The 144179-nt window shown below is 40.6% G+C and overlaps 4 protein-coding genes and 1 pseudogene across 11 annotated transcripts in view; all 5 read right to left on the bottom strand.

The window, feature by feature from the left end:
* The window catches only part of LOC138824233 (organic anion transporter 7-like), a 30030-nt gene extending 247 nt beyond the window's left edge, over nt 1–29783 (bottom strand). Inside the window, exons 1-11 of one of the 5 annotated variants that reach the window (XM_070017914.1) lie at nt 29682–29783; nt 26651–27040; nt 25951–26054; nt 21433–21587; nt 21169–21337; nt 18376–18499; nt 11665–11780; nt 9860–10074; nt 8507–8615; nt 7589–7792; nt 1–690 (exon numbers count right to left, since the gene is read on the bottom strand). The exon at nt 1–690 is cut by the window's left edge and continues 247 nt beyond it. In XM_070017914.1, the coding sequence (XP_069874015.1) occupies nt 630–690; nt 7589–7792; nt 8507–8615; nt 9860–10074; nt 11665–11780; nt 18376–18499; nt 21169–21337; nt 21433–21587; nt 25951–26054; nt 26651–27040; nt 29682–29783 (1749 nt within the window). In that variant the 3' untranslated portion in view covers nt 1–629. Of the gene's footprint in view, nt 691–7588; nt 7793–8251; nt 8616–9859; nt 10075–11664; nt 11781–18375; nt 18500–21168; nt 21338–21432; nt 21588–25950; nt 26055–26650; nt 27348–29681 lie in introns of those variants that run through there. The other 4 variants (XM_070017915.1, XM_070017916.1, XM_070017918.1 and 1 more) reach the window with 4 other exon arrangements.
* Nucleotides 29784–29809: 26 nt separating this feature from the next.
* LOC138824235 (steroid transmembrane transporter SLC22A24-like) lies at nt 29810–47608 on the bottom strand (annotated as a pseudogene).
* Nucleotides 47609–55396: 7788 nt separating this feature from the next.
* Nucleotides 55397–84592, bottom strand: LOC138824232 (organic anion transporter 7-like). Its single transcript, XM_070017913.1, has 10 exons — nt 84030–84592; nt 83344–83447; nt 71697–71851; nt 71428–71596; nt 69793–69916; nt 62038–62153; nt 60869–61083; nt 59514–59622; nt 58598–58801; nt 55397–56843 (listed from the first exon to the last, which is right to left on the bottom strand). The coding sequence occupies exons 1-10, from the start codon at nt 84429–84431 to the stop codon at nt 56783–56785; spliced, it is 1659 nt and encodes a 552-aa protein (XP_069874014.1). The 5' UTR covers nt 84432–84592; the 3' UTR covers nt 55397–56782.
* A 4721-nt stretch (nt 84593–89313) lies between these two features.
* On the bottom strand, nt 89314–108450 carry LOC138824231 (organic anion transporter 7-like). Of its 3 annotated transcripts, none has more exons than XM_070017910.1 (10): nt 107896–108450; nt 107209–107312; nt 105481–105635; nt 105212–105380; nt 103583–103706; nt 95853–95968; nt 94700–94914; nt 93325–93433; nt 92411–92614; nt 89314–90652 (listed from the first exon to the last, which is right to left on the bottom strand). In XM_070017910.1, exons 1-10 carry the CDS (start codon nt 108295–108297, stop codon nt 90592–90594), a joined length of 1659 nt encoding a protein of 552 aa, XP_069874011.1. In that variant the 5' UTR covers nt 108298–108450; the 3' UTR covers nt 89314–90591. The 3 variants fall into 3 exon arrangements, with proteins under 3 accessions (XP_069874011.1, XP_069874012.1, XP_069874013.1); XM_070017911.1 differs by having other exon boundaries at nt 105212–105311; XM_070017912.1 differs by lacking the exons at nt 105212–105380; nt 105481–105635.
* A 7522-nt stretch (nt 108451–115972) lies between these two features.
* Nucleotides 115973–138688, bottom strand: LOC138824230 (organic anion transporter 7-like). 2 transcript variants are annotated; one of them, XM_070017907.1, is made up of 10 exons: nt 138133–138688; nt 137446–137549; nt 133101–133255; nt 132832–133000; nt 131197–131320; nt 122609–122724; nt 121468–121682; nt 120081–120189; nt 119166–119369; nt 115973–117428 (listed from the first exon to the last, which is right to left on the bottom strand). In XM_070017907.1, the coding sequence occupies exons 1-10, from the start codon at nt 138532–138534 to the stop codon at nt 117368–117370; spliced, it is 1659 nt and encodes a 552-aa protein (XP_069874008.1). In that variant the 5' UTR covers nt 138535–138688; the 3' UTR covers nt 115973–117367. The 2 variants fall into 2 exon arrangements, with proteins under 2 accessions (XP_069874008.1, XP_069874009.1); XM_070017908.1 differs by lacking the exons at nt 132832–133000; nt 133101–133255.
* Nucleotides 138689–144179: the final 5491 nt, after the last annotated feature.

The raw sequence follows: 144179 nt of genomic DNA, 5'->3' as shown, positions 1-144179 counted from the left end.
ACTTATCTGTGTGTGTGGGGGAGGGTAGGGAGGGGAGGTGTGGCCAGGTGTGGGAAAGGTGTGGAAACACTGGATTTGTATGAGATCTCAGAACCTGGGACCCACCCACATTCTGCTGGGAGGCAGGACCTGGGCAGCCCAGGATGTGACCTCAGAGGAGGGGAGGTGACTGCTACCAAGTATTCTAGTTACCTAGGTAACACAGACACTGGGCAGAGGATTATGCAGGAGGGGGGGAGATGTCTGCACAGGGCCTGAATAGTCAAGGGTCTATGGACTGAAAGCCCTGAATAACACTTTGCCCCTTTTCAGTGAGCTTTCTCAGGTGTTTTGTCACAGCCACACAAAGCTGAATTAACGGCACCTCACCTGGAAAAGCAGTACATAGCTACAAAAGTATTTCCTATCAGGATTCCTTTCAAGACATTCCAGTTTCCTTCAACTGTCTGATTCTGATTAAACTAGCTATTATATAGACAGTAGTTCAGTGTCAAATGTTTAAATGTGATCCATGTTTTCTAATATGTCAATTCATTAAAAAAAAATTTACTAGTACGTGGGAAGAATACTGATTTTGTTTTTCCTTTTTCTTGCTCTTTCAGTAGATCTAGGACAATTACTAGAATTGCTTAAAACTGCGTTACTTTGATGACGGTATCTTCCTGCTTTGCTTGTCTTGAGCCTTTCCTCCTGGAAAAGATACAAGAGAAACAGCAAGGCCACATGTAAATGAAAAGACACCAAGAAAACACATATCTCATGCCTTCTTTAGGAAAAGCTTATCTTTCATGTCTCCGCATTGGCCATATTAATGCCTTGCCCAAAGATTTGAAACCAGTCTCTCTGGAAGTAGTTGCAAAGGCAGTTCTGGTCATTTCTACTACAAATTGTATACATTTTGACATAGTCCAAGAGGAGTGGGGTGTGTGGGAAAATTGGGATGCATACCAAGGTCAAAATCCTCCTCATTCTTCATTTTTAAACCCTTTATAGCTAGTGCTGGTGGTTCATGCCTGTAATCCTACCTACTTAGGAGGCTGAGATCTGAGGATCCCATTTCAAAGTCAGCCTGGGCAGGAAAGTTGTTGAGACCCTTAGCTCCAATTAACTACCAGAAAACTGGAAGTAGTGCTGTGGCTCAATGTAGTAGAGTGCTAACTTTGAGCAAAAGAGTTCATGGACAGTGCCAAGACCCCGAGTTCAAGCACAACAAGAACAAAAAGAAAAAAAAAAAGAAATCCTTTATTCACCACTCCCTTCTGAAAGATTAAAAATTAGAGTTACATTTTACAATTGCTAACTGCTGATTTCGCTTTTGTAAACTTGCTCGTGCTAGCACCCCCCCTCCCTTCCCCCCCCTCCCGCCTTTCTGGAAATAAGAAATTGAGTAAAAAGTCTCGGAGTCCAGATGCGGCCCCGGGACAAGGTCTGTGGTCATAGATAAAGAACAAACAGGTATATGTTTTTCTAGTTTCTGTTTGGAAATTCCCTAAGTGGCCAAATGGGACCCAAGATAAGGACCACCTGTCCAGCAAACTAGGCCAAATGTTAATCAATCACAAGCCTGTAACCGCTGCTCGGGGCTCTCTCCCTTGCCAAGGCAGAGAGACCGTTTGCTGCGCAAACGCTGAATAAACTCCTCTTGCTTATTGCATCTCCCGGCCTGGAGTCTGAGTTTCTGGGGCGCCCTCCCGTTGACGAAAGTATCCTAAGGAACTAGGGTCTTTCACCTTCCTCTCTTTTGTGAACACCTTCATTCACAATGAATCGCACAGACAACACAATTAGACTTTTCCCCAACTCTACATAGTCATTTGCCAGAGGTTCTCTAGAGCTTTCTGTGATCTCCCCCAAGTGATGGAGCAGATCTGAAGCTACAGGAAATGCTGACTGCAAGCACCTTATCACCACTTACTAGGATGGGAGGTTCCAGTGTCTAGAAGGTTGTACAGGGTGCTAATGTTTGTATCTGCATGTTTGTACCATATTTAATGCGAGAAAAGCAATCTTTGCCATCAAATTAAAATGTCTCCATCTTGTTAGTATTATGCCCACCTTTGGTCTTCAGCTCCACCCAGACCTGAGCCCCTCCCATCCCTGGAGTTCCCACCATACAGCTGGCCCCTCCCTCTCTCCGCCCAGATCCACCTGGCTCCAATCTACCTCATTCTGACCCTCAGGCCTTCCTGCTGCCTGGATAGGGACATGCCATGTGCTTTCTCTTTGGGGAAATACGGCTCCTCTAATAAACCTTGTAATAATCTTTTTCCTGTGCCTGTCTGCCTCTGTGTGCTCCCGTGGGATGGATGTGTGGGACCCTTCATTCGTGGTGGCCCATACGGTGATAGGCTCCCCAGTGAATTTGCTCCCCCTCTACTTCAGAAGGAGGTCTGACCACCTGCCCCGGGACCTGTCCCAATATCCTATACTCTGGTTGCCAGAAGACCACCAAGGTAACTTTCTCCTGACCGAGTACTCTACCTGCCCATCCAACACTGCTAATTAAGTCCTACTCAGGTTAGTAACCAGTAACTGGAGTTCTGGGTTTCCAATTTCTGTAGTTCTGTCTGTAAGGCCACCTAGGTCTTCGTGGGCTAACCAAGCCCCACCCCTGCCATCTGACTGAAATCTTGGCCAAGTGCCCAGAACTCTCTGCTAGGGCCTACCGTGGCCAAGGGCGACATTTCTCTCTGGTGCCCCCCACCCCCTGCTATTACGAGCCAAATACCACAGGTGTGCAAGTGTAGAGACTGCATCTGTTGGAGATGGTTGTAAGACTAAGCCTTTTGTGTCTGTTTACAAAAATATCTGGTTAGTAAAAAAAGTTGTCATTTTGGTAAATTGTCCTGGGCTATTGTCTAAACAGTTTTAAAAACCAACGAGGCCAAAGCCTGCCAAGCCTATGTAATGTATCCTTAACCAGTCTGTGTAGAAATGTGCAGCCCAGCGCAAAGTGTGACAGTCCCTTGGAGCCACTGAGAGACCCTGCTTGCTGCTGCTGCTGCTGCAGCACACCCTAATGGGTAAAGTTCGATGACAGCCTGACAGTTACCTGGAGGAAATCTACATCGTCACCTAGACTACCTCCACCATGGTAAAAGTAGACTGAACTGCCTGGTTCCATCACTTGAGACTGCATCCTGGTTGAAAGCTGCTGAAACTGAAATCTTGTGGGACATTCTTTTGGGTGATATCCAGAAACCCTCTCTATTCCCATAGTGGACATTGGGGACAAGGATATCACTGGTTTGCTTGCCTTAGACACTTCAGTGCATAGTGACTGGAAATCCACTCGTATAGCCACAGCCTAGTTTGGCTCTGGTATGGTGATTACCTGCTGAGTGTGTTATCAATATAGGTAGTGAAAGGAATGAGACCCAGCCCTGCTCTTAGCCTTAAAATCTAGCAAGCTTCTGTATCACAGTGGTGCCTTGAGGCTGTTCTGAGATAACTTGGTTGGGGGGGGGGGGAGAAGCAGTTTTAAATTCTAGCCACAAAGAAGCTCAAGGAATTGTAAAGAAGAGGAGGGTAGTAAAGAAAGTCTTGGGAAAGATTTGGGAAGCAATTGTTATCCTCTGGATAAGAAGGGTTTTAAAAAGTAAGGATTATCTTAAAATGTTTATTAAAAAAGGAAGACAGACCTCAGAAAGTTTAAGTATGTAACAAATGGTATGAGTATGTCTAAAAAATTGGAGCTTACGAGTACAGCTGGTATAAAATTAAGTTAGCTGTGATATATGGAGTCAGGACTGGTGGAAAAAAAATGTAAGGGCCTTTGGTACTGTTAATTTTGTTACTCACGATCGGACCTTGTAAAAAAAGAGATGGTGCAGTCCATCTATTAGTTCTGAGATCCCAATACCAAACTGTAAATATAAAAGACTGTGCCAATTAGGGGACCATGATTGGTTCCTGATGCTCTAGAAGAATAGAGAATGGAAAATGAAAACCTAAGCAATTCCATTTTACTTAAGACCCCATCTCAGTTCTGTGACTTAACTCGTGGCCCACTTTAGCCACAATGCTAGGAATTTATGACAGAAAGCCATGCACAATTCTTGGCGCCATAGATGGCGTTTGCTTAAGGCAGGTGTTAGCTCCCAAGTGGCGTTGCCCCCAGCGACCTAGGGCTAAGAGTTTCGGTTCCGATAATTTTCTGATAAATTTCAGAGCCCAGGGTGAGACATGCCATGCATTCTGTTGGTCCAGGTGTGACTCAAAACTGTTTTTTTTTTTTTTTTGTCAAGCTATGGACCAAGGACATTTTTCTGTAAAGGTCAACCAATCATATTTGCCCAGCTTAGCTTGCTTTAAATGTTAACCAATCATGTAATTTCTTATGTAAAAGTTCCTTAAAGTTGTTTGTCCAATACTATAAAAACTGTGCTGTTTCTATGCTTGGGACCTCTTAGCATCATCGGTTAACGAGTGCGCGGAGGACCAAGCTCAAACTTGCAATAAACAACTCTTTGCTGTTTGCATTGATCGTGGTCTCTGGTGAGGGGGCATCCGAAAATGGGGTACTTCACCACCACATGGGATGCTCTGTGGCGAGCACTTGGCTCTTGGCCACTACTACCATGGAAAGGACACCAACTAAATTTCTTTACATTAAGGCCACCTGGACCTTGGGAGGGGGGTGCTGCTGAGCCCCCCATCAGAGTCAAATTTGGCCCCAAATGTAAAACTCCACTACTGTAAGCTCTCGGGCAAGTAAAACACTTTCTCCCCTTAAACTCTGCATTTGCTCTTCTAAAATTAGCTTCTGGTAACCTCTCTCTTCTTCCAACTAAAGGTATCCAAAGGTCAATTGATAGGTAAAATGCTCTAAACTATTGGTACAAAACTAGAGTTGAGTACTGGGTGGGTCAAAGGTGGTCAAATTTTGGGCCCCTGGGAATCCCCTCCCCCCCAGCACTCTTCCATACAATTATTAGATAAACTAAATGCCTTGGTAAATCCCTGAAAGAATGTAGCCCAGAAATAGTTGGTTTATACTCATTAAATTAAAAAAATGGATGAGTTTAACTTTAAATTCCATAAAAAGGTCAACAAGTTTGGATACTACCAAAAGTGTAAAAAATTATTACATTGTTTTAAACAATGATTAAATTCTGTTAAATCTTCTCACTAGCATTGAGCATGTGGTGGATGCACCATCTTGGCATCATGGTAATTCAACTGCTGTTTTGCACCTACTCAACTTGATTCTGTGACCCTCCCCACACTGACTTGTCCAGTGGCGCCATTATACTATGCCATGTATCTGTTCATGTCTCCTGTTTACTAGAAGTTTCTTGTTGTTGACAAAGTTTTGTATTTTAAACTGATCACATGGTTCCATCATAATTGGGCAAAGTAATACCACTAAAATTCCAAAACTTGAAACAGCCAATTTTATTTTTATTTATTTATTTATTTATTTTTTTGGTCCAGTTGTGGGGCCTGAACTCTGGGCCTGGGCACTGTCCCTCAGCTCTTCAGCTCAAGGCTAGCACTCTACCACTTGATCCACAGCACCACTTCTGGGTTTTTTCTTTTTGCGTATGTGGTGCTGAGGAATGGAACCCAGGGCCTCAGGCATGCAAGGCAAGCACTCTACCACTGAGCCACCTTCCCAGCCCTAGTCTTGCCTTTGTTACCTGCTATTTGTATTTATAGTAGCTTCTGACTGGTACTCCCAACCAGTCCATTATACTCTCTCTTACCCAGTTGCCCAAAAGACCCTAGATACCCCATTCCTGCCACCTTCCTGTCCTGAGCCCAGTTATTCCTCCTTCCCTGTAATGTGCCACAACGGGGCTTAACTTTTCCGGCCCATGGCCAATGTGTGTTCTCCTATGCCATTCATGTTTACTGACCGTGCCACCTTGTCAGCTTTTGCCTGACCTTTCTAAAAGTCTCTTTCGACAGGACCTGGACCCTAAAGACCCAGCTCCAGGGATTCCTTGATGCTCCCAGGCCAGCAGAAAGTAGCCAAAAGAGCCCAAGACACCTATTGGTTCTGGTGCCTTTAAATATCTCTCCTACCTCCTCCTCAGATTACTGTGATCCAAGCAGGAAAAGTCTTATTCTCCCTCCTCCAGGATGCCCGGAGTCAGGTACCATGCTATATTTCCAGTCCGAAACAGAAAAGGCAATTTCAGGTCTTTGATTGTCCCTTCTGGAAATCAATCCCTCCATGACATACTCCTCTCTTGGGGTACTGACAACAATTTTTTGCCTTTTATTAGTTCTGTCTTACATTTAGATAACTATTGTCTTTCAAAAAGGAGGATCTTTACCAACCATTGTCAAGCAGATGCTTCCTGGCCCAGCAATGAAAAAGGGACCTCTGACTACTTCACCCTTTTACAGCAGGAAGTAGCTCCAGAGGAAACAACCTCTGCCCATACCCCCTGGCCTGGTATCCCCTGTTTTTATTAAACAACACGGTGGGGAATGTTAGTATTATGCTCAACTTTGGTCCTCAGCTCTACCCAGACCTGAGCCGCTCCCATCCCTGGAGTTCCCTCCTTACAGCTGGCCCCTTCCTTTCTCTGCCCAGTTCCACCTGGGCTCCCCTCTACCTCACTTCAGACCCTCAGACCCTCCTGCTACCTGGACAGGGACAGGTGCCATGTACTCCTGCTTGGGGCAAATATGGCTCCTCTAATGAACCTTGTAATAATCTTTCTCCTGTGCCTGCCTACCTGCCAGTCCCTTGGGACGGATATGTGGGACCCTTCACTTGTAACCACTTTATACTAATATATTCTGGAATTATTTGCTTGTTCATTTCAATTGTAACTACCTTCTGTTTGTAAACAGCCAGCAATGTCAAAAGTAGGAGTCCTTACCAATGGAGTTGAAGATTAGACATTCTTCCTTAACGTGGGAACTCTGTGCTGACTTACCAGCCTCCTCCAACTGTGCCCATCAGCAGTGTCCCTATTCCCAACCCTATTTCCAGCCAGCTGTGATGAGAACAATGTATACCTTTGCCCATTCCCTAGCAGCGTTCTTTCACTGATGCCTAGAGTGTTCTCTAACTTCCTTGTATTTATTACCCCATCACCCTGATAACTGATTGTAAAGAAAATGTGAGCCTGACTCCTTAGCAAAAAGGAGAAGGGGCAGCATTACCCTTTGGGTTAGGCCAAACTGAGCTGGCCACTCTGCCCAGGGCACCGGCCTAGCTCTGGGGAGAGTGGCAGATCACCCTTGTATACAGAAGTAAAATGCCTTGACAAACTCTGTCTTTTGGGTATCTATTAATTTTGTGACACTGGAGGGGTATGCTTCCAACACTAAAATGGACAGGGTCATATTGGGATATATAGGGGAGAAGGAAATTTCCCTTACTTAGTACTTGTCTTGCTGTTACCCTCTGTGTAATCTAGAAAGCCTCCTAACACAAAACACATAAATGGATAAGATGAAACTAAACCATAATAGATATGATACTTCCTGTACCAATGGCACTGACTGGTTAGAAAGAGCCTCTCTAGGTCTGTTGGGAAACCATGGCCCTGAGTGGTGTTTGGCCTTCCTCCTCCCAGACCCATAGCACAGGACTTCGTGAGGAACAGCCAGAAGTTTAACTCACTCATTTTCCACATCTTGGATGGAGTCAGGCAGTGGTTGGTTCCTGGTTTCAGGAAGGAGGAGGACTATAAAGCCACCAAGAACAGAGAAGGCACCATAGATGATCCAGGGCAAGGGAGCAGAATAAACTGCGAGAATCATCAACAGGGGAGCCAGTGAGGACCCAAGGCTACCAGCAATTCCAATGATTCTTAAAGCTGTGGCCCTTAGAGCACAAAGCACAATACAGAAATAACATGTTAGAAATACTCACGTGGACTGTGGCACTTGTGACTTATGTTATGGGATTGAGGAAGCAGTGTATTTAGACATATGGAGATTGTGGACTGACTCTAGCCTTTGAAATTCCTGTTGCTTTGCTAGCATTTCCTCACAGCATACATAGACATCTGTGTATCATTTAGCAATGCCACTCTTCATGGCATCTACTTTTAAGAAATACCAAAGATTACAGGAGTGGGGCACCAATGGCTCATGCCTCTAATCCTAGTTACTTAGGAACATGGTTCAAGGCCAGCTTGGGCAGAAAAGTCCACATGAGACTCTTCTCTCCAATTAACCACTCAAAAACTGGAAATGGCACTGTCGCTCAAGGGGTAGAGCCTTAGCCTTGAGCACAAAGAGGCTCAGGGACAGTGCCCAGGCCCCGAGTACAAGCCCGACAACTGACAAAAAAAAAACAAAACTCCAAACAACACCAAGAAGATTGCAAGAGGCCTAGAGGAATGATATAGTCAGTGGATTTCACAGTACCTTGGCAAAAGCAAGCTTTCACTCAACTGTGGCTGGAGTTGTTTTCATTGCAATGATTTGCCTTTGTGAAATATCCTGCCCCCCTTTTTTATTTTTTTAATTAGTTTGAAGAATGAAGGTGCTGAGAAAGGTCTGATCCTAACAGCAAACAGATGAGGTTCTGTACCTGATTACGGTGGGGACTAGTTCCTGTGCATGGGTTAGCAAACTGGAAAGGGAAGCACTCCCAAGTCCTCCTCCCAGAGTTGAGAAAACCAGACGGAGGGTTTGCATTTCTGGAGAGAGGAAGAACCAGAGAGAGTCAGGAAGTCCCAGCTGCCACAACCAGCATTCCCTGCTCATAATGGCAAACACCTTGATTGGAATTGTGTACAGGGTTAAAGTGTATCACAGAGGAACTAAACAGAGGCAGAGTTCCTGCAATGGATAATAAGTGATAAATGTGCCTTCTCTACACAGTTTGGTTTAGGATGGATCACTGACTCTGAATGCTTGTACTCAGTCTCCTTGTATCTCTGACATTTGCTAGAGAGGGACAGAGGTTGAGGAATTGAAGCAGAGTTCACTTTTCTCTTTTCTGCCCAGTGTCTCCTCTGTCCTTAGCATAATGTTGAACTGTCATGTGAGAAACTGCTGAGGGTGTGTGCAGGATCTATCTTGGCCCTCAAGGAGTTTACAGCCATGACCCATGTGCCCACAACATGGGGTTAGTACTGTGCAAGTCCTACATGGATGGAAAGCCTGGAGAGTAGCTAGATCTATGATGATGTGTCAACAATCTTGAGTAAAGGCTTCTTTTAGTAAGAATTTCAGAGTTTAGAAACAATAGTTTTCTCCACAATAGGAGAGCATGAGACATTGGAGTCATTATTGAGGCAAAGCAGCACACTGAAGTCCAGGCTGACATGTAAGAGGATCTGAGCCCATCAGTTTGGGATTTTACAAAACGAATTACTATTCTGTGAGTTCAGAAAAACATGGTGACCACCTGCACTTTTCTTTCTCATTATATATGTCCATTTAATTTTGTAAAATTGACTCTAAGGTAGTCTGAAGTGATCCATAACTGTTACTTGTATTTTTTCTTTATTTGAAGACAAGTAGTATCTACTTTCTCACAAGATAATTCTCCAAACTGAATTTGCATAAATGGTGCCCTGTGATGATATTCATAAGTGGATAAACAGAGTTTAGGAAATATGAATTGTCAATGAAGAGCTGGACAGAGGAAAGGACAGTATAGTGTGGTCTTAGTAGGACCAAAATACAAGATGTAGACCTAATATGTCTATTGCTGGCCTAGAGGAAAGCTGACAGAAATGACAGCTGTACCTACATACTTATCAAATATAATGAAGAAAATTATGTTAGAACCAAAATAAATTATTCTTGGCTCCTCTCCCTGCACATAAATGTCAGAATGTCACCTCAATGCCCAGATTGCTTGCAGGGAATTGTTGGAACATTTTAGAAATGTGTCATCTAGATATTTCTTTTCTACCACGTGTGTTTTCCTTACCGTGAGGCACAAGCATGGTAGCCAGAATGGAGGTCCCGACAATGAACATAAAAAAAAACTGACTTATTCTACGGCCCAGGTGATTCAGTGAAATAAGTGATACAAAATTAACTGGAATGCTCAGTACAGCAAGGAGAATCTGCAGCAGAAAAGTATTAGTTCCCAAGTGCTGGAGGTTGAGCAGCAGGCCATATCTTGACAGGAATGATGCACATCTGTAGTGAATAGAGAATAAATCATATATCACAAAGTTTACAGACTATGTCCTGTAGATTACAACAACATAGGTTGAGGTAGTCAGTTTTGGAAAACAAAGACATATTTATCACTTTATTTTCTTTCTATTTTCTTTGTCACTTTCTTTTCTTCTCTTTTTTTTTGTCGGTCATGGGACTTGAACTCTGGGCCTGGGCACTGTCCCTCAGCTCTTCAGCTCAAGGTGAGCGCTCTACCACTTGAGCCACAGTGCCACTTCCGGTTTCCTAGTGATTTATTGGATATAGGAGTCTCATGGTCTTTCCTGCCCGGGCTGGCTTGGAACCGTGATCCTCAGATCTCAGCCTCCTGAGTAGCTAGGATTACAGGCGTGAGCCACCGGCGCCCAGCTTTATTTCTTTTCTTTCTAATAATAATTTTAATATTTATTATTATGTGCCAGTTCGTGGCTTGAACTCAGGACCTGGGCACTATTTTTAGTTTTTCTTTTTTTCTGCTCTTAAGGCTGGAGCTTTCTCTCATTTGAACCACAGCTCCACTTCTGGCTTTTTTGGTGGTTAATTGGAGAGAAGAGCCTCATAGACTTTCCTGCCCAGGTTGTTAGTGTAAGGTCCGCTCCTGGATGGCTAGCAGACTCCACCCTCCTCGCAGCAAAGTCTCCACCCAGTACCTGTGTTACCTAGGCAACTGGGACACCTGGAAGAGGTCACATCTGCATCCACTGAGGTCATGTCTGAATTTGATATGGCCACAGCTTTCTCCGCCCATACCCTAGAGAAGGCCTAGCCCAGGCCCAGAGGATCTCTCTCGCTGCTCTTTTCTAGCTCTCTCTGCTCTTGCTGCTCTTTTCTAGCTCTTTCCTCTCTCTTTCCTCTCTTTCCCAGCTGTCTCTCATTCCCAGGCCTTTCCCAGCCACGTGGAGTTCCAACCTTGCCTGGTCCCAGCAGGTCTACTGAATAAACCTACCCCTTACCTGAATACCACGTGTGTGCTGCTGTTCTTACTCGGCTACCTCTTTTTAAAAACCTAACAGTTAGGATGCTGGGTTTGCTGGTGCTTGCATACAAATGATTATATTTTTAAATCATCATAAAGTAGTTGTATGCAGAAGGAGCCCTTCATTATTGTTAAGCATTTTAGAGGGCAAAGGGACATGATGAGTCTTTCTAGGGTTTTAGATTTTTCCTGTATCATGTTCCAAGTGAATGGCTTAAACTTATCCATAGAAATATTTGTCAAGATATGTACTTCTCTATATGTCTATATATATTCACTTAGCTGTTCAAAAACTTATATCTAGTAATGGGGAAAAAAAGCAACAGAGAAACTCAGAATCAAAGTCTGGTTGTGCTTAAATTTCTTAGCATCAATCTCTGGTGACAAGCATGGCATGTCATATGATAAACAATATTTCGTGCTAAAATTAGTTTTGTATCTGTTTTCAAAACCTTTGGGTATACCTAGCCATAGCAATTGTGGGCATGTTGCCCCTGCCTTTTATCTCTAAATCGACCACTCCCAAACATTGAGCCATTGAACAGGAGAAATACAAATCACTCCTCTTGAAATTGGAACAGTGAGAAGCCTACCTCACAAAGGCCAAGAGACAGATCCGCTTACGCAGGGTGGGAGCATGGAGCAGGTCGCGCAGAGAAGCTCTTTTCTTTGCCACCTCTAGCTCCTCCTTCATGGTGGTTCTCACCACCTTCAACCACAAGAACAAGAAACTCTTCAGTTGTCAGAAACTGGTGGGCATTAGAGGGAGCACCAGGCTCTCACAAAGGACAAATTCAATGCAAAGCCTTTCTGTGCAGTGGGAAGATGTAGACATCAAAAAATAAATGGCAGGGGCTGGGAAGGTGGCTCAGTGGTAGACTGCTTGCCTTGCATGCCTGAGGCCCTGGGTTTGATTCCTCAGCACCACATAAGCAAAAAGAAAAAAGCCGGAAGTGGTGCTGTGGCTCAAGCAGTAGAGTGCTAGCCTTGAGCTGAAGAGCTGAATGACAGTGTCCAGGCCCAGAGTTCAGGCCCCATGACCGGACCCCCCCCAAAAACAAACAAACAAAAAATAAATGGCAGATGGACAATCATGGCTCACACCTGCAATCCTAGTTTCTCAGGAGGCTGAGATCTGAGGATCACAGTTCAAAGCCACTCAGGGCAGGAAAAGTCTGTGAGACTCTTAACTCCAATAAACCACTCAGAAAACCCGAAGTCACTCAAGTGGTAGAGTGCTAGCCTTGAGCTGAAGAGCTGAGGGATAGTGCCTAGACCCAGAGTTCAAACCCCACAACTGACAAAAAATAAAAAAAAAAAATTGGAAGCTGGACAATCATGACTCGCCTCTGTAATCCTAGCTACTCAGGAGACTGAGATCTGAGGATCATGGTCAAAGCCAACCTGCATAGGAAAGACCATGAGACTCTTTGCTCCAATTAACAACCAACAAGCCAGAAGTGGAGCTGTGGCTCAAGTGGCAGAGTGCTAGACTTGAGCAAAGAATCTCAGAGAAAAGCCAGGTGCCAGCAGCTCACACCTGTAATCCTAGCTACTCATGAGGCTGAGGGTTGAGGATCTGAAGATTGAGGTTCAAAGCCAGTTGGGGCAGGAAAGTCCCTGTGAGATTCTTATCTCCAATTAATGACTCATAAACCAGAAATGGAGCTGTGGCTCAAAGTAGTAGAGAGCTAGCTTTGAGCAAAAGAGGTAAGGGCAGTGCCTCGGCCCTGAGTTCAAGCCCAACAATCAAAACAAAAAATCTAAGGGATAGTGCCCAGGATCTGAGTTTAGCTCCAGGAGCAGTGCATGCGCGTGCGCGTGCACACACACACACACAGAGAAATGGCAGGCATAAAAGTGGTGGGAAGGGTAACATAGAGGGTGAAGGAAGCTCAGGGAACTTCTCAGTGAGGAAAACTAAACAATCTTGAAGACAATCAGCAAAAAGCCAGGTTGGATGATAGCCTAAGTGGTAGATGGAGGAAGGGAGTATGCCAAAGAAGCCTGAAGCACTGAGTTCTAACCCTACCACCACCAAACACTTCCAGCTCAGTGCCCAACAGACTCCAGAACAAAATACAGGACTTAATTTCATTAAGCGAGGTGGTATCTTCCACATTTGATTGTGAAATCCCTTGATGTTACTACTACTACTACTACTACTACTAGTACTACTAGTACTACTATTGTTGTTATTTGAGAATGGGCTCCTAAGGAGACCTTAAACTTGGGGGCCATCCGTTGGTTGCAGTGGATGAGTCTGGCCTTCAGATATATTCAATGTCAGAATCACATATCAGAGTGAGCTGGGATTGTTCTGTAGTGTTTACTCATTTTTGCTAGTTTTCTGGGGTCTAAGACAACATTAAAATTTTGAGATATTCAGAGTGTTTCAGATGATAGATTCCAACTAATTTTAAAGGAAACACCATTGTTTGAATTGCAACTGTCTGATCTAATTTTGTATTGAGGCTTTTAAATGAGTTTCTTATTTGCCTTAAACAATTTTTCAGGCTGGGAATGTGGCTTAGTAATAGAGGGCTTGCCTAGCATGCATGAAGCCCTCGGTTCAGTTCCTCATTACCACATAAACAGAAAAAGCCAGAAGTGGCACTGTGGCTCAAGTGGTAGAATGCTAGCCTTGAGCACAGAGAGGCTAGGCTCAGGGACAGAGCTCAGGCCCTAAGCTCAAGCCAGGACCTGCAAAAACAACAACAACAACAAACCAAACAAACAACAAAACAACTTTTCATTTTCAAAGTTTGAAGCTGTTTCAAAATTTTTTGACTTTATTATATTCCCATTTAATACATTATTTATTTTCCTTATTTCAAGGAGTTGTTTGTTCATATTCTAATTCATTCAGATGTGTTATCTGGATGCTCTTTGATTCCATTGACCAATCTTTTAATCATCCTTGTGAATTTTTAGTCTTGAATTCCATCAATTCCCGGCATTAGTGTCCTTTATTGTGGATTGGTTGACTTTTAGAGGCTTCATGTTGACAATCTTTCATATTTCTAATTTTTTGCTGCTTTGCATGTTTTTGCGCAATTTTAGGTTAGAAGATTTTAAATGGTTAAAAATTTTATTGTAAAGATGCTATACAAGGGCTGGGAAGGTGGCTCAGTGGTAGAGTGCTTGCCTTGCATGCATGAGGTCCAGGGTTTGATTCCTCAGCACCACATAAGCAGAAAAAGCCGGAAGTGGCGCTGTGGCTTGAATGGTAGAGCGCTAGCTTTGAGCTGAAGAGCTCAGGGACAGCGCCCAGGCCCAAAGTACAAGCCCCATGATTGGAAAAAAAAAGAAAAAAGATGCTATACAGAGGGGTTACAGTTACAGGTTAGAGGCTTTAATGTCCATTTTTCAGTTGAAGTATTTTCAGTGACAGGGCAGGATGGAGTGATAGCAGATTTCAGGTATAGTTTTTTACTACTGGACTGGGGGTGTAGCTCAGTAGCTGTATATTTGCCCCAAGTGGTGAAGGGACTTGGCCCAGTTTTGTGAGAGGGGAGAGATTGATCTGCTGAAGCAACTACAATGGATAGATAAAACCACTAGGGAAATACAATAATAAGTAATTAAAAACAACCACCACCAACTATACTAATCTTAGAGGGGGAAAGAAAGCAAAGAGACATTGAGACTATGAAGATACCAAATAAGGGTAGGAATGGAAGGAAATTAGGAGGAATTACAGCACTAAGTAGTGTAAGAAATACTGAGAAATAAAAATGGCAATAGATAGCCTGGTGGTGGTGACTCACACCTATGAGTCTAGCTACTCTGAAGACTGAAGTTCAAAGCCTGCCCAGGCAAAGTAGTTGGTGAGACTTTTATCTCCAATTAGCCACCAGAAAACTGCAAGTAGAGTTGTGAATTAAATAAATGTAACAATAAAATTCTGTGGTGGGCCTCTCATCAATTATGTTCAGGGGAAAGGAATAAAAAGTCAGAGTGCTTTTAACTTCTTTCAAATAGGAATATACATGTCCAATGCTTTTAGCACAGTTCATCTTTTGTAGGGAGCCAAAAGGGAGTCTCTCAACATGATAGGCTTGACTATCTCACTGGAACATCTTGAGGCTGTTTACAGAATCCCATCTTTTCATCCTGGCCAAGAAAACACCCTGTAGCCGCTAACGACCACCTTCTCACCCTGCCCTAAGCAAACATGCTGCAGCTGCTACGGCCAATGAAAAAGCTTCCTTAACAACCAATGAAAAAGCTTCCTTATTCTAAGCATATAAATACCCCTGTGTGAAAAATAAAAATCTGCAGCTTGATCAGAATCCTTGTCTTGCTGTCATTCTTCGTGTCTCTTGTCCCTTCATTCCTTCTCGCTTAGGTTCATTGCCCTCATTGAAGTCCTGCGGGTCGGGACAACTGGCACCCAACGTGGGGCACGAGCCTCTGACTAAGGAAGGAACGCCGTCCTCCGGGAAAACTTGGCCAAGTACAGTCCGAGATGGCCTCGACAGACCCCGCTGAGAGACAGATCCAGGAGGTAGTGAAGACGAAGCAAGGTGAGTGACCCACCATGGGACAAGCAATATCGTTACATGATCTATTTCTGTCAGACCTCAAGGAGGCCCTCAAGACACAGGGAACGCGGATTAAGAAAAAGGATTTAGAATTATTTTTCTCATTCATAGAGGACGTGTGTCCTTGGTTCCCCTTTGAAGGAATCATAGATGCAAAAAGATGGCAAAGAGTAGGAGATTGTTTAACAGATTATTATGAAATCTTTGGTTCGGAAAAGGTTCCTGCGACCACCTTTTCCTATTGGAATTTGATTAATGACATTTTAAAATGTTCTCTATTTGATAGTGGAATTTTAAAACTTGTAAAAACGGGCGAGGAGGTTCTCCAACATGCCTCTCGCCCCCCCCCCCCCGCCCCCGCGGCTTGCCCATCGGTTGTATTAGATATACCTGCTGGTCAATTTACTGAAAATCCTGTTCAAAAATCTAAAACCTCCCTAAAATATCTTGAAACTCCCTCTCAAAAGGTAGATGAACATTTTTATCCTGTACCCCAGGCTGCCCGTTCCCCTCAGGATAATTTAAATCCCGAGGAGAAGGCCACCCTGGAAGAGGAGGCGGCCCAATATCGTCAGTCTGATTGGCCCCCTTACTCAGTCACCCCCTACCTCAGACTAAATGCTCTATCCCAAATATTCCGCATCCTTCCTATGCGCCCCCTTCCTTTTGTAGCCTGGCCCTTCAAGGGCCCACTGCCCCTCCAGATCCAGATGTTTTTTCTCTCCCCGCTTTACCTAACCTGGCCCCTTTACGCGAGTCCCTTCAACATAGGCGTGAACACCTTCAACTTTTAAAAGAACTGCGGTCCCTTGATTATGAACTCTGCACACTGGCCTTGGCTGATATGTGTGCCCTTATTCTTGGAAGAGCCTCTGCTACCTTACAAGGTGTCCAAGTTTTTCCTGGTATTATTGATAATGATTATACAGGAGAAATAAAAATTTTGGCCATGGCCATTAATGGAATTGCAGTTATTCCAGTGGAACTAGGCTTGCACAATTGGTACTGCTCCCATTAAATTCAGGGGGTTCTTCCACTGCTCAGACCACACCGCGAGGAACTGCTTCTTTGGGGTCTTCTGATGTGTATTGGGTTCAGCCTATCACTCAAAAAAGACCCACCCTCACCCTATGAATTGAAGGAAAGGAGTTTCAGGAAATTTTGGATACTGGTGCAGATGCCACAGTTATTTCCCAAAAATATTGGCCACCAAGTTGGCCCCTTACCTTGTCCCTAACTGACCTTAAAGGTATAGGGCAGTCAAAAAACCCTTTGGTCAGCTCCAGGGTTCTTAATTGGACTGACAAAGAGGGCAATAGGGGAACTGTTACTCCTTTTGTTGTTCCTGACCTCCCTGTTAACCTATGGGGCCGGGGTATCTTGACCCAGATGGAAGTTATTCTTGCTAGTCCCAATTCTGTGGTTACACATCAAATGCTCCGTATGGATTTTGTCCCTGGTACGGGTCTTGGAAAATCAGGACAAGGAATCATTGAGCCCATCCAAACTACCCAAAAAACAGATAAACATGGGCTTGGGTATTCGGATTTTTAGTATCGGCCCCAAGGTGGCTGCCAGAACGCTTGATAAAACAGATGATTGGCTTATCACAACCCAGGGGAAACCTTTCTCCTCCCCCCCCCCCCCCCCCGAGAATGATGCCTTTTCTCTTACAGATGCAGGTAGAACTCCAGATGTGGACCCTCCGGTTTGAATTTATTAAATAACAGATTAATCTTTTGGCTTCTAAGCCCATACAGGTTCATCACCATTGCCTTGACATGGCAGACCAAGGCATTGAGATCTAGGATTTACCCCAGGCTTTTAATTAGTGTTTTGCCATGAGCTTGTTCCAGTGGGAACCCCTCCCTTCCTTTTTCTTATTTAGAAAACCCTTCTCCTTATTCATAACTCCTGACCATTCAATGGGCAAGACCTATTGCGCACTTGCCATAAGGGATAGGTTCGCCCCTCCTCCTATAGGCCCCTCCGCTTGGGGGAGGATGCACCTATGGGAGGAAGAAAAAATGCTCAAATCAAGGGTTCAGGTAAGACTGCAGGGGGATGGATCCGCGAGACCCCAAAACCCAAGACCCCTGAGTGGCAAGCTCTGGTGCATGACGGTTGGCATGCATACCCACAAGCCGTCTCCTCAAAAAACATGCCAGGGCCTGTAAAATTCCCCTCCCCGAGTGAGGACGCTCACTCGGGAGCAGAGAAAAACCCTGGGCCCTTAGAGGAATAGAGCCTCTGTCACCCCCTTAAAAAGAGCACCCTACAATTGATGGTAAACTTTCTAAATAAGAAAGGGGGAGATGTCGGAAGCCAAAAGGGAGTCTTTCAACATGATAGGCTTGACTATCTCACTGGAACATCTTGAGGCTGTTAACAGAATCCGATCTTTTCATCCTGCCCCAAGCAAACACCCTGTAGCTGCTAAGGACCACCTTTTCACCCTGCCCTAAGCAAACATCCTGCAGCTGCTACGGCCAATGAAAAAGCTTTCTTAACGGCCAATGAACAAGCTTCCTTATTCTAAGCATATAAATACCCCTGTGTGAAAAATAAAAATTTGCAGCTTGATCAGAATCCTTGTCTTGCTGTCATTCTTCATGTCTCTTGTCCCTTCATTCCCTCTTGCTTAGGTTCATTGCCCTCGTTGAAGTCCTTCGGGTCGGGACAATCTTTGTCACTAAGGAGTACACATGTTGGGCTATGTCTTCCCTGTGTCTTATAACCAACAGCCATCTCACTCACCTCCACAGTTAGCTTGTCTCTATAATTCTTCATTCCATTTATGCGCGCAGCTCTCCACAGCTCCTTTAAGGCTTCCTGGGGTTTGTTGGTGCTAATCAGCCACCGAGCAGACTCTGCCAGACACCTGACCAAAGACGATGATGGAAGTGTAGTCAACTCTCACACGGTCACTTTCACTCCCCCTTCAACCTTCAGATTCCTTTCTCCTTCATTCTCATCCCTTCCATTTATTCAGGTGGACCAAGAACTAGCATCATGCGTCATGTGTCATCATACCTCGGGAAACAGGAAATGACCTCTGCACATGATATGCTGGGCTTCCGGGAATGCAGGCCTGGAGTCATGCTGACTCCATGCTGAGTTCTGTGAAAACTGACTACCCAGCTCACAGAGCTGGTGTATGAGGGACACTCATATTTCCCTGAAATATGGATACCCCAATTAATTATTATTAATTTTTACTAAATGTCTCATTCAGATGGGAGCCAGTTCTGATCCTCATGGCTGTGGTAACTTTTGGAACACCAGCAAGATAAACCGGCCTTAGTTTAATGAGGGCACAGAATTACAAAGATTTGTGGAGGACAAATGTCACAATGGATGAGTTTGCTAAAGGACACATGCTGTTTATCTGGATTTTGCTCACAGTATTAATGAAATCTACAGTCACTTCTGAGGATCACTCCTAACTCAATAGGCTTTCTGTCCTGAACTAACACCATAACCCTTCCCTCCCCCCGCCCCCCATTCCCCCATTGGCTTGAACTCTGGGCCTGGGTGCTGTCCCTCAGCTCTTCAGCTCAAGGGTAGTGCTCTACCACTTGAGCCACAGTGCTGCTTCTGGTTTTCTAGTGGTTTATTGGAGATAAAAGAGTTTCAGGACTTTCCTGTCCATGCTGGCTTTGAACTGTGATCCTCAGATCTCAGCCTCCTGAGTAGCTAGGATTACAGGCATGAGCCACTGGTGCCCGGCTATGTGTTTATTTATTTTTATTTATCATCAGTTATGGGGCCTGAACTCTGGGCCTGGGCGCTGTCCCTGAGCTTTTTAGCTCAAAGCTAGCGCTCTACCACTTGAGCCACAATGCCACTTCCCACCATAGCTCTTTTTTTTTTTTTTTTGGGTCCGGTCGTGGAGCCTGAACTCTGGGCCTGGGTGCTGTCCCTCAGCTCTTCAGCTCAAGGCTAGCGCTCTACCACTTGAGCCACAGCACCACTTCTGGCTTTTTTTCTTTTTGCTTATGTGGTGCCAAGGAATTGAACCCAGGGCTTCATGCTTGCAAGGCAAACGCTCTACCACTGAGCCACCTTCCCAGCCCCCAATCATAGCTCTTTTTAAACCTTCTGAAATCTCTTTAAGGAGAGGAAAGGAAGGGATCCAAAAACAAAGGATGTAAGTTATCCATTCTGCCTATGGTTTTCAACTGAGGAATCCATATTGCTCCATAATTGAACAGTACTAGAGGGACATTTGCTTCTCAATTCTGTCACCTAATATCACCTCCAAAGACAATAATCATTAAGGTTTCCATTATGTTTTCCTTCCCAAACCACATATACAAATGAAAACTACTGACAATGAAATACCATCCTCAAATGTTTTCCCCATGAAGGAAAATACATTTGCAAAAGTTCAATTACCATCTTAACACTTTTGGTCCATAGAATTGCTTATTTTTTAGTAATTAGAGTATATTATTATAACCATACTGCATTTTATATGTGCTTATACTAAATTAAATTTTATAATTTGAAAATAGTGAGATATATTTTATCTATTACAGAATCTTCCATTATTTAGTTTTTTGAATTTTATTAGCCACAATCCCAGCCCTTTACACAGGAATTTTATCTCTTGAATCATTTTTTTCAGCATAAAACTTTTTTTTTAATTTTTAAATTTTTTATTTTATATATATATTTATTGTGAAAATATTGTACAGAGGGGTTACAATTACATGGGCAAGATAATGAGTACATTTCTTATCAAGTATTGTAGCCTCCTCCTTTGTTTCCCCTTCCCATCCCTTCCCATCTTCCCCATGCCCCCCCACCCAGTCTTGAATCATTTTTAGGATAACTGTATCTCTTGCAATATGCAGATACAGTTTCACAAAGGTATTTGCTTATAATAGTAAAGTGAAGTATAATACTTTTTTTTGTCGGTCCTGGGGCTTGAAATCTGGGCCTGGGCACTGTCCCTCAGCTCTTCACTCAAGGCCAGCGCTCTACCGCTTGAGCCACAATGCCACTTCCAGTTTTCTAGTGGTTTTTATTGGAGATAAGAGTCTCACAGACTTTCCTGCCAGGGCCGGCTTTGAATTGTGATTCTCAGATCTCAGTCTCCTGAGTAGCTAGGATTACAGGCATGAGCCAACCAGCACCTGGCTTATAATACTTTTTGTTCCAATGTTCAAGTCACACATAGCTATGAATAAGGAGAGTAAAATATCAGAAGTTGATCAAGAATCCAATTGAATTTCTTGTATCTCTCATCCAGGATCTCAGATCTCTTAAAAAAGAAAGTTCAGGGCTGTGAAGGTGGCTCAGTGGTAGAGTGCTTGCCTTGCATGCATGAGGCCCTAGATTCGATTCCTCAGCACCACATACACAGAAAAAGCCAGAAGTGGCACTGTGGCTCAAGTGGCAGAGCATTAGCCTTGAGCTGAAGAGCTGAGGGACAGTGCCAGGCCCAGATTTCAGGCCCTACAACCAACAACAACAACAACAAAAAAAAAAAAAAAAGAAAGAAAGAAAAAAAAAGAAAAATGGAAAACAAAAGAAAGTTCATACCTTGTGAACAGAAGTAGGAAGAAGATGGGTATAGACAGTGCAAGCTGAAGGATGTGCCAGTTTCGAACAAAATAAGCCAGCCCTCCCAATAATATTTGTCCTAAGCTGGCAGAACAGGTTAAGAGGACCATCGCCATGGCTTGGAATTTGCGTCCTGTCCATTCTACAACTGAAAGACAAGTGAATTTTCATCCCAAACCATGGTAGGGTATTAAGTTCACCTTCAAGGCAAGGAAAATGCTCATGGTGGGAAGACATACTTACCGAGCATGGAGCTGTTCATCAAGATGCCCATGCTGGACACACCAGCCAGGAAGCGCAGGACACAGTAAAGGAGGAAGGTGGGAGCAAAGGCTGCGCATGTGTCAGCAATGGCCAAATTCAACACACAGCTGATGATAATTAGCCTCCTTCCAAACCTGAGGAAAAGATAAAGTTCAGATGGTGGGAACTGGAACAGCTGTTGCATAAGGAAACACAAAGAAAGTTGGTTTGTTTGTTTGTTTGTTTGTTTGTTTTTGGTCAGTGGGGGCTTGAACTCTGGGCCTGGGCGCTGTCCCTGAGCTCTTCAGCTCAAGGCGAGCACTCTACCACTTGAGCCACAGTGCCACTTCTGACGTTTCTTCTTTATGTGGTACTGAGGAATTGAACCCAGGGCCTCATGCATGCAAAGCAAGCACCCTACCACGGAGCCACCTTCCCAGCCACAAGGGAAGTTTTTGTTATTTTTTGGTCAGTCATGGGGCCTGAACTCTGGGCCTGGGCGCTGTCCCTCAGCTCCTCAGTTCGACTAGCATTCTACCACTTGAGCCACAGCGCCATTTCCGGCTTCTGCTTATGTGGTGCTGAGGAATCCAACCTGGGCCTCATGCATGCAAGGCAAGTACACTACCACTGAGCCACCTTACCAAGGGAAGTTTTTTTTAAAACCACAAATAATGAGAAATAACCACATCTGACTTTTTGATGGTTAATAGGAGATAAGCATGCCATGGACCTTCCTGCCTGGGCTAGCTATGACCCACAATTCTCCAAGCCATGGGAATGGCTCTTTCATTGTGTTCTGCTGGCTTAGGACAGAAAATCTTGGGAGACTTGGCTTATTTTATTCGAGATTGACACATCCTTCAGCTGGCACTGTTTATGCCCATCTTTTTTTTTTCCCCTGACACTTGGGCATGAACTCAGAGCCTGGGAGCTTTCCCCAAGCTTCTTTTGCTCAAGGGTAGTGCTCTACCATTCTGAGCCACAGCGCCACTTCTGGTTTTTTTCTGAGTAGTTTACAGGAGATAAGCATGTCGCGGACTTTCCTGCCTGTGCTAGCTTTGAACCATGATCCTCTGATCTCAGCTTCATGAGTAGCTAGGATTACAGGCATGAATCCCTTGCACCCAGCTATCTTTTCCTTATTTCTGTTCACAAGGCATAAGCTTTCTTCTTTCTTCAGGGACCCTATGATGAGAGACACAAGAAATTTATTTTGATTCTTGATCAACACTTGATATTGTGTTCTCCTCATTCATATCTATGTGTGACTTAAGAAACAGGACAAATAGTACTGTCAGGTAAAATAGAGGAGGCTGAAGTAAGTTCAAATTTAAATTGCAAAAAGAAGTGCCACTGTCCATGTTTGTAAACATGACCTGTGTATATGAAAGGTGCTTCTCCCATTGGTAAACAGTAGTTTAACTACTCATTCACACCATCGGAGGTAAGTTATAATACTGGAACTTCTAATACATTTAATACAGGTACTTAAATACATGGACTTAGCCTAGCATATTGTCTACACAATAAAGTATCAAAATCAGATGTGGAACTCTAGGACTGTACATTTCTTGACCAAAGCAATGGGAACACTGGGGAAACAACACATGGGATTTTTTCTCATGAGTGGCATCAGAATCATCCTCTGCTGAATTTGGAGTTCTTGGTCGTGAACAACATGCCACTTTCAAGAACAGGAAGGAAGGAAGTCCCAGTGCAGAGCAAAGAATGCTCAGAAAATCTGCAGAGGAAAACACTAAATAAGATGAGGAATGAAGAACTATAACAGGGAAAGTCTGTAGAAAAAAAGAAAGGAAAATGGAGTTCTGACTTTCATAGACTTATAGGAAGTCACAAAACAGTTTCAGTCAAAATGCAAATATGTATAGATTCGCATGTCGATGACATACCTATACTTATGGCTGCTCAAGAGGCTGAGATCTGAGAATCACAGTTCAAAGCCTATCCAGCCAGGACGGCCCATGAGCCTATCTCTACTGATCCATAAAAAGCCAGAAGTGGAGGTGTGACTCAAGAGTAGAGCACTAAACCTTGAGCAAAAATAATGCTCAGGGATAGCATTCAGGCCCTGAACTCAAATCCCAGTGCCGTCATAAAAAAGCAAGCAAGCAAGCAAGCAAGCTATACTTGAGAAACTACACATTAGTTTAGAACAGCATAGGGAAAACACTAGAAGAACCCCTTCTTGAGAGGAAGAGGCTGGAATGCTTCTATGTTAGGTGATAAAGAGATTCAACCAACAATTTATTATATTTATTATATTACATATAATATATACTATAATGTATGTAATTATATGATATATAATAATATAATATATATAATATTTACTTTTTTTCTCATTCAAGATTCTGTCTTTAAGCTGGGCGCCGCTGGCTCATGTCTGTAATCCTAGCTACACTGGAGGCTGAGATCTGAGGATGGGGGTTCAAAGCCAGCCTGGGCAGGAAAGTCCGTGAGACTCTTTGTTTTTTTGCCGGGCTTTTTCTGTTTATGTGGTGCTGAGGAATCGAACCCAGGGCCTCATGCTTGCAAGGCATGCACTCTACCGCTGAGCTACCTTCCCAGCCCCAAGTCCAAGAGACTCTTATCTCCAATAAACTACTAGAAAACCGGAAGTGGTGCTGTGGCTCAAGTGGTAGAGCGCTACCCTTGAGCTAAAGAGCTCAGGGACAGCGCCCAGGCCCAGAGTTCAAGCCCCACAACCAACAACAACAAAAAGTTCTGCCTTTAATTTCTAATATTTTGCTTATAATATATCTCAGTGTAGGATATAGACATTATCTACTTAGATTTTATTGAGCCTCTTTGGATTTATTTGTGGTTTCCCACTGATAGGGCGCATTTTCTTCAAATCTCTATCCATTTCTCTCTTCTTCTGAGACTATCATAACATATATGTAGGTCTGCCTCATGCTATCCCTGAGTCCTTTGTGTGCTAGCCACCTTTAACCTTCTTTCGTGGATTAGCCTTCTTTTCTTTTCCTTTTTTTTTTTTTGGTCAGTCCTGGGGCTTGAAATTAGGGCCTGTACAATGTCCCTGAGATCCTTTTTCTCAAGGCTAGTGCTCTACCACTTGAACCACACAATACCACTTTGGCTTTTTCTGAGTAGTTTACAGAAGATAAGTCTCATGGGCTTTCCTGCCCAGGCTGGCTTTGAACCATGATCCTCAGATCTCAGCCTCCTGAGTAGCGAGGATTACAGGACACCAGCACCTGACATTAACTGCTTGATCATTTCTACTGCTTTGTTTTTTCATGTCTATCCCTGGATTCTTATACTGGGTCTCAGCTTCCACTGAATCTCTCTAGTGACAATTTTAATCGATTCATTTCAAGTTTTTGTTTTTTGGTCTGTTGTGGGGCTTGAACTCTGGGCTTGGGCGCTGTCCCTCAGCTCTTCAACTCAAAGCAAGTGCTCTACCACTTCAGCCAAAGCTCCACTTTCGTTTTCTAGTAGTTTATCGGAGATAAGAGTCTCACAGACTTTCCTGCCTGGGCTGGCTTTGAACTGTGATCCTCAGATCTCAGCCTCCTGTGTAGCTAGGATTACAGGCGTGAGCCACTGGCACCCAGCTTCAAGTTTTGATCTCAGATTCTAGTATATGCCTCTCTACAATTCCTAGCTTAGTACTGATATTATTACTTTTCATACATTATTGTCATAATGTCTTTATGTCTTCATACATCTTTTAGCTTATCTTTTTGAATATGCTTAAAATACTTGTTTGGAAGTGTTTCTCTAAGAAATTGGATGTCTGTGCTTTTCAGAGACCTTGGGGCATAGTTTTCATTGAATGGACTGTTTTTCTTCTTTATATATTGTGATTTGGTTGTTTTTGAAAACATTTGGTTAATATGATACAGAGATTTGGGAATGTTGATCCTCTATCTTTCACATAGTTTTCTCTCTGTCTCTCTCTGTGTGTGTGTATGTGTGTGTGTGTGTGTGTGTGTGTGTGTGTTTCCTATTGTGCAAACATGTAGCATTCTATATTGCCCGTGACTTTACCAGCCTTATTCTGCAGACTACTTTTTGTCATTTGTAGGCACTAAAGCCTTTGTGTTTCTGATCATGTTCATCTAAACTTTTGACACGTGTTTCTTTGAATGCTCAAAGACCTTTTGTGGCAGGCTGATTTTTTTTTTAAATAAGAACTTCTGGCGGACAAATTTACTCTGAGGCTGGAGCTTCTCCAATGTGTGCATTGAAAATCTTTTTTTTTCCCCATGGACCTTGAACTCAGGGCCTGAGTGCTGTCCCTGAGACTCTTTGTGCTCAAGGCTAGTGTGCTATCACTTGTGCCACAGTTTGCATCTGGCTTTTTCTGCGTAGTTTATTGGAAATTAGTGTCTCATAGACTTTCCTCCCTGAGCTGGCTTTTCTCAGTCTGCTAAGTAGCTAGGATTACAGGTATGAGCCACTCGCACCTGTGTTGCATTTAGGATCATCATACCCTGTAGCAGAGAGCACTGTGCACCAGATACTCACCTGTCTGATAAACAGCCACACAGAACATTTCCCACCAACATCCCAGCTGTCAACAGGAATTTATTTATTGAATTCAGTGACTGAAATTCACACACCAGGCCCCACTGAAAGAGAAGGACATGAGCACAACAGAGGTTATACTCTCAGCATAATCTGAGCAAAACTCACTAAGTTGATCTACAAGTTGAATGACACCACTTTTCGCTTTCGACCTAACAAGACTTCTCTCCTTTAGGTTACCACCTAACTTTCTCCAGCAAACTTACTTTAAATCAATAGGTTTCTTAAGGAAATGATTGCTTTGAATCCATGTTGAATTCATTGGGGGACCTTGAAGCATTTTCTGAATTCTGATTATCACAGGAGATCCTCCAGATGACTCCTCTAAAAGAAAATTGGGAGCATTGTGGATTTGCTCAATCTCCAGGAAGTTGCTAATTTGTAACCAAGTTCCTATAACATGGACTGAGCCAAATATTTAAAATGAAACACAAGTTATTTGTTTAAACACTTGTGTTTACAAAAATAAAAGCACTATACTAGGAGGGCTCTATCTGCTGTTGAATTCATTAGACGCATCATATATGTGTCTACGTTTAATAAAGATGCAGTCAATACTGACACAAAGATGAATCACTTTAAAGTGTTATTTCTAAACACCCAAACCCTGAACTCCCAACTGAAAATTGAAGCTTCCTACCTTGATCACGATGGTGGAGACAAAGGAGCTGCGGTCATACACCCAGCCGTCTACACAGGGCTCTGTTTCTGCCTCACTCAGGTTCCAGAAGGTGCTGTTCAGGTGGAGGAGCTGCCATTGGGGATGGACAAAGCGCCGGCACTTCTCTGGCCTGAGGTTGGAGTCGAGTGGGATGGAGATTCTCAGGAGGTCCTCCTGGCTGAGGAGCCCAGTGCCATTGTCAGAGAGCGTGCCATTGTCGAGGATGCGCACCCAGCAGCGGTGCTCAGGCACGGCTGCCGTGAAGTTCTCCAATAGAACATGAATGAAGGCCAATAAACTACACATCATAAGGAAAGCCAACTGAAGGATCTGGAATCTTCCCAGGCTTCCAACTTGATCCAGAATTTCCTGAAAGGCCATTGGGGCTAAATAAATATCTCTAGTGGGAGGCAAAAGTATAAAATCTAGACTGCTTAAGGAAAATTAGTGCCATTTCACAGGATACATGACGGGAGGTTGGTCCTGAACCAACTTCCTTTCTCTTCTGTAGCCAGGTGGTAGAATGAGTATCCTCTCATGATTATTTTTCAAGTCACCGAAATGTTTCACTGGTTGGCTTTCTCTAATTTTATCTGTTAAAGATCAACTTTCTGGAAAATAATTGTGTCCTGAGCAATGTTTCACATTCACCTGTGGACATTGATCTCCTGGTTCCCTGTAACAAACAGGCCTACTATTGATATGTAGTCTTTCACAAATAAATAATTTATAAGACTCAAATGTGAAGTGCTTTAAATTTTTATTTTTTATTTTTTTGTTGGCTTGAACTCTGGGCCTGGGTGCTGCCCCTGAGCTCTTCAGCTCAAGGCTAGCAGTCTACCACTTGAGCTACTGCGCCACTTCCAGTTTTCTGAGTAGCTCATTAGAGATAAAAGTCTCATGGACTTTTGTGCCCAGGCTGGCTTTGAACCGTGATCTCAGCTTCCTGAGTAGCTAGGATTACAGACATGAGCCATCAGTGCCCAGTAATTTTTAAAATAATTTTTAATATTTCTTAAATGGTAGAAAATGTTTTGAAAGGACTGAATTTTATTAAAAAGAGCTCATGAAAACAATCTCGAGGTACAATTCTTTCTGTTGAGAAATTAGCAAACAAAAACAACACTGAGTTTCCATTTCATCCCAGTTAGAATGGCCATCATCAAGAACATAGACAAAACCAAATGCTGGCATGGAGGTGGGGAAAAGGAACCCTAATACATTGTTAGTAGGAATGTAAACTGGTGTAACCACTCTGGAACACAGTTTGGAGATTCCTCAAAAAATTAAACAGAATTATCCTATGATCCCTTGATACTACTCTTGGGCCTTTAGCCAGAAGATTACAAATATGGATACAGGAAAGCAGCATGCACAACCATGCTCATTGCTGCATTATTCATGAGAGCCAAGATATGGAAACAAGTCCAGATGCCCTCGATGGATGAATGGATCAAGAAAACGTAGTATACATAGCTTGTGGAATTTTCTCATGCATAAGGAAGAATGATATTACATCATTTGCAACAAAATGAACAGACCTGAAAAAAATATGATGAGTGACATAAGTCAGGTCCAGAGAAACAAAGGGTGCATATTATTTTTCATATATGGAAGCTAGGTCTGATTGGTAAATATTAAGGGAAAACATATGGGATCATATGCACATGTATGCAAACACATAACTAGATTTTCGAGAATGGAAATGGTGGAACGCTTTAGAACCACTAACTCACACTCTAACAAAATGAATACCAGACAGCTAATACTTGAGATGTGTATGGGAGAGGTCAAAGGGAGGGAGGTAGATAAAGTCACACAGGAAGTGGGAGAGAATGCATTCATCATATTTAATGCATATTCTAGGAAACTAGGAAAATTGAGGGGAGGGATGAGGTTGAGAGGGATGAGAGAGAATGATGAAAAGAATATTACTGATCATGATGAATTATACTGAGAAACTGACCTGCTGAATCCTTTTATACTACTAAAGATAATAAATATATAATTTAAAAAATTCCTTCCCTATTGATAACTTACTTTCTGCTTCTGGTCAAACCATAGCAAAAAAATTTTTTGAAATTATGTTTCTCCCCATGTGGTAATATTGGATGATGCCAGAAGTTAGCCAATTCTAACTGCATAGTTTTTTTTTTATTATTAATCGATTCAAATAGTAATTTCAGTTTCTGTTCTAATAGCATAAATAGAGTAAGTTAAAGACACACTTTTTGTTTTGTGTAGAGCTTAAATTCAGGAATTCATACTCTCTCTCTTTTTTTTTTTGTCCGCCGTGGGGCCTGACCTCTGGGCCTGGGCTGTGTCCCTCAGCTCTTCAGCTCAAGGCTAGCACTCTACCACTTGACCCATAGCACTACTTCTGGCTCTTTCTGCTTATGTCGTACTGAGGAATCGAACGCATAGCCTCATGCATGCAAGGCAAGCACTCTACCACTGAGTCACCTTCCCAAACCATTGGCTTTCTTTATATAAATACTTTAATTGTTATTATAAAGGTGATGTACAGAGGTATTACAGTCATGTAAGTCAGGTACAGAGTACATATCTTTTTGGACAATGTCATCTCTTCCCTCACTCTCTCCCAGTTTTTCCCTCCTGTCCCCACACACAAATTGTATAGTTAATTTTCAACATAGCGTCTAGTAAGTACCACTGCTGTATTTGTTTACCCTTTGTCCCACCATTTATGTGCTCCCCCTTATCCTCCCAAATACAGATAAATGAACAAACAAGACAAAACGAAAACAAAAACAAAGAAAAAACTTTTGTTTTCATTTCTTGGAGTTCATTCAATAAATATTGTTTTATATGATCAGAGGCACATAGGCTCTGTACCTTGTGTTCCCCGCCTAAGAATATCCTCCTTTGATCTCACTGTGTGGCTCAGTATATTTTAGATATATCTAGCTTTTACATATGAGAGAAAACCATTTGTCACTCTGAGCTTGGTTTACCGCATTTATGATGTATTTTAGGTTCATCCATTCACCTTGCTTTCTTGCTCATGTCTGGTCCTTTTCAACTTGGCCATGGTTTCCAGTCTAACGCCACTTCCGGTTTTCCGGTGGTATATTGGAGATATGAGTCTCATGGTCTCTCCTGCTCCGGTTGGCTTTGAACCTCGATCCTCAGATCTCAGCCTCCTGAGTAGCTAGGATTACAGGCGTGAGCCACCAGCGCCCGGCCTTCAATTTCATTCTTAACAGGAACCAATAGTAATTTTTTAGACAGGTTGACTGCAGATTTATACTAGCCTCTAAAGAGCTAATAGATATGTCCCTTTCATAAAACAGGAAGGGAATAAGCTACCGGCCCATTATGTGACTTATTATTCTGATAGCAAAACTGTATAAGATCAGAACACAAAAAGATCAACACTTCTGATGAACATAGACATGAAAACTTTTTAATTTTGCATTTCTTTATATTAATTATAAAAGGAGGTTTACATTTTTGTACATCCAGATTTACCTTCCTTCCTTTTCTTTCATTTCTTTCCCTCTCTTCCTTCTTTTGCACTGTCTTTCTCCCTTCCTTTTTCTCTACCTCCCTCTCTTTATTCTTTCTTTGTATATCCCTTCTCTCTGCCTTTTAATCTCCCCTTCTTTTTACTTCCCTCCAACTCTCACTGCCTCTCCCCACCCTCCCTTCCTTCTTTCCTTTGCGGTCTCCCTTCCTCTCTCTCCCTCCTACTTCTTTCTTTCTTTCTTTCTTTCTTTCTTTCTTTCTTTCTTTCTTTCTTTCTTTCTTTCTTTCTTTCTTTCTTTCTTTCCTTCTTTCTTTCTTTCCTTCCTTCCTTCTTTCTTTCTTTGTATATCCCCTTTCTCTTTGCCTTGCAATCTCTCTTTCTTTTTATTTCCCTCCAACTCTCTCTCTTTCCATCTCCCGGCCCTTTTTCCTTCTAGCCTTCCTGCACACAATGACTTCAACAGGTTTTCTCCAGGACACCCTTCTGTTATGAGGTACAACCTCCCCAAAGCTCTGAAGCAGTATAACTGTAAGGTAAAATAAAGTAGGCCCCCAATGAATGATGCCACCACTGTGGAATCCAGGCAGGAAGAGAAGTTATTTATTCCAAATTGCCTGCCCCACGTGCATGGTGGAGAAGCACAGGGCTGAAAAGGGGCCTGCCACCACAGGGCCAGGACTTATCTAGGCCAGGGGACTGGGGGTCAGGGGAAGATGTGGCCAGGAGTGGGAAAGGTGTAGAAACACTGGATTTGGATGAGAACTCAAGGCCTGGGTCTCACTCACATTCTAAAAGGAAGCATGACCTCGGCAGCCCAGGATGTGACCTCAGAGGTCAGATACTACCAAGTATTCCAGTTACCTAGGTAACACAGACACTGGGCAGAGGATTATGCAGGAGGGGGGGAGATGTCTGGAATTGTGTACAGGGTTAAAGTGTATCACAGAGGAACTAAACAGAGGCAGAGTTCCTGCAGTGGATAACAAGTGAGAAATGTGTCTTCTCTACACAGTTTGGTTTAGGATGGATCACTGATTATGAATGATTAGACTCAGTCTCCTTGTATCTCTGACATTTGCTAAAGAGGGACAGAGGTTAAGGAATTGAAACAGAGTTCACTTTTCTCTTTTCTGTCCAGTGTCTCCTCTGTCCTTAGAATAATGTTGAACTGTCATGTGAGAAACTGCTGAGGGTGTGTGCAGGATCTATCTTGGCCCTCAAGGAGTTTACAGCCATGACCCATGTGCCCACAACATGAGGTTAGTACTGTGCAAGTCCTACATGGATGGAAAGCCTGGAGAGTAGCTAGATCTATGATGATGTGTCAAGAATCTTGAGTAAAGGCTTCTTTTAGTAAGAATTTCAGAGTTTAGAAACAATGGATGGAAATTTCATAGTTTTCTCCACAAAAGGAGAGCATGAGACATTGGAGTCATTAATGAGGCAAAGCAGCACACTGAAGTCCAGGCTGACATGTAAGGGGATCTGAGCCTATCAGTTTGGGATGTTACAAAACACACTACTATTCTTGAGTTCAGAAAAACATGGTGACCACCTGCACTTTTCTTTCTCATTACATATGTCCACTTGATTTTGTAAAATTGACTCTAAGGTAGTCTGAGGTGATCCATAACAGTGACTTGTATTTCTTCTTTATTTGAAGACAAGTAGTATCTACTTTCTCAGGAGATAATTCTCGAAACTGAATTTACATAAATGATGCCCTGTGATGATATTCATAAGTGGATAAACAGAGTTTAGGAAATATGAATTGTCATTGAAGAGCAAGTAAGAAGACAGAGCTGGACAGAGAAAGGGACAGTGTAGTGTGGTCTTAGTAGGACCAAAATACAAGATGTAGACCTAATATGTCTATTGCTGGCCTAGAGGAAAGCTGGCAGAAATGTCAGATGTACCTACATACATATCAACTGTAATGAAGGAAATCTCTCCCTGCTGTTGAATGTCAGAATGTCAGCTAAATGCCTAGATTGGTCGCTGGGAATTGTTGGAACTCTATTTTTACAATTACAGAAATACATCATCTATGAACCCTTGAGAAAATTGGTTAGATATTTCTTTTCTACTCTGTGTGTTTTCCTTACCTTGAGGCACCAACGCAGTAGCCAGAATGAAGGTCCCCATAAAGGACATGAAAAGAGGACATGAAAAGAAATTGACTTATTCGACGGCCCAGGTGATTCAGTGCAATAAGTGTTATACAATTAGTTGGGATGCTCTGGGCACCAAAGAGGATCATCAGCAGAAAAGTATTACTTCCCAAGTTCTGGAGGTGGAGTATTAAGCCATAAGTCTGCAAGTTTATTAAAAATCTGTAGTGAACAGAGAGTAAAACCTATCAATTTTACAGACTATGTCCTATTGGTTACAGCAACATTAGTGTAGATAGTTTTTGAAAACCAATGAAGGTATAATTTTTTATCAAAGCATTTCCTTGCAAGTGGTTATCATTTTTATAAATATAATAATGCTTATAATTATTGTTATTATTATTTTCTAGTTTGGGAGCTTGAACTCAGGAACTGGGCAATATTCTTGGGTTTTCCTTTTCTTTCCTCTCTGAAGGCTGGAGCTTTGACACTTCAGCCACAGCTCTACTTCTGGCTTTTTGGCTAATTGGAGATAAGAACGTGCCCAGGTTGGCTTTGAACTGTGATCTCAGCCTTCTGCGTTGTTAGGATGCTGAGTTGCTCATGCCCAGCTACTAGTGAATATTTTTTTTAAATCATCATAAAGTAGGTGTATGCTGATAGAGCCCTTCATTGTTGTTAACCGTTTTGGAGAGCAAAAGGCAGTATTGGGAACAGATGGATATTTTTCCTTTATATTGTTCTAAGTGAATGGCTTAAGCTTATATATATAAATATTTGTTAAAATATCTATATCTCTATATATCTGTATATATTCACTTACCTGTTCAAAAATTTACCTGGAGTAATGGAAACTAAGCAACAGAAAAACTCAGAATCAAAATCTAGTTGTGATTAAATTTCTCAGCATCAATTTCTGGTGACAAGCATAGCATGTCATATGATAAACATAAACATGAACATAATATGTCATCATGGTTATATAATCATGATAAACTTAATTAGTTTTATATTGGTGTCTAAAAAACCTTTGGGTACACCTAGCCATAGCAATTGTGGGCATGTTGCCCCTGCCTTTTATCTCTAAATGGACCACTCCCAAAGACTGAGCCATTGAACAGGAGAAATACAAATCATGCCTCTTGAAATGGTAATGGGGCGAAGCCTACCTCACAAAGGCCAAGAGACAGATCCGCTTACGCAGGGTGGGAGCATGGAGCAGGTCGCGCAGAGAAGCTTTTTTCTTTGCCACTTCTAGCTCCTCCTTCATGGTGGCTCTCACCACCTTCAACAACAAGAACAAGAAACTCTTCAGTTGTCAGAAACTGGTGGGCATTAGAGGGAGCACCAGGCTCTCACAAAGGACAAATTCAATGCAAAGTCTTTCTGTGCAGTGGGAAAATGTAGACATCAAAAAATAAATGGCAGATGGAAAATCATGGCTCACATCTGTAATCCTAGCTCCTAAGGAGACTGAGATCTAAGGAAAGTCTCTGTGAGACTCTTATCTCCAATTAAGCATTCAAAAAGTGGAAGTGGAGCTGTGGAGCTGTGGCTGAAAGCAGTGGAGAGCTAGCCTTGAGTAAAACAGCCCAAGGACAGAGCTCAAGGCCTGAGTTCATGGCCCTTAAGTGAAAAATAATTCAGTACAGTTTCCAGGCTCTGCTTTCTAGGTCAGGAAAGAAAAGTGCGTGCACGTGTGTGCATGCGCCCGCATGCGCGCGCGCGCACACACACACACACACACACACATCCACACACACACACAGAGAAATGTCAGGCATAAAAGTGGCAAGAAGGGTAACACAGAGGGTAAAGGAAGCTCAGGGAACTTCTCCAGTGAGGAAAAACTAAGCAGGAGACAGAAGGAGGCTGAAATTTGAGCATCATGGTTTAAAGCCAATCCAGGCAGGAAACACTTATCTCCAATAAACATTCTTATCTCCAATAAACCACCAGAAAACCAGAACTGGCTCAAGAGTTAGAGCACTAACCTTGAGCTGAAGAGCTGAGGAACAGCACCCAGGCCCAGAGTTCAAGCCCCATGACTCACAAAAGAAAAAAAGAAAAGAAAAGGAAAAAAAAAGAAAAGAAAAGATAAGGAAAAGAAGAGTATGTTAGAGAAAAAAATGAAGAATGAAACTTTATAGTCCAGTGTTCAATATACACTTGATAAGTATGAGGATGTGAAAAATAAACTTGATTTTCTACTGTAGCCTGTTGTAGAAATCCTTATATCTTTCAGTTTGGGGAAAAAAGAATAATTTTCTGAGGGGTATTATTGAAGATGTGAGTGTATATCAGTACTATTTCTAGTAGTGCTCAGGGCTCTTATTAGTTAATGCTTGCTACAAAATATTAGCTACATTGCCATCCCACCTCTACAAATAAAACAGTTAAATCATGGAGAGAATATCTGATGAGGCACTGTAAAGAAAAGATACTATCCTAAATTAGATTTTTACACTATCAGGAATGACTTCTTGAGCTGGGCATAGTAATACTAGTTACTTAGGAGTCATAGATTTATTTACAGGATCATAATTTCTGGGCATCTTAGGAAGAAAAGCCCATGAGACTGAATCTTGAAGACAATCCGGAAAAAGCCAGGTTGGAGGGTAGCCCAAGTGGTAGACAGAAGAAGAGAGTATGCCAAAGAAGCATGAAGCACTGAGTTCTAACCCTACCACCACCAAACACTTCTAGTTTGTAGCCCAACAGCCTCTTCAACAAAGTATTGGGCCATAATTCATTAGGGAGGAATTGTGGTGGTATCTTCCACATCTGGGCGTGAAAGTCCTCGACTGCCATTATTATTATTATTATTTTGAGAATGGGCTCCAAGGATACCTTAAACCTGGGCCATATGTTGGCTCCAGAGAATGAGTCCGGCCTTCAAACACATCCAATATCAGAATAATATATCAAGGTATGCTGGGGTTATTTTGTATTGTTTACTCAATTAAAAATTGAGATATTAAAGTATTTCAGATGATAGATTTCAACTAATTAAAAGAAAAGACCATTGTTTGCATTGTAATTGTCTGAAATTATATTTGAATTGTAATTTATCTTAAAGCAGGTTCTTTATGTTTTCCTCTAGTAGTTTCAAATTTAAGGGTTTACATGAACATCTTTAATGTACTATGTGTGTGTGTGTGTGTGTGAGAGAGAGAGACAGACAGAGACAGAGAGACAGAGAGACAGAGAGATATATAGAGTCCTAAAGCTTGAAATAAAAGCCTGGGTGTTGTTCTTGAGCTTGTTTGTTCACAGCTAGTGCTCTACCACTTACGTTACAGCTCCACTTCTGGCATTTTGATGATTACTTGTAGATAAAAAGTCTCATAGACTAGGCTGGTTTTGAATCACAATCCATAGATCTTAGTTTCCTGAGTAACTAAGATTAAAGGGATGAGCCATTGATGTCCAGCATCTTTTTGTTTTGTTTATGTGTGTGTGTGTGTGTGTGTGTGTGTGTGTGTGTGTGTGTGTACACCTGTCCTGTGACTTGAACTCAAGGCCTGAGTGCTGTGTCTGAGCTTTTTTTCCTCAAGGATAGCACTCTACCATTTTGAGCTATAGCACCTCTTCTGGTTTTCTGGTGGTTAATTGGAAGGAAGTCTCATGGACTTTCTTGCCTGGGCTGGCTTTGAACCTGGATCTTCAGATCTTAGTCTCCTGAGTAGCTAGTTAGGATTACAGGTGTGAGCCATCAATGCCTAGAGGTCATCATTATTTCATTCCTGGTTTTAGAGGATTTGATTTTATTGATTATAGGTTTATCATGCATTGCTTTTAGTATATTGAAGGGGAAACTATATTTCTACTCTTTTTGGGGATTCTTTCAGAAAAGGATATTAGATTTTGTCAGAGGCTTTTTTCCCAAGTGGAGATATCTATGTTACAATGCATTTGATTATGCCCTTTATTATATTTATCAATTCAAATTTATCTAGCCATTCTTACATTTTGAAATGAAGCCTATTTGATGATAATTTATCATGTTGTAAATTGTTTCTCAATTTGGTTTGCAAGAATTTTTTTGTGTGCCAGTACTAAGGCTTGAACTCAGGGGTACTACCCTTCAGCATTTTTGCTCAAGGCTAGGGCTCTACCATTTGAACCCTGACTATTTGGTGGTTAATTAGAGATAAGAGTCTCACAGCTTTCCTGCCTGGGATGGCTTGAACCTCAGGCCTCAGATCTCAGCCTCCTGATTGGCTAGGATGACAGTCATGGGCCACTGGTACCTAGCTACAAGAATTTTATTGACAAGTTTTCATCTATACTCATCATGGAAATTTCCTTGTAGTATTTCTTTTGTTTTATGCCCTTATCTATTTGAATCAGAGCAATATAAAATATGTAAAATAAACTTGAAGGTAATAATTTGTATTTTATGGAATAGTTTGGGGAATATTGATGTTAGTTTTTTAATGAGTGCATACAATGAAATAGTGACTCTATTCACTTGGGCTTTAATTTGTTGGGAGTTTTTTTCTAACTCTTTGATAATTCTTGCACATTATTGATCCATTTAGGTTGATTAGTTGTTGTTGTTGTTGTTGGTCATGGAACTTGAGCTCTGGGCATGGGCACTGTCCCTCAACTCTTCAGCTCAAGGCTAGCACTCTACTGCTTGAGCCCGGTTTTCTGGCGGTTTATTGGAGATAAAAGAGTCTCATGGTTTTTCCTGCCCAGGCTGGCTTTGAACCGTGATGCTCAGATCTCAGCCTCCTGAGTAGCTAGGATTAGAGGCATGAGCCACAGCATTTTTGTCTCCAATTTTTTAATGTGTTTCTCATTTTTTTGGTGCTCAGTTTTGTCAAGAGTCTGTCCATTACATTTATTCTGTCAAAGAACCAAAACTGTATTTCATCTGTCCCTTCATATATTTATTGCTTCCATTTCATTAATTTTATCTCTGATCATGATTCTTTCTATATTTCTACTAATTTTGGAACTGGTCTGTTCTTGTTTTCCCAAGACATTGAGTTTCCTCAACAGATTATTCCTGATTTCCCTGAATTTTTACTGAAGGCATTCATAAGTGTGAACTTCATTTATATAATGACTTGATATTTCTTTTTCTTTCTTTCTTTCTTTCTTTTTTGTTGGTTGTGGGGCTCAAACTCTGGACCTGTATGCTGTCCCTCAGCTCTTCAGCTCAAGGCGAGTGCTCTGGTACTTGAGCTACAGTGCCACTTCTGGTTTTCAGAGTGGTTTACTAGAGATAAGAGTCTCATGGACTTTCCTACCTGGGCTGGCTTTGAACTGTGACCCTCCAATCTCAGTCTCCTCAGTAGCTAGGATTACAGTCATGAGCCACTGGCGCCTGGCTTTGACATTTCTTTTCTTGAAGCCCTCAATATTTTTTCCTTGTTTTGTTTATGTAACACCTTTAATTACACTATGATATGGGAAGTTCTTTTCTTGTCATGTCTGTTTGGTGTCCTAAAAGCCCTTTCCCCATTGATAACCATCCTACCCAAAACTGGTAGAATGTCTTGGTATTGTTTTATTAAATGTGTTCTATGGTTTCAACTTGCACATCTTCTCCTTGTTATATGCTCATTTGTTGTTTGGCCTTTAAATGGAGTTCTTGTATGTTGTGTGTTCTTCTTTATTGTTGTCCAATGACCCGAAGGTACCAACTTATCTACAAGACCTGGAAATCTGTATTCTTCTGATCCAATTTGTATGGAGGCTCTTAAATGGGTTTCTTATTTGTCTTCATAAGACAAATTTGAAGCTGTTTCAGAATTATTACTTTATTACATTCATTTTGTAGATGATTTGTTTTCCTTCTTTCATGGAATTATTTATTCATGTTCTCTTTTGATTCATTCAGATGTTTATTTGTGAGTTGGTTGACTTTTGGAGGCTTCATGTTGACAATTTTTCATATTTCCAATTTTTTTCTACTTTGTGATGTGCATTTTTGTCCATATTAGATTGGAAATTTTTGTATCCACTAAGTTTTTCAGTTGACATATTTCCAATGACTGGGCAGGGAGTGATAGCAGGTTTCAGGTATAATTTTTTACTACTGGACTAGGGGTGTAGCTGAGTAGCTGCGCATTTGCCCCAAGTGGTAAAGGACCCAATTCTAGTGAGAGGCAAGAGAATTATCTGCTTAACAACTACAAGTGACAGATATATCCAATAGGGAAACACAATGTTAAGTAATTAAGGGGGAAAAATGCAAAGACATTGAGACTACAAATATACCAAATAAGGGTAGGAAAGGAAGGAAATTAGGAGGAATTACAGTACTCAGTAGTGTAAGAAATACTGAGAAATAAAAACAGCAACAGATAACCAGGTGATGTTGGGCTAGGTCTGTCATTGTAGCTACTCAGGAAGCTGAGATCTCAAAATCAAGCCTGCCCTGGAAGGATAGTTGGTAAGACATTTATCTCCAATTAACCATCAGAACACTCCAAGTGTACCTGTGGTTTAAAGTGGTGCAGTACTAAACTTGAGCAGAAGAACTCAGGGATAGCATTCAGGTCCTGATTTCGAGCCCCACAATTGAGAAAAAAAAAAGCCACTGATGTGGGAAATGTACTTAGAAGAAAGAAATGTAAGTAGAGAGACAAATCCAATAAGAATAAATTGACAATGAAAAACAAAGGAATAATAAAACTTAGCAAACAATGCATAATCAGAATGTGTGGTTATAGGGAAACTGAGCTGTACACCAGAGATGCAGAATGCCCCATGGGATGAGCTCTAGCCTGCAGTGTGTCCTCCTCCCAGCCCACTGCCCAGATGGGAAGCAATTTGTACCACCCAGTACAACTTTGACTAGCTTCCAATCCCGCAGAGCTCCCCGCCTCTCTGGCTTTCCTGTGCAGCTATGTTAGATTTCCCAGTCAGCACACAAATAAACAACAGCCCCCCCCCTACAATCCTTGCTGTGTTCTCTCACACCAAATGATGGGGGGGCGGGGGGGGGTTGAGATGTCCACACAAGGTCTTATACAATGGCTCTCTGACATTGGGTTGTGACCAAATGCCTGGGAGGTGAGAGAATTTTCTTTTTTGGTGGGTCCGGTTGTCTTTTTTTTTTTTTTCATATTACTTATGTGGTGCTGAGGAATCCAACCCAGGGCCTCAGGCATGAAAGGCAAGCGCTCTACCACTGAGCCATCTTCCCAGCCTCGAGATGAGAGAATTTTCTAAGTGTGTGTTTGCTATGCAGATTTCAGGACCTCTGTCCATATTACTGTTTATTTAGCCCAGTTTTAAATAACTCTTGTACTTTTTCTTCTGATTCCTCCTTTTGCGTCCCCTTTCTGCCAAGACCTTTTTCCCATTCTGTTCTCAAAGATTCTCTGTGGCTTTTTTCAAAAAATAAGGTACACTGCCCCTGAGCATTTTCTCTCAAAGCTAGTGTTCTACCACTTTGAGACACAGCAGCACTGCTGGTCAATTAGCTGGGGGCCAATTAGCAGCTTTGAATGATTCGATAATCAATACATGTATATTTATTCAGAATACAAAGGCCAAATGTATACATATATATTATTACATTGTAATAATTAAAAAACAAACAAGGTTATCTTTCAATTAAACATTGAATTATGTTGGAGGGTGAAGTTGTTCAGAGGACATCAGGGGCAGGTAGGAAAATAGCTCAAGGAAGCATCCCATATACAACTGCATTTAACTCGAAACATTTTAACTGAATTAAATAAATGTAACAATAAAATTCTGTGGTGGGTGTTTCATAAATTACATTCAGGAGAAAGGAATCAAGAGTCAGAGTGCTTTTAACTTCTTTCAAATAAGAATATACATGTTGGGACTGGGATGTAGCTCAGTGGCAAAGCGCTTGCCTAAGAAGTGCAACGTCCTGGGTTCGATCCCCAGTACCAAAAAAGAAAAGACAAAAAAAAAAGAAAGGAAAAAGAATATACATGTCCAACGCTTTTAGCACAGTTCCTCTTTGTCACTAAGGAGTACACATGTTGGGCTGTGTCTTCCCTGTGTCTTATAACCAACAGCCATCTCACTCACCTCCACAGTTAGCTTGTCTCTATAATTCTTCATTCCATTTATGCGCGCAGCTCTCCACAGCTCCTTTAAGGCTTCCTGGGGTTTGTTGGTGCTAATCAGCCACCGAGCAGACTCTGCCAGACACCTGACCAAAGACGATGATGGAAATGTAGTCAACTCTCACACGCTCACTTTCACTCCCCCTTCAACCTTCAGATTCCTTTCTCCTTCATTCTCATCCCTTCCATTTATTCAGGAGGACCAAAAACTAGCATCATGCGTCATGTGGCATCATACCTCGGGAAACAGGAAATGACCTCTGCACATGATACTCTGGGCTTCCGGGAATGTAGGCCTGGAGTCATGCTGACTCCACGCTGAATTCTGTGAAAACTGACTACCCAGCTCACAGAGCTGGTGTATGAGGGACACTCATATTTCCCTGAATACGGATACCCCAATTAATTATTATTAATTTTTACTAAGTGTCTCATTCAGATGGGAGCCAGTTCTGATCCTCATGGCTGTGGTAACTTTTGGAACACCAGCAAGATAAACCGGCCTTAGTTTAATGAGGGCACAGAATTACAAAGATTTGTGGAGGACAAATGTCACAATGGATGAGTTTGCTAAAGGACACATGCTTTTTATCTGGATTTTGCTCACAGTATTAATGAAATCTACAGTCACTTCTGAGGATCACTCCTAACTCAAGAGGCTTTCTGTCCTGAACTAACACCATAGCCCTTTTTAACTCTCTCAAATCTCTTTAAGGAGAGGAAAGGGAAAGGATCCAAAAACAAAGGATGTAAGTTGTCCATTCTGCCTATGGTTTTCAACTGAGGAATCCATATTGCTCCATAATTGAACAGCACTAGAGGGACATTTGTGTCTCAATTCTGTCACCTAATATCACCTCCAAAGACAATAACCATCCTGTTTTTTTCCCCAACCGTACATACAAATGCAAACCATAGACAAAGAAATACCATCCTCAAATGTTTTCCTCATGAAGGAAAATACATTTGCAAAAGTTTTATTACCATGTTACCAATTAAGTGTATTGGCAAGGACAGCCAAGAAAATCTGTAACATTCAGGAGACGATTCATAGCCACTTTTGGGTCATACAGTTGCTTATTCTAGTAATTAGAGTAAACACATTCACATTTGAAATTCAAATAGTCTATACTATTTTTTATAACGATACTGAATTTTGTATGTGCTTACACTAAAATGTTTTAATCTCTAATTTGAATATTGTGAGATATATTTTATCTAGTACAGAACCCTCCTGTGTTTATTTTTTAAATTTTTTTTGTTTATGTGTTATTGAAGAATTTAACCCAGGGCCTTATAAATGCTAGGCAAGCACTCTACAACTAAGCCTCAATCTTAGTCCTAGAACCCTCCTTTAAACAGGAATTTCATCTCATAAATAATTTTTAATATGACTGCATCTGTAGCAATTTGCTGACATAGTAACTTCAAACATAATTCAATTTCCTCAATTTTACCTAACAACACTTTTTGTCCCGTTGCTCAAGTCACACATTGCTATGAATAAGGAGAGCACCATATCAGAAGTTGATCAAGAATCCAAATGAATTTTTTATGTCCTTCATAAAAGATCTCTTCAAAAAGAACGCTCATACCTTGTGAATGGAAGTAAGAAGAAGACAGGTATAGACAGCACAAGCTGAAGGATCTGCCAATTTCGAACAAAATAAGCCAGGCCTCCCAACAATACTTGTCCTAAGCCAGTTGATTATAATAATAAGAGCACCGTTATGGCTTGGAATTTGCGTCCTGTCCATTCCACACCTGAAAGACAGCACCAGTGAATTTTCATCTCAAACCAAAGTAGAGTATTAAGTTCACATTCAAGGTGAGGAAAATGCACATTGTGGGAAGACGTACTTACCGAGCACCATACTGTTTGTTAGGATGACTGTGATGGATATACCAGCCAGAAAGCGCAGGACAGAGTAAAGGAGGAAGGTGGGAGCAAAGGCTGCGCATGTGTCAGCAATGGCCAAATTCAGCACACAGATGATCATAATTAGCCTCCTTCCAAACCTGAGGAAAAGACAAAGCTTAGATGGTGGGAACTGGAACAGCTGTTGCACAAAGAAACACAAAGTTTCTTAACACTACAAGTAATCAGAAATAACCAACAGCAATGGCTTTGTTGTTGTTCAAGGCTAATGCTAAGCTACTTGAGTCACATCTAACTTTTTGTTGGTTAATTGGAGATGTATGTCATGGACCTTCTTGCCTGCCTAGCTATGAACCACAATTCTCCAAGCCATGGGGATGGCTCTTTGTTGTGTTTTGCTGGCTTAGGAGAGATAATCCTGGGAGACCTGGCTAATTGTATTTGACACAACCTTCAGCTGGCACTGTTTATACCCTTCTTTTTTTTTTTTTTGCTGGCCTTGGGGCTTGAATTCAGGGTCTTTGAGCTGTCCCTGAGCTTCTTTTGCTCAAGGCTAGTACTCTACCACTTTGAGGCACAGTGCCACTTGGATTTTTCTGAGTAGTTTACTGGAGATAAGTGTCTCCTGGCCTTTCCTGCCTGGGCTAGATTTGAATCATGATCCTCAGATCACAGCCTCCTCAGTAGCTAGCATTACAGGCATGAGTCCCTGGCACCTATTGGGTCAGTGATTGCATTCATTCAATTGGTACTTAAGCCAAATTTCTAAGAAGTATAGATTTTTGTTTGTTTGTTTGTTTTGATATTGTCCAGTTGATACTGAGACCAAATTTCTAGGCAGACACTTTTCTTTTGATTTTAGATCTGGTTTCCAACCCCAAATTGCTAGCCTTTGAGAGGGAACCTAGAGGGGTGGGGGGTCCCTGGGATCCAGCCTGTGTTCCACTTTAGAAGGCACAACCCAAAAGACTGAGCCATTAAGACCAATTTTCTACCCTATAAGACATTTTGGCTTGAGAGAAGGAGACATCTCAAGAGTGTGTCCTGGCTGGAGCGTGACCGGTGGCACCCCAATGGAACCAGATGCTCAAGCAGGGAGTCTGGTGAGGATGTGGGGGGTGGGAGTTCCATAGAAGGTGAAAGGGAGTAGTCATATAGGATGTAGAGGGAAGAAGCCTTGTAAGACATAGGGGCGTGGCTCTGTGGGAAGGAGAAGGGGAAGAGTCTCTTAAGACATAGAGGGCCTGGTTCCATAGGACCATAGAGGGATGGAGACAGTAGAAAGGTGTGGTCTCCTAGGTGTAGGGGAGTGTGGTTCTGCAGCACTTAGAGCTTGAGGTCATGTAGACCACAGAGGGAGAGGATTCTGATGAGTGTTAAAACCCTTAGGAATGGCTGATGCCTGATCCATTCCCAGAGGCTTTTCCAAAGTGGGGCTCTATACACAGGTTTGAAGTTTCTTCCTCTTTCTTAAGGGATCCTGGGATGAGAGACTCAAGAAGTTTATTTTTATTCTTGCTCAAATCTGAATTGTACTCTCCTCACTCATTTCTTTGTGTGACTTCAGAAACAGAACAAATAGTACTGGCAGGTAAAATAGAGGAGGCTGAACAAAATTGGAAAAAAAAAACCCACACAGATCTTCATATATGTAAACCTGACCTGTGTATATCAAAGGCGCTTATCCCATTGGTAAACAGTAGTTTAACTACGTATTTACACCATAGGAGATAAGTTTTAATACTGGAACTTCTAATACATTTAATACAGGTACTTAAATACATGGACTTAGCCTAGCATATTGTCTACACAATAAAGTATCAAAATTAGATGTGGAACTCTAGAACTGTACATTTCCTGACCAGCAATGGGAACACTGGGGAAACAACACATGGGAATTTTTCTCATGAGTGGCATCAGAATCATCCTCTGCTGAATTTGGATTTCTTGGTCGTGAACAACATGCCACTTTCAAGAACAGGAAGGAAGAAAGTCTCAGTGCAGAACAAAGAATGCTCAGAAAATCTACAGAGGAAAACACTAAACAAGATGAGGAATGAAGAAATATAACAGGGAAAGTCTGTAGAAAAAAAGAAAGGAAAATGGAGTTCTGACTTTCATAGACTTATAGGAAGTCACAGAACAGTTTCAGTCAAAATGCAAATATGTATAGATTCGCATGTTGATGACTTATACCTACACTTATGGCTGCTCAAGAGGCTGAGATCTGAGAATCACAGTTCAAAGCCTATCTAGCCAGGAAGGTCCATGAGCATATCTCTACTGATCCATAAAAAGCCAGAAATGGAGGTGTGACTCAAGAGTAGAGCACTAACCCTTGAGCAAAAATAATGCTCAGGGATAGCATTAAGGCCCTGAACTCAAATCCCAGTACTGTCATAAAAAAGAAAGAAAGCAAGCAAGCTATACTTGAGAAACTACACATTAATTTAGAATAGCATAGGGAAAACACTACAAGAACCCCTTCTTGAGAGGAGGATGCTGGAATGCTATGTTAGGTGATAAGGAAATTCAGCCAACAATTTATTATGTAAGCATTTTTCCTCATTCAAGATTCTACGTTTAATTTCTAATATTTTTTTGCTTATGATATATCTCAGTGTAGGATATAGACATTATCTACTTAGAATTTATTGAGCCTTTTTGGATTTATTTGTGGTTTCCCACTGATAGGGCGCATTTTCTTCAAATCTCTATCCATTTCTCTTTTCTTCTGAGACTATCATAACATATATGTAGGTCAGCCTCATGCTATACATGAGTCCTTTGTGTGCTAGCCACCTTCAAACTTCTCTCGTGGATTAGCCTTCTTTTCTTTTCCTTTTTTTTGGTCAGTCCTGGGTTTTGAAATTAGGGCCTGTATACTGTCCCTGAGATCCTTTTTCTCAAGGCTAGTGCTCTACCACTTGAACCACACAATACCACTTTGGCTTTTTCTGAATAGTTTACGGAAGATAAGTCTCATGGACTTTCCTGCCCAGGCTGGCTTTGAACCATGATCCTCAGATCTCAGCCTCCTGAGTAGCTAGGATTACAGGTGTGAGACCCCAGCACTGGACATTAACTGCTTGATCATTTCTACTGCTTTGTTTTTTCATGTCTATCCATGGATTCTTATACTGGGTCTCAGCTTCCACTGAATTTCTCTAGTGACAATTTTAATCTATTCATTTCAAGTTTTGATCTCAGATTCTAGTATATGCCTCTCTACAATTCCTCCCTTAGTATTGATATTACTACTTTTCATACATTGTTATGTCTTTATGTCTTCATACATCTTCTAGCTTATCTTTTTGAATATGCTTAAAATACTTGTTTGGCAGTGTTTCTCTAAGAAGTTGGATGTCTGTGCTTCTTTATGAATGTTTTTCTTCTTTATACATTGTGATCTGGTTGTTTTTGAAAACATTTGGTTAATATGATACAAAGATTTGGGAATGTTGATCCTCTGTCTTTCACATAGTTTTCTCTGTGTGTGTGTGTCTTTGTGTGTGTGTTTCCTATTGTGCAAAGATATAGCATTCTATATTGCCTGTGACTTTACCAGCCTTATTCTGCAGACTACTCCTTGTCATTGTGGGCACTAAAGCCTTTTGTCCTTCTGATCATGTTCATCTAAATTTTTGACACGTGTTTCTTTGAAAATTCAAAGACATTTTTTGGCAGGCTGATATTTTTTTTAACATAAGAACTTCTGGCAGACAAATTTAACTCTGAGTTGAAGCTTCTCAAATGTGTGCATTTAAGATATCCTTTTTTTGGCTTATTCATGAACTGAGGGCCTGGGCACTGTCTCTGAGCTTGTTTTCTGAAGGTTAGCACACTACTACTTGAGCCACAGCACCACTTCTGGCTTTTTCTAAGTAGTTTATTGAAGATAAATCTCACAGACATTCCTGCCTGGGCTCTCTTTGAATTGTCATCCTCATATCTCATCCTTCAGAGTAGCTAGGATTACGGGCATGAACCATCAGTGCCCAGCTTCATGTAAGATCTTCATGTCCTCTAACAGAGAGTACTGTGAACCAGAAACTCACCTGTCTGTTAAATGGCCACATAGTAGGTTTCCCAACGAAATCCCAAGTATCAATATGAATTTACTTATTGAAGTTAGTGACTGAAATTCACACACCAGGTCCCACTGAAAGAGAAGGAAATGAGCACAACAGAGCTTATAGTCTCTCAGTGTAATCTGAGCAAATCTGCCTAACATGACCTACACATTTCCTTTTTCAACCTAACAAGACTTCTCTCATTTAGGTTAAAACTTAACTGTCTCCGGCAAACTTCCTTTAAATGAATAGGTTTACTATGGAAATGATCCCCTTTAATCCTTCTTGAATTCATTGGGGGACATTAAAGCATTTTCTGAATCCTGACTATCACAGTAGAGCCTCCAGATATTTCTTCTAAACAAAAATTTTGAGCATGTGGATTTGCTCAATCTCCAGGATGTTGCTAATGTATAAACACATTTGTGTAACATGGACTGAGCCTAACATTCATAATGAAACACATGAGTTGCTTATGCACTGTATTAATAGTGTCTATTTACTATCTATTGTCAAATTCATTAGACTCATTGTATATGTGTCTTATATTTAATAAAGATTTAATAAAGTATTGGCTAAAAGAAAGAAGAATCACCTTAAAGTGTGGGAAGGATTTGTGTTATTTCTAAACACCCAAATCCTGAACTCCTAACTGGAAAATGAAGCTTCCTACCTTGGTCACGATGGTGGAGACGAAGGAGCTGCGGTCATACACCCAGCCATCCACACAGGGCTGTTTCTGCCTCACTCAGGTTCCAGAAGTCGCTGTTCAGGTGGAGGAGCTGCCATTGGGGATGGACAAAGCGCCGGCACTTCTCTGGCCTGAGGTTGGAGTCGAGTGGGATGGAGATTCTCAGGAGGTCCTCCTGGCTGAGGAGCCCAGTGCCATTGTCAGAGAGCGTGCCATTGTCGAGGATGCGCACCCAGCAGCGGTGCTCAGGCACGGCTGCCGTGAAGTTCTCCGAGACAACGTGAGTGGAAACCAAGATATTACATATGATAAGGAAAGCCAACTGAAGCATCTGGAATCTTCCCAGGGTTCCAACTTGATTCAGAATTTCCTGAAAGGCCATTGGGGCTAAATAAATACCTCCAGTGGGAGGCAAAAGTATAAAATCTAGACTGCTTAAGGAAAATTAGTGCCATTTCACGGGATACATGACGGGAGGTTGGTCCTGAACCAACTTCCTTTCACTTCTGTAGCCAGGTGGCAGAATGAGTATCCTCTCGTGATTATTTTTCAAGTCACAGAAATGTTCGACTGGTTGGCTTTCTCTAATTTTATGTGTTAAAGATTAACTTTCTGGAAAATAATTGTGTCCTCAGCAATGTTTCACATTCACCTGTGGACATTAATCTCCAGGTTCCCTGTTTGTTTGTTAACCAGAACAGACCAACTATTGATATGTAGTCTTTCACAAATACATAATTTATAAGACTCAAAAGTGAAGTGCTTTAAGTTTTTATTTTTTATTTTTTTGTTGGCTTGAACTCTGGGCCTGGGCGCTGCCCCTGAGCTCTTCAGCTCAAGGCTAGCGCTCTACCACTTGAGCTACTGGGCCACTTCCAGTTTTCTGAGTAGCTCCTTAGAGATAAAAGTCTCATGGACTTTTGTGCCCAGGCTGGCATTGAACCGTGATCTCAGCTTCCTGATTCGCTAGGATTACAGACATGAGCCATCAGTGCCCAGTAATTTTTTAAATAATTTTTAATATTTCTTAAATGGTAGAAAATATTTTGAAAGGACTGAATTTTATTAAAAAGAGCTCATGAAAACAATCTCGGGGTACAATTCTTTTTGTTGAGAAATTAGCAAACCAAAACAACACTGAGTTTCCATTTCATCCCAGTTAGAATGGCCATCATCAAGTACATAGACAAAACCAAATGCTGGCATGGAGGTGGGGAAAAGGAACCCTAATACATTGTTAGTAGGAATGTAAACTGGTGTAACCACTCTGGAACACAGTTTGGAGAGTCCTAAAAAAATTAAACAGAATTATCCTATGATCCTTTGATACTACTCTTGGGCCTTTAGCCAGAAGATTACAAATATGGATACAGGAAAGCAGCATGCACAACCATGTTCATTGCTGCATTATTCATGAGAGCCAAGATATGGAAACAAGTCCAGATGGCCTCGATGGATGAATGGATCAAGAAAACGTAGTATACATAGCTTGTGGAATTTTCTCATGCATAAGGAAGAATGATATTACATCATTTGCAACAAAATGAACAGACCTGAAAAAAATATGATGAGTGACATAAGTCAGGTCCAGAGAAACAAAGGGTGCATATTATTTTTCATATATGGAAGCTAGGTCTGATTGGTAAATATTAAGGGAAAACATATGGGATCATATGCACATGTACGCAAACACATAACTAGATTTTCGAGAATGGAAATGGTGGAACGCTTTAGAACCACTAACTCACAGTCTAACAAAATGAATACCAGACAGCTAATACTTGAGATGTGTATGGGAGAGGTCAAAGGGAGGGAGGTCGATAAAGTCACACAGGAAGTGGGAGAGAATGCATTCATCATATTTAATGCATATTCTAGGAAACTAGGAAAATTGAGGGGAGGGATGAGGTTAAGAGGGATGAGAGGGAATGATGAAAGGAATATTTCTGATCATGATGAATTATACTGAGAAACTGACCTGCTGAATCCTTTTATACTACTAAAGATAATAAATACATAATTTAAAAAATTCCTTCCCTATTGATAACTTACTTTCTGCTTCTGGTCAAACCATAGCAAAAATTTTTTTTTGAAATTATGTTTCTCCACATGTGGTAATATTGGACGATGCCAGAAGTTAGCCAATTCTAACTGCATAGTTTTTTTTTTTATTAATCGATTCAAATAGTAATTTCAGTTTCTGTTCTAATAGCATAAATAGAGTAAGTTAAAGACACACTTTTTGTTTTGTATAGAGCTTAAATTCAGGGACTCATACTCTCTCTTTTTTTTTTTTTTGTCCACCGTGGGGCCTGACCTCTGGGCCTGGGCTGTGTCCCTCAGCTCTTCAGCTCAAGGCTAGCGCTCTACCACTTGACCCATAGCACTACTTCTGGCTCTTTCTGCTTATGTGGTACTGAGGAATCGAACGCATAGCCTCATGCATGCAAGGCAAGCACTCTACCACTGAGTCACCTACCCAAACCGTTGGCTTTCTTTATATAAATACTTTAATTGTTATTATAAAGGTGATGTACAGAGGTATTACAGTCATGTAAGTCAGGTACAGAGTACATACCTTTTTGGACAATGTCATCTCTTCCCTCACTCTCTCCCAGTTTTTCCCTCCCGTCCCCACACACAAATTGTATAGTTCATTTTCAACATAGCGTCTAGTAAGTACCACTGCTGTGTTTGTTTACCTTTTGTCCCCCCATTTATGTGCTCCCCCTTATCCTCCCAAATACAGATAAATGAACAAACAAGACAAAAAGAAAACAAAAACAAAGAAAAAACTTTTGTTTTCATTTCTTGGAGTTCATTTCAGTAAATATTGTTTTATATGATTAGAGGCACATAGGCTCTGTACCTAAGAATATCCTCCTTTGATCACACTGTGTGGCTCAGTATATTTTAGATATATCTAGCTTTTACATATGAGAGAAAACCATTTGTCTCTCTGAGCTTGGTTTACTGCATTTATGATGTATTTTAGGTTCATCCCTTCACCTTGCTTTCTTGCTCATGTCTGGTCCTTTTCAACTTGGCCATGGTTTCCAGTCTAGACTTTTCTGGCTAATTGGAGGTAAGAGTCTATCTCATAGTGTTCTACCCAGTCTGACACTGGATTATGATTCTCTACTCTCTCTCTCTCTCTCTCTCTCTCTCTCTCGGTAGCTAAGATTACAAGTGGGAACCACTGGAACTTGGCTAAGACACATTTTAAGGAGTTCATAATTTAGTAAGTAATGAAATACATAATTATTCTGTTATAAATATCTTTGCATACATCTATATATTTATACACATGCATATCTATGTATGTTTATATTTGTATATACATGTGAGTATATATTTCATGTCTGTATGTATATATGATATTGAATGCAGAATGGACTGGAAAGAGTTGGTGATAAAATACAGTAGAAAATGTCATTGAAAAAGACTAAACATCTATTAACAATTATATTTCCATTAGCTAGAATTGTTTTACTATACAAGTAACTCTTTGAAAGGTGTGAATGTATATATGTGTGTGTGAGCCCGCGCGGGTGCGTGTGCACACTGGTCCTGGGGCCTGAACTCAGAGTCTAGCTGCTGTTCCTGTCCATGAGCTTTTATATCCCTCAAGGCTAGTGTTTGAGTTAGAGCTACATCTGATGTAATAGCTTTTTGTAGAGACTTTGGAATTCAGATTTTATTGTTGATTCTGGAACCAAGGAAACGTTTGGAGGGGGTTAGGATCAAATCAATACATTTTGGGGGTAATTCAAATTCATGAATAACAGGTTATCTTTTTAAAATCTTCTTCATTTCATTCATCAGTGTTTCACCAATTTTATCATAGAAGTGCTACCTTTTAGTCAAATTAATTCCTAAATATCTTATATTTTTACAGCTGTTGCTTTGTTGATTCATTCTTTGGGTAGGTTGTTGCTGGTGTAGAGAAATTGCATTGATTTTTATAGATTGATTTTTTTGTGTCCTTTCACTTAAGAAAAATGACTTTTAGTTCTCAGAGGATTTAAAAAAATTGTTTTGTTGTATATAACATTACATCTACAAAGAGATACGATTTGACTTTTTGCTTCCCAAACTTGTATTTTTACTTTTCTCTCCTAATTACCCAAGCTATGAATATTCATTTTATGCTAAAGAGGTGAGTGCTCATCTTTTTCACATTTCAGACTTTAAGGAAAAAAAAACTATCAGTGTTTCAAGTTCAGTTGGTATTTATTATATAAATTCTGCTTCATCTGCACCCACTTTACCTACATTGTGTCCATTTGTACCTACTTCATTGAGAATTTAAAATATATAATTGTATTTTTATTTGGGCCTTGTACAGAGGCATTACTAAGTCAGGTAATGAGTGTATTTCTTTTTGGGCACAATGTCATCTTGAAAGACCCCAGACTCCTGGGATACTTTCGTCTAAGGGAGGGCACCCCAGAAACCAAGACTCCAAACCAGTAGATGCAACAAGCAAGAGGAGTTTATTCAGCATTTGCGCAAAGGGTCTCTCTGCCCTGGCAAGGGGCAGAGCCCCGAGCAGCGGTTACAGGCATTTTTAAAGGCAGAAACCCCAAGATTGTCATATAACACAAGGTGTCTGGGGATTGGCCCGTTTAGAGGTCACTATATACTCCAGCAATCATTTTTTAGGGGAAGTTTATAACACTCTTTGTAATAGAACAATTGGCGCGGGTGATGTAAAGGAGGTAATCACTCTGGGAGGTAAGGGTTAGGGGAGTTTACATAGTTACAGGCTTGTGATTGATTAACATTTGGCCTAGTTGGCTGGACTTGCCAGGTGGTCCTTATCTTGGGTCCTTATCTTGAGTCCCATTCTTGGGTCCTATTCTTGGGTCCAATTTGACCACTTGGGGAATTTACTTGTTCTTTATTTATGCCCACAGACCTTGTCCTGGGGCCGGCATCTGGGCTCCGAGACTTTTTACTCAATTCCTTATTTCCAGAAAGGGGATGGGGGTTAGTGCTAGGGCGAGCAAGTTTACAAAAGTGAAATCAGCAGTTAGCAATTGTAAAATGTAATTCTAATTTTTAATCTTTCAATCCTAGTGAAAGTCTTAATTATAATTTCACTGATTCCTTTTTTTCTGTATCTACTGAGATCTCCTTTATATTGTTTTCTTCAATCTGTTGATGACATTGGTCATACTTACTGATTTGCATATGTTGAACTGTTTTGAAAGCCTGGGATAAATCTCACTTGGTGTACATAATATGTGGTATGCTGTTTCATTCTGATTGTATTTTGTTTTTTAAAAAAGTGTTTCTGCTGGGCACTGGTGGCTCATACCTGTAATCCTAGCTACTCAGAAGGGTGAGATCTATGGGTTGCAAAGTCCTTGAGACCCTTGTCTCCAAATTAACCCCCAGAAAATGGGAAGTGGCACTGTGGCTCAAAGTGTTTGAGTGCTAGCCTTTAGCAAAAGGAGCTCAGCAACAACGTCCAGGCCCTGAATTCAAGACCCACAACAGAAAAAAAAGAAAAAAAGTTTCTGTCAGTCCAACCTACTGGGTTTGGGGTTGGACAGCTCACTTGTCAAGAATCATTGGTAAAGTTTGAGTGAACTTCTTCAAATACTTGGAGCTTGTTGCCTTTCAGAGGCATATCCAGAAAGCATGAGAAACTTCAATAAGGCAGACTTCAGCCTTCTGAGTAACTAGGATTATAGCATGAGCTACTGGTGCCCCCTGACTGAAATAGGCTTTTAAGCTACTTAGTGACATTAAAAAAAACAAAAACAAAAACTTCACACTTCTTTTCTGCTTACAAACAAAGGAATTTTGTTTCCTCCAAGTTATGAAGACTCCTGCAATACTGATGTCTTAACATCACATTTATGATGCATCGAGACCAGGGAGAAATGAGTCCCTAAAAATATCCTAATGTGAAAGACCCCACACACAAGAGAAGGGACCATCCTGTGGGAAATGGATACAATGCAAGCCCTAAACACTACATACTTCAATTTGTAGGGAACTCTAGAGTGGAGTTGTGAGACCTGGAAAGAGTTCAAAGCTTGGAAGGCCAGCTCAAACAGTACCCAGAAGGCTGAGCGCTGGGCCCTGGAAAGATTTTTTAAAATGTTTAAGCAAAACAAAGGATCAACTTTCTACCCTAAGTATGAGTTGCTTGGATACCAAAAGTTTAAGACTTTAGAGATAAAAGTCTCTGTTGGAGTGTTTATTGCTCCCCTCTGCTTCCTAAAATAACAGGGGTCACTTAACACTTGTATGCAAAACATTTCTCCTTAATGGTTGTAACTTCAAAAGATGCATTGAGGGCTGGGAAGGTGGCTCAGTGGTAGAGCGCTTGCCTTGCATGCCTGAAGCCCTGGGTTCGATTCCTCAGCACCACATAAGCAAAAAGAAAAGAGCTGGAAGTGGTGCTGTGGCTCAAGTGGTAGAGTGCTAGCCTTGAGCTGAAAAGCTGGGGAACAGTGCCCAGGCCCAGGGTTCAGGCCCCATGAACGGAACACCCCCCCCCAAAAATAATAGCGGGATATCAGGACTCAGAAGCTGGTAGTGAGTTCTGAATCCCATGGCCCATCCCCAGCTCCCTTTCCTATCCTTTCTGCTTTCTTATTTCTTTGGCTTGGTTGTTCTTTTAGCTCTATCCACACAAGAGTCACTCTCCTTGTTTGGTTGCTTGTCATAACAGTAAATAATTCCAGGACTTACCAATACCTAAAAATTTAATCACATAAAACATAGAAAAAGATAGAAAAGACTACTTTTCTCACACCATGACATTTATATATTAAAATGTCAGATTTGAACATGTTCACACACACATACACACACTTGTGAACATGTTCACACACACATACATACACTTGTTTACAAGAGGTTTACGGCTCACTTACGTTTTACAACTGAAAATTGGGGCTGCGAAGGTGGCTCAGTGGTAGAGTGCTTGCCTTGCATGCATGATGCCCTGGGTTTGATTCCATAGCACCACGTAAGCAGAAAAAGCCGGAAGTGGCAATGTGGCTCAAGTGGTACAGCACTACCCTTGGGCTGAAGAGTTCAGGGAGAGCACCCAAGCAAGCCCAGGGTTCAGGCCACACGACTGACAAAAAAAAAAAAAATTTTTTTTTAAAAGAAAAAAAAATTGGCTGTGTACATTTTCTGGATCTCCAGTGGCAAATGACATTGTTTTGCCCAATATGATAGAATCATGTGGTTAACCCTAGACAAATAAAGACTAAGCAACACAAATAGAAAACAAAACACAAAACACAAAATTGTTGCCAAGAACAACCAGGATCTTTTAGAGATAACCAAGAACAGAATATGTTTAGTCAACTTAGCTAGCAAGATATATTAGCTTATGAATTGACCTTTGACCATTTCCTAGAAGGGCCTCAGTCTCCAGGGTCTGTAAAGAGAATTGGGGAAAGGAAGGGCACCTCTCCTATATTCCTTTGTAACAGAAGTCTATAGAAGGGTCTAGCAACCCATCCTACACCAAGAGAGTAATTTAAGTTATACAGGACTCCCTGCGAGGAGTTTTTATTTTCTCAACAATTCCTTTAGATGTGCCCCATTATTCCATGTCCAAAACATTTTGTGTTTTTTGAGACCTGATTACTCAGGAGGCTGAGATCTGAGGATTGCCATTCAAGGCCACCCCTGGGTCAGAAAATCCCTGTGAGTCTCATCTCCAATTAACAACTCAAAAACCAGAGGTGGAGCTGAGGCTCAAAGTGGTAGAGCACTACTAGCCTTGAGCACAAAAGGTCAGAGACAGTGTTCAGTCCTTGAGTTTAAGCCCCAGGACTGGTACTAAAAAACAAACAAACAACAAAATCAATTCAAAATGGATCTGAAACTTTTTTTGTACTTTGCTGTGAAACTTTAGAACTACTAGAGGGAAATACCTGAAGATGTAAACAGAGGCCATGACTTTATGAATAGGACTAACATCTCAAAGAATAAAAAGTGAGGAATGGCAAACTGGAATGCATCCAATCTCTCTCTTTTCTTTGGATGTGTTTGTCTCTAGTGACTTTGGAATTTAGCTTTGGACTCTGGCACATGCTTTTCTCTAAATCCAGAAAGTTTTGAAGTATTACAGAAAGGAAATAATTAACAAATCAAGTTTATAGTATAATTACAAATTATTATTTAACACAAGGTGGAATTTGTCCAGATTGCTATATCTGTTGGTAACAGCTATTATGTTTCAATTTCATTCTTAACAGGAACCAATAGTAATTTTTTAGGCAGGCTCACTGCAGATTTATACTAGCCTCTAAAGAGCTAATAGATATGTCCCTTTCATAAAACAGGAAGGGAACAAGCTACCGGCCCATTATGCGACTTATTATTCTGATAGCAAAACTGTATAAGATCACAACACAAAAAGATCAACACTTCTGATGAACATAGACATGAAAACTTTTTAATTTTGCATTTCTTTATATTAATTATAAAAGGAGGTTTACATTTTTGTACATCCACAGATTTACCTTCCTTCCTTTTCTTTCATTTCTTTCCCTCCCTTCCTTCCTTTGCTCTGTCTTTCTCCCTTCCTTTCTCTTTCCCTCCCTCCCTCCCTCTCTTTTTTCTTTCTTTGTATATCCCTTCCCTCTGCCTTTTAATCTCCCCTTCTTTTTACTTCCCTACAACACTCACTGACTCTCCTCACCCTCCCTTCCTTCCTTCCTTTGGGGTCTCCTTTCCTCTCTCTCCCTGTTTCTTTCTTTCTTCCTTTCTTTCTTTCTTTCTTTCTTCCTTTCTTTCCTTCCTTCCTTCCTTCTTTGTATCTTTCTTTCTTTGTATTTCCCCTTTCTCTTTGCCTTGCAATCTCTCTTTCTTTTTATTTCCCTCCAACTCTCTCTCTTTCCCTCTCCCGGCCCTTCCTCCTTCTAGCCTTCATGCCCACAATGACTTCAACAGGTTTTCTCCAGGACACCCTTCTGTTATGAGGTACAACCTCCCCAAAGCTCTGAAGCAGTATAACTGTAAGGTAAATTAAAGTAGGCCCCCAATGAATGACGCCACCACTGTGGAATCCAGGCAGGAAGAGAAGTTACTTATTCCAAATTGCCTTCCCCACTTGCATGGTGGAGAAGCACAGGGCTGAAAAGGGGCCTGCCACCCTGGGGCCAGGACTTATCTAGGCCAGGGGGGCAGGGGAAGGTGTGGCCAGGTGTGGGAAAGCTGTAGAAACACTGGATTTGGATGACAACTTAAGGCCTGGGTCTCACTCACATTCTAAAAGGAGACATGACCTGGACAGCCCAGGATGTGACCTCAGAGGAGGTCAGATAATACCAAGTATTCCAGTTACCTACATAACACAGACACTGGGTGGAGGATTATGCAGGAGGGGGGAAGATGTCTGCACAGGGCCTGAATAGTCAAGGGTCTATGGACTGAAAGCCCTGAATAACACTTTGCCCCTTTTCAGTGAGCTTTCTCAGGTGTTTTGTCACAGCCACAAAAAGCTGAATTAACAGCACCTCACCTGGAAAAGCAGTACATAGGTACAAAAGTATTTCCTATCAGGATTCCTTTCAAGACATTCCAGTTTCCTTCAACTGTCTGATTCTGATTAAACTAGCTATTATATAGACATTAGTTCCGTGTCAAACATTTAAATGTGATCCATGTTTTCTAATACAGTGTCAAACATTTAAATGTGATCCATGTTTTCTAATATGTCAATTCATTAAAAAAATTACTAGTACGAGGGAAGAATACTGATCTTGTTTTTCCTTTTTCTTGCTCTTTCAGTAGATCTAGGACAATTACCAGAATTGCTTAAAACTGTGTTACTTTGATGACGGTATCTTCCTGCTTTGCTTGTCTTGAGCCTTTCCTCCTGGAAAAGATACAAGAGAAACAGCAAGGCCACATGTAAATGAAAAGACACCACGAAAACACATATCTTATGCCTTCTTTAGGAAAAGCTTATCTTTCATGTCTTGGCATTGGCCATATTAATGCCTTGTCTAAAGATTCGAAACCAGTCTCTCTGGAAGTTTTTGCAAAGGTAGTTCTGGTCATTTCTACTACGAATTGTATACATTTTGACATAGTCCAAGAGGAGTGGGGTGTGTGGGAAAACTGGGATACATACCAAGGTCAAAATCTTCCTCATTCTTCATTTTTAAACCCTTTATAGCTGAGTGCTGGTGGTTCATGCCTGTAGTCTTACCTACTCAGGAGGCTGAGATCTGAGGATCCCATTTCAAAGCCAGCCTGGGCAGGAAAGTTGTTGAGACCCTTAGCTCCAATTAACTACCAGAAAACTGGAAGTGGTGCTGTGGCTCAATGTAGTAGAGTGCTAATCTTGAGCAAAAGAGTTCATGGAGAGTGCCAAGACCCTGAGTTCAAGCACAACAACATGAAACCCTTTATTTACCACTCCCTTCTTCTCTTTTGTGAATACCTTCATTCACAATGAATCGCACAGACAACACAATTAGACTTTTCCCCAACTCTACATAGTCACTTGCCAGAGGTTTTCTAGAGCTCTCTGTGATCTGCCCCAAGTGATGGCACAGATCTGAAGCTAAAGGAAATGCTGACTGCAAGCACCTTATCACCACTTACTGCGATGAGGGAATCCAGTGTCTAGAAGGTTGTATAGGGTGCTAATGTTCATTATCTGCCTGAATGTACCATATTTAGTGAGAGAAAAGCAACCTCTGCAATCACACTAAAATGTCTCCATCTTATAACCAGTCACCATCTTTTAACCAGTCACCATTATATACTAATATATTCTGGAATTATTTGCTTGTTCATTTCAATTGTAACAACCTTCTGTTTGTAAACAGCCAGCAATGTCATAAGTAGGAGTCCTTACCAATGGAGTTGAAGATTAGACATTCTTCCTTAACGTGGGAACTCTGTGCTGACTTACCAGCCTCCTCCAACTGTGCCCATCAGCAGTGTCCCTATTCCCAACCCTATTTCCAGCCAGCTGTGATGAGAACAATGTATACCTTTGCCCATTCCCTAGCAGCGTTCTTTCACTGATGCCTAGCGTGTTCTCTAACTTCCTTGTATTTATTACCCCTTCACCCTGATAACTGATTGTAAAGAAAATGTGAGCCTGACTCCTTAGCAAAAAGGAGAAGGGGCAGCATTACCCTTTGGGTTAGGCCAAACTGAGCTGGCCACTCTGCCCAGGGCACCGGCCTAGCTCTGGGGAGAGTGGCAGATCACCCTTGTATACAGAAGTAAAATGCCTTGACAAACTCTATCTTCTGGTTATCTATTCATTTTGTGATACTGGAGGGGTGTGCTTCCAACACTAAATGGATAGGGTCATATTGGGATGTATAGGGGAGAAGGAAATTTCCCTTATATAGTACTTGTCTTGCTGTTACCCTCTGTGTAATCTAGAAAGCTTCCTGGGACAAGCAAAAACTACCACAAAACACATAAATGGATAAGATGAAACTAAACCATAATAGATATGATACTTCCTGTACCAATGGCACTGACTGGTTAGAAAGAGCCTCTCTAGGTCTGTTGGGAAACCATGGCCCTGAATGGTGTTTGGCCTTCCTCTTCGCAGACCCATAGCACAGGACTTCGTGAGGAACAGCCAGAAGTTTAACTCACTCATTTTCCACATCTTGGATGGAGTCAGGCAGAGGTTGGTTCCTGGTTTCAGGAAGGAGGAGGACTATAAAGCCACCAAGAACAGAGAAGGCACCATAGATGATCCAGGGCAAGGGAGCAGAATAAACTGCGAGAATCATCAACAGGGGAGCCAGTGAGGACCCAAGGCTACCAGCAATTCCAATGATTCCTAAAGCTGTGGCCCTTAGAGCACAAAGCACAATACAGAAATAACATGTTAGAAATACTCATGTGGACTGTGGCACTTGTGACTTATCTTACAATATGGGATTGAGGAAGCAGTGTATTTAGACATATGGAGATTGTGGACTGACTCTAGCCTTTGAAATTCCTGTTGCTTTGCTAGCATTTCCTCACAGCATACATAGACATCTGTGTATCATTTAGCAATGCCACTCTTCATGGCATCTACTTTTAAGTAATACCAAAGATTACAGGAGTGGGGCACCAATGGCTCATGCCTCTAATCCTAGGTACTTAGGAACATGGCTCAAGGCCAGCTTGGGCAGAAAAGTCCACATGAGACTCTTCTCTCCAATTGACCACTCAAAAACTGGAAATGGCACTGTGGCTCAAGGGTAGAGCCTAAGCCTTGAGCACAAAGAGGCTCATGGACAGTGCCCAGGCCTGGAGTTCAAGCCCAATAACTGACCAAAAAAAAATCTAAACAACAGCAAGATTGCAAGAGGCCTAGAGGAACGATACATTCAGTGGATTTCACAGTACCTTGGCAAAAGCAACCTTTCACTCAACTCTGGCTGGAGTTGTTTTCATTGCAATGATTTGCCTTTGCAAAATATCCTGTGCTTTTACTTATTTACTTTTTAACTTAGTTTGAAGAATGAAGGTGCTGAGAAAGGTCTGATCCTAACAGCAAACAGATGAGGTTCTGTACCTGATTACGGTGGGGACTAGTTCCTGTCCATGGGTTACAGAACAAGTAGTGGTAGCACATAGAAGTCCTCCTCCCAGAGTTGAGAGAACCAGACGGAGGGTTTGCATTTCTGGAGAGAGGGAGAACCAGAGAGAGTCAGGAAGTCCCAGCTGCCACAACCAGCATTCCCTGCTCATAATGGCAAACACCTTGATTGGAATTGTGTACAGGCTTGAAGTGTATCACAGAGGAACTAAACAGAGGCAGAGTTCCTGCAGTGGATAACAAGTGAGAAATGTGCCTTCTCTACACAGTTTGGTTTAGGATGGATCACTGACTCTGAATGCTTGTACTCAGTCTCTTTGCATCTCAGACATTTGCTAGAGAGGGACAGAGGTTGACGAATTGAAGCAGAGTTCACTTTTCTCTTTTCTGCCCAGTGTCTCCTCTGTCCTTATTATAATGTTGAACTGTCATGTGAGAAACTGCTGAGGGTGTGTGCAGGATCTATCTTGGCCCTCAAGGAGTTTACAGCCATGACCCATGTGCCCACACACGAGGTTAGTACTGTGCAAGTCCTACACAGATGGAAAGCCTGGAGAGTAGCTAGATCTATGATGATGTGTCAAGAATCTTGAGTAAAGGCTTCTTTTAGTAAGAATTTCAGAGTTTAGAAACAATGGATGGAAATTTCATAGTTTTCTCCACAATAGGAGAGCATGAGACATTGGAGTCATTATTGAGGCAAAGCAGCACACTGAAGTCCAGGCTGACATGTAAGAGGATCTGAGCCCATCAGTTTGGAATTTTACAAAACACAGTACTATTCTTGAGTTCAGAAAAACATGGTGACCACCTGCACTTTTCTTTCTCATTACATATGTCCACTTGATTTTGTAAAATTGACTCTAAGGTAGTCTGAGGTGATCCATAACAGTGACTTGTATTTCTTCTTTATTTGCAGACAAGTAGTATCTACTTTCTCAGGAGATAATTCTCCAAACTGAATTTACATAAATGGTGCCTGTGATGATATTCATAAGTAGATAAACAGAGTTTATGAAATATGAATTGTCAATGAAGAGCTGGACAGAGGAAAGGACAGTATAGTGTGGTCTTAGTAGGATCAAAATACAAAATGTAGACCTAATATGTCTATTGCTGGCCTAGAGGAAAGCTGTACATACATACATACATATCAACTGTAATGAAGGAAATCTCTCCCTGCTGTTGAATGTCAGAATGTCAGCTAAATGCCTAGATTGGTCACTGGGAATTGTTGGAACTCTATTTTTACAATTACAGAAATACATCATCTATGAACCCTTGAGAAAATTGGTTAGATATTTCTTTTCTACTCTGTGTGTTTTCCTTACCTTGAGGCACCAACGCAGTAGCCAGAATGAAGGTCCCCATAAAGGACATGAAAAGAAATTGACTTATTCGACGGCCCAGGTGATTCAGTGCAATAAATGTTATACAATTAGCTGGGATGCTCTGGGCACCAAAGAGAATCATCAGCAGAAAAGTATTACTTCCCAAGTTCTGGAGGTTGAGTATTAAGCCATAAATGAGCAAGTATATTACAAATCTGTAGTGAACAAAGAGTAAAACACATAAACTTTACAGTCTATGTCCTATTGATTATAGCAACATTAATGCAGATAGTCAGTTTTTGAAAACGAATGAAGGTATAATATTTTATCAAAGTATTTCCTTGCAAGTGGTTATCATTTTTATAAATATAATAATGCTTATAATTATTGTTATTATTATTTTCCAGGTTGGGAGCTTGAACTCAGGACCTGGGCACTATTCTTGGGTTTTCCTTTTCTTTCCTCTCTGAAAGCTGGAGCTTTGACACTTCAGCCACAGCTCTACTTCTGGCTTTTTGGCTAATTGGAGATAAGAACGTGCCCAGGTTGGCTTTGAACTGTGATCTCAGCCTCCTGGGTTGTTAGGATGCTGAGTTGCTCATGCCCAGCTACTAGTGAGTATTTTTTAAAAAAATCATCATAAAGTAGTTGTATGCTGATAGAGCCCTTCATTGTTATTAACTATTTTGGAGAGCAAAGGGCAGTATTGAGGACCAGATGGATATTTTTCCTTTATATTGTTCTAAGTGAATGGCTTAAGCTTATACATATAAATATTTGTTAAAATATCTATATCTCTATATATCTGTATATATTCACTTACCTGTTCAAAAATTTACCTGGAGTAATGGAAACTAAGCAACAGAAAAACTCAGAATCAAAATCTAGTTGTGATTAAATTTCTCAGCATCAATTTCTGGTGACAAGCATAGCATGTCATATGATAAACATAAACATGAACATAATATGTTATCATGGTTATATAATCATGATAAACGTAATTATTTTTATATTGGTGTTTTTAAAACTTTTGAGTACACCTAGCCATAGCAATTGTGGGCATGTTGCCCCTGCCTTTTATCTCTAAATGGACCACTCCCAACGATTGAGCCATTGAACAGGAGAAATACAAATCATGCCTCTTGAAATGGTAACGGGGCGAAGCCTACCTCACAAAGGCCAAGAGACAGATCCGCTTACGCAGGGTGGGAGCATGGAGCAGGTCGCGCAGAGATGCTTTTTTCTTTGCCACCTCTAGCTCCTCCTTCATGGTGGCTCTCACCACCTTCAACCACAAGAACAACAAGAAACTCTTCAGTTGTCAGAAACTGGTAGGCATTAGAGGGAGCACCAGGCTCTCACAAAGGACAAATTCAATGCAAAGTCTTTCTGTGCAGTGGGAAAATGTAGACATCAAAAAATAAATGGAGGATGGAAAATCATGACTCACATCTGTAACCCTAGCTTCTAAGGAGACTGAGATCTAACCATTCAAAAAGTGGAAGTGAAGCTGTGGCTGAAAGCAGTGGAGAGCTAGCCTTGAGTAAGATAGCCCAAGGACAGAGCTCAAGGCCTGAGTTCATGGCCCTTAAGTGAAAAATAATTCAGTACAGTTTCCAGGCTCTGAGTTCTAGTTCAGGACAGGCACGCGCGCGCGCACACACACACACTAACACACACACACACACACACACACACACACACACACACACACACACACACACACACACACAAAAATGTCAGGCATAAAAGTGGCAAGAAGGGTAACACAGAGGGTAAAGGAAGCTCAGGGAACTTCTCCAGTGAGGAAAAACTAAGCAGGAGACAGAAGGAGGCTGAAATTTGAGCATCACGGTTTAAAGCCAGTCCAGGCAGGAAACACTTATCTCCAATAAACATTCTTATCTCCAATAAACCACCAGAAAACCAGAACTGGCTCAAGAGTTAGAGCGCTAACCTTGAGCTGAAGAGCTGAGGAACAGCACCCAGGCCCAGAGTTCAAGCCCCATGACTCACAAAAGAAAAAAAGAAAAGAAAAGTTAAAAAAGAAAACAAAAGATAACAGAAAGAAGAGTATGTTAGAGAAAAATATGAAGAATGAAACTTTATAGTCCAGTGATCAATATACACTTGGTAAGTATGAATATGTGAAAAATAAACTTGATTTTCTACTGTTGCCTGTTGTAGAAATCCTTATATCTTTCAGTTTTGGGAAAAAAAGAATAATTTTCTGAGGGTTATTATTGCAGATGTGAGTGTATATCAGTACTATTTCTAGTAGTGCTCAGGGCTCTTATTAGTTAATGCTTGCTACAAAATATTAGCTACATTGCCATCCCACCTCTACAAATAAAACAGTTAAATCATGGAGAGAATATCTGATGAGGCACTGTAAAGAAAAGATACTATCCTAAATTAGATTTTTACACTATCAGGAATGACTTCTTGAGCTGGGCATAGTAATACTAGTTACTTAGGAGTCATAGATTTATTTACAGGATCATAATTTCTGGGCATCTTAGGAAGAAAAGCCCATGAGACTGAATCTTGAAGATAATTCTCAAAAAGCCAGGTTGGAGGATAGCCCAAGTGGTAGACAGAAGAAGGGAGTATGCCAAAGAAGCATGAAGCACTGAGTTCTAACCCTACCACCACCAAACACTTCTAGCTTGTAGCCCAACAGCCTCTTCAAGAAAGTATTGGGTCTAAATTCATTAAGGAGGAGTCGTGGTGGTATCTTCCACATCTGGGCGTGAAAGCCCTCGACTGCCATTATTATTATTATTATTATTATTATTTTGAGAATGGGCTCCAAGGATACCTTAAACCTGGGCCATCTGTTGGCTCTAGAGAATATGAGTCTGGCCTTCAAACACATCCAATATCAGAATAATATATCAAGGTATGCTGGGGTTATTTTACATTGTTTACTCAATTAAAAATTGAGATATTAAAGTATTTCAGATTATAGATTTCAACTAATTAAAAGGAAAGATCATTGTTTGCACTGTAATTGTCTGAAATTATATTTGAATTGTAATTTATCTTAAAGCAGGTTGTTTATGTTTTCCTCTAATAGTTTCATATTTAAGGGTTTACATTAACATCTTTAATCTACTATGTGTGTTTGTGTGTGTGTGTGAGAGATAGAGAGACAGACAGAGACAGAGAGACAGAGAGACAGAGACATATAGAGAGAGAGTCCTAAAGCTTGAAATAAAAGCCTGGGTGTTGTTCTTGAGCTTGTTTGTTCACAGCTAGTGCTCTACCACTTACGTTACAGCTCCACTTCTGGCATTTTGATGATTACTTGTAGATAAAAAGTCTCATAGACTGGGCTGGTTTTGAATCACAATCCATAGATCTTAGTTTCCTGAGTAACTAAGATTAAAGGGATGAGCCATTGATGTCCAGCATCTTTGTGTGTGTGTGTGTGTGTGTGTGTGTACCTGTCCTGTGACTTGAACTCAAGGCCTGAGTGCTGTGTCTGAGCTTTTTTTCCTCAAGGATAGCACTCTACCATTTTGAGCTATATCACCTCTTCTGGTTTTCTGGTGGTTAATTGGAAAGAAGTCTCATGGACTTTCTTGCCAGGGCTGGCTTTGAACCTGGATCTTCAGATCTTAGTCTCCTGAGTAGCTAGTTAGGATTACAGGTGTGAGCCTTCAATGCCTAGAGGTCATCATTATTTCATTCCTGATTTTAGAGGATTTGATTTTATTTATTTTATTTATTTATTTTATTTATTTATTTATTTTATTTATCATGCATTGCTTTTAGTATATTGAAGGGGAAACTATATTTCTACTCTCTTTGGGGATTCTTTCAGAAAAGGATATTAGATTTTGTTAGAGGCTTTTTTCCCAAGTGGCGATATGTATGTTACAATGCATTTGATTATGCCCTTTATTATATTTATCAATTCAAATTTATCTAGCCATTCTTACATTTTGAAATGAAGCCTATCTGATTACAATTTATCATGTTGTAAATTGTTTCTCAATTTGGTTTGCCAGAATTTTTTTGTGTGCCAGTACTGAGGCTTGAACTCAGGGGTACTACCCTTTAGCATTTTTGCTCAAGGCTAGGGCTCTACCATTTGAACCCTGACTATTTGGTGGTTAATTAGAGATAAGAGTCTCACAGCTTTCCTGCCTGGGATGGCTTGGAACCTCAGGCCTCAGATCTCAGCCTCCTGATTGGCTAGGATGACAGTCATGGGCCACTGGTACCTAGCTACAAGAATTTTATTGACAAGTTTTCATCTATACTCATCATGGAAATTTCCCTGTAGTATTTCTTTTGTTTTATGCCCTTATCTATTTGAATCAGAGCAATATAAAATTTGTAAAATAAACTTGAAGGTAATAATTTGTATTTTATGAAATAGTTTGGGGAATATTGATGTTAGTTTTTTAATGAGTGCATACAATGAAATAGTGACTCTATTCACTTGGGCTTTAATTTGTTGGGAGTTTTTTTTTCACTCTTTGATAATTCTTGCTCATTATTGATCCATTTAGGTTCATTAGTTTAATTTTGGTTATGCCATATGCATGTAGAAAATGATCTTCTTGTTGTTGTTGTTGGTCATGGAACTTGAGCTCTGGTCATGGGCACTGTCCCTCAACTCTTCAGCTCAATGCTAGCACTCTACTGCTTGAGCCTGGTTTTCTGGTGGTTTATTGGAGATAAAAGAGTCTCATGGTTTTTCCTGCCCAGGCTGGCTTTAACCGTGATGCTCAGATCTCAGCCTCCTGAGTAGCTAGGATTAGAGGCATGAGCCACAGCATTTTTGTCTCCAATTTTTTAATGTGTTTTCTCATTTTTTTGGTGCTCAGTTTTGTCAAGAGTCTGTCCATTACATTTATTCTGTCAAAGAACCAAAACTGTATTTCATCTGTCCCTTCATATATTTATTGCTTCCATTTAATCAGTTTAATCTCTGATCATGATTCTTTCTATATTTCTACTAATTTTGGAACTGGTCTGTTCTTGTTTTCCCAAGACATTGAGTTTCCTCAACAGATTATTCCTGATTTCCCTGAAGTTTTACTGAAGGCATTCATAAGTGTGAACTTCTTTTTCTTTCTTTCTTTTTGTTGGTTGTGGGGCTCAAACTCTGGACCTGTATGCTGTCCCTCAGCTCTTCAGCTCAAGGCGAGTGCTCTACCACTTGAGTTACAGTGCCACTTCTGGTTTTCAGAGTGGTTTACTAGAGATAAGAGTCTCATGGACTTTCCTCCCTGGGCTGGCTTTGAACTGTGATCCTCCGATCTCAGTCTCCTCAGTAGCTAGGATTACAGGCATGAGCCACCGGTGCCTGGCTTTGATATTTCTTTTCTTGAAGCCCTCAATATTTTTTCCTTGTTTTGTTTATGTAACACCTTTAATTATACTATGATATGGGAAGTTCTTTTCTTGTCATGTCTGTTTGGTGTCCTAAAAGCCCTTTGCCCATTGATAACCATCCTACCCAAAACTGGTAGAATGTCTTGGAATTGTTTTATTAAATGTGTTCTATGGTTTCAACTTGCACATCTTCTCCTTGTTATATGCTCATGATTTGTTGTTTGGCCTTTAAATGGAGTTCTTGTATGTTGTGTGTTTTTCTTTATTGTTGTCCAATGACCCGAAGGTACCAACTTATCTACAAGACCTGGAAATCTGTATTCTTCTGATCCAATTTGTATGGAGGCTCTTAAATGGGTTTCTTATTTGTCTTCATAAGACAAATTTGAAGCTGTTTCAGAATTATTACTTTATTACATTCATTTTGTAGATGATTTGTTTTCCTTCTTTCAAGGAATTATTTATTCATGTTCTCTTTTGATTCATTCAGATGTTTATTTGGATGCTCTTTCATTTCTTTTGGTCATTTCATTTCTTTTAATCATTCTTGTGAACTTTTAGTCTTGGATTTTATCACTTCCCTGGCATTATTGTGAGTTGGTTGACTTTTGGAGGCTTCATGTTGACAATTTTTCATATTTCCAATTTTTTTCTACTTTGTGATGTGCATTTTGTCCATATTAGATTGGAAATTTTTGTATCCACTAAGTTTTTCAGTTGACATATTTCCAATGACTGGGCAGGGAGTGATAGCAGGTTTCAGGTATAATTTTTTACTACTGGACTAGGGGTGTATCTCAGTAGCTGCGCATTTGCCCCAAGTGGTAAAGGATCCAATTCTAGTGAGAGGCAAGAGAATTATCTGCTTAACAACTACAACTGACATATATATCCAATAGGGAAACACAATGTTAAGTAATTAAGCGGGAAAAAAGCAAAGACATTGAGACTACAAATATACCAAATAAGGGTAGTAAAGGAAGATAATTAGGAGGAATTACAGTACTCAGTAGTGTAAGAAATACTGAGAAATAAAAACGGCAACAGATAACCAGGTGATGTTGGCCTAGGTCTGTCATTGTAGCTACTCAGGGGACTGAGATCTCAAAATCAAGCCTGCCCTGGAAGGATAGTTGGTAAGACATTTATCTCCAATTAACCATCAGAAAAATCCAAGTGTACCTGTGGTTTAAAGTGGTGCAGTACTAAACTTGAGCAGAAGAACTGAGGGATAGCATTCAGGTCCTGATTTCCAGCCCCACAACTGAGAAAAAAAAAGCCACTGATGTGGGAAATGTACTTAGAAGAAGGAAATGTAAGTAGAGAGACAAATCCAATAAGAATAAATTGACAATGAAAAACAAAGGAATAATAAAACTTAGCAAACAATGCATAACTATGACAATAAAGAGTTGTAAGAGGGTAAAACTAAAATAAGAAATAGAGAAAGAAAAAACATGTAATGAAATAAAAATGAAGGAAGGAGAGGAAGAAAGAAGGAAGAAGAGGGGATATATATATCTCTATATTTACATATAATACGTATCTAAATTTAAAAATATGTAACACACATATATTAATCCACACACCAGTGGCCTGTGCCTATAATCCTATTCAGGAAACAAAAATCAGAGGGTCAAGGTTAGGAAAGTCTGTGAGACCATTATCTCCAATTAACCACACACAAAAAAAAGGAAAAAAAGGAAAAAAGAAAAAAATAGGAAAAAAGTGGAGATGTGGCTCAAGTGATAAAGTATTAGCAGAAAGCTCAGGAAACAGTACTCAGGCCTTGAGTTCAAGCCCCAGGACCAGCTTACACATAAAATAACTAAGCGATCAAGAAAAAGGAGGAAGAAACAGAAGGGAAAAATTTGATGAAGAATATATTAGACTTCCAGGCCCCTAAGTATGCTAATGTCATGAGCCAGACAGCAATGTCTTCATTAGTACCAACTGTTCGTCCTTCCTTCCTTCCTTCCTTGCTTCCTTTCTTCCTCCCTCTCTCCCTCCCTCCCTCCCTTCCTTCCTTCCTTCTCACCTTTTGTCAGTTATGGGGCTTGAATTCTGGGCCTGGGTACTGTCCCTCAGCTCTTCAGCTCAAGAATACTGCTCTACCACTTAAACTACTATACCACTTCTACTTTTCTGGGGATTTATTAGAGATAAGAGTCTCACAGATTTTCCTGCCTGGTCTAGCGTTGAGCCGTGATCCTCAGACCTCAGCCTCCTGAGTAGCTAGGATTACAGGCATCAGCCACCAGCTCCTGGCCCAACTGTTATTTCTTTGCTTGGTGAGTTCAGTATGTGTGCTACTTCAGCTTGCTGTATTTTCTACCAACCAGAGTGTGTGGTTATAGGGAAACTGAGCTGTACACCAGAGATGCAGAATGCCCCATGGGATGAGCTCTAGCCTGCAGTGTGTCCTCCTCCCAGCCCACTGCGCAGATGGGAAGCAATTTGTACCACCCAGTACAACTTTGACTAGCTTCCAATCCCGCAGAGCTCCTCGCCTCACTGGCTTTCCTGTGCAGCTATGTTAGATTTCCCAGTCAGCACACAAATAAACAACAGCTCCCCCCCCCCAATCCTTGCTGTGTTCTCTCAGACCAAATGAGGCGGGGGCGGGGGGGGGGTTGAGATGTCCACACAAGGTCTTAGACAATGGCTCTCTGCCGTTGGGTTGTGACCAAATGCCTGGGAGATGAGCGAATTTTCTTTTTTGGGGGGTCCGGTTGTCTTTTTTTTTTTCATATTACTTATGTGGTGCTGAGGAATCCAACCCAGGGCCTCAGGCATGAAAGGCAAGCGCTCTACAACTGAGCCATCTTCCCAGCCTCGAGATGAGAGAATTGTCTAAGTGTGTGTTTGCTATGCAGATTTCAGGACCTCTGTCCATATTACTGTTTATTTAGCCCAGTTTTAAATAACTCTTGTTCTGTTTCTTCTGTTTCTTCCTTCTGCTCCCCCATTCTGCCAAGACCTCTTTCCCATTCTGTTCTCAAAGATTCTCTGTGGCTTTTTTCAAAAAATAAGATACACTGCCCCTGAGCATTTTCTCTCAAAGCTAGTGTTCTACCACTTTGAGACACAGCAGCACTGCTGGTCAATTAGCTGGGGGCCAATTAGCAGCTTTGAATGATTCCATAATCAATACATGTATATTTATTCAGAATACAAAGGCCAAATGTATACATATATATTATTACATTGTAATAATTAAAAAACAAACAAGGTTATCTTTCAATTAAACATTGAATTATGTTGGAGGGTGAAGTTGTTCAGAGGACATCAGGGGCAGGTAGGAAAATAGCTCAAGGAAGCATCCCATATACAACTGCATTTAACTCGAAACATTTTAACTGAATTAAATAAATGTAACAATAAAATTCTGTGGTGGGTGTTTCATAAATTACATTCAAGGGAAAGGAATCGAGAGTCAGAGTGCTTTTAACTTCTTTCAAATAAGAATATACATGTCCAACGCTTTTAGACAGTTCCTCTTTGTCACTAAGGAGTACACATGTTGGGCTATGTCTTCCCTGTGTCTTATAACCACCAGCCATCTCACTCACCTCCACAGTTAGCTTGTCTCTATAATTCTTCATTCCATTTATGCGTGCAGCTCTCCACAGCTCCTTTAAGGCTTCCTGGGGTTTGTTGGTGCTAATCAGCCACCGAGCAGACTCTGCCAGACACCTGACCAAAGACGATGATGGAAATGTAGTCAACTCTCACACGCTCACTTTCACTCCCCCTTCAACCTTCAGATTCCTTTCTCCTTCATTCTCATCCCTTCCATTTATTCAGGTGGACCAAGAACTAGCATCATGCGCCATGTGTCATCATACCTCGGGAAACAGGAAATGACCTCTGCACATGATACTCTGGGCTTCCGGGAATACAGGCCTGGAGTCATGCTGACTCCATGCTGAGTTCTGTGAAAATTGACTACCCAGCTCACAGAGCTGGTGTATGAGGGACACTCATATTTCCCTGAAATACAGATACCCCAATTAATTATTATTAATTTTTACTAAATGTCTCATTCAGATGGGAGCCAGTTCTGATCCTCATGGCTGTGGTAACTTTTGGAACACCAGCAAGATAAATTGGCCTTAGTTTAATGAGGACACAGAATTACAAAGATTTGTGGAGGACAAATGTTACAATGGATGAGTTTGCTAAAGGACACATGCTGTTTCTCTGGATTTTGCTCACAGTATTAATGAAATCTACAGTCAGTTCTGAGGATCACTCCTAACTCAACAAGCTTTCTGTCCTGAACTAAAACCATAACCCTTTTTAACTCTCTCAAGTCTCTTTAAGGAGAGGAAAGGAAGAGGATCCAAAAACAAAGGATGTAAGTTGTCCATTCTGCCTATGGTTTTCAACTGAGGAATCCATATTGCTCCATAATTGAACAGCACTAGAGGGACATTTGTGTCTCAATTCTGTCACCTAATATCACCTCCAAAGACAATAACCACCGTGTTTTTTTTCCCAAAGCACACATACGAATGCAAACCATAGACAAAGAAATACCATCTTCAAATGTTTTCCCCATGAAGGAAAATACATTTGCAAAAGTTTTATTACCATGTTACCAATTAAGTGTATTGGCAAGGACAGCCAAGAAGATCTGTAACATTCAGGAGACAATTCATAGCCACTTTTGGGTCATAGAGTTGCTTATTCTAGTAATTAGAGTAAACACATTCACATTTGAAATTCAAATAGCCTATACTATTTTTTATAACGATACTAAATTTTGTATGTGCTTACACTAAAATGTTTTAATCTCTAATTTGAATATTGTGAGATATATTTTATCTAGTACAGAACCCTCCTGTATTTATTTTTTTAATTTTTTTTGTTTATGTGTTATTGAAGAATTGAACCCAGGGCCTTATAAATGCTAGGCAAGCACTCTACCACTAAGCCACAATCTTAGTCCTAGAACCCTCCTTTAAACAGGAATTTCATCTCATAAATAATTTTTAGTATGACTGCATCTGTTTCAATTTGCTGACATAGTAACTTCAAACATAATTCAATTTCCTCAATTTTACCTAACAACACTTTTTGTCCCGTTGCTGAAGTCACACATTGCTATGAATAAGGAGAGCACCATATCAGAAGTTGATCAAGGATCCAAATGATTTCCTTATGTCCTTCATTCAAGATCTCTTCTAAAAGAAAGCTCATACCTTGTGAATGGAAGTAAGAAGAAGACAGGTATAGACAGCACAAGCTGAAGGATCTGCCAATTTCGAACAAAATAAGCCAGGCCTCCCAACAATACTTGTCCTAAGCCAGTTGAACATAATAATAAGGGCACCGTTATGGCTTGGAATTTGCGTCCTGTCCATTCTACACCTGAAAGACAGCACCAGTGAATTTTCATCTCAAACCAAAGTAGAGTATTAAGTTCGCATTCAAGGTTAGGAAAATGCACATGGTGGGAAGAGGTACTTACCGAGCACCATACTGTTTGTTAGGATGACTGTGATGGATATACCAGCCAGAAAGCGCAGGACAGAGTAAAGGAGGAAGGTGGGAGCAAAGGCTGCGCATGTGTCAGCAATGGCCAAATTCAACACACAGATGATCATAATTAGCCTCCTTCCAAACCTGAGGAAAAGACAAAGCTTAGATGGTAGAAACTGGAACAGCTGTTGCACAAAGAAACACAAAGTTTCTTAAAACTACAAGTAATCAGAAATAACCAACAGCAATGGCTTTGTTGTTGTTCAAGGCTAATGCTAAGCTACTTAAGTCACATCTGAGTTTTTGTTGGTTAATTGGAGATGTGTGTCATGGACCTTCTTGCCTGCCTAGCTATGAACCACAATTCTCCAAGCCATGGGGATGGCTCTTTGTTGTGTTTTGCTGGCTTAGGAGAGATAATCCTGGGAGACCTGGCTAAATTGTATTTGACACATCCTTCAGCTGGCACTGTTTATACCCTTCTTTTTTTTTGCTTTTTTTTTTTTTTTTTGCTGGCCTTCGGGCTTGAATTCAGGGTCTTTGAGCTGTCCCTGAGCTTCTTTTGCTCAAGGCTAGTACTCTACCACTTTGAGGCACAGTGCCACTTGGATTTTTCTGAGTAGTTTACTGGAGATAAGTGTCTCCTGGCCTTTCCTGCCTGGGCTAGATTTGAATCATGATCCTCAGATCACAGCCTCCTCAGTAGCTAGCATTACAGGCATGAGTCCCTGGCACCTATTGGGTCAGTGATTGCATTCATTCAATTGGTACTTAGGCCAAGTTTCTAAGCAGTTTAGGTTTTTGTTTGTTTGTTTGTTTGCTTTGATATTGTCCAGTTGATACTGAGACTAAATTTCTAAGCAGATACTTTTCTTTTGATTTTAGATCTGGTTTCCAACCCCAAATTGCTAGCCTTTGAGAGGGAACCTAGAGGGGGTGTGGTCCCTGGGATCCAGCCTGTGTTCCATTCTAGAAGGCACAAGCCAAAACACTGGGCCATTAAGACCAATTTTCTACCCTATAAGACATTTTGGCTTGAGTAGAATATCTAAAGAGGGAAGGAGACATCCCAAGAGACTGTCCTGGCTGGAGCTTGACCGGTGGCACCCCAATGGAACCAGATGCTCAAGCAGGGAGTCTGGTGAGGATGTGGGAGGTGGGAGTTCCATAGAAGGTGAAAGGGAGTAGTCATGTAGGATGTAGAGGGAAGAAGCCTTGTAAGACATAGGGGCGTGGCTCTGTGGGAAGGAGAAGGGGAAGAGTCTCTTAAGACATAGAGGGCCTGGTTCCATAGGACCATAGAGGGATGGAGACAGTAGAAATTTGTGGTCGCCTAGGTGTAGGGGAGTGTGGTTCTGCAGCACTTAGAGCTTGAGGTCATGTAAACCACAGAGGGAGAGGATTCTGATGAGTGTTAAAACCCTTAGGAGGAGGGGGACCAAGATGGCGATGGGGCAGTAGGGAAACGCCACAGCCCTCTCCAACCAAAAAGAGAGTTCGAGTTCCAACGCTTAATCTCCCCACGAGACCGACAACAACAAAAAGACACACTCAGAGAAAAACCAGAGGCGGAGAATAACAAAAAAAGAAAGAGAGGAAAAGAAGAATTTCAAAACAGAGAAAAGCGAAGACCCCTCCCCCAACCTTTACTGGCCGCGCGGCAGTGCGCCAAGCCGCTGGCCAGCCAGCCCGGCGGGGGCTGGGGGAGCCCCAAGAGACACAGCAGAGACACAGGGGGCCGCTTTCAGAACATCAGGTACTGGTTTGCAGAACAGCAGATCGCCAGGAACAGAGAAACCTACCAGCCAGGAGTCTCCACGAGGATCCCACCCCCACCCCTCACTCTCCACCCGAGCAGAGAGGCTCCATCCAGCCAAAGCCGCTCGGCATCAGCAGAGTGACAAAAGGACCTGTCGGCAGACCACCCGGCCCGCCTGATCGCGATCGCAACGATCCAGCACTCTCCACCCGAGCAGAGAGGTTCCATCCCGCCAAAGCCGCTCGGCGCCAGCAGCGCTGGCAAAGGGTCCTGTCTGCAGACCACCCGCCCGCCCGATCACGATCGCAACGACCCGGCGTGGTCACTCGGGCCCCAGAGGTACCGAGAAGAAGCTGCCTGAGCGTGGACACTCTTGACCCGACAGCTTCGACAGAGGCAGAGACAGAAAAGAATCACACAGAGCCACCACCGCCCAACCCAGCCCGGATTGCAACAACAACTGACGACCTACACCACACAGAAACAACCAGCTCCAGGGTGAGTACCCCACAGGGGAAGTGTATCCCTCAAGGGAGACCAGAGCTGGAGGGAATCCCCAGACCCTGACCTAGACTCCCTACCCCAGCACCCGGACCACAGGACCCACTAAAACTGGGAACTGTTTGAGAGCTCCACCAGCCCGTGGAGCACACTCAGCTGGCCAGGCTAGAGCAAGAGCACCCCTGGAAGGGAGCTTAAATGCCCAAGCCAGGAACAGCGCCCCTGGGTCAAGACTACCAACAGTAGGAGAAATTTGAACTGTGTCCCCCAGGCTGTATAACCTAGGTGGTATACACATCAGCACAGGCCTAACGAGTGCGCTCCAGGCTGCATAACCTAGGTGGTATACACATCAGCACAGGCCTAACAAGCGCGCTCCAGGCTGGGGCCGGAACCAGGCCCGGGGATCCGGCGCCTGAACAACACAACCAACTCCTCCCAATTGAAGTAAAAAGCTGAGCATACGCCTCAACAGAGGGGAGAAAACCAGGAAACAACACTCCCCCGGGAAGCACGCCTGTGACAACAAAAGACCTGGAGGCCCAGGACAAGAGAAGCCCAAACCCCACCAAAACTTCACCCATATACCCTAGACTGGGAATTGGGCAACACAGGCTGCCAGCACCTGATAGTAAGCAGGAGCTCAGACTGTTAAGGCGGCTCAGCAATAGAGTGATAGTCTTGGATGTATGAGGCCCTGGATCTGATTCCTCAGCATCACAAAAGCAAAAAGGGTCAGAAGTGGTGCTGTGGCTCAAACGGTAGGGTGCCAGCCTTGAGCTGAAAAGCTGAGGGACAGCACCCAAACCTAGAGTTCAAGCCCACAACCAGCCCAAAACAAATAAACAAAAACACATCAGGAGCCCATAGCAGACTCCAGCATTTGGGAGAGTGCATCCAGAGCATCTGTTCTTCACAAGAGCACCCGTAGGAGCAAACACAAGCAGTCTAGGCTGCTCAACCCTTCCAAAGGCGGGAACTGCCAGCAATCTACAGCAGAGAGCTGAGAATCCTAAGTAAGTCAGAATAGCAGCTGGAAATAGGCTCCCAACAGAACCCAGATCAGGCACAGACTCTCTCCACCAATACAGAATCAGCAACCAAGCAAAGACAGACACACCAAAACAAAATTGAAGAGCAGTCTCCTGAACCTCCATGCGAAAATCACAGAGAAAAATCACAAGGTTTACTACCACCCAGGACAGCAAGCTCACCTCAAAAGCCAGCAGCCACACAGGGGAGAGTCCCAGTGGGAGCAAAGCAGGAATGGAAGACAAAGGCTACTTCCAAGGGTTGCTGGAGGCAATGACTCAAGAAATAAAGCGAGAAATTGATCAGAAATTGAAAGAGCACAAGGATGAACTATCCAAAGAGATACAGGGTATCAAACAAGAGATGCATGCAAAAATAGAAGCTGCACAAACCTCAGTAAGAAGTGAGATAAACGCCAAATTAGAGGTAATGCATACCTCATTGAGAGGTGAGATCAGTACTCTGAGAACCAACATTGTATCCATAAAGGGATCCATTTCCTCCATGCAAACCACAATAGAAGCCACTGTCAACAGAGTGAATGAAATGGAAGGTAGAGTGTCAGATACAGAAGACAGAATACACCAACTGGACCAAAAAGTGACAGATATGGAAAAATCACTCAAATTAAACCAAAGGGATATTCAAGAGCAAGCAGATAATGCTAAAAAATTTAACCTTCGCATAATTGGAGTGGACGAAGGTGAGGAATTCCAGAGCAAGGGAATGCAACACCTATTTAACAATATAATCAATGAAAATTTTCCCCACCTCAAAAATGACCATCTTAACTACATCACAAAAGCTTATCGAACACCCAACAAGCAAGACCCCAGGAGAAACACTTCTAGACACATTATAGTAAAAATGATAGATCTGAATAATAAGGAAACAATCCTGCATGCAGCAAAAATGAAGAAGGAGCTATACTACAATGGGAAAAAAAAAAGAATTACTGCAGATCTCTCCACACAAACAATGAATGCAAGAAAAGCCTGGGAAAGCACCATACGAGCCCTGAGAGCTAATAACTGCCAACCCAGACTGATCTACCCGGCAAAGCTAGCATTCACATTTGATGGAGAACTGAAAACTTTTAATAGCAAAGAAAAACTAAATGAATACATAAACATTAAGCCAGCATTACAAAGAATTCTAAGATGGGGGACACAACCTGAAGAAAGCAGCCAGGAACTGGGGCCTACCCCAAACAGGCGTTACTCAAAGTCTAACTGAGCAAGCACAGGAGGAAAGGAAAAAAGAAAAACTTAGGAAAACGGAATGGCAGGGACAACAATGCATCTCTCTATACTTTCTCTTAATATAAATGGGCTGAATTCGCCAATTAAAAGAAAACGAACTGAGGACTGGATAAGAAAACAAGACCCATCCATCTGTTGCCTTCAGGAGACCCACCTCTCAGCCAAACATACAAACAAACTCAGAGTGAAGGGGTGGAAAAGGATCTACCAATCAAACGCCCCCAGTAAGAAAGCAGGTGTAGCTATCCTGATATCTGACAAAATAAACTTTTCATTAAAATCAGTACAGAAAGACAAGGACGGACACTACATATTAATAAAGGGAACAATCCAAGAGGAGGATATAACCATCATCAACTTATATGCTCCAAATATTGGTGCACCCAGATATGTCAAACAAATGCTCTCAAACTTACAGAATAAAATAGATCCCAATACGATAATACTAGGAGACTTTAACACACCACTCTCACCAAAGGACAGGTCTACCAACCAGAGGATTGGCAAAGAAGCTACCGAATTAAGAGAGGCCATACTTCAAGCGGAATTAACTGACATCTACCGAGTATTTCACCCTAAAACAACACAGTACACATTCTTCTCAGCAGCTCACGGAACTTTCTCCAAAATAGACCATATCATAGTTCATGCAAGGAACTTAAGCAAATACAAAGGGATCGACATAATCCCCTGTATCCTATCTGACCACAGTGGAATCAAGCTAGCTCTCAATAACAAAGCATACTGCAGAAATTTCTCCAATACATGGAAATTGAACAGCACACTCCTTAACAATGCCTGGATAACAGAAGAGATCAGAGAAGAAATAAAGCATTTCCTACAACTCAATGAAAATGAAAACACCTCACAAAGAAACTTGTGGGACACAGCAAAAGCAGTCCTGAGGGGCAAATTTATTGCCCTCAGTGCCCACATCAAGAGAATGGAGACAGACCAAGTAAATAATCTCATGTTGCAATTAAAACAGCTAGAAAAACAGGAAAAAATGGGACCTAAAGCTACTAGAAGAAGCCAGATAACCAAATTAAAAGCAGAGATTAACCAATTAGAAAATCAGAAAACCATAACCAAAATAAACCAAACAAAAAGCTGGTTCTTTGAAAAAATAAACAAAATTGATGGCCCATTGGCTAGATTAATTAAAAAAAGAAGAGAGGAAACCCATATTAATAGGATTAGGGATGCCACGGGAAACATCACCACACGTACCCAAGATATCCAAACAATTCAAACAGACTACTTTCAAAAGCTATACTCTCTAAAAGAAGAAAATCGGGCAGAAATGGATGCATTTTTAGAGAAATACAAGTTGCCCAAACTGAGCAAAGAAGAAGTTAACCAATTAAATAAGCCAATATCCTATAATGAGATACAGGAAGCTATCAAAAGTCTTCCAACAAAAAAAAAGCCCAGGACCAGATGGATTCACAGCAGAATTCTATAAGACCTTTAAACAAGAACTAATACCCATACTCCTCAAGCTCTTCAGAGAAACAGAGAAGGAAGGAGCTATCCCAAACTCATTCTACGAAGCCAATATCACACTCATCCCCAAACCAGGCAAAGACCCAACCAAAAAGGAGAATTACAGGCCAATCTCCTTGATGAACACAGATGCAAAGATCCTTAACAAGATTCTAGCTAACAGAATCCAGAAACACATAAAAAAAATAATTCACTATGACCAAGTAGGCTTCATCCCAGAGACACAGGGATGGTTTAACATACGTAAGTCAATAAATGTAATCCAACATATCAACAGAGCCAAGGTCAAGAATCACATGATTATCGCTACAGATGCAGAAAAGGCCTTTGACAAAATTCAACATTCATTCATGCTAAAAGCTCTGGAGAAAATAGGAATAGAAGGAACATTTCTAAAAACAATAAAAGCCATTTATGACAGACCAATAGCCAATATTATACTTAATGGGGAAAAGCTACAACCAATTCTCCTAAAATCAGGAACTAGGCAAGGATGCCCACTGTCTCCACTCCTCTTCAATATAGTCCTAGAACCCTTAGCCAGGGCAATAAGGCAAGAAAAAGACATTAAAGGGATCCGCATAGGGAAAGAAGAAGTTAAACTATCCCTTTTTGCAGACGACATGATACTATACCTCCACGATCCCAAAAACTCCATCCCCAAACTCTTAGAAATCATAAATCACTTCGGCAAAATAGCAGGATACAAAATAAACCCACAAAAATCAGTTGCCTTCCTATACACTGATAATGTACAGGAAGAGAGGGAAATAAAGGGAGCAACCCCATTCACAATAACCTCCCGAAAAATAAAATATTTAGGAATTAACCTAACCAAAGATGTAAAAGAACTATTTAATGAGAACTATAAAAAGTTAAAGAAAGAAATTGCAGAAGACACTAGGAAATGGAAAGACCTCCCATGCTCCTGGATAGGCCGACTTAATATAGTAAAGATGGTAATACTTCCAAAACTAATATACAAATTCAACGCAATTCCTATTAAAATCCCAATGACGTAAATCTCTGAAATACAGAAAACAGTCCAAAAATTCATATGGAACAACAAAAGACCTAGAATAGCCAAAACAATTCTAGGGGATAAAGACAATATGGGAGGGCTATCCATGCCGAACTTCAAACTCTACTACAGAGCTATAATAACAAAGACAGCATGGTACTGGCACAAAAACAGACCCGAAGACCAATGGAACAGAATAGAAGATCCAGAAACAAATCCACAGGCCTACAGCCAGCTGATATTCGACAAAGGAGCCAAAGACATACAATGGAAGAAACACAGCCTCTTCAACCGCTGGTGCTGGGAAAACTGGGCAGCCACATGCAGAAAACTAAAAGTGGACCCCAGCCTATCACCATGCACCAACATCAACTCAAAATGGATTAAAGACCTTAACATTAAACCTGAATCTCTGAAACTACTGCAGGACAGAGTAGGAGAGACACTTGAACTAATAGGCACAGGAAGGAACTTCCTGAACAGAGTCCCAGGGTCACAACAAATTGGAGAGAGACTCGACAAATGGGACTACCTTAAAATAAAAAGCTTCTGCACAGATAAAGCTATCACAACCAAGCTAGAAAGACAACCAACTAATTGGGAAAAAATATTTACCAGCAATATATCAGACAAGGGGTTAACATCCTGTATATACAGGGAACTCAAGAAACTAATCCCTCCCAAACCCAACAAACCAATTACTAAATGGGCAAGGGAACTAAAGAGGGACTTCTCAAATGAAGAAATAAAAATGGCAAAGAAACACATGAGGAAATGTTCATCATCCCTGGTGGTGAAGGAAATGCAAATAAAGACAACCCTGAGATACCATCTTACCCCAGTCAGAATGTCCCACATCCACAAATCAGCCAACGACAAATGCTGGAGGGGATGTGGAGAACGAGGAACGCTATTACACTGCTGGTGGGAATGTACACTCATACAACCACTTTGGAAAGCAGTCTGGAGGGTCCTTAGAAAGCTAAAGATTGACCTCCCTTACAACCCAGTCATACCACTTCTAGGCATCTACCCTGAACAACAGGAACCAATATACAAGGACACGTGCACCTCCATGTTTATTGCAGCACTGTTCGCAATAGCTAGGATATGGAAACAACCTAGATGCCCCACCACAGATGAATGGATCCAAAAATTGTGGTATCTATACACAATGGAATATTATGCAGCCATTAGAAATGACAAAATAATGGCATTTGCAGGGAAATGGATGGAGCTAGAAGGAATCATGTTGAGCGAGGTAAGCCAAGAATGAAGAGACAAACAGTACATGGTCTCCCTGATAAGTGGATGATTAATCCAAAATGTTAGGTGATATGACAAAACTAACAGGACTTAAGAAACAAAGAACTCCCACTCATCTGGGTGAACCACTACTAAATATCCCCATGCTGCTGATCACATATATGGTATATAACATATGAGCACCGTTATATATTACAGACTGTGATAGACAATTTACTCCAGGAAAGTTAGAATGAACTTGTGACTTTAAATGAGCATCATTATTCCACAATACTGTGAATTTCCGGAAATTAAGTAATCACTTAATCACAATCAAAAAAAAAAAGAACCTTGGGGAAGGGAGGGAGGGAGGGGATGGTAGGGGGAAAACAATGGAGGGGTTAACAATGTTCAAGAGGAAGTGGAAGTGTACTCATTGCCTCACTCATGTAACTGTAACCCTCTGTATAGTATCTTTACAATAAAAAAAATTAAAAAAAAAAAAAAACCCTTAGGAATGGGTGATGCCTGATCCATTCCCAGAGGCTTTTCCAAAGTGAGGCTCTATACACAGGTTTGAGGTTTCTTCCTCTTTCTTAAGGGATCCTGGGATGAGAGACTCAAGAAGTTTATTTTTATTCTTGCTCAAATCTGAATTGTACTTTCCTCATTCATTTCTTTTTTTTTAAATTTAATTTTATTTTATTTGAGAACATACTGTACAGAGGGGTTACAATTACATCGGCAGGATAATGCATACTCCTCATTCATTTCTTTGTGTGACTTCAGAAACAGACCAAATCGTACTGGCAGATAAAATTGAGGAGGCTGAACGAAGTTGGAAAAAAAAAAACCCCACACAGATCTTCATATACGTAAACCTGACCTGTGTATACCAAAGGTGCTTCTCCCATTGGTAAACAGTAGTTTAACTACTCATTCACACCATAGGAGATAAGTTATAATAATGGAACTTCTAATACATCTAATACAGGTACTTAAATACATGGACTTAGCCTAGCATATTGTCTACACAATATAGTATCAAAATCAGATGTGGAACTCTAGGACTGTACATTTCTTGACCACAACAATGGGAACACTGGGGAAACAACACATGGGATTTTTTCTCATGAGTGGCATCAGAATCATCCTCTGCTGAATTTGGATTCCTTGGTCGTGAACAACATGCCACTTTCAAGAACAGGAAGGAAGAAAATCTCAGTGCAGAACAAAGAATGCTCAGAAAATCTACAGAGGAAAACACTAAACAAGACGAGGAATGAAGAAATATAACAGGGAAAGTCTGTAGAAAAAAAGAAAGGAAAATGGAGTTCTGACTTTCATAGACTTATAGGAAGTCACAAAACAGTTTCAGTCAAAATGCAAATATGTATAGATTCGCATGTCGATGACTTATACCTATACTTATGGCTGCTCAAGAGGCTGAGATCTGAGAATCACAGTTCAAAGCCTATTCAGCCAGGAAGGTCCATGAGCCTATCTCCACTGAACCATAAAAAGCCAGAAGTGGAGGTGTGACTCAAGAGTAGAGCACTAACCCTTGAGCAAAAATAATGCTCAGGGATAGCATTCAGGCCCTGAACTCAAATCCCAGTACTGTCATAAAAACGCAAGAAAGAAAGCAAGCTATACTTGAGAAACTACACATTAGTTTAGAACAGCATAGGGAAAACACTAGAAGAACCCCTTCTTGACAGGAGGATGCTGGAATGCTATGTTAGGTGATAAGGAAATTCAGCCAACAATTTATTATATAAGCATTTTTCCTCATTCAAGATTCTATGTTTAATTTCTAATATTTTTTTGCTTATGATATATCTCAGTATAGGATATAGACATTACTGACTTAGATTTTATTGAGCCTTTTTGGATTTATATGTGGTTTCCCACTGATAGGGCGCATTTTCTTCAAATCTCTATCCATTTCTCTCTTCTTCTGAGACTATCATAACATATATGTAGGTCAGCCTCATGCTATACATGAGTCCTTTGTGTGCTAGCCACCTTTAACCTTCTTTGGTGGATTAGCCTTCTTTTCTGTTCCTTTTTTTTGGTCAGTCCTGGGTCTTGAAATCAGGGCCTGTACACTGTCCCTGAGATCCTTTTTCTCAAGGCTAGTGCTCTACCACTTGAACCACACAATACCACTTTGGCTTTTTCTGAATAGTTTACAGAAGATAAGTCTCATGGACTTTCCTGCCCAGGCTGGCTTTGAACCATGATCCTCAGATCTCAGCCTCCTGAGTAGCTAGGATTACAGGTATGAGCCACCAGCACCCAACATTAACTGCTTGATCATTTCTACTGCTTTGTTTTTTCAAGTCTATCCCTGGATTCTTATACTGGGTCTCAGCTTCCACTGAATCTCTCTAGTGACAATTTTAATCGATTCATTTCAAGTTTTGATCTCAGATTCTAGTACATGCCTCTCTACAATTCTTCCCTTAGTATTGATATTACTACTTTTCATACATTGTTATGTCTTTATGTCTTCATACATCTTCTCACTTATATTTTTGAATATGCTTAAAATACTTGTTTGGCAGTGTTTCTCTAAGAAGTTGGATGTCTGTGCTGCTTCAGACACCTTGGGGGATAGTTTTCTTTGAGTGGACTATTTTTCTTCTTTATACATTGTGATCTGGTTGTTTTTGAAAACATTTGGTTAATATGATAGAGAGATTTGGGAATGTTGATCCTCGGTCTTTCACATAGTTTTCTCTGTGTGTGTGTGTCTCTGTGTGTGTGTTTCCTATTGTGCAAAGATATAGAATTTTATATTGCCTGTGACTTTACCAACCTTATTCTGCAGACTACTCCTTGTCATTGTGAGCACTAAAGACTTTTGTCCTTCTGATCATGTTCATCTAAACTTTTGACACGTGTTTCTTTGAATGTTCAAAGACATGGTTTGGCAGGCTGATTTTTTTTAACATAAGAACTTCTGGCAGACAAATTTACTCTGAGTTGAAGCTTCTCCAATGTGTGCATGTAAGATTTCCTTTTTTTGGCTTATTCATGAACTGAGGGCCTGGGCACTGTCTCTGAGCTTCTTTTCTGAAGTTAGCACACTACTACTTGAGCCACAGCACCACTTCTGGCTTTTTCTAAGTAGTTTATTGAAGATAAATCTCACAGACATTCCTGCCTGGACTCTCTTTGAATTGTCATCCTCATATCTCATGCTCCTGAGTAGCTAGGATTACAGGCATGAACCATCAGTGCCCAGCTTCCATGTAAGATCTTCATGTTCTCTAACAGAGAGTACTGTGAACCAGAAACTCACCTGTCTGTTAAATGGCCACATAGCAGGTTTCCCAACAAAATCCCAAGTGTCAATATGAATTTACTTATTGAAGTCAGTGATTGAAATTCACACACCAGGTCCCACTGAAAGAGAAGGAAATGAGCACAGCAGAGCTTATAGTCTTTCAGTGTAATCTGAGCAAATCTGCCTAACATGACCTACACATTTCCTTTTTCAACCTAACAAGACTTCTCTCATTTAGGTTAAAACTTAAGTGTCTCCAGCAAACTTCCTTTAAACGAATAGGTTTACTATGGAAATGATCCCCTTTAATCCATGTTGATTTCACTGGGGGACCTTAAAGCATTTTCTGAATCCTGACTATCACATTAGATCCTCTAGATGATTCTCTAAAAGAACATTGTGAGCATATAGATTTGCTCAATCTCCAGGAAGTTGCTAATGTATAAACACATTTGTGTAACATGGACTGAGTCTAACATTCATAATGAAACACATGAGTTGCTCATGCACTGTATTAATAGTGTCTATTTACTATCTACTGTCAAATTCATTAGACTCATTGTATATGTGTCTTATACTTAATGAAGATACAGTCAATATTGACTAAAAGAAAGAAGAATCACCTTAAAGTGTGGGAAGGATTTGTGTTATTTCTAAACACCCAAATCCTGAACTCCTAACCTGAAAATGAAGCTTCCTACCTTGGTCACGATGGTGGAGACGAAGGAGCTGCGGTCATACACCCAGCCGTCCACACAGGGCTCTGTTTCTGCCTCACTCAGGTTCCAGAAGGTGCTGTTCGGGTGGAGGAGCTGCCATTGGGGATGGACAAAGCGCCGGCACTTCTCTGGCCTGAGGTTGGAGTCGAGTGGGATGGAGATTCTCAGGAGGTCCTCCTGGCTGAGGAGCCCAGTGCCATTGTCAGAGAGCGTGCCATTGTCGAGGATGCGCACCCAGCAGCGGTGCTCAGGCACGGCTGCCGTGAAGTTCTCCAAGGCAACATGAGCGTAAACCAAGATATTACATATTATAAGGAAAACCAACTGAAGGATCTGGAATCTTCCCAGGCTTCCAACTTGATCCAGAATTTCCTGAAAGGCCATGGGGGATAAATAAATATCTCTAGTGGGAGGCAAAAGTATAAAATCTAGACTGCTTAAGGAAAATTAGTGCCATTTCACGGGATACATGATGGGAGGTTGGTCCTGAACCAACTTCCTTTCTGTTCTGTAGCCAGGCGGTAGAATGAGTATCCTCTCGTGATTATTTTTCAAGTCACAGAAATGTTCGACTGGTTGGCTTTCTCTAATTTTATCTGTTAAAGATCAACTTTCTGGAAAATAATTGTGTCTTGAACAATGTTTCACATTCACTTGTGGACATTGATCTCCAGGTTCCCAGTAACAAACCAGAACAGATCTACCATTGATATGTAGTCTTTCACAAATACATAATTTATAAGATTCCAAAATGAAGTGCTTTAAATTTTTATTTTTTATTTTTTTGTTGGCTTGAACTCTGGGCCTGGGCGCTGCCCCTGAGCTCTTCAGCTCAAGGCTAGCGCTCTACCACTTGAGCTACTGCCCCACTTCCAGTTTTCTGAGTAGTTCATTAGAGATAAAAGTCTCATGGACTTTTGTGCCCAGGCTGGCTTTGAACCATGATCTCAGCCTCATGAGTAGCTAGGAATACAGATATGAGCCATCAGTGCCACTAAACATCTATTAACAATTATATTTCCATTAGCTAGAATTGTTTTACTATATAAGTAACTCTTTGAAAGGTGTGAATGTACATATGTGTGTGTGAGCCCGCGCGCGTGCATGTGCACACTGGTCCTGGGGCCTGAACTCAGAGTGTAGCTGCTGTTCCTGTCCATGAGCTTTTATATCCCTCAAGGCTAGTGTTTGAGTTAGAGCTACATCTGATGTAATAGCTTTTTGTAGAGACTTTGGAATTCAGATTTTATTGTTGATTCTGGAACCAAGGAAATGTTTGGAGGGGGTTAGGATCAAATCAATACATTTTGGGGTAATTCAAATTCATGAATAACAGGTTTTCTTTTTAAAATCTTCTTCATTTCATTCATCAGTGTTTCACCAATTTTATCATAGAAGTGCTACCTTTTAGTCAAGTTAATTCCTAAATATCTTATATTTTTAAAGCTGTTGCTTTGTTGATTCATTCTTTGGGTAGGTTGTTACTGGTGTAGAGAAATTGCATTGATTTTTATAGATTGATTTTTTTGTGTCCTTTCACTTAAGAGAAGTGACTTTTAGTTCTCAGAGGATTTAAAAAAATTGTTTTGTTGTATATAACATTACATCTACAAATAGATACGATTTGACTTTTTGCTTTCCAAACTTGTATTTTTACTTTTCTCTCCTAATTACCCAAGCTATGAATATTTATTTTATGCTAAAGAGGGGAGTGCTCATCTTTTTTACATTTCAGATCTTAAGGGAAAAAAACTATCAGTGTTTCAAGTTCAATTGTTATTTTATTTTATAAATTCTGCTTCATCTGCACCCAGTTTACCTACATTGTGTTCCATCTGTACCTACTTCATTGAGAATTTAAAATTTATAATTGTATTATTGTTTGGTCCTCGGACAGAGGCATTACTATTTCCTAAGTCAGGTAATGAGTCTATTTCTTTTTGGGCACAATGTCATCCTAGTGAGAGTCTTAATTATAATTTCACTGATTGCTTTTTTTCTGTATCTACTGAGATCTCCTTTATATTGTGTTCTTCAATCTGTTGATGACATTGGTCATACTACTGATTTGCCTATGCTGAGCTGTTTTGAAGCCTGGGATAAATTTCACTTGGTGTACATAATAAGTAATATGCTGTTTCATTGTGATTGCTAGTTTTTTGTTTTTTAAAAAATTTTTCTGGTGGCTCACACCTGTAATCCTAGCTACTCAGAAGGCTGAGATATATGGGTCGCCAAGTCCTTGACACCCTTGTCTCCAAATTAACCCCCAGAAAATGGGAAGTGGCAATGTGGCTCAAAGTGTTTGAGTGCTCGCCTTTAGCAAAAGGAGCTCAGCAACAACATCCAGGCCCTGAATTCAAGCCCCACAACAGAAAAAAAAGAAAAAAAAGTTTCTGTCAGTCCAACCTACTGGGTTTGCGGTTGGACAGCTCACTTGTCAAGAATCATTGGTAAAGTTTCAGAGTGAACTTCTTCAACTACTTAGAGCTTGTTTCCTTTCAGAGGCATATCCAGAAGGCATGAGAAACTTTAATAAGGCAGACCTCAGCCTTCTGAGTAACTAGGATTATAGCATGAGCCACTGGTGCCCCGTGACTGAAATAGGCTTTTAAGCTACTTAGTGACATTAAAAAACAAAACAAAACTGCACACTTTTTTTCTGCTTACAAACAAAGGAATTTTGTTTCCTCCAAGTTATGAAGATTCCTGCAATCCTGATGTCTTAACATCACATTTATGATGCATCGAGACCAGGGAGAAATGAGTCCCTAAAAATATCCTAATGTGAAAGACCACACACACAAGAGAAAGGACCATCCTGTGGGAAATGGATACAATGCAAGCCCTAAACACTACATGCTTCAATTTGTAGGGAACTCTAGAGTGGAGTTGTGAGACCTGGAAAGGGTTCAAAGCTTGGAAGGCCAGCTCAAACAGTGCCCAGAAGTCTGAGCGCTGGGCCCTGGGATGATTTTTTAAATAGTCTAAGCAAAACAAAGGATCAACTTTCTACCCTAAGTATGAGTTTCTTGGGTACCAAAAGTTTAAGACTTTAGAGATAAAAGTCTCTGTTGGAGTGTTTATTGCTTCCGAGGCTTCCTAAAATAACGGGGGTCAATTAACACTTGTATGCAAACCATTTCTCCTTAATGGTTGTAACTTCAAAAGATGCATTGATACCCTAGTCTCTGCCCCTTCCAGTGGTCACCTCCTCTGTACTGAACTAAATAAAAATACAAAAATAACGGGATCTCAGGATTCAGAAGCTGGCCGTGAGTTCTGAATCCCATGGCCCATCCTCAGCCCCCTTTCCTATCCTTTCTGCTTTCTTATTTCTTTGGCTTGGTAGTTCTTTTAGCTCTATCCATACAAGAGTCACTCTACTTGTTTGGCTGCTTGTCATAACAGTAAATAATTCCAGGAATTATCAATACCTAAAAATTTCATCACACAAAACATAGAAAAAGATAGAGAAGACTACTTTTCTCACACCATGAAATTTATACATTAAAATGTCAGATTTGAACATGTTCACACACACACACACACACACACACACACACATACACACACTTGTGTACAAGAGGTTTAAGGCTCACTTAGGTTTTACAACTGAAAATTGGGCCTGGGAAGGTGGTAGAGTGCTTGCCCTGCATGCATGAGGCCCTGCATTTGATTCTATAGTACCACATAAGCAGAAAAAGCGGGAAGTGGCACTGTGGTACAAGTGGTAGAGCGCTAGCCTTGAGCTGAAGAGTTCAGGGACAGCACCCAAGCAAGCCCAGATTTCAGGCCCCACGATTGACAAGAAAAGAAAAATTTTTAAAAAAAGAAAAAAAATTTGACTGTGTACATTTTCTGGAACTCCAGTGGCAAATGACATTGTTTTGCCCAATATAATAGAATCATGTGGCTAACGCTAGAAAAATAAAGACTAAGCAACACAAATACAAAACAAAACACAAAACACAAAATTGTTGCCAACAACCACCAGGATCTTTTAGAGATAACCAAGAACAGAATATGTTTAGTCAACTTAGCTAGCAAGATATATTAGCTTATGAATTGACCTTTGACCATTTCCTAGAAGGGCCTCAGTCTCCAGGGTCTGTAAAGAGAATTGGGGAAAGGAAGGGCACCTCTCCTATATTCCTTTGTAACAGAAGTCTATAGAAGGGTCTAGCAACCCATCCTACACCAAGAGAGTAATTTAACTTATACAGGACTCCTTGCTAGGACTTTTTATTTTCTCAACAATTCCTTTACATTTGCCCTATATTGCACGTCCAAAACATTTTGTGTTTTTTGAGACCTGATTACTCAGGAGGCTGAGATCTGAGGATTGCCATTCAAGGCCACCCCGGGTCAGAAAATCCCTGTGAGTCTCATCTCCAATTAACAACTCAAAAACCAGAGGTGGAGCTGAGGCTCAAAGTGGTAGAGCACTACTAGCCTTGAGCACAAAAGGTCAGAGACAGTCCTGGAGTTTAAGTCCCAGGACTGGTACTAAAAAACAAACAAACAACAAAATCAATTCAAAATGGATTTGAAACTTTTTATACTTTGCTGTGAAACTTTAGAACTACTAGAGGGAAATACCTGAAGATGTAAACAGAGGCCATGACTTTATGAATAGGACTAACATCTCAAAGAATAAAAAGTGAGGAATGGCAAACTGGAATGCATCCAATCTCTTCTTTTCTTTGGATGTGTTTGTCTCTAGTGACTTTGGAATTTAGCTTGTGACTCTGGCACATGCTGTTCTCTAAATCCAGAAAGTTTTGAAGTATTACAGAAAGGAAATAATTAACAAATTGAGTTTATAGTATAATTACAATTTACTATTGAACACAAGGTGGAATTTATCCAGATTGCTATCTGTTGGTAACAGCTATTATGTTTCAATTTCATTCTTAACAGGAACCAATAGTAATTTTTTAGGCAAGTTTACTGCAGATTTATACTAGCTTCTAAAGAGCTAATAGATATGTCCCTTTCATAAAACAGGAAGGGAATAAGCTATCGGCCCATTATGCGACTTATTATTCTGATAGCAAAACTGTATAAGATCACAACACAAAAAGATCAACACTTCTGATGAACATAGACATGAAAACTTTTTAATTTTGCATTTCTTTATATTAATAATAAAAGGATATTTACATTTTTTGTACATCCACAGATTTACCTGCCTTCCTTTTCATTTCTTTCCCTCCCTTCCTTCCTTTGCTCTGTCTTCCTCCCTTCCTTTCTCTCTCCCTCCCTCCCTCCCTCTCTTTTTTCTTTCTTTGTATATCCCTTCTCTCTGCCTTTTAATCTCCCCTTCTTTTTACTTCCCTACAACACTCACTGACTCTCCTCACCCTCCCTTCCTTCCTTCCTTTGCGGTCTCCCTTCCTCTCTCTCCCTCCGTCTTTCTTTCTTTCATCCTTTCTTTCTTTCTTTCTTTCTTTCTTTCTTTCTTTCTTTCTTTCTTTCTTTCTTTCTTTCTTTCTTTCTTTCTTTCCTTCCTTCCTTCTTTGTTTCTTTCTTTCTTTGTATTTCCCTTTTCTCTTTGCCTTGCAATCACTCTTTCTTTTTATTTCCCTCCAACTCTCTCTCTTTCCCTCTCCCGGCCCTTCCTACTTCTAGCCTTCATGCCCACAATGACTTCAACAGGTTTTCTCCAGGACACCCTTCTGTTATGAGGTACAACCTCCCCAAAGCTCTGAAACAGTATAACTGTAAGGAAAATTAAAGTAGGCCCCCAATGAATGACACCACCACTGTGGAATCCAGGCAGGAAGAGAAGTTACTTATTCCAAATTGCCTTCCCCACTTGCATGGTGGAGAAGCACAGCGCTGAAAAGGGGCCTGCCACCACAGGGCCAGGACTTATCTAGGCCAAGAGACTGGGGGGCAGGGGAAGGTGTGGCCAGCTTTGGGAAAGGTATAGAAACACTGGATTTGGATGAGAACTGAAAGCCTGGGTCTCACTCACATTCTACACGGAGGCATGACCTGGGCAGCCCAGGATGTGACCTCAGAGGAGGGGAGGTGACTGCTACCAAGTATTCCAGTTACCTAGGTAACACAGACACTGGGCAGAGGATTATGCAGGAGGGGGGGAGATGTCTGCACAGGGCCTGAATAGTCAAGGGTCTATGGACTAAAAGCCCTAAATAACACTTTGCCCCTTTTCAGTGAGCTTTCTCAGGTGTTTTGTCACAGCCACTCAAAGCTGAATTAACGGCACCTCACCTGGAAAAGCAATACATAGCTATAAAAGTATTTCCTATCAGGATTCCATTCAAGACATTCCAGTTTCCTTCAACTGTCTGATTCTGATTAAACTAGCTATTATATAGACAGTAGTTCCGGGTCAAACATTTAAATGTGATCCATGTTTTCTAATTCAGTGTCAAACATTTAAATGTGATCCATGTTTTCTAATATGTCACTTCATTAAAAAAAAACATTTACTAGTACGTGGGAAGAATACTGAATTTGTTTTTCCTTTTTCTTGCTCTTTCAGTAGATCTAGGACAATTACCAGAACTGCTTAAAACTGCGTTACTTTGAGGACGGTATCTTCCTGCTTTGCTTGTCTTGAGCCTTTCCTCCTGGAAAAGATACAAGAGAAACAGCAAGGCCACATGTAAGTGAAAAGACACCAAGAAAACACATATCTCATGCCTTCTTTAGGAAAAGCTTATCTTTCATGTCTCGGCCTTGGCCATATCAAGGCCTTGTCTAAAGATTCGAAACCAGTCTCTCTGGAAGTATTTGCAAAGGCAGTTCTGGTCATTTCTACTACAAATTGTACACATTTTCACATAGTCCAAGAGGAGTGGGTTGTTGGGAAAATTGGGATGTATACCAAAGTCAAAATCCTCCTCATTCTTCATTTTTAAACCCTTTATAGCTGAGTGCTGGTGGTTCATGCCTGTAATCTTACCTACTCAGGAGGCTGAGTTCTGAGGATCCCATTTCAAAGCCAACCTGGGCATGAAAGTTGTTGAGACCCTTAGCTCCAATTAACTAGCTCGAAACTGGAAGTGGTGCTGTGGCTCAATGTAGTAGAGTGCTAATCTTGAGCAAAAGAGTTCATGGACAGTGCCAAGACCCTGAGTTCAAGCACAACAACAACAACAAAAAGAAACCCTTTATTTACCACTCCCTTCTTCTCTTTTGTGAATACCTTCATTCACAATGAATCGCACAAACACACAATTAGACGATTCCCCAATGCTACATAGTCATTTGCCAGAGGTTCTCTAGAGCTTTCTGTGATCTGCCCCAAGTGATGGAGCAGATCTGAAGCTACAGGAAATGCTGACTTCAAGCATCTTATAACCACTTCTGGGATGAGGGGTTCCAGCATCTAGAAGGTTCTATAGGGTGCTAATGTTCATTATCTGCCTGAATGTACCATATTTGGTGTGAGAAAAGCAACCTCTGCAATCACACTAAAATGTCTCCATCTTATAACCAGTCACCATCTTATAACCAGTCACCATTTTATACTAATATATTCTGGAATTATTTGCTTGTTCATTTCAATTGTAACAACCTTTTGTTTGTAAACAGCCAGCAATGTCAAAATTAGGAGTCTTTACCAATGGAGTTGAAGATTAGACATTCTTCCTTAAAGTGGGAACTCTGTGCTGACTTACCAGCCTCCTCCAACTGTGCCCATCAGCAGTGTCCCTATTCCCAACCCTATTTCCAGCCAGCTGTGATGAGAACAATGTATACCTTTGCCCATTCCCTAGCAGCGTTCTTTCACTGATGCCTAGAGTGTTCTCTAACTTCCTGTATTTATTACCCCATCACCCTGATAACCGATTGTAAAGAAAATGTGAGCCTGACTCCTTAGCAAAAGGAGAAGGGGCAGCATTACCCTTTGGGTTAGGCCAAACTGAGCTGGCCACTCTGCCCAGGGCACCGGCCTAACTCTGGGGAGAGTGGCAGATCACCCTTGTATTCAGAAGTAAAATGCCTTGACAAACTCTATCTTTTGGGTATCTATTCATTTTGTGACACTAGAGGGGTATGCTTCCAACACTAAATGGATAGGGTCATATTGGGATGTATAGGGGAGAAGGAAATTTCCCTTACTTAGTACTTGTCTTGCTGTTACTCTGTGTGTAATCTAGAAAGCCTTCTGGGACAAGCAAAAACTACCACAAAATACTTAAATGGATAAGATGAAACTAAACCATAATGGATATGATACTTCCTGTACCAATGGCACTGACTGGTTAGAAACAGCCTCTCTAAGTCTGTTGGGAAACCATGGCCCTGAATGGTGTTTGGCCTTCCTCTTCCAAGACCCATAGCACAGGACGTCGTGAGGAACAGCCAGAAGTTTAACTCACTCATTTTCCACATCTTGGATGGAGTCGGGCAGTGGTTGTTTCCTGGTTTCAGGAAGGAGGAGGACTATAAAGCCACCAAGAACAGAGAAGGCACCATAGATGATCCAGGGCAAGGGAGCAGAATAAACTGCGAGAATCATCAACAGGGGAGCCAGTGAGGACCCAAGGCTACCAGCAATTCCAATGATTCCTAAGGCTGTGGCCCTTAGAGCACAAAGCACAATACAGAAATAACATGTTAAAAATACTCACGTGGACTGTGGCACTTGTGACTTATGTTATGGGATTGAGGAAGCAGTGTATTTAGACATATGGAGATTGTGGACTGACTCTAGCCTTTGAAATTCCTGTTGCGTTGCTAGCATTTCCTCACAGCATACATAGACATCTGTGTATCATTTAGCAATGCCACTCTTCATGGCATCTACTTTTAAGTAATACCAAAGATTACAGGAGTGGGGCACCAATGGCTCATGCCTCTAATCCTAGGTACTTAGGAACATGGTTCAAGGCCAGCTTGGGCAGAAAAGTCCACATGAGACTCTTCTCTCCAATTCACCACTCAAAAACTGGAAGTGGCACTGTGGCTCAAGGGTAGAGCCTAAGCCTTGAGCTCAAAGAGGCTCAAGGACAGTGCCCAGGCCTGGAGTTCAAGCCCAACAACTGACCAAAAAAAAAAAATCTAAACAACAGCAAGATTGCAAGAGGCCTAGAGGAACGATACATTCAGTGGATTTCACAGTATCTTGGCAAAAACAAGCTTTCACTCAACTGTGGCTGGAGTTGTTTTCATTGCAATGATTTGCCTTTTCAAAATATCCCGTTCTTTTACTTATTTATTTTTTAACTTAGTTTGAAGAATGAAGGTGCTGAGAAAGGTCTGATCCTAACAGCAAACAGATGAGGTTCTGTACCTGATTACGGTGGGGACTAGTTCCTGTGCATGGGTTACAGAACAAGTAGTGGTAGCATATAGAAGTCCTCCTCCCAGAGTTGAGAGAACCAGACGGAGGGTTTGCATTTCTGGAGAGAGGAAGAACCAGAGAGAGTCAGGAAGTCCCAGCTGCCACAACCAGCATTCCCTGCTCATAATGGCAAACACCTTGATTGGAATTGTGTACAGGCTTAAAGTGTATCACAGAGGAACTAAACAGAGGCAGAGTTCCTGCAGTGGATAACAAGTGAGAAATGTGCCTTCTCTACACAGCTTGGTTTAGGATGGATCACTGATTATGAATGATTGTACCCAAGTCTCCTTGCATCTGTGACATTTGCTAAAGAGGGACAGAGGTTGACGAATTGAAGCAGAGTTCACTTTTCTCTTTTCTGTCCAGTGTCACCTCTGTCCTTAGCATAATGTTGAACTGTCATGTGAGAGACTGCTGAGGGTGTGTGCAGGATCTATCTTGGCCCTCAAGGAGTTTACAGCCATGACCCATGTGCCCACAACACGAGGTTAGTACTGTGCAAGTCCTACACGGATGGAAAGCCTGGAGAGTAGCTAGATCTATGATAATGGGTCAAGAATCTTGATTAAGGGCTTCTTTTAGTAAGAATTTCAGAGTTTAGAAACAATAGTTTTCTCCACAATAGGAGAGCATGAGACATTGGAGTCATTATTGAGGCAAAGCAGCACACTGAAGTCCAGGCTGACATGTAAGAGGATCTGAGCCTATCAGTTTGGGATGTTACAAAACACACTACTATTCTTGAGTTCAGAAAAACATGGTGACCACCTGCACTTTTCTTTCTCATTACATATGTCCACTTGATTTTGTAAAATTGACTCTAAGTTAGTCTGAGGTGATCGATCTGTAACTGTTACTTGTATTTCTTCTTTATTTGAAGACAAGTAGTATCTACTTTCTAACAAGATAATTCTCCAAACTGAATTTACATAAATGGTGCCCTGTGATGATATTCTAAGTGGATAAACAGAGTTTAGGAAATATGAATTGTCAATGAAGAGCAAATAAGAAGACAGAGCTGGACAGAGGAAGGGACAGTGTAGTATGGTCTTAGTAGGACCAAAATACAAGATGTAGACCTAATATGTCTATTGCTGGCCTAGAGGAAAGCTGGCAGAAATGACAGCTGTACCTACATACATATCAACTGTAATGAAGGAAATCTCTCCCTGCTGTTGAATGTCAGAATGTCAGCTAAATGCCTAGATTGTTCACTGGGAATTGTTGGAACTCTATTTTTACAATTACAGAAATACATCATCTATGAACCCTTGAGAAAATTGGTTAGATATTTCTTTTCTACTCTGTGTGTTTTCCTTACCTTGAGGCACCAACGCAGTAGCCAGAATGAAGGTCCCCATAAAGGACATGAAAAGAAATTGACTTATTCGACGGCCCAGGTGATTCAGTACAATAAGTGTTATACAATTAGCTGGGATGCTCTGGGCACCAAAGAGAATCTGCAGCAGAAAAGTATTACTTCCCAAGTTCTGGAGGTGGAGTATTAAGCCATAAGTGAGCAAGTTTATTACAAATCTGTAGTGAACAGAGAGTAAAACATATAAAGTTTACAGACTATTTCCTATTGATTACAGCAACATTAGTGCAGATAATTTTTGAAAACGAATGAAGGCATAATATTTTATCAAAGTATTTCCTTGCAAGTGGTTATCATTTTTATAAATATAATAATGCTTATAATTATTGTTATTATTATTTTCCAGTTTGGGAGCTTGAACTCAGGACCTGGGCAATATTCTTGGGTTTTCCTTTTCTTTCCTCTCTGAAAGCTGGAGCTTTGACACTTCAGCCACAGCTCTACTTCTGGCTTTTTGGCTAATTGGAGATAAGAACGTGCCCAGGTTGTCTTTGAACTGTGATCTCAGCCTCCTGCGTTGTTAGGATACTGAGTTGCTCGTGCTCAGCTACTAGTGAGTATTTTTTAAAAAATCATCATAAAGTAGTTGTATGCTGATAGAGCCCTTCATTGTTGTTAACCGTTTTGGAGAGCAAAGGGCAGTTTTGAGGACCAGATGGATATTTTTCCTTTATATTGTTCTAAGTGAATGGCTTAAGCTTATATATATAAATATTTGTTAAAATATCTATATCTGTATATATTCACTTACCTGTTCAAAAATTTACCTAGAGTAATGGAAACTAAGCAACAGAAAACTCAGAATCAAAATCTAGTTGTGATTAAATTTCTCAGCATCAATCTCTGGTGACAAGCATAGCATGTCATATGACAAACATAAACATGAACATAATATGTTATCATTGTTATATAATCATGATAAACGTAAATAGTTTTATATTGGTGTCTTTAAAACCTTTGGGTACACCTAGCCATAGCAATTGTGGGCATGTTGCCCCTGCCTTTTATCTCTAAATCGACCACTCCCAAATATTAAGCCATTGAACAGGAGAAATACAAATCACGCCTCTTGAAATGGGAACAGTAAGAAGCCTACCTCACAGAGGCCAAGAGACAGATCCGCTTACACAGGGCAGGAGCATGGAGCAGGTCGCGCAGAGAAGCTCTTTTCTTTGCCACCTCTAGCTCCTCCTTCATGGTGGCTCTCACCACCTTCAACCACAAGAACAGAAACTCTTCAGTTGTCAGAAACTGTTAGGCATTAGAGGGAGCACCAGGCTAACACAAAGGACAAATTCAATGCAAAGCCTTTCTGTGCAGTGGGAAAATGTAGACATTAAAAAATAAATGGCAGATGGAAAATCATGGCTCACATCTGTAATCCTAGCTCCTAAGGAGACTGAGATCTAAGGAAAGTGCCTGTGAGACTCTTATCTCCAATTCACCATTCAAAAAGTGGAAGTGGAGCTGTGGAGCTGTGGCTGAAAGCAGTGGAGAGCTAGCCTTGAGTAAAACAGCCCAAGAACAGAGCTCAAGGCCTGAGTTCAAGTCCCTTAAGTGAAAAATAATTCAGTGACAGTTTCCAGGCTCTACGTTGTAGCTCAGGACAGGTACGTGCGTGTGCGAGCGCGCGCACACGCACGGGCCCGTGAACGCGCACACACACACACACACACACACACACACACACACACACACACACACAGAAATGTCAGGAATAAACGTGGCAAGAAGGGTAACACAGAGGGTAAAGGAAGCTCAGGGAACTTTTCCAGTGAGGAAAAACTAAGCAGGAGACAGAAGGAGGCTGAAATTGGAGCATCACAGTTAAAAGCCAGTCCAGGCAAGATACACTTATCTCCAATAAACATTTTTATCTCCAGTAAACCACCAGAAAACCAGTACTGGCTCAAGAGTTAGAGCGCTAACCTTGAGCTGAACAGCTGAGGAACAGCACCCAGGCCCAGAGTTCAAGCCCCATGACTCACAAAAGAAAAAAAAAAGAAAAGAAAAGATAGAAAAAGAAAAAAAAGAAAAGAAAAGATAACGAAAAGAAGAGTATGTTAGAGAAAAATATGAAGAATGAAACTTTATAGTCCAGTGTTCAATATACACTTGATAAGTATGAGGATGTGAAAAATAAACTTGATTTTCTACTGTTGCCTGTTGTAGAAATCCTTATATCTTTCAGTTTGGGGAAAAAAAGAATAATTTTCTGAGGGGTATTATTGCAGATGTGAGTGTATATCAGTACTATTTCCAGTAGTGCTCAGGGCTCTTATTAGTTAATGCTTCCTACAAAATATTAGCTACATTGCCATCCCACCTCTACAAATAAAACAGTTAAATCATGGAGAGAATATCTGATGAGGTACTGTAAAGAAAAGATACTATCCTAAATTAGATTTTTACACTATCAGGAATGACTTCTTGAGCTGGGCATAGTAATACTAGTTACTTAGGAGTCATAGATTTATTTACAGGATCATAATTTCTGGGCATCTTAGGAAGAAAAGCCCATGAGACTGAATCTTGAAGATAATCCTCAAAAAGCGAGGATGGAGGATAGCCCAAGTGGTAGACAGAAGAAGAGAGTATGCCAAAGAAGCATGAAGCACTGAGCTCTAACCCTACCACCACCAAACACTTCCAGCTTGTAGCCCAACAGCCTCTTCAACAAAGTATTGGGCCTAAATTCATTAGGGAGGAATTGCGGTGATATCTTCCACATCTGGGCGTGAAAGCCCTCGACTGCCATTATTATTATTATTATTATTATTATTATTATTACTTTGAGAATGGGCTCCAAGGATACCTTAAACCTGGGCCATCTGTTGGCTGTAGAGAATATGAGTCCAGCCTTCAAACACATCCAATATTAGAATAATATATCAAGGTATGCTGGGGTTATTTTGTATTGTTTACTCACTTAAAAATTGAGATATTAAAGTATTTCAGATGATAGATTTCAACTAATTAAAATAAATGTCAATTGTTTGCACTGTAATTGTCTGAAATTATATTTGAATTGTAATTTATCTTAAAGCAGGTTCTTTATGTTTTCCCCTAGTAGTTTCAAATTTAAGGGTTTACATGAACATCTTTAATCTACTGTGTGTGTGTGTGTGTGTGTGAGAGAGAGAGAGAGAGAGAGAGAGAGAGAGAGACAGAGAGACAGAGAGACAGAGAGACAGAGAGACAGAGAGACAGAGAGATATATAGAGTCCTAAAGCTTGAAATAAAAGCCTGCGTGTTGTTCTTGAGCTTGTTTGTTCACAGCTAGTGCTCTACCACTTACGTTACAGCTCCACTTCTGGCATTTTGATGATTACTTGTAGATAAAAAGTCTCATAGACTGGGCTGGTTTTGAATCACAATCCATAGATCTTAGTTTCCTGAGTAACTAAGATTAAAGGGATGAGCCATTGATGTCCAGCATCTTTTTGTTTTGTTTATGTGTGTGTGTGTGTGTGTGTGTGTGTGTGTGTGTGTGTGTGTGTGTACACCTGTCCTGTAACTTCAACTCAAGGCCTGAGTGCTGTGTCTGAGCTTTTTTTCCTCAAGGATAGCACTCTACCATTTTGAGCTATAGCACCTCTTCTGGTTTTCTGGTGGTTAATTGGAAGGAAGTCTCATGGACTTTCTTGCCTGGGCTGGCTTTGATCCTGGATCTTCAGATCTTAGTCTCCTGAGTAGCTAGTTAGGATTACAAGTGTGAGCTATCAATGCCTAGAGGTCATCATTATTTCATTCCTGGTTTTAGAGGATTTGATTTTATTGATTATAGGTCTATCATGCATTGCTTTTAGTATTTTGAAGGGGAAACTATATTTCTACTCTCTTTGGGGATTCTTTCAGAAAAGGATATTAGATTTTTCAGAGGCTTTTTTCCCAAGTGGAGATATCTATGTTACAATGCATTTGATTATGCCCTTTATTATATTTATCAATTCAAATTTATCTAGCCATTCTTACATTTTGAAATGAAGCCTATCTGATTACAATTTATCATGTTGTAAATTGTTTCTCAATTTGGTTTGCAAGAATTTTTTTGTGTGCCAGTACTAAGGCTTGAACTCAGGGGTACTACCCTTTAGCATTTTTGCTCAAGGCTAGGGCTCTACCATTTGAACCCTGACTCTTTGGTGGTTAATTAGAGATAAGAGTCTCACAGCTTTCCTGCCTTGGATGGCTTGGAACCTCAGCCCTCAGATCTCAGCCTCCTGATTGGCTAGGATGACAGTCATGGGCCACTGGTACCTAGCTACAAGAATTTTATTGACAAGTTTTCATCTATACTCATCATGGAAATTTCCCTGTAGTATTTCTTTTGTTTTATGCCCTTATCTATTTGAATCAGAGCAATATAAAATATGTAAAATAAACTTGAAGGTAATAATTTGTATTTTATGAAATAGTTTGGGGAATATTGATGTTAGTTTTTTAATGAGTGCATACAATGAAATAGTGACTCTATTCAATTGGGCTTTAATTTCTTGGGAGTTTTTTTTCTAACTCTGATAATTCTTGCACATTATTGATCTATTTAGGTTGATTAGTTGTTGTTGTTGTTGTTGGTCATGGAACTTGAGCTCTGGGCATGGGCACTGTCCCTCAACTCTTCAGCTCAAGGCTAGCACTCTACTGCTTGAGCCCGGTTTTCTGGCGGTTTATTGGAGATAAAAGAGTCTCATGTTTTTTCCTGCCCAGGCTGGCTTTGAACCGTGATGCTCAGATCTCAGCCTCCTGAGTAGCTAGGATTAGAGGCATGAGCCACAGCATTTTTGTCTCCAATTTTTTAATGTGTTTTCTCATTTTTTTGGTGCTCAGTTTTGTCAAGAGTCTGTCCATTACATTTATTCTGTCAAAGAATCAAAACTGTATTTCATCTGTCCCTTCATATATTTATTGCTTCCATTTCATTAATTTTATCTCTGATCATGATTCTTCCTATATTTCTACTAATTTTGGAACTGGTCTGTTCTTGTTTTCCCAAGACATTGAGTTTTCTCAACAGATTATTCCTGATTTCCCTGAATTTTTACTGAAGGCATTCATAAGTGTGAACTTCATTTATATAATGACTTGATATTTCTTTTTCTTTCTTTCTTTCTTTCTTTTTGTTGGTTGTGGGGCTCAAACTCTGGACCTGTATGCTATCCCTCAGTTCTTCAGCTCAAGGCGAGTGCTCTGGTACTTGAGCTACAGTGCCACTTCTGGTTTTCAGAGTAGTTTACTAGAGATAAGAGTCTCATGGACTTTCCTACCTGGGCTGGCTTTGAACTGTGATCCTCTGATCTCAGTCTCCTCAGTAGCTAGGATTACAGGCATGAGCCACTGGCGCCTGGCTTTGACATTTCTTTTCTTGAAGCCCTCAATAGTTTTTCCTTGTTTTGTTTATGTAACACCTTTAATTACACTATGATATGGGAAGTTCTTTTCTTGTCATGTCTGTTTGGTGTCCTAAAAGCCCTTTGTCCATTGATAACCATCCTACCCAAAACTGGTAGAATGTCTTGGTATTGTTTTATTAAATGTGTTCTATGGTTTCAACTTGCACATCTTCTCCTTGTTATATGCTCATGATTTGTTGTTTGGCCTTTAAATGGAGTTCTTGTATGTTGTGTGTTTTTCTTTATTGTTGTCCAATGACCTGAAGGTACCAACTTATCTACAAGACCTGGAAATCTGTATTCTTCTGATCCAATTTGTATGGAGGCTCTTAAATGGGTTTCTTATTTGTCTTCATAAGACAAATTTGAAGCTGTTTCAGAATTATTACTTTATTACATTCATTTTGTAGATGATTTGTTTTCCTTCTTTCATGGAATTATTTATTCATGTTTTCTTTTGATTCATTCAGATGTTTATTTGTGAGTTGGTTGACTTTTGGAGGCTTCATGTTGACAATTTTTCATATTTCCAATTTTTTTCTACTTTGTGATGTGCATTTTTGTCCATATTAGATTGGAAATTTTTGTATCCACTAAGTTTTTCAGTTGACATATTTCCAATGACTGGGCAGGGATTGATAGCAGGTTTCAGGTATAATTTTTTACTACTGGACTAGGGGTGTCGCTCATTAGCTGCTCATTTGCTCCAAGTGGTAAAGGACCCAATTCCAGTGAGAGGCGAGAGAATTATCTGCTGTAACAACTACAAGTGACAGATATACTCAATAGGGAAACACAATGTTAAGTAATTAAAGGGGAAAAAAACAAAGACATTAAGACTACAAATATACCAAATAAGGGTAGGAATGGAAGGAAATTAGGAGGAATTACAGTACTCAGTAGTGTAAGAAATACTGAGAAATAAAAACGGCAACAGATAACCAGGTGATGTTGGCCTAGGTCTGTCATTGTAGCTACTCAGGAAGCTGAGATCTCAAAATAAATCCTGCCTTGGAAGGATAGTTGGTAAGACATTTTTCTTCAATTAACCATCAGAAAACTCCAAGTGTACCTGTGGTTTAAAGTGGTGCAGTACTAACCTTGAGCAGAAGAACTCAGGGATAGCATTCAGGTCCTGATTTCGAGCCCCACAACTGAGAGAAAAAAAAAGCCACTGATGTGGGAAATGTACTTAGAAGAAGGAAATGTAAGTAGAGAGACAAATGCAATAAGAATAAAGTGACAATGAAAAACAAAGGAATAATAAAACTTAGCAAACAATGCATAACTATGACAATAAAGAGTTGTAAGAGGGTAAAATTAAAATAAGAAATAGAGAAAGAAAAACATGTAAAGAAATAAAAATGAAGGAAGGAGAGGAAGAAAGAAGGAAGAAGAGGGGATATATTTCTCTCTATATTTACATATAATACGTATCTAAATTTAAAAATACATGACACATATATATTAATCCACACACCAGTGTCCTGTACCTATAATCCTATTCAGGAAACAAAAATCAGAGGGTCAAGGTTAGGAAAGTCTGTGAGACCATTATCTCCAATTAACCACACACAAAAAAAGGAAAAAAAGGAAAAAAGAAAAACATAGGAGCCAGAGGGGAGCTGTGGCTCAAGTGATAAAGTGTTAGCAGAAAGCTCAGGAAACAGTACTCAGGCCCTGAGTTCAAGCCCCAGGACCAGCTAACACATAAAATAACTAAGCGATCAAGAAAAAGGAGGAAGAAACAGAAGGGAAAAATTTGATGAAGAATGTGTTAGACTTCCAGGCACCTTAAGGAAGCTAATCTCATGAGCCACAGAGCAATGTCTTCATTAGTACCAACTGTTCGTCCTTCCTTCCTTCCTTCCTTCCTTCCTTCCTTCTTCCTTCCTTCCTCCCCTTTTGTCAGTTATGGCACTTGAATTCTGGGCCTGGGTGCTGTCCCTCAGCACTTCAGCTTAAGGCTAATGCTCTACCACTTAAACCACTATACCACTTCTGGGTTTCTGGGGATTTATTAGAGATAAGAGTCTCACAGATTTTCCTGCCTGGTCTTGCTTTGAGCCGTGATCCTCAGACCTCAGCCTCCTGAGTAGCTAGGATTACAGGCATCAGCCACCAGCTCCTGGCCCAACTGTTATTTCTTTGCTTGGTGAGGTCAGTATGTGTGCTACTTCAGCTTCCTGTATTTTCTACCAACCAGAGTGTGTGGTTATAGGGAAACTGAGCTGTACACCAGAGATGCAGAATGCCCCATGGGATGAGCTCTAGCCTGCAGTGTGTCCATCTCCCAGCCCACTGCGCAGATGGGAAGCAATTTGTACCACCCAGTACAACTTTGACTAGCTTCCAATCCCGCAGAGCTCCCCGCCTCTCTGGCTTTCCTGTGCAGCTATGTTAGATTTCCCAGTCAGCACACAAATAAACAACAGCCCCCCCACCCACAATCCTTACTGTGTTCTCTCAGACCAAATGATGGGCGGGGGGTTTGAGATGTTCACACAAGGTCTTAGACAATGGCTCTCTGCCATTGGGTTGTAACCAAATGCCTGGGAGGAGAGAGTACTTTCTTTTTATGGGGGGTCCGGTTGTCTTATATATATATATATTACTTATGTGGTGCTGAGGAATCGAACCCAGGGCCTCAGGCATGAAAGGCAATCGCTCTACAACTGAGCCATCTTCCCAGCCCCGAGATGAGAGAATTTTCTAAGTGTGTGTTTGCAATGCAGATTTCAGGACCTCTGTCCATATTACTGTTTAGTTAGCCCAGTTTTAAATAACTCTTGTTCTGTTTCTTCTGTTTCCTCCTTTTGCTCCAACCTTTCTGCCAAGACCTCTTTCCCATTCCGTACTCAAAGATTCTCTGTGGCTTTTTTCAAAAAATAAGATACAATGCCCCTGAGCATTTTCCCTCAAAGCTAGTGTTCTACCACTTTGAGACACAGCAGCACTGCTGGTCAATTAGCTGGGGGCCAATTAGCAGCTTTGAATGATTCGATAATCAATACATGTATATTTATTCAGAATACAAAGGCTAAATGTATACATATATATTATTAAATTGTAATAATTAAAAAACAAACAAGGTTATCTTTCAATTAAACATTGAATTATGTTGAAGGGTGAAGTTGTTCAGAGGACATCAGGGGCAGGTAGGAAAATAGCTCAAGGAAGCATCCCATATACAACTGCATTTAACTCGAAACACTGTAACTGAATTAAATAAATGTAACAATAAAATTCTGTGGTGGGTGTTTCATAAATTACATTCAAGGGAAAGGAATAAATAGTCAGAGTGCTTTTAACTTCTTTCAAATAAGAATATACATGTCCAACGCTTTTAGCACAGTTCCTCTTTGTCACTAAGGAGTACACATGTTGGGCTATGTCTTCCCTGTGTCTTATAACCAACAGCCATCTCACTCACCTCCACAGTTAGCTTGTCTCTATAATTCTTCATTCCATTTATGCGCGCAGCTCTCCACAGCTCCTTTAAGGCTTCCTGGGGTTTGTTGGTGCTAATCAGCCACCGAGCAGACTCTGCCAGACACCTGACCAAAGACGATGATGGAAATGTAGTCAACTCTCACACGCTCACTTTCACTCCCCCTTCAACCTTCAGATTCCTTTCTCCTTCATTCTCATCCCTTCATTTATTCAGGTGGACCAAGAACTAGCATCATGCGTCATGTGTCATCATACCTCGGGAAACAGGAAATGACCTCTGCACATGATACTCTGGGCTTCCGGGAATGCAGGCCTGGAGTCATGCTGACTCTATGGTGAGTTCTGTGAAAACTGACTACCCAGCTCACAGAGCTGGAGTATGAGGGACACTCATATTTCCCTGAAATACGGATACCCCAATTAATTATTATTAATTTTTACTAAATGTCTCATTCAGATGGGAGCCAGTTCTGATTCTCATGGCTGTGGTAACTTTTGGAACATCAGCAAGATAAACCGGCCTTAGTTTAATGAGGGCACAGAATTACAAAGATTTGTGGACGACAAAGGTCACAATGGATGAGTTTGCTAAAGAACACATGCTTTTTATTTGGATTTTGCTCACAGTATTAATGAAATCTACAGTTACTTCTGAGGATCACTCCTAACTCAACAGGCTTTCTGTCCTGAACTAACACCATAGCCCTTTTTAACTCTCTCAAGTCTCTTTAAGGAGAGGAAAGGAAGAGGATCCAAAAACAAAGGATGTAAGTTGTCCATTCTGCCTATGGTTTTCAACTGAGGAATCCATATTGCTCCATAATTGAACAGCACTAGAGGGACATTTGCGTCTCAATTCTGTCACCTAATATCACCTCCAAAGACAATAACCATCGTGTTTTTTTCCCCAACCGTACATACAAATTCAAACCATAGACAAAGAAATACCATCCTCAAATGTTTTCCTCATGAAGGAAAATACATTTCCAAACGTTTTATTACCATGTTACCAATTAAGTGTATTGGCAAGGACAGCCAAGAAGATCTGTAACATTCAGGAGACAATTCATAGCCACTTTTGGGTCATACAGTTACTTATTCTAGTAATTAGAGTAAACACATTCACATTTGAAATTCAAATAGCCTATACTATTTTTTATAACGATACTGAATTTTGTATGTGCTTACACTAAAATGTTTTAATCTCTAATTTGAATATTGTGAGATATATTTTATCTACTACAGAACCCTCCTATATTTACTTAATTTTTTTTCTTTATGTGTTATTGAAGAATTGAACCCAGGGCCTGATAAATGCTAGGCAAGCACTCTACCACTAAGCCACAATCTTAGTCCTAGAACCCTCCTTTAAACAGGAATTTCATCTCATAAATAATTTTTAGTATGACTGCATCTGTTGCAATTTGCTGACATAGTAACTTCAAACATAATTCAATTTCCTCAATTTTACCTAACAAAACTTTTTGTCCCATTGATCAAGTCAGACATTGCTATGAGTAAGGAGAGCACAATATCAGAAGTTGATCAAGGATCCAAATGAATTTCTTGTGTCCTTCATTCAAGATCTCTTCAAAAAGAAAGCTCATACCTTGTGAATGGAAGTAAGAAGAAGACAGGTATAGACAGCGCAAGCTGAAGCATCTGCCAATTTCGAACAAAATAAGCCAGGCCTCCCAACAATACTTGTCCTAAGCCAGTAGAACATAATAATAAGAGCACTGTTATGGCTTGGAATTTGCGTCCTGTCCATTCTACACCTGAAAGACAGCACCAGTGAATTTTCATTCCAAACCAAAGTAGAGTATTAAGTTCACATTCAAGTTGAGGAAAATGCACATGGTGGGAAGACATACTTACTGAGCACTGTACTGTTTGTTAGGATGACTGGGATGGATATACCAGCCAGAAAGCGCAGGACAGAGTAAAGGAGGAAGGTGGGAGCAAAGGCTGCGCATGTGTCAGCAATGGCCAAATTCAGCACACAGATGATCATAATTAGCCTCCTTCCAAACCTGAGGAAAAGACAAAGCTTAGATGGTGGGAACTGGAACAGCTGTTGCACAAAGAAACACAAAGTTTCTTAAAACTACAAGTAATCAGAAATAACCAACAGCAATGGCTTTGTTGTTGTTCAAGGCTAATGCTAAGCTACTTGAATCACATCTGACTTTTTGTTGGTTAATTGGAGATGTGTGTCATGGACGTTCTTGCCTGCCTAGCTATGAACCACAATTCTCCAAGCCATGGGGATGGCTCTTTGTTGTGTTTTGCTGACTTAGGAGAGATAATCCTGGGAGACCTGGCTAATTGTATTTGACACATCCTTCAGTTCGCACTGTTTATAACCTTTTTTTTTTCTTTTTTTGCTGGCCTTGGGGCTTGAACTCAGGGCCTTTGAGCTGTCCCTGAGCTTCTTTTGCTCAAGGCTAGTGCTCTACCACTTGAACCACACAATACCACTTTGGCTTTTTCTGAGTAGTTTACGGAAGATAAGTCTCATGGGCTTTCCTGCCCAGGCTGGCTTCCAACCATGATCCTCAGATCTCAGCCTCCTGAGTAGCTAGGATTACAGGTATGAGACACCAGCACCCGACATTAACTGCTTGATCATTTCTACTGCTTTGTTTTTTCATGTCTATCTATGGATTCTTATACTGGGTCTCAGCTTCCACTGAATCTCTCTAATGACAATTTTAATCTATTCATTTCAAGTTTTGATCTCAGATTGTAGTACATGCCTCTCTACAATTCCTCCCTTAGTATTGATATTACTACTTTTCATACATTGTTATGTCTTTATGTCTTCATACATCTTCTCGCTTATCTTTTTGAATATGCTTAAAATACTTGTTTGGAAGTGTTTCTCTAAGAAGATGGATGTCTGTGCTTCTTCAGACACCTTGGGGCATAGTTTTCTTTGAGTGGACTATTTTTCTTCTTTATACATTGTGATCTGGTTGTTTTTGAAAACATTTGATTAATATGATACAGAAATTTGGGAATGTTGATCCTCTGTCTTTCACATAGTTTTCTCTGTGTGTGTGTTTCCTACTGTGCAAAGATATAGCATTCTACCTTACCTGTGACTTTACCAGCCTTATTTTGCAGACTACTCTTTGTCCTTGTGGGCACTAAAGCCTTTTGTCCTTCTGATCATGTTCATCTAAACTTTTGACACGTGTTTCTTTGAATGTTCAAAGATATTTTTTGGCAGGCTGATTTTTTTTTACCATAAGAACTTCTGGCAGACAAATTTACTCTGAGTTGAAGCTTCTCCAATGTGTGCATTTAAGATTTCCTTTTTGTTTGGCTTATTCATGAACTGAGGGCCTGGGCACTGTCTCTGAGCTTCTTTTCTGAAGTTAGCACACTACTACTTGAGCCACAGCACCACTTCTGGCTTTTTCTAAGTAGTTTATTGAAGATAAATCTCACAGACATTCCTGCCTGGACTCTCTTTGAATTGTCATCCTCATATCTCATGCTCCTGAGTAGCTAGGATTACAGGCATGAACCATCAGTGCCCAGTTTCCATGTAATATCTTCATGTCCTCTAACAGAGAGTACTGTGAACCAGAAACTCACCTGTCTGTTAAATGGCCACATAGTGTGTTTCCCAACAAAATCCCAAGTGTCAATATGAATTTACATATTGAAGTCAGTGATTGAAATTCACACACCAGGTCCCACTGAAAGAGAAGGAAATGAGCACAACAGAGCTTATTGTCTTTCAGTGTAATCTGAGCAAATCTGCCTAACATGACCTACACATTTCCTTTTTCAACCTAACAAGACTTTTCTCATTTAGGTTAAAACTTAACTGTCTCCAGCAAACTTCCTTTAAACGAATAGGTTTACTATGGAAATGATCCCCTTTAATCCATGTTGACTTCACTGGGGGACCTTAAAGCATTTTCTGAATCCTGACTATCACATTAGATCCTCTAGATGATTCTCCTAAAAGAACATTGTGAGCATATAGATTTGCTCAATCTCCAGGAAGTTGCTAATGTATAAACACATTTGTGTAACATGGACTGAGTCTAACATTCATAATGAAACACATGAGTTGCTCATGCACTGTATTAATAGTGTCTATTTACTATCTACTGTCAAATTCATTAGACTCATTGTATATGTGTCTTATACTTAATAAAGATGCTGTCAATACTGACTAAAAGAAAGAAGAATCACCTTAAAGTGTGGGAAGGATTTGTGTTATTTCTAAACACCCAAATCCTGAACTCATAACCTGAAAATGAAGCTTCCTACCTTGGTCACGATGGTGGAGACGAAGGAGCTGCGGTCATACACCCAGCCGTCCACACAGGGCTCTGTTTCGGCCTCACTCAGGTTCCAGAAGGTGCTGTTCAGGTGGAGGAGCTGCCATTGGGGATGGACAAAGCGCCGGCACTTCTCTGGCCTGAGGTTGGAGTCGAGTGGGATGGAGATTCTCAGGAGGTCCTCCTGGCTGAGGAGCCCAGTGCCATTGTCAGAGAGCGTGCCATTGTCGAGGATGCGCACCCAGCAGCGGTGCTCAGGCACGGCTGCCGTGAAGTTCTCCAAGGAAACATGAGTTGAAGACAAGATATTACATATGATAAGGAAAGCCAACTGAAGGATCTGGAATCTTCCCAGGGTTCCAACTTGATTCAGAATTTCCTGAAAGGCCATTGGGGCTAAATAAATATCTCCAGTGGGAGGCAAAAGTATAAAATCTAGACTGCTTAAGGAAAATTAGTGACATTTCACGGGATACATGACGGGAGGTTGGTCCTAAACCAACTTCCTTTCTCTTCTGTAGCCAGGTGGCAGAATGAGTATCCTCTCGTGATTATTTTTCAAGTCACAGAAATGTTTGACTGGTTGGCTTTTTCTAATTTTATCTGTTAAAGATCAACTTTCTGAAAATAATTGTGTCCTGAGCAAAGTTTCACATTCACCTGTGGACATTGATCTCCAGGTTCCCTGTAACAAACCAGAACAGACCAACTATTGATATGTAGTCTTTCACAAATATATAACACTCCAAAGTGAAGTGCTTTAAATTTTTATTTTTTATTTTTTTGTTGGCTTGAACTCTGGGACTGGGTGCTGCCCCTGAGCTCTTCAGCTCAAAGCTAGCACTCTACCACTTGAGCTACTTCGCCACTTCCAGTTTTCTGAGTAGCTCATTAGAGATAAAAGTCTCATGGACTTTTGTGCCCACACTGGCTTTGTACCGTGATCTCAGCCTCCTGAATAGCTAGGATTACAGGCATGAGCCATCAGCGCCCACTAATTTTTAAAATAATTTTCAATATTTCTTAAATGGCAGGAAATGTTTTGAAAGGACTGAATTTTATTAAAAAGAGCTCATGAAAACAATCTTGAGGTACAATTCTTTCTGTTGAGAAATTAGCAAACCAAAACAACACTGAGTTTCCATTTCATCCCATTTAAATGGCCAACATCAAGAACATAGACAAAACCAAATGCTGGCATGGAGGTGGGGAAAAAGGAACCCTAATACATTGTTGGTAGGAATGTAAACTAGTGTAACCACTCTGGAACACAGTTTGGAGATTCCTAAAAAAATTAAACAGAATTATCCTATGATCCTTTGATACTACTCTTAGGCCCTTAGCCATAAGATTACAAATATGGATACAGGAAAGCAGCATGCACAACCATGTTCACTGCTGCATTACTCAGGAGAACCAAGGTATGGAAACAAGTCCAGATGCCCTCAATGGATGAATGGATCAAGAAAAGGTAGTATATATATGCTGTGGAATTTTACTCAAGCATAAGCAAGAATGATATTACATCATTTGCAACAAAATGAAAAGATCTGAAAAAAATATGATGAGTGACGTAAGTAAGGTCCAGAGAAATAAAGGGTGCATATTATTTTTCATATATGGAAGGTAGGTCTGATTGGTAAATATTAAGGGAAAACATATGGGATCATATGCACATGTACGCAAACACATAACTAGATTTTCGAGAATGGAAATGGTGGAATGCTTTAGAACCACTAACTCACAGTCTAACAAAATGAATACCAGACAGCTAATACTTGAGATGTGTATGGGAGAGGTCAAAGGGAGGGAGGTCGATAAAGTCACACAAGAAGTGGGAGAGAATGCATTCATCATATTTAATGCATATTCTAGGAAACTAGGAAAATTGAGGGGAGGGATGAGGTTGAGAGGGATGAGAGAGAATGATGAAAGGAATATTACTGATCATGATGAATTATACTCAGAAACTGACATGCTGAATACTTTTATACTACTAAAGATAATAAATACATAATTTAAAAAATTCCTTCCCTATTGATAACTTACTGTCTGCTTCTGGTCAAACCATAGCAAAATTTTTTTTTGAAATTATGTTTCTCTCCATGTGGTAATACTGGATGATGCCAGAAGTTAGCTAATTCTAACTGCATAGAATTTTTTTAATTAATCGATTCAAATAGTAATTTCAGTTTCTGTTCTAATAGCATTAATAGAGTAAGTTACAGACACACTTTTTGTTTTGTGTAGAGCTTAAATTCAGGGACTCATACTCTCTCTTTTTTTTTGTTGTCCGTCGTGGGGCCTGACCTCTGGGCCTGGGCTGTGTCCCTCAGCTCTTCAGCTCAAGGCTAATGCTCCACCACTAGACCCATAGCATTACTTCTGGCTCTTTCTGCTTATGTCGTACTGAGGAATCGAACGCATAGCCTCATGCATGCAAGGCTAGCACTCTACCACTGAGTCACCTTCCCAAACCGTTGGCTTTCTTTATATAAATACTTTAATTGTTATTATAAAGGTGATGTACAGAGGTATTACAGTCATGTAAGTCAGGTACAGCGTACATACCTTTTTGGACAATGTCATCTCTTCCCTCACTCTCTCCCAGTTTTTCCCTCCCGTCCCCACACACAAATTTTATCGTTCATTTTCAACATAGCATCTAGTAAGTACCACTGCTATATTTGTTTACCCTTTGTCCCCCCATTTATGTGCTCCCCCTTATCCTCCCAAATACAGATAAATGAACAAACAAGACAAAAAGAAAACAAAAACAAAGAAAAAACTTTTGTTTTCATTTCTTGGAGTTCATTCAATAAATATTGTTTAATATGATCAGAGGCACATAGGCTCTGTACCTTGTGTTCCCCGCCTAAGAATATCCTCCTTTGATCTCACTGTGTGGCTCAGTATATTTTAGATATATCTAGCTTTTACATATGAGAGAAAACCATTTGTCTCTCTGAGCTTGGTTTACTGCAAATTTGATGTATTTTAGGTTCATCCATTCACCTTGCTTTCTTGCTCATGTCTGGTCCTTTTCAACTTGAGCCATGGTTTCCAGTCTAGCCTTTTCTGGCTAATTGGAGGTAAGAATCTGTCTCATAGTGTTCTACCCAGTCTGACACTGGATTATGATTCTCTACTCTCACTGTCTGGGTAGCTAAGATTACAAGTGGGAACCACTGGCACTTGGCTAAGACACATTTTAAGAAGTTCATAATTTAGTAAGCAATGAAATTCATAATTATTCTGTTATAAATATTTTTGTGTACATCTATGTATTTATACACATTCATATCTATGTCTGTTTATATTTGTATATACATGTGAGTGTATATTACATGTCTGTATGTATATATGATATTCAATGCAGAATGGACTGGAAAGAGTTGGTGATAAAATACAGTAGAAAATGTCATTGAAAAAGACTAAACATCTATTAACAATTTTATTTCCATTAGCTAGAATTATTTTACTATATAAGTAACTCTTTGAAAGGTGTGAATGTATATATGTTTGTGTGAGACCGCGCGCATGCATGTGCACACTGGTCCTGGGGCCTGAACTCAGAGTGTAGCTGCTGTTCCTGTCCATGAGCTTTTATATCCCTCAAGGCTAGTGTTTGAGTTAAAGCTACATCTGATGTAATAGCTTTTTGTAGAGACTTTGGAATTCAGATTTTATTGTTGATTCTGGAACCAAGGAAACGTTTGGAGGGGGTTAGGATCAAATCAATACATTTTGGGGGTAATTCAAATTCATGAATAACAGGTTATCTTTTTAAAATCTTCATTTTATTCATCAGTGTTTCAACAATTTTATCATAGAAGTGCTACCTTTTAGTCAAGTTAATTCCTAAATATCTTATATTTTTACAGCTGTTGCTTTGTTGATTCATTCTTTGGGTAGGTTGTTGCTGGTGTAGAGAAATTGCATTGATTTTTATAGATTGATTTTTTGTGTTCTTTCACTTAAGTGACTTTTAGTTCTCAGAGGAATTTAAAAATTATGTTTTCTTGAATATAACATTACATCTACAAATAGATACAATTTGACTTTTTGCTTCCCAAACTTGTATTTTTACTTTTCTCTCATAATTACCCAAGCTATGAATATTTATTTTATGCTAAAGAGGTGAGTGCTCATCTTATCCACATTTCAGATCTTAAGAGAAAAAAAACTATCAGTGTTCCAAGTTCAATTGGTATTTTATTATATAAATTCTACTTCATCTGCAGCCACTTTACCTACATTGTGTTCCAAAACTGTACCTAATTCATTGAGAATTTAATATATAAAATTGTATTATTGTTTGGGCCTTGGACAGAGGCATTACTATTTCCTAGGTCAGGTAATGAGTCTATTTCTTTTTGGGCACAATGTCATCCTAGTGAGAGTCTTAATTATAATTTCACTGATTGCTGTTTTTCTGTATCTACTGAGATCTCCTTTATATTGTGTTCTTCAATCTGTTGATGACATTGGTCATACTACTGATTTGCATATGTTGAGCTGTTTTGAAAGCCTGGGATAAATCTCACTTGGTGTACATAATAAGTAATATGCTGTTTCATTCTGATTGCTAGTATTTTGTTTTATAAAAGAGTGTTTCTGCTGGACACTGGTTGCTCACACCTGTAATCCTAGCTACTCAGGAGGCTGAGATCTATGGGTTGCAAAGTCCTTGAGACCCTTGTCTCCAAATTAACCCCCAGAAAATGGGAAGTGGCACTGTGGCTCAAAGTGTTAGAGTGCTAGCCTTTAGCAAAAGGAGCTCAGCAACAACATCCAGGCCCTGAATTCAAGCCCCACAACAGAAAAAAAAGAAAAAAAGTTTCTGTCAGTCCAACCTACTAGGTTTGGGGTTGGACAGCTCACTTGTCAAGAATCACTGCTAAAGCTTCAGAGTGAACTTCTTCAACTACTTGGAGCTTGTTGCCTTTCAGAGGTATATCCAGAAAGCATGTGAAACTTTAATAAGGCAGACCTCAGCCCTCTGAGTAACTAGGATTATAGGCATGAGCCACTGGTGCCCCCCGACTGAAATATGCTTTTAAGCTACTTAGTGACATTAAAAAACAAAACAAAACAAAACAAAAACTGCACACTTCTTTTCTGCTTACAAACAAAGGAATTTTGTTTCCTCCAAGTTATGAAGATTCCTGCAATCCTGATGTCTTAACATCACATTTATGATGCATCGAGACCAGGGAGAAATGAGTCCCTAAAAATATCCTAATGTGAAAGACCCCACACACAAGAGAAGGGACCATCCTGTGGGAAATGGATACAATGCAAGCCCTAAACACTACATGCTTCAATTTGTAGGGAACTCTAGAGTGGAGTTGTGAGACCTGGAAAGAGTTCAAAGCTTGGAAGGCCAGCTCAAACAGTGCCCAGAAGGCTGAGAGCTGGGCCCTGGAAAGATTTTTAAAAATGTCTAAGCAAAACAAAGGATCAACTTTCTACCCTAAGTATGAGTTTCTTGGGTACCAAAAGTTTAAGACTTTAGAGATAAAAGTCTCTGTTGGAGTGTTTATTGCTTCCGAGGCTTCCTAAAATAACGGGGGTCAATTAACACTTGTATGCAAACCATTTCTCCTTAATGGTTGTAACTTCAAAAGATGCATTGATACCCTAATCTCTGCCCCTACCGGTGGCCACCTCCTCTGTACTGAACTAAATAAAAATACAAAAATTACGGGGGAGTGGGGCTGGGAAGGTGGCTCAGTGGTAGAGCGCTTGCCTTGCATGCATGAGGCCCTGGGTTTGATTCCTCAGCACCACATAAGCAAAAAGAAAAGAGCTGGAAGTGGCGCTGTGGCTCAAGTGGTAGAGTGCTAGCCTTTAGCTAAAGCGCTGGGGGACAGCGCCTAAGCCCAGAGTTCAGGCCCCATGACCGGAACACCCCCCCAAAAGAAAATTATAACGGGATATCAGGACTCAGAAGCTGGCAGTGAGTTCTGAATCCCATGGTCCATCCCCAGGCCCCTTTCCTATCCTTTCTGCTTTCTTATTTCTTTGGCTTGGTTGTTCTTTTAGCTCTATCCACACAAGAGTCACTCTCCTTATTTGGCTGCTTGTCATAACAGTAAATAATTCCAGGAATTATCAATACCTAAAAATTTAATCACACAAAACATATAAAAAGATAGAAAAATTACTTTTCTCACACCATGACATTTATATGTTAAAATGTCAGATTTGAACATGTTCACACACTTGTGAACATGTTCACACACACACATACATACACTTGTGTACAATAGTTTTAAGGCTCACTTAGGTTTTACAACTGAAAATTGGGGCTGCGAAGTTGGCTCAGTGGTAGAGTGCTTGCCTTGCATGCATGATGCCCTGGGTTTGATTCCATAGCACCACGTAAGCAGAAAAAGCCGGAAGTGGCAAGGTGGCTCAAGTGGTAGAGTACTACCCTTGGGCTGAAGAGTTCAGGGACAGCACCCAAGCAAGCCCTGGGTTCAGGCAACACGACTGACAAAAAAAGAAAATTTTTTTAAAAAAGAAAAAAAAATTGGCTGTGTATATTTTCTGGATGTCCAGTGGCAAATGACATTGTTTTGCCCAATATGGTAGAATCATGTGGTTAACACTAGAAAAATAAAGACTAAGCAACACAAATACAAAACAAAACACAAAACACAAAATTGTTGCCAACAACAACCAGGATCTTTTAGAGATAACCAAGAACAGAATATGTTTAGTCAACTTAGCTAGCAAGATATATTAGCTTATGAATTGACCTTTGACCATTTCCTAGAAGGGCCTCAGTCTCCAGGGTCTGTAAAGAGAATTGGGGAAAGGAAGGGCACCTCTCCTATATTCCTTTGTAACAGAAGTCTATAGAAGGGTCTAGCAACCCATCCTACACCAGGAGAGTAATTTAACTTATACAGGACTCCTTGCGAGGAGTTTTTATTTTCTCAACAATTCCTTTACATTTGCCCTATATTGCACGTCCAAAATATTTTGTGTTTTTTGAGACCTGATTACTCAGGAGGCTGAGATCTGAGGATTGCCATTCAAGGCCACCCCTGGGTCAGAAAATCCCTGTGAGTCTCATCTCCAATTAACAACTCAAAAACCAGAGGTGGAGCTGAGGCTCAAAGTGGTAGAGCACTACTAGCCTTGAGCACAAAATGTCAGAGACCGTGTTCAGTCCTTGAGTTTAAGCCCCAGGACTAGTACTAAAAAACAAACAAACAACAAAATCAATTCAAAATGGATCTGAAACTTTTTTGTACTTTGCTGTGAAACTTTAGAACTACTAGAGGGAAATACCTGAAGATTTAAACAGAGGCCATGACTTTATGAATAGGACTAACATCTCAAAGAATAAAAAGTGAGAAATGGCAAACTGGAATGCATCCAATCTCTCTCTTTTCTTTGGATGTGTTTGTCTCTAGTGACCTTGGAATTTAGCTTTGGACTCTGGCACATGCTTTTCTCTAAATCCAGAAAGTTTGGAAGTATTACAGAAAGGAAATAATTAACAAATCAAGTTTTTAGTATAATTACAAATTATTATTTAACACAAGGTGTAATTTGTCCAGATTGCTATATCTGTTGGTAACAGCTATTATGTTAGAATTTCATTCTTTTTTTTTTTTTTTTTTTGTCAGTCCTGGGGCTTGAACTCTGGGCCTGGGCCCTATCCCTCAGCTCTTCAGCTCAAGGCGAGCCCTCTACCACTTGAGCTACAGTGCCACTTCCGGTTTTCTGGTGGTATATTGGATATAGGAATCTCATGGTCTCCCCTGCCCGGGCTTGCTTTGAACCACGATCCTCAGATATCAGCCTCCTGAGTAGCTAGGATTACAGGCGTGAGCCACCAGCGCCTGGCTGTCAATTTCAGTCTTAACAGGAACCAATAGTAATTTTTTAGGCAGGTTCACTGCAGATTTATTCTAGCCTCTAAAGAGCTAATAGATATGTCCCTTTCATAAAACAGGAAGGGGATAAGCAATGGGCCTATTATGCGACTTATTATTCTGATAGCAAAACTGTTTAAGAACACAACACAAAAAGATCAACACTTCTGATGGACATAGACATGAAAACTTTTTAATTTTGCATTTCTTTATATTAATTATAAAAGGAGGTTTACATTTTTGTACATCCACAGATTTACCTTCCTTCCTTTTCTTTCATTTCTTTCCCTCCTTCCTTCCTTTGCCCTGTCTTTCTCCCTTCCTTTTCTCTACCTCCCTCTCTTTATTCTTTCTTTGTATATCCCTTCTCTCTGCCTTTTAATCTCCCCTTCTTTTTAATTCCCTCCAACTCTCACTGCCTCTCCCAACCCTCCCTTCCTTCTTTCCTTTGCAGTCTCCCTTCCTCTCTCTCCCTCCTCTTTCTTTCTTTCTTTCTCTCTTTCTTTCTATCTTTCTATCTTTCTACCTTTCTATCTTTCTTTCTTTCTTTCTTTCTTCTTTCTTTCTTTCTTTCTTTCTTTCTTTCTTTCTTTCTTTCTTTCTTTCTTTCTTTCTTTCCTTCCTTCCTTCTTTCTTTCTTAGTATTTCCCCTTTCTCTTTGCCTTGCAATCTCTCTTTCTTTTTATTTCCCTCCAGCTCTCTCTCTTCCCCTCTCCGGCCCTTCCTACTTCTAGTCTTCCTGCACACAATGACTTCAACAGGTTTTCTCCAGGACACCCTTCTGTTATGAGGTACAACCTCCCCAAAGCTCTGAAGCAGTATAACTATAAAGTAAATTAAAGTAGGTCCCCAATGAATGACGCCACCACTGTGGAATCCAGGCAGGAAGAGAAGTTACTTATTCCAAATTGCCTGCCCCACATGCATGGTGGTGAATCACAGGGCTGAAAAGGGGCCTGCCATCACAGGGCCAGGACTTATCTAGGCCAGGGAACTGGGGGGCAGGGAAAGATGTGGCCAGGAGTGGGAAAGGTGTAGAAATACTGGATTTGGATGAGAACTCAAGGCCTGGGTCTCACTCACATTCTAAAAGTAGGTATGACCTCGGCAGCACAGGATGTGACCTCAGAGGAGGTCAGATACTACCAAGTATTCCAGTTACCTAGGTAACACAGACACTGGGCAGAGGATTATGCAGGAGGGGGGGAGATGTCTGCACAGGGCCTGAATAGTCAAGGGTCTATGGACTAAAAGCCCTAAATAACACTTTGCCCCTTTTCAGTGAACTGAATTAACGGAACCTCACCTGGAAAAGCAATACATAGCTATAAAAGTATTTCCTATCAGGATTCCATTCAAGACATTCCAGTTTCCTTCAACTGTCTGATTCTGATTAAACTAGCTATTATATAGACAGTAGTTCAGTGTCAAACGTTTAAATGTGATCCATGTTTTCTAAAATGTCAATTCATTAAAAAAACATTTACTAGTACGTGGGAAGAATACTGATCTTGTTTTTCCTTTTTCTTGCTCTTTCAGTAGATCTAGGACAATTACCAGAATTGCTTAAAACTGTGTTACTGTGATGACGGTATCTTCCTGCTTTGCTTGTCTTGAGCCTTTCCTCCTGGAAAAGATACAAGAGAAACAGCAAGGCCACATGTAAATGAAAAGACACCAAGAAAACACATATCTCATGCCTTCTTTAGGAAAAGCTTATCTTTCATATCTCGGCCTTGGCCATATTAATGCCTTGTCTAAAGATTCGAAACCAGTCTCTCTGGAAGTTTTTGCAAAGGTAGTTCTGGTCATTTCTACTACAAATTGTATACATTTTGACATAGTCCAAGAGGAGTGGGGTGTGTGGGGAAATTGGGATGTATACCAAGGTCAAAATCCTCCTCATTCTTCATTTTTAAACCCTTTATAGCTGAGTGCTGGTGGTTCATGCCTGTAATCCTACCTACTCAGGAGGCTGAGATCTGAGGATCGCATTTCAAAATCAGCCTGGGCAGGAAAGTTGTTGAGACCCTTAGCTCCAATTAACTAGCACAAAAGTGGAAGTGGTTCTGTGGCTCAATGTAGTAGAGTGCTAATCTTGAGCAAAAGAGTTCATGGACAGTGCCAAGACCCTGAGTTCAAGCACAAGAACAAAGAAACCCTTTATTTACCACTCCCTTCTTCTCTTTTGTGAATACCTTCATTCACAATGAATCCCACAGACAACACAATTACACTTTTCCCCAACTCTACATAGTCACTTGCCAGAGGTTCTCTAGAGCTTTCTGTGATCTGCCCCAAGTGATGGATCAGATCTGAAGCTACAGGAAATGCTGACTGCAAGCATCTTATCACCACTTGCTGGGATGAGGGGTTCCAGTGTCTAGAAGGTTCTATAGGGTGCTAATGTTTGTTATGTGCTGAATGTACCATATTTAGTGTGAGAAAAGCAACCTCTGCAATCACACTAAAATGTCTCCATCTTATAACCAGTCACCATCTTATAACCCGTCACCATTTTATACTAATATATTCTGGAATTATTTGCTTGTTCATTTCAATTGTAACTTCCTTCTGTTTGTAAACAGCCAGCAATGTCAAAAGTAGGAGTCCTTACCAATGGAGTTAAAGATTAGACATTCTTCCTTAAAGTGGGAACTCTGTGCTGACTTACCAGCCTCCTCCAACTGTGCCCATCAGCAGTGTCCCTATTCCCAACCCTATTTCCAGCCAGCTGTGATGAGAACAATGTATACCTTTGCCCATTCCCTAGCAGCGTTCTTTCACTGATGCCTAGAGTGTTCTCTAACTTCCTTGTATTTATTACCCCATCACCCTGATAAGCGATTGTAAAGAAAATATGAGCCTGACTCCTTAGAAAAAAGGAGAAGGGGCAGCATTATCCTTTGGGTTAGGCCAAATTGAGTGGCCACTCTGCCCAGTGCACTGCCCTAGCTCTGGGGAGAGTGGCAGATCACCCTTGTAGACAGAAGTAAAATGCCTTGACAAACTATATCTTCTGGGTATCTATTCATTTTGTGACACTGGAGGGGTGTGCTTCCAACACTAAAATGGATAGTGTCATATTGGGATGTATAGGGGAGAAGGAAATTTCCCTTACTTAGTACTTATCTTGCTGTTACTCTCTGTGTAATCTAGAAAGCCTCCTAACAAAAACACATAAATGGATAAGCTGAAACTAAACCATAATAGATATGATACTTCCTGTACCAATGGCATAGACTAGTTAGGAAGAGCCTCTCTAAGTCTGTTGGGAAACCATGGCCCTGAGTGGTGTTTGACCTTCCTCATCCCAGACCCATAGCACAGGACTTCGTGAGGAACAGCCAGAAGTTTAACTCACTCATTTTCCACATCTTGGATGGAGTCGGGCAGAGGTTGGTTCCTGGTTTCAGGAAGGAGGAGGACTATAAAGCCACCAAGAACAGAGAAGGCACCATAGATGATCCAGGGCAAGGGAGCAGAATAAACTGCGAGAATCATCAACAGGGGAGCCAGTGAGGACCCAAGGCTACCAGCAATTCCAATGATTCCTAAAGCTGTGGCCCTTAGAGCACAAAGCACAATACAGAAATAACATGTTAGAAATACTCACGTGGACTGTGGCACTTGTGACTTATCTTACAATATGGGATTGAGGAAACAGTGTATTTAGACATATGGAGATTGTGGACTGACCCTAGCCTTTGAAATTCCTGTTGCTTTGCTAGCATTTCCTCACAGCATACATAGACATCTGTGTCATTTAGCAATGCCACTCTTCATGGCATCTACTTTTAAGTAATACCAAAGATTACAGGAGTAGGGCACCAATGGCTCATGCCTCTAATCCTAGGTACTTAGGAACATGGTTCAAGGCCAGCTTGGGCAGAAAAGTCCACATGAGACTCTTCTCTCCAATTCACCACTCAAAAACTGGAAATAGCACTGTGGCTCAAGGGGTAGAGCCTAAGCCTTGAGCACAAAGAGGCTCAGGGACAGTGCCCAGGCTCGGAATTCAAGCCCAAAACTAACCAAAAAAAAAATCGAAACAACAGCAAGATTGCAAGAGGCCTAGAGGAATGATACATTCAGTGGATTTCACTGTACCTTGGCAAAAGTAAGCTTTCACTCAACTGTGGCTGGAGTTGTTTTCATTGCAATGATTTGCCTTTGTGAAATATCCCGTTCTTTTACTTATTTATTTTTTAACTTAGTTTGAAGAATGAAGGTGCTGAGAAAGGTCTGATCCTAACAGCAAACAGAGGAAGTTCTGTACCTGATTACGGTGGGGACTAATTCCTGTGCATGGGTTACAGAACAAGTAGTGGTAGCATATAGAAGTCCTCTTCCCAGAGTTGAGAGAACCAGACGGAGGGTTTGCATTTCTGGAGAGGAAGAACCAGAGAGAGTCAGGAAGTCCCAGCTGCCACAATCAGCATTCCTTGCTCATAATGGCAAACACCTTGATTGGAATTGTGTACAGGGTTAAAGTGTATCACAGAGGAACTAAACAGAGGCAGAATTCCTGCAGTGGATAACAAGTGAGAGATGTGCCTTGTCTACACAGTTTGGTTTAGGATGGATGACTGATTCTGAACGATTGTACTCAGTCTCTTTGCATCTCTGACATTTGCTAAAGAGGGACAGAGGTTGAGGAATTGAAGCACAGTTCACTTTTCTCTTTTCTGCCCAGTGTCTCCTCTGCCCTTCAAGCATAATGTTGAACTGTCATGTGAGAAACTGCTGAGGGTGTGTGCAGGATCTATCTTGGCCCTCAAGGAGTTTACAGCCATGACCCATGTGCCCACAACACGAGGTTAGTACTGTGCAAGTCCTACACGGATGGAAAGCCTGGAGAGTAGCTAGATCTATGATGATGTGTCAAGAATCTTGAGTAAAGGCTTCTTTTATTAAGAATTTCAGATTTTAGAAACAATGGATGGAAATTTCATAGTTTTCTTCACAAAAGGAGATCATGAGACATTGGAGTCATTATTGAGGCAAAGCAGCACACTGAAGTCCAGGCTGACATGTAAGACGATCTGAGCCTATCAGTTTGGGATTTTATAAAACACACTACTATTGTATGAATTCAGAAAAACATGGTGACCACCTGCACTTTTCTTTCTCATTACATATGTCCACTTGATTTTGTAAAATTGACTCTAAGTTACTCTGAGGTGATCCATAACTGTGACTTGTATTTCTTCTTAATTTGTAGACAAATAGTATCTACTTTCTCATGAAATAATTCTGCAAACTGAATTTACATAAATAGTGCCCTGTGATGATATTCATGAGTGGATAAACAGAGTTTATGAAATATGAATTGTCAATGAAGAGCAAGTAAGAAGACAGAGCTGCACAGAGGAAGGGACAGTGTAGTGTGGTCTTAGTAGGACCAAAATACAAGATGTAGACCTAATATGTCTATTGCTGGCCTAGAGGAAAGCGGGCAGAAATGACAGATGTACCTACAAAATTCTCAGCTGTAATGAAGGAAATCTCTACCTGCTGTTGAATGTCAGAATGTCAGCTAAATGCCTAGATTGGTCACTGGGAATTGTTGGAACTCTATTTTTACAATTACAGAAATACATCATCTATGAACCCTTGAGAAAATTGGTTAGATATTTCTTTTCTACTCTGTGTGTTTTCCTTACCTTGAGGCACAAATGCAGTAGCCAGAATGAAGGTCCCCATAAAGGACATAAAAAGAAATTGACTTATTCGACGGCCCAGGTGATTCAGTGCAATAAATGTTATACAATTAGCTGGGATGCTCAGGGCACCAAAGAGAATCATCAGCAGAAAAATATTACTTCCCAAGTTCTGGAGGTTGAGCATTAAGCCATAAGTGAGCAAGTATATTGCAAATCTGTAATGAACAGAGAGTAAAACATAAAAAGTTTACAGAGTATGTCGTATTGATTACAGCAACATTAGTGCAGATAGTCAGTTTTTGAAAACGAATGAAGGTATAATATTTTATCAAAGTATTTCCTTGCAAGTGGTTATCATTTTTATAAATATAATAATGCTTATTATTATTATTATTTTCCAGTTTGGGAGCTTGAACTTAGGACCTGGGCACTATTCTTGGGTTTTCCTTTTCTTTCCTCTCTGAAAGCTGGAGCTTTGACACTTCAGCCACAGCTCTACTTCTGGCTTTTTTGCTAATCGGGGATAAGAACGTGCCTAGGTTGGCTTTGAACTGTGATCTGAGCCTCCTGTGTTGTTAGGATGCTGAGTTGCTCATGCCCAGCTACTAGTGAGTATTTTTTTAAAATCATCATAAAGTAGGTGTATGCTGATAGAGCCCTTCATTGTTGTTAACCATTTTGGAGAGCAAAGGGCAGTATTGAGGACCAGATGGATATTTTTCCTTTATATTGTTCTAAGTGAATGGCTTAAGCTTATACATATAAATATTTGTTAAAATATCTATATCTCTATATATCTGTATATATTCACTTACCTGTTGAAAAATTAACCTTGAGTAATGGAAACTAAGCAACAGAAAAACTCAGAATCCAAATCTAGTGACAATCTCTAGTGACAAGCATAATATGTCATATGATAAACATAAACATGAACATAATATGTTATCATGTTTATGTAATCATAATAAACGTAATTAGTCTTATATTGGTGTCTAAAAACCTTTGGGTACACCTAGCCATAGCAATTGTGGGCATGTTGCCCCTGCCTTTTAGCTCTAAATCGACCACTCCCAAACATTGAGCCATTGAACAGGAGAAATACAAATCATGCCTCTGGAAATGAGAACAGTGAGAAGCCTACCTCACAAAGGCCAAGAGACAGATCCGCTTACGCAGGGCAGGAGCATGGAGCAGGTCGCGCAGAGAAGCTTTTTTCTTTGCCACCTCTAGCTCCTCCTTCATGGTGGCTCTCACCACCTTCAACCACAAGAACAGAAACTCTTCAGTTGTCAGAAACTGGTGGGCATTAGAGGGAGCACCAGGCTCTCACAAAGGACAAATTCAATGCAAAGCCTTTCTGTGCAGTGGGAAAATGTAGACATCAAAAAATAAATGGCAACCAGTTGTTTAAGGATACAGGTGGACCTGTTGCAACAATGAGAAGTACAAGTTGTCATGTCCAAAACGAGCTTTACAACGTCCGTTCGGCATGTGGGGGGAAGGCGGGGAAGGAGAAGGATTGGGATTGGGGGGGAGGGGGAAGGCTGTGAAGGGATGTGAAGGGTAAACAAAGGAGGAGGCTGCAATGCTTGGTAAGAAATGTACGCATTATCCTGCCCATGCAATCGTAACTCCTCTGTACAGTATGTTCACAAATAAAATTAAATTAAATTAAAAAGAAATGGCAGATGGAAAATAATGGCTCACATCTGTAATCCTAGTTCCTCTGGAAACTGAGATCTAAGGATCATGATCAAAGACAGCCAGAGCAGGAAAGTCCCTGTGAGACTCTTATCTCCAATTAACCATTCAAAAAGTGGAAGTGGAGCGGTGGCCTAAAGCAGTGGAGAGCTAGCCTTGAGTAAAACAGCCCAAAGATAGAGCTCAAGGCCTAAGTTCAAGACCCTTAAGTGAAAAATAATTCAGTGACAGTTTCCAGGCTCTCCGTTCTAGCTCAGGACAGACACGTGCGCACGCGCACACGCACACACACACACACACACACACACACACACACACACACAGAAATGTCAGGCATAAAAGTGGCAAGAAGGGTAACAAAGAGGGTAAAGAAAGTTCAGGGAACTTCTCCAGTGAGGAAAAACTAAGCAGGAGAGAAAAGGAGGCTGAAATTTGAGGATCACGATTTATAGCCAGTCCAGGCAGGAAACACTGTGAGACTCTTATCTCCAAAAAACCATCAGAAAGACTAGACGTGGCTCAAGAGTTAGAGGGCTAACCTTGAGCTGAAGAGCTGAGGGACAGCGCCCAGACCCAGAGTTCAAGCCCCATGACTGACAAAAAAAAAAAAAAAAGAAAAGAAAAGATAACGAAAAGAAGAGTATGTTAGACAAAAATATGAGGAATGAAACTTAATAGTCCAGTGTTCAATATACACTTGATAAGTATGAGGATGTGAAAAATAAACTTGATTTTCTACTGTTGCCTGTTGTAGAAATCCTTATATCTTTCAGTTTGGGGAAAAAAAGATTAATTTTCTGAGGGGTATTATTGCAGATGTGAGTGTATATCAGTACTATTTCCAGTAGTGCTCAGGGCTCTTATTAGTTAATGCTTGCTACAAAATATTAGCTACATTGCCATCCCACCTCTACAAATAAAACAGTTAAATCATGGAGAGAATATCTGATGAGGCACTGTAAAGAAAAGATACTAACTTAATTAGATTTTTACACTATCAGGAATAACTTCTTGAGCTGGGCATAGTAATACTAGTTACTAAGGAGTCATAGATTTATTTAGAGGATCATAATTTCTGGGCATCTTAGGAAGAAAAGCCCATGAGACTGAATCTTGAAGACAATCCGCAAAAAGCCAGGTTGCAGGGTAGCCCAAGTGGTAGACAGAAGAAGGGAGTATGCCAAAGAAGCATGAAGCACTGAGTTCTAACCCTACCACCATCAAACACTTCCAGCTTGTAGCCCAACAGCCTCTTCAACAAAGTATTGGGCCTAAATTCATTAGGGAGGAGTCATGGTGGTATCTTCCCATCTGGGCTTGAAAGCCCTCAACTGTTATTATTATTATTATTATTTTGAGAATGGGCTCCAAGGACACCTTAAACCTGGGCCATCTGTTGGCTCCAGAGAATATGAGTCCGGCCTTCAAACACATCCAATATCAGAATAACATATCAAGGCATGCTGGGGTTATTTTGTATTGTTTACTCAATTAAAAATTGAGATATTAAAGTATTTCAGATGATAGATTTCAACTAATTAAAAGGAAAGACCATTGTTTGCATTGTAATTATCTGAATTTATATTTGAATTGTAATTTATCTTAAAGCAGGTTCTTTATGTTTTCCCCTAGTAGTTTCAAATTTATGGGTTTACATTAACATCTTTAATCTACTATGTGTGTGTGTGTGTGGGTGTGAGAGAGAGAGAGAGAGAGAGAGAGAGAGACAGAGACAGAGACAGAGACAGAGACAGAGAGACAGAGAGAGACAGAGAGATAGAGAGAGAGAAAGTCCTAAAGCTTGAAACAAAAGCCTGGGTGTTGTTCTTGAGCTTCTTTGTTCACAGCTAGTGCTCTACCACTTACGTTACAGCTCCACTTCTGGCATTTTGATGATTACTTGTAGATAAAAAGTCTCATAGACTGGACTGGTTTTGAATCACAATCCATAGATCTTAGTTTCCTGAGTAACTAAGATTAAAGGGATGAGCCATTGATGTCCAGCATCTTTTTGTTTTGTTTATGTGTGTGTGTGTGTGTGTGTGTGTGTGTGTCTGTGTGTCTGTGTGTGTGTGTGTGTGTGTGTGTGTGTGTATGTGTGTACATGTACCTGTCCTGTAACTTCAACTCAAGGCCTGAGTGCTGTGTCTGAGCTTTTTTTCCTCAAGGATAGCACTCTACCATTTTGAGCTATAGCACCTCTTCTGGTTTTCTGGTAGTTAATTGGAAAGAAGTCTCATGGACTTTCTTACCTGGGCTGGCTTTGAACCTGGATCTTCAGATCTTAGCCTCCTGAGTAGCTAGTTAGGATTACAAGTGTGAGCCACCAATGCCTGGAGGTCATGATTATTTCATTCCTGGTTTTAGAGGATTTGATTTTATTGATTATAGGTCTATCATGCATTGCTTTTAGTATATTGAAGGGGAAACTATATTTCTACTCTCTTTGGGGATTCTTTCAGAAAAGGATATTAGATTTTGTCAGAGGCTTTTTTCCCAAGTGGAGATATCTATGTTACAATGCATTTGATTATGCCCTTTATTATATTTATCAATTCAAATTTATCTAGCCATTCTTACATTTTGAAATGAAGCCTATCTGATGACAATTTATCATGTTGTAAATTGTTTCTCAATTTGGTTTGCAAGAATTTTTTTGTGTGCCAGTACTAAGGCTTGAACTCAGGGGTACTACCCTTTAGCATTTTTGCTCAAGGCTAGGGCTCTACCATTTGAACCCTGACTATTTGGTGGTTAATTAGAGATAAGAGTCTCACAGCTTTCCTGCCTGGGATGGCTTGGAACCTCAGCCCTCAGATCTCAGCCTCCTGATTGGCTAGGATGACAGTCATGGGCCACTGGTACCTAGCTACAAGAATTTTATTGACAAGTTTTCATCTATACTCATCATGGACATTTCACTGTAGTATTTCTTTTGTTTTATGCCCTTATCTATTTGAATCAGAGCAATATAAAATTTGTAAAATAAACTTGAAGGTAATAATTTGTATTTTATGAAATAGTTTCGGGAATATTGATGTTAGTTTTTTAATGAGTGCATACAATGATATAGTGACTCTATTCGCTTGGGCGTTAATTTGTTGGGAGTTTTTTTTTCACTCTTTGATAATTCTTGTTCATTATTGATCCATTTAGGTTGATTAGTTGTTGTTGTTGTTGTTGGTCATGGAACTTGAGCTCTGGGCATGGGCACTGTCCCTCAACTCTTCAGCTCAAGGCTAGCACTCTACTGCTTGAGCCTGGTTTTCTGGCCTTTTATTAGAGATAAAAGAGTCTCATGGTTTTTCCTGCCCAGGCTGGCTTTGAACCGTGATGCTCAGATCTCAGCCTCCTGAGTAGCTAGGATTAGAGGCATGAGCCACAGCATTTTTGTCTCCAATTTTTTTAATGTGTTTTCTCATTTTTTTGGTGCTCAGTTTTGTCAAGAGTCTGTCCATTATATTTATTCTGTCAAAGAATCAAAACTGTATTTCATCTGTCCCTTCATATATTTATTGCTTCCATTTCATTAATTTTATCTCTGATCATGATTCTTCCTATATTTCTACTAATTTTGGAACTGGTCTGTTCTTGTTTTCCCAAGACATTGAGTTTTCTCAACAGATTATTCCTGATTTCCCTGAATTTTTACTGAAGGCATTCATAAGTGTGAACTTCATTTATATAATGACTTGATATTTCTTTTTCTTTCTTTCTTTCTTTCTTTTTGTTGGTTGTGGGGCTCAAACTCTGGACCTGTATGCTGTCCCTCAGCTCTTCAGCTCAAGGCGAGTGCTCTACCACTTGAGCTACAGTGCCACGTCTGGTTTTCAGATTGGTTTACTAGAGATGAGAGTCTCATGGACTTTCCTACCTGGGCTGGCTTTGAACTGTGTTCCTCCGATCTCAGTCTCCTCAGTAGCTAGGATTATAGGCATGAGCCACCGGTGCCTGGCTTTGATATTTCTTTTCTTGAAGCCCTCAATATTTTTTCCTTGTTTTGTTTATGTAACACCTTTAATTACACTATGATATGGGAAGTTCTTTTCTTGTCATGTCTGTTTGGTGTCCTAAAAGCCCTTTGCCCATTGATAACCATCCTACCCAAAACTGGTAGAATGTCTTGGTATTGTTTTATTAAATGTGTTCTATGGTTTCAACTTGCACATCTTCTCCTTGTTATATGCTCATGATTTGTTGTTTGGCCTTTAAATGGAGTTCTTGTACGTTGTGTGTTTTTCTTTATTGTTGTCCAATGACCTGAAGGTACCAACTTATCTACAAGACCTGGAAATCTGTATTCTTCTGATCCAATTTGTATGGAGGCTCTTAAATGGGTTTCTTATTTGTCTTCATAAGACAAATTTGAAGCTGTTTCAGAATTATTACTTTATTACATTCATTTTGTAGATGATTTGTTTTCCTTCTTTCAAGGAATTATTTATTCATGTTCTCTTTTGATTCATTCAGATGTTTATTTGTGAGTTGGTTGACTTTTGGAGGCTTCATGTTGACAATTTTTCATATTTCCAATTTTTTTCTACTTTGTGATGTGCATTTTTGTCCATATTAGATTGGAAATTTTTGTATCCACTAAGTTTTTCAGTTGACATATTTCCAATGACTGGGCAGGGAGTGATAGCAGGTTTCAGGTATAATTTTTTACTACTGGACTAGGGGTGTCGCTCATTAGCTGCTCATTTGCTCCAAGTGGTAAAGGACCCAATTCCAGTGAGAGGCGAGAGAATTATCTGCTGTAACAACTATAAGTGACAGATATACCCAATAGGGAAACACAATGTTAAGTAATTAAGGGGGAAAAAAGCAAAGACATTGAGACTACAAATATACCAAATAAGGGTAGGAATGGAAGGAAATTAGGAGGAATTACTGTACTCAGTAGTGTAAGAAATACTGAGAAATAAAAATGGCAACAGATAACCAAGTGATGTTGGCCTAGGTCTGTCATTGTAGCTACTCAGGAAGCTGAGATCTCAAAATCAAGCCTGCCCTGGAAGGATAGTTGGTAAGACATTTATCTCCAATTAACCATCAGAAAACTCCAAGTGTACCTGTGGTTTAAAGTGGTGCAGTACTAAACTTGAGCAGAAGAACTCAGGGATAGCATTCAGGTCCTGATTCGAGTCCCACAACTGAGAGAAAAAAAAAGCCACTGATGTGGGAAATGTACTTAGAAGAAGGAAATGTAAGTAGAGAGACAAATTCAATAAGAATAAAGTGACAATGAAAAACAAAGGAATAATAAAACTTAGGAAACAATGCATAACTATGACAATAAAGAGTTGTAACAGGGTAAAATTAAAATAAGAAATAGAGAAAGAAAAACATGTAAAGAAATAAAAATGAAGGAAGGAGAGGAAGAAAGAAGGAAAAAGAGGGGATATATTTCTCTCTATATATATAATACGTATCTAAATTTAAAAATACATAACACACATATATTAATCCACACACCAGTGTCCTGTACCTATAATCCTATTCAGGAAACAAAAATCAGAGGGTCAAGGTTAGGAAAGTCTGTGAGACCATTATCTCCAATTAACCACACACAAAAAAAGGAAAAAAAGGAAAAAAGAAAAAAGGAGCCAGAAGGGGAGCTGTGGCTCAAGTGATAAAGTGTTAGCAGAAAGCTCAGGAAACAGTACTCAGGCCCTGAGTTCAAGACCCAGGACCAGCTTACACATAAAATAACTAAGCGATCAAGAAAAAGGAGGAAAAAATAGAAGGGAAAAATTTGATGAAGATGTGTTAGACTTCCAGGACCCTAAGGATGCTAATCTCATGAGCCACAGAGCAATGTCTTCATTAGTACCAACTGTTCGTCCTTCCTTCCTTCCTTCCTTCCTTCCTTCCTTCCTCCCCTTTTGTCAGTTATGGCGCTTGAATTCTGGGCCTGGGTGCTGTCCCTCAGCACTTCAGCTAAAGGCTACTGCTCTACCACTTAAACCACTATACCACTTCTGGGTTTCTGGGGATTTATTAGAGATAAGAGTCTCACAGATTTTTCTGTCCGGTCTAGCGTTGAGCCGTGATCCTCAGACCTCAGCCTCCTGAGTAGCTAGGATTACAGGCATCAGCCACCAGCTCCTGGCCCAACTGTTATTTCTCTGTTTGGTGAGGTCAGTATGTGTGCTACTTCAGCTTCCTGTATTTTCTACCAACCAGAGTGTGTGGTTATAGGGAAACTGAGCTGTACACCAGAGATGCAGAATGCCCCATGGGATGAGCTCTAGCCTGCAGTTTGTCCTCCTCCAGCCCACTGCGCAGATGGGAAGCAATTTGTACCACCCAGTACAACTTTGACTAGCTTCCAATCCCGCAGAGCTCCCCGCCTCTCTGGCTTTCCTGTGCAGCTATGTTAGATTTCCCAGTCAGCACACAAATAAACAACAGCCCCCCCCCCCACACTATCCTTGCTGTGTTCTCTCACACCAAATGATGCGGGGGCGGGGGGAGGGTTGAGATGTCCACACAAGGTCTTAGACAATGGCTCTCTGCCGTTGGGTTGTGACCAAATGCCTGGGAGGTGAGAGTATTTTCTTTTTTTGGGGGGTCCGGTTACTTATGTGGTGCTGAGGAATCGAACCCAGGGCCTCAGGCATGAAAGGCAAGCGCTCTACCACTGAGCCATCTTCCCAGCCCCGAGATGAGAGAATTTTCTAAGTGTGTGTTTGCAATGCAGATTTCAGGACCTCTGTCCATATTACTGTTTATTTAGCCCAATTTTAAATAACTCTTGTTCTGTTTCTTCTGTTTCCTCCTTCTGCTCCCCCTTTCTGCCAAGACCTCTTTCCCATTCTGTTCTCAAAGATTCTCTGTGGCTTTTTTCAAAAAATAAGATACATGAGCCGGGCGCTGGTGGCTCACGCCTGTAATCCTAGCTACTCAGGAGGCTGAGATCTGAGGATCGCGGTTCAAAGCCAGCCCGGGCAGGAGAGACGGTGAGACTCCTATCTCCAATAAACCACCAGAAAACCAGAAGTGGCGCTGTAGCTCAAGTGGTAGAGCGCTCGCCTTGAGCTGAAGAGCTGAGGGACAGCGCCCAGGCCCAGAGTTCAAGCCCCAAGGCGGACAAAAAAAAAAAAAAAAAAAAAAGATACAGTGCCCCTGAGCATTCTCCCTCAAAGCTAGTGTTCTACCACTTTGAGACACAGCAGCACTGCTGGTCAATTAGCTGGGGGCCAATTAGCAGCTTTGAATGATTCGATAATCAATACATGTATATTTATTCAGAATACAAAGGCCAAATGTATACATATATATTATTACATTGTAATAATTAAAAAACAAACAAGGTGGGCTGGGAAGTTGGCTCAGTGGTAGAGCGCTTGCCTTGCATGCCTGAGGCCCTGGGTTCGATTCCTCAGCACCACATAAACAAAAAGAAAAAAGCCGGAAGTGGCACTGTGGCTCAAGTGGTAGAGCACTAGCCTTGAGCTGAAGAGCTGAGGGACAGTGCTCAGGCCCAGAGTTCAGGCCCCACAACCGGACCAAAAAAAAAAAAAAAAAAAAAAAAAAAAAAAAAAAAAAAAAAAAACAAACAAGGTTATCTTTCAATTAAACATTGAATTATGTTGGAGGGTGAAGTTGTTCAGAGGACATCAGGGGCAGGTAGGAAAATAGCTCAAGGAAGCATCCCATATACAACTGCATTTAACTCGAAACATCTTAACTGAATTAAATAAATGTAACAATAAAATTCTGTGGTGGGTGTTTCATAAATTACATTCAGGAGAAAGGAATCAAGAGTCAGAGTGCTTTTAACTTCTTTCAAATAAGAATATACATGTTGGGGCTGGGATGTAGCTCAGTGGCAAAGCGCTTGCCTACCAAGTGCAATGTCCTGGGTTAGATCCCCAGTACCAAAAAAGAAAAGACAAAAAAAAAAGAAAGGAAAAAGAATATACATGTCCAACGCTTTTAGCACAGTTCATCTTTGTCACTCAGGAGTACACATGTTGGGCTATGTCTTCCCTGTGTCTTATAACCAACAGCCATCTCACTCACCTCCACAGTTAGCTTGTCTCTATAATTCTTCATTCCATTTATGCGCGCAGCTCTCCACAGCTCCTTTAAGGCTTCCTGGGGTTTGTTGGTGCTAATCAGCCACCGAGCAGACTCTGCCAGACACCTGACCAAAGACGATGATGGAAATGTAGTCAACTCTCACACCCTCACTTTCACTCCCCCTTCAACCTTCAGATTCCTTTCTCCTTCATTCTCATCCCTTCATTTATTCAGGTGGACCAAGAACTAGCATCATGCGTCATGTGTCATCATATCTCGGGAAACAGGAAATGACCTCTGCACATGATATGCTGGGCTTCCGGGAATGCAGGCCTGGAGTCATGCTGACTCTATGGTGAGTTCTGTGAAAACTGACTACCCAGCTCACAGAGCTGGTGTATGAGGGACACTCATATGTCCCTGAAATACGGATACCCCAATTAATTATTATTAATTTTTACTAAATGTCTCATTCAGATGGGAGCCAGTTCTGATCCTCATGGCTGTGGTAACTTTTGGAACACCAGCAAGATAAATTGGCCTTAGTTTAATGAGGGTACAGAATTACAAAGATTTGTGGAGGACAAATGTCACAATGGATGAGTTTGCTAAAGGACACATGCTGTTTCTCTGGATTTTGCTAACAGTATTAATGAAATCTACAGTTACTTCTGAGGATCACTCCTAACTCAACAGGCTTTCTGTCCTGAACTAATACCATAGCCCTTTTTAACTCTCTCAAGTCTCTTTAAGGAGAGGAAAGGAAGAGGATCCAAAAACAAAGGATGTAAGTTGTCCATTCTGCCTATGGTTTTCAACTGAGGAATCCATATTGCTCCATAATTGAACAGCACTAGAGGGACATTTGTGTCTCAATTCTGTCACCTAATATCACCTCCAAAGGCAATAACCATCGTTTTTTTTTTTCTCAAACCACACATACAAATGCAAGCCATAGACAAAGAAATACCATCTTCAAATGTTTTCCCCATGAAGGAAAATACATTTGCAAAAGTTCTATTACCATGTTACCAATTAAGTGTATTGGCAAGGACAGACAAGAAGATCTGTAACATTCAGGTGATGATTCACAGCCACTTTTGGGTCATAGAGATGCTTATTTTAGTAATTAGAGTAAACACATTCACATTTGAAATTCAAATAGCCTATACTATTTTTTATAACGATACTGAATTTTGTATGTGCTTACACTAAAATGTTTTAATCTCTAATTTGAATATTGTGAGATATATTTTATCTAGTACAGAACCCTCCTGTATTTATTTTTTTAATTTTTTTTGTTTATGTGTAATTGAAAAATTGAACCCAGGGCCTGATAAATGCTAGGCAAGAACTCTACCACTAAGCCACTATCTCAGTCCTAGAACCCTCCTTTAAACAGGAATATCATCTCATAAATAATTTTTAGTATGACTGCATCTGTTGCAATTTGCTGACATAGTAACTTCAAACATAATTCAATTTCCTCAATTTTACCTAACAAAACTTTTTGTCCCTTTGCTCAAGTCAGACATTGCTATGAGTAAGGAGAGCACAATATCAGAAGTTGATCAAGGATCCAAATGAATTTCTTGTGTCCTTCATTCAAGATCTCTTCAAAAAGAAAGCTCATACCTTGTGAATGGAAGTAAGAAGAAGACAGGTATAGACAGCGCAAGCTGAAGGATCTGCCAGTTTCGAACAAAATAAGCCAGGCCTCCCAACAATACTTGTCCTAAGCCAGCTGAACATAATAATAAGAGCACCGTCATGGCTTGGAATTTGTGTCCTGTCCATTCTACACCTGAAAGACAGCACCAGTGAATTTTCATTTCAAACCAAAGTAGAGTATTAAGTTCACATTCAAGGTGAGGAAAATGCACATGGTGGGAAGACGTACTTACTGAGCACTGTACTGTTTGTTAGGATGACTGGGATGGATATACCAGCCAGAAAGCGCAGGACAGAGTAAAGGAGGAAGGTGGGAGCAAAGGCTGCGCATGTGTCAGCAATGGCCAGCTTCAGCACACAGATGATCATAATTAGCCTCCTTCCAAACCTGAGGAAAAGACAAAGCTTAGATGGTGGGAACTGGAACAGCTGTTGCACAAAGAAACACAAAGTTTCTTAAAACTACAAATAATCAGAAATAACCAACAGCAATGGCTTTGTTGTTGTTCAAGGCTAATGCTAAGCTACTTGAGTCACATCTGACTTTTTGTTGGTTAATTGGAGATGTGTGTCATGGACCTTCTTGCCTGCCTAGCTATGAACCACAATTCTCCAAGCCATGGGGATGGCTCTTTGTTGTGTTTTGCTGGCTTAGGAGAGATAATCCTGGGAGACCTGGCTAAATTGTATTTGACACATCCTTCAGCTGGCACTGTTTATACCCTTTTTTTTTCTTTTGCTGGCCTTGGGGCTTGAACTCAGGGCCTTTGAGCTGTCCCTGAGCTTCTTTTGCTCAAGGATAGTACTCTACCACTTTGAGGCACAGTGCCACTTGGATTTTTCTGAGTAGTTTACTGGAGATAAGTGTCTCCTGGCCTTTCCTGCCTGGGCTAGATTTGAATCATGATCCTCAGATCACAGCCTGCTCAGTAGCTAGCATTACAGGCATGAGTCCCTGGCACCTATTGGGTCAGTGATTGCATTCATTCAATTGGTACTTAGGCCAAGTTTCTAAGCAGTTTAGGTTTTTGTTTGTTTGTTTGTTTGTTTGCTTTGATATTGTCCAGTTGATACTGAGACTAAATTTCTAAGCAGATACTTTTCTTTTGATGTTAGATCTGGTTTCCAACCCCAAATTGCTAGCCTTTGAGAGGGAACCTAGAGGGGGGGGAGTCCCTGGGATCCAGCCTGTGTTCCATTCTAGAAGGCACAAGCCAAAACACTGGGCCATTAAGACCAATTTTCTACCCTATAAGACATTTTGGCTTGAGTAGAATATCTAAAGAGAGAAGGAGATATCCCAAGAGACTATCCTGGCTGGAGCGTGACCGGTGGCACCCCAATGGAACCAGATGCTCAAGCAGGGAGTCTAGTGAGGATGTAGGGGGTGGGAGTTCCATAGAAGGTGAAAGGGAGGGCTGGGAAGGTGGCTCAGTGTTAGAGCGCTTGCCTTGCATGCATGAGGCCCTGGGTTCGATTCCTCAGCACCACATAAGCCAAAAGAAAAAAGCCGGAAGTGGTGCTGTGGCTCAAGTGGTAGAGCGCTAGCCTTGAGCTGAAGAGCTGAGGGACAGCGCCCAGGCCCAGAGTTCAGGCCCACGACCGGACCCAAAAAAAAAAAAAAAAAAAAAGAAGGTGAAAGGGAATAGTCATGTAGGATGTAGAGGGAAGAAGCCTTGTAAGACATAGGGGCGTGGCTCTGTGGGAAGGAGAAGGGGAAGAGTCTCTTAAGACATAGAGGGCCTGGTTCCATAGGACCATAGAGGGATGGAGACAGTAGAAAGGTGTGGTCGCCTAGGTGTAGGGGAGTGTGGTTCTGCAGCACTTAGAGCTTGAGGTCATGTAGACCACAGAGGGAGAGGATTCTGATGAGTGTTAAAACCCTTAGGAATGGCTGATGCCTGATCCATTCCCAGAGGCTTTTCCAAAGTGAGGCTCTATACACAGGTTTGAGGTTTCTTCCTCTTTCTTAAGGGATCCTGGGATGAGAGACTCAAGAAGTTTATTTTTATTCTTGCTCAAATCTGAATTGTACTCTCCTCACTCATTTCTTTGTGTGACTTCAGAAACAGAACAAATACTACTGGCAGGTAAAATAGAGGAGGCCGAACGAAGTTGGAAAAAAAACCCACACAGATCTTCATATACGTAAACCTGACCTGTGTATACCAAAGGCGCTTCTCCCATTGGTAAACAGTAGTTTAACTTCGTATTTACACCAGAGGAGATAAGTTTTAATACTGGAACTTCTAATACATTTAATACAGGTACTTAAATACATGGACTTAGCCTAGCATATTGTCTACACAATAAAGTATCAAAATCAGATGTGGAACTCTAGGACTGTACATTTCTTGACCAAAGCAATGGGAACACTGGGGAAACAACACATGGGAATTTTTCTCATGAGTGGCATCAGAATCATCCTCTGCTGAATTTGGATTTCTTGGTCATGAACAACATGCCACTTTCAACAACAAGTAGGAAGAAAGTCTCAGTGCAGAACAAAGAATGCTCAGAAAATCTACAGAGGAAAACACTAAACAAGATGAGGAATGAAGAAATGTAACAGGGAAAGTCTGTAGAAAAAAAGAAAGGAAAATGGTGTTCTGACTTTCAGAGACTTATAGGAAGTCACAAAACAGTTTCAGTCAAAATGCAAATATGTATAGATTCACATGTCGATGACTTATACCTATACTTATGGCTGCTCAAGAGGCTGAGATCTGAGAATCACAGTTCAAAGCCTATCCAGCCAGGAAGGTCCATGAGCCTATCTCCACTGAACAATAAAAAGCCAGAAGTGGAGGTGTGACTCAAGAGTAGAGCACTAACCCTTGAGCAAAAATAATGCTCAGGGATAGCATTCAGGCCCTGAACTCAAATCCCAGTACTGTCATAAAAAGGCAAGCAAGAAAGCAAGCTATACTTGAGAAACTACACATTAGTTTAGAACAGCATAGGGAAAACACTAGAAGAACCCCTTCTTGACAGGAGGATGCTGGAAGGCTATGTTAGGTGATAAGGAAATTCAGCCAACAATTTATTATATAAGTATTTTATTCCTCATTCAAGATTCTATGTTTAATTTCTAATATTTTTTTGCTTATGATATATCTCAGTGTAGGATATAGACATTATCGACTTAGATTTTATTGAGCCTCTTTGGATTTATATGTGGTTTCCCACTGATAGGGCACATTTTCTTCAAATCTCTATCCATTACTCTCTTCTTCTGAGACTATCATAACATATATGTAGGTCAGCCTCATGCTATACATGAGTCCTTTGTGTGCTAGCCACCTTCAACCTTCTCTCGTGGATTAGCCTTCTTTTCTGTTCCCTTTTTTATGGTCAGTCCTGGGTCTTGAAATCAGGGCCTGTACACTGTCCCTGAGATCCTTTTTCTCAGGGCTAGTGCTCTACCACTTGAACCACACTATACCACTTTGGCTTTTTCTGAGTAGTTTACGGAAGATAAGTCTCATGGACTTTCCTGCCCAGGCTGGCTTTGAACCATGATCCTCAGATTTCAGCCTCCTGAGTAGCTAGGATTACAGGTATGAGACACCAGCACCCGACATTAACTGCTTGATCATTTCTACTGCTTTGTTTTTTCATGTCTATCCATGGATTCTTATACTGGGTCTCAGCTTCCACTGAATCTCTCTAGTGACAATTTTAATCTATTCATTTCAAGTTTTGATCTCAGATTCTAGTACATGCCTCTCTACAATTCCTCCCTTAGTATTGATATTACTACTTTTCATACATTGTTATGTCTTCATACATCTTCTCACTTATCTTTTTGAATTTGCTTAAAATACTTGTTTGGAAGTGTTTATCTAAGAATTTGGATGTCTGTGCTTCTTCAGAGACTTTGGGCATAGTTTTCTTTGAGTGGACTGTTTTTCTTCTTTATACATTGTGATCTGGTTGTTTTTGAAAACACTTGGTTAATATGATACATATTTGGGCACGTTGATCCTCTGTCTTTCACATAGTTTTCTCTGTGTGTGTGTGTCTGTGTGTGTGTGCTTCCTATTGTGCAAAGATATAGCATTCTACATTGCCTGTGACTTTACCAGCCTTATTCTGCAGACTACTCCTTGTCATTGTGGGCACTAAAGCCTTTTGTCCTTCTGATCATGTTCATCTAAACTTCTGACACATGTTTCTTTGAATGTTCAAAGATATTTTTTGGCAGGCTGATTTTTTTTTACCATAAGAACTTCTGGCAGACAAATTTACTCTGAGTTGAAGCTTCTCCAATGTGTGCATTTAAGATTTCCTCTTTTTTTGGCTTATTCATGAACTGAGGGCCTGAGCACTGTCTCTGAGCTTCTTTTCTGAAGTTAGCACACTACTACCTGAGCCACGGCATCATTTCTGGCTTTTTCTAAGTAGTTTATTGAAGATAAATCTCACAGACATTCCTGCCTGGACTCTCTTTGAATTGTCATCCTCATATCTCATGCTCCTGAGTAGCTAGGATTACAGGCATGAACCATCAGTGCCCAGTTTCCATCTAATATCTTCATGTCCTCTAACAGAGAGTACTGTGAACCAGAAACTCACCTGTCTGTTAAATGGCCACATAATAGGTTTCCCAACAAAATCCCAAGTGTCAATATGAATTTATTTATTGAAGTTAGTAACTGAAATTCACACACCAGGTCCCACTGAAAGAGAAGAAAATGAGCACAACAGAGCTTATAGTCTTTCAGTGTAATCTGAGCAAATCTGCCTAACATGACCTACATGTTTGTTTTTTCAACCTAACAAGACTTCTCTCATTTAGTTTAAAACTTAACTGTCTCCAGCAAACTTCCTTTAAATGAATAGGTTAACTATGGAAATGATCCCCTTTAATCCATGTTGACTTCACTGGGAGACCTTAAAGCATTTTCTGAATCCTGACTATCACATTATATCCTCTAGATGATTCTCCTAAAAGAACATTGTGAGCATATAGATTTGCTCAATCTCCAGGAAGTTGCTAATGTATAAACACATTTGTGTAACATGGACTGAGTCTAACATTCATAATGAAACACATGAGTTGCTCATGCACTGTATTAATAGTGTCTATTTACTATCTACTGTCAAATTCATTAGAATCATTGTATATGTGTCTTATACTTAATAAAGATACAGTCAATATTGACTAAAAGAAAGAAGAATCACCTTAAAGTGTGGGAAGAATTTGTGTTATTTCTAAACACCCAAATCCTGAACTCCTAACCTGAAAATGAAGCTTCCTACCTCGGTCACGATGGTGGAGACGATGGAGTTGCTGTCATACACCCAGCCGTCCACACAGGGCTCTGTTTCTGCCTCACTCAGGTTCCAGAAGGTGCTGTTCGGGTGGAGGAGCTGCCATTGGGGATGGACAAAGCGCCGGCACTTCTCTGGCCTGAGGTTGGAGTCGAGTGGGATGGAGATTCTCAGGAGGTCCTCCTGGCTGAGGAGCCCAGTGCCATTGTCAGAGAGCGTGCCATTGTCGAGGATGCGCACCCAGCAGCGGTGCTCAGGCACGGCTGCCGTGAAGTTCTCCGAGACAACGTGAGTTGAAGCCAACATATTACATATGATAAGGAAAGCCAACTGAAGGATCTGGAATCTTCCCAGGGTTCCAACTTGATTCAGAATTTCCTGAAAGGCCATTGGGGCTAAATAAATACCTCCAGTGGGAGGCAAAAGTATAAAATCTAGACTGCTTAAGGAAAATTAGTGCCATTTCACGGGATACATGACGGGAGATTGGTCCTGAACCAACTTCCTTTCTCTTCTGTAGCCAGGCGGTAGAATGAGGATCCTCTCGTGTTTATTTTTCAAGTCACAGAAATGTTTGACTGGTTGACTTTCTCTAATTTTATCTGTGAAAGATCAACTTTGTGGAAAATATTTGTGTCCTGAGCAAAGTTTCACATTCACCTGTGGACATTGATCTCCAGGTTCCCTGTAACAAACCAGAACAGACCAACTATTGATATGTAGTCTTTCACAAATACATAATTTATAACACTCCAAAGTGAAGTGCTTTAAATTTTTATATTTTATTTTTTTGTTGGCTTGAACTCTGGGCCTGGGTGCTGTCCCTGAGCTCTTCAGCTCAAGGCTAGCACTCTACCACTTGAGCTACTTCGCCACTTCCAGTTTTCTGAGTAGCTCATTAGAGATAAAAGTCTCATGGATTTTTGTGCCCAAGCTGGCTGTGAACGGTGATCTCAGCCTCTTGAATAGCTATGATTACAGACATGAGCCATCAGCGCCCAGTAATTTTAAAAATAATTTTTAATATTTCTTAAATGGCAGGTAATGTTTTGAAAGGACTGAATTTTATTAAAAAGAGCTCATGAAAACAATCTCGAGGTACAATTCTTTCTGTAGAGAAATTAGCAAACCAAAACAACACTGAGTTTCCATTTCATCCCGTTTAGAATGGCCATCATCAAGAACATAGACAAAACCAAATGCTGGCATGGAGGTGGGGAAAAAGGAACCCTAATACATTGTTAGTAGGAATGTAAACTGGTGTAACCACTCTGGAACACAGTTTGGAGATTCCTAAAAAAATTAAACAGAATTATCCTATGATCCTTTTATACTACTCTTGGGCCTTTAGCCATAAGATTACAAATATGGATACAGGAAAGCAGCATGCACAACCATGTTCATTGCTGCATGATTCAGGAGAACCAAGGTATGTAAACAAGTCCAGATGCCCTCGATGGATGAATGGAAGGTAGTATATATATGCTGAGGAATTTTACTCAAGCATAAGCAAGAATGATATTACATCATTTGCAACAAAATGAACAGATCTGAAAAAAATATGATGAGTGACGTAAGTCAGGTCCAGAGAAATAAAGGGGGCATATTATTTTTCATATATGGAAGCTAGGTCTGATTGGTAAATATTAAGGGAAAACATATGGGATCATATGCACATGTACACAAACACATAACTAGATTTTCGAGAATGGAAATGGTGGAACGCTTTAGAACCACTAACTCACAGTCTAACACAATGAATACCAGACAGCTAATACTTGAGATGTGTATGGGAGAGGTCAAAGGGAGGGAGGTCGATATAGTCACACAGGAAGTGGGAGAGAATGCATTCATCATATTTAATGCATATTCTAGAAAACTAGGAAAATTGAGGGGAGGGATGAGGTTGAGAGGGATGAGAGAGAATGATGAAAGGAATATTACTGATCATGATGAATTATACTCAGAAACTGACATGCTGAATCCTTTTATACTACTAAAGATAATAAAAACATAATTTAAAAAATTCCTTCCCTATTGATAACTTACTTTCTGCTTCTGGTCAAACCATAGCAAAAATTTTTTTTGAAATTATGTTTCTCCCCATGTGGTAATATTGGATGATGCCAGAAGTTAGCTAATTCTAACTGCATAGAATTTTTTTTATTAATCGATTCAAATAGTAATTTCAGTTTCTGTTCTAATAGCATTAATAGAGTAAGTTACAGACACACTTTTTGTTTTGTGTAGAGCTTAAATTCAGGGACTCATACTCTCTCTTTTTTTTTTGTTGTCCGTCGTGGGGCCTGACCTCTGGGCCTGGGCTGTGTCCCTCAGCTCTTCAGCTCAAGGCTAGCGCTCCACCACTTGACCCATAGCACTACTTCTGGCTCTTTCTGCTTACGTCGTACTGAGGAATCGAACGCATAGCCTCATGCATGCAAGACTAGCACTCTACCACTGAGTCACCTTCCCAAACCGTTGGCTTTCTTTATATAAATACTTTAATTGTTATTATAAAGGTGATGTACAGAGGTATTACAGTCATGTAAGTCAGGTACAGAGTACATACCTTTTTGGACAATGTCATCTCTTCCCTCACTCTCTCCCAGTTTTTCCCTCCCGTCCCCACACACAAATTGTATAGTTCATTTTCAACATAGCGTCTAGTAAGTACCACTGCTGTATTTGTTTACCCTTTGTCCCCCCATTTATGTGCTCACCCTTATCCTCCCAAATACAGATAAATGAACAAACAAGACAAAAAGAAAACAAAAACAAAGAAAAAACTTTTGTTTTCATTTCTTGGAGTTCATTTCAATAAATATTATTTTATATGATCAGAGGCACATAGGCTCTGTACCTTGTGTTCCCCGCCTAAGAATATCCTCCTTTGATCTCACTGTGTGGCTCAGTATATTTTAGATATATCTAGCTTTTACATTTGAGAGAAAACCATTTGTCTCTCTGAGCTTGGTTTACTGCATTTATGATGTATTTTAGGTTCATCCATTCACCTTGCTTTCTTGCTCATGTCTGGTCCTTTTCAACTTGAGCCATGGTTTCCAGTCTAGCCTTTTCTGGCTAATTGGAGGTAAGAGTCTGTCCCATAGTGTTCTACCCAGTCTGACACTGGATTATGATTCTCTACTCTCACTCTCTGGGTAGCTAAGATTACAAGTGGGAACCACTGGCACTTGGCTAAGACACATTTTAAGAAGTTCATAATTTAGTAAGCAATGAAATACATAATTATTCTGTTATAAATATTTTTGTGTACTCTATGTATTTATGCACATTTATATCTATGTCTGTTTATATTTGTATATACATGTGAGTGTATATTACATGTCTGTATGTATATATGATATTGAATGCAGAATTGACTGGAAAGAGTTGGTGATAAAATACAGTAGAATATGTCATTGAAAAAGACTAAACATCTATTAACAATTATATTTCCATTAGCTAGAATTGTTTTACTATATAAGTAACTCTTTGAAAGGTGTGAATGTATATATGTGTGTTTGAGCCTGCGCGCGTGCATGTGCACACTGGTCCTGGGGCCTGAACTCAGAGTGTAGCTGCTGTTCCTGTCCATGAGCTTTTATATCCCTCAAGGCTAGTGTTTGAGTTAGAGCTACATCTGATGTAATAGCTTTTTGTAGAGACTTTGGAATTCAGATTTTATTGTTGATTCTGGAACCAAGGAAACGTTTGGAGGGGGTTAGGATCAAATCAATACATTTTGGGGGTAATTCAAATTCATGAATAACAGGTTATCTTTTTAAAATCTTCATTTCATCCATCAGTGTTTCACCAATTTTATCATAGAAGTGCTACCTTTTAGTCAAGTTAATTCCTAAATATCTTATATTTTTACAGCTGTTGCTTTGTTGATTCATTCTTTGGGTAGGTTGTTGCTGGTGTAGAGAAATTGCATTGATTTTTATAGATTGATTTTTTGTGTTCTTTCACTTAAGTGACTTTTAGTTCTCAGAGGAATTTAAAAAATTATGTTTTCTTGTATATAACATTACATCTACAAATAGATACAATTTGACTTTTTGCTTCCCAAACTTGTATTTTTACTTTTCTCTCCCAATTACCAAGCTATGAATATTTATTTTATGCTAAAGAGGTGAGTGCTCATCTTTTCTACATTTCAGATCTTAAGAGAAAAAAACTATCAGTGTTTCAAGTTCAATTGGTATTTTATTATATAAATTCTACTTCATCTGCAGCCACTTTACCTACATTGTGTTCCAAAACTGTACCTAATTCATTGAGAATTTAAAATATATAATTGCATTATTGTTTGGGCCTCGGACAGAAGCATTACTATTTCCTAAGTCAGGTAATGAGTCTATTTCTTTTTGGGCACAATGTTATCCTAGTGAGAGTCTTAATTATAATTTCACTGATTGCTGTTTTTCTGTATCTACTGAGATCTCCTTTATATTGTGTTCTTCAATCTGTTGATGACATTGGTCATACTACTGATTTGCATATGTTGAGCTGTTTTGAAAGCCTGGAATAAATCTCACTTGGTGTACATAATAAATAATATGCTGTTTCTTTCTGATTGCTAGTATTTTGTTTTTTAAAAGAGTGTTTCTGCTGGACACTGGTTGCTCATACCTGTAATCCTAGCTACTCAGGAGGCTGAGATCTATGGGTTGCAAAGTCCTTGAGACCCTTGTCTCCAAATTAACCCCCAGAAAATGGGAAGTGGCACTGTGGCTCAAAGTGTTAGAGTGCTAGCCTTTAGCAAAAAGAGCTCAGCAACAACATCCAGGCCCTGAATTCAAGCCCCACAACAGAAAAAAAAGAAAAAAAGTTTCTGTCAGTCCAACCTACTGGGTTTGGGGTTGGACAGCTCACTTGTCAAGAATCACTGCTAAAGCTTCAGAGTGAACTTCTTCAACTACTTGGAGCTTGTTGCCTTTCAGAGGTATATCCAGAAAGCATGTGAAACTTTAATAAGGCAGACCTCAGCCCTCTGAGTAACTAGGATTATAGGCATGAGCCACTGGTGCCCCCCGGACTGAAATAGGCTTTTAAGCTACTTAGTGACATAAAAAAAAACAAAAACAAAAACAAAAACTGCACACTTCTTTTCTGCTTACAAACAAAGGAATTTTGTTTCCTCCAAGTTATGAAGATTCCTGCAATCCTGATGTCTTAACATCACATTTATGATGGATCGAGACCAGGGAGAAATGAGTCCCTAAAAATATCCTAATGTGAAAGACCCCACACACAAGAGAAGGGACCATCCTGTGGGAAATGGATACAATGCAAGCCCTAAACACTACATGCTTCAATTTGTAGGGAACTCTAGAGTGGAGTTGTGAGACCTGGAAAGGGTTCAAAGCTTGGAAGGCCAGCTCAAACAGTGCCCAGAAGGCTGAGCGCTGGGCCCTGGAAAGATTTTTAAAAATGTCTAAGCAAAACAAAGGATCAACTTTCTACCCTAAGTATGAGTTGCTTGGGTACCAAAAATTTAAGACTTTAGAGATAAAAGTCTCTGTTGGAGTGTTTATTGCTCCCCTCTGCTTCCTAAAATAAAGGGGGTCACTTAACACTTGTATGCAAACCATTTCTCCTTAATGGTTGTAACTTCAAAAGATGCATTGATACCCTAATCTCTGCCCCTACCGGTGGTCACCTCCTCTGTACTGAACTAAATAAAAATACAAAAATTACGGGGAGTGGGGCTGGGAAGGTGGCTCAGTGGTAGAGCGCTTGCCTTGCATGCATGAGGCCCTGGGTTAGATTCCTCAGCACCACATAAGCAAAAAGAAAAGAGCTGGAAGTGGCGCTGTGGCTCTAGTGGTAGAGTGCTTGCCTTGCATGCATGATGCCCTGGGTTTGATTCCATAGCACCACGTAAGCAGAAAAAGCCGGAAGTGGCAATGCGGCTCAAGTGGTAGAGTACTACCCTTGGGCTGAAGAGTTCAGGGACAGCACCCAAGCAAGCCCAGATTTCAGACCCCACGACTGACAAAAAAAGAAAATTTTTTTCAAAAAGA

This window comes from Dipodomys merriami, unplaced genomic scaffold, assembly GCF_024711535.1.
Source record: "Dipodomys merriami isolate MVZ:Mamm:240054 unplaced genomic scaffold, mDipMer1.0.p SCAF_128, whole genome shotgun sequence".
In the NCBI taxonomy this organism is placed as follows: Eukaryota; Metazoa; Chordata; class Mammalia; order Rodentia; family Heteromyidae; genus Dipodomys; species Dipodomys merriami.
The sequence above is the reverse complement of the archived record's forward strand: the minus strand, read 5'-3'. Positions and strand labels throughout refer to the sequence as shown.

What these genes read in the sequence shown, in the direction of transcription:
- LOC138824232 (XM_070017913.1), bottom strand. Translation starts at nt 84,431, where the DNA reads ATGGCCTTTCAGGAAATTCTGGATCAAGTTGGAAGCCTGGGAAGATTC. An exon ending in TGTGGCCATTTAACAGACAG is followed by an intron (nt 71,852 to 83,343) that starts GTGAGTTTCTGG and finishes TCTTTTCCTCAG; the next exon opens with GTTTGGAAGGAGGCTAATTA. An exon ending in TGTCTCTTGGCCTTTGTGAG is followed by an intron (nt 61,084 to 62,037) that starts GTAGGCTTCGCC and finishes TGTTCACTACAG; the next exon opens with ATTTGTAATATACTTGCTCA.
- LOC138824231 (XM_070017910.1), bottom strand. Translation starts at nt 108,297, where the DNA reads ATGGCCTTTCAGGAAATTCTGAATCAAGTTGGAACCCTGGGAAGATTC. An exon ending in TTCTTACTTCCATTCACAAG is followed by an intron (nt 103,707 to 105,211) that starts GTATGAGCTTTC and finishes GTCTTTGGTCAG; the next exon opens with GTGTCTGGCAGAGTCTGCTC. An exon ending in TGTCTCTTGGCCTCTGTGAG is followed by an intron (nt 94,915 to 95,852) that starts GTAGGCTTCTTA and finishes TGTTCACTACAG; the next exon opens with ATTTGTAATAAACTTGCTCA.
- LOC138824230 (XM_070017907.1), bottom strand. Translation starts at nt 138,534, where the DNA reads ATGGCCTTTCAGGAAATTCTGAATCAAGTTGGAACCCTGGGAAGATTC. An exon ending in TGTCTCTTGGCCTTTGTGAG is followed by an intron (nt 121,683 to 122,608) that starts GTAGGCTTCTCA and finishes TGTTCATTACAG; the next exon opens with ATTTGCAATATACTTGCTCA. An exon ending in TACTGCATTTGTGCCTCAAG is followed by an intron (nt 120,190 to 121,467) that starts GTAAGGAAAACA and finishes CTTCCTCTCCAG; the next exon opens with AAATGCAAACCCTCCGTCTG.